We start from the raw sequence: 131902 nt of genomic DNA, 5'->3' as shown, positions 1-131902 counted from the left end.
TGTGCGGGGCTGCAGACCCCAGCCAGGGGCCCTGGGAGCCTGGTGCACTCCGTGCGGCGCTGAGTCTGGGCGGCCAAGCAACCGCTGGAGGAGCCCTGCACTGGCCCTTCCCTTCCCTCGCACAGAGCTCTTCCTGCTGGAGCCCTTGGCAGTGTGCAAGCCACCGGCCCCTAAGCCCTCCCCAAGGACGCCTGGGGCCTAGGTGTAAAGGCAAGGCAGGAGCGGAGCTGAGGCCAGGAAGGCGCCAGTGGCGTCTCCCAGCCTCGCGCAGCCTGCTCCTTCCTGGGCGGGAAGCCTAGCAGCGAGGCAAGTCTGGGCAAGGCTCGCCCAGGGCAGAGCAGCCTCGCGCCAGCAACTCTGCCAGAACGGGCCTCTGAGCAGAGCTGGAGCTCTGCCGTCCTGGAGGCGCACTCGGCTCCAGCCAAGTAGGGCTTGAGCCAAACGAGGCTGGGCTGCCTCTTCTTCCCTCGAGGAGGCTCGCCTCCCCGACAGCTGTTCACTCGGCTTCCAGGTGGGGGCGCTCTGCGCCTCCTGCAGGTCTTGGCTCAGGGGCTGCTTGCCCTGAGCTGGGACTGTGGGCAGGAGCCCAGGCACGCAGGGGCAGGCCCCAACCAGCTGCACACGTCTCTGCTGGGGAGGAGAGCGCTAGGGAAGCTACGTGTGTGAGGCAGCTGCTGGGCGCCCAGGGAGTCAGCCTCCGGGTGTGCGGGCTGCAGACCCCAGCCAGGGGCCCTGGGAGCCTGGTGCACTCCGTGCGGCGCTGAGTCTGGGCGGCCAAGCAACCGCTGCAGGAGCCCTGCACTGGCCCTTCCCTTCCCTCGCACAGAGCTCTTCCTGCTGGAGCCCTTGGCAGTGTGCAAGCCACCGGCCCCTAAGACCTCCCCAAGGACGCCTGGGGCCTAGGTGCAAAGGCAAGGCAGGAGCGGAGCTGAGGCCAGGAAGGCGCCAGTGGCCTCTCCCAGCCTCGCGCAGCCTGCTCCTTCCTGGGCAGGAAGCCTAGCAGCGAGGCAAGTCTGGGCAAGGCTCGCCCAGGGCAGAGCAGCCTCGCGCCAGCAACTCTGCCAGATCGGGCCTCTGAGCAGAGCTGGAGCTCTGCCGTCCTGGAGGCGCACTCGGCTCCAGCCAAGTAGGGCTTGAGCCAAACGAGGCTGGGCTGCCTCTTCTTCCCTCCAGCAGGCTCGCCTCCCCGCCAGCTGTTCACTCGGCTTCCAGGTGGGGGCGCTCTGCGCCTCCTGCAGGTCTTGGCTCAGGGGCTGCTTGCCCTGAGCTGGGGCTGTGGGCGGGAGCCCAGGCACGCAGGGGCAGGCCCCAACCAGCTGCACACGTCCTGCTGGGGAGGAGAGCGCTAGGGAAGCTACGTGTGTGAGGCAGCTGCTGGGCGCCCAGGGAGTCAGCCTCCGGGTGTGCGGGGCTGCAGACCCCAGCCAGGGGCCCTGGGAGCCTGGTGCACTCCGTGCGGCGCTGAGTCTGGGCGGCCAAGCAACCGCTGCAGGAGCCCTGCACTGGCCCTTCCCTTCCCTCGCACAGAGCTCTTCCTGCTGGAGCCCTTGGCAGTGTGCAAGCCACCTGCCCCTAAGCCCTCCCCAAGGACGCCTGGGGCCTAGGTGTAAAGGCAAGGCAGGAGCGGAGCTGAGGCCAGGAAGGCGCCAGTGGCGTCTCCCAGCCTCGCGCAGCCTGCTCCTTCCTGGGCAGGAAGCCTAGCAGCGAGGCAAGTCTGGGCAAGGCTCGCCCAGGGCAGAGCAGCCTCGCGCCAGCAACTCTGCCAGAACGGGCCTCTGAGCAGAGCTGGAGCTCTGCCGTCCTGGAGGCGCACTCGGCTCCAGCCAAGTAGGGCTTGAGCCAAACGAGGCTGGGCTGCCTCTTCTTCCCTCGAGGAGGCTCGCCTCCCCGCCAGCTGTTCACTCGGCTTCCAGGTGGGGGCGCTGTGCGTCTACTGCAGGTCTTGGCTCAGGGGCTGCTTGCCCTAAGATGGGGCTGTGGGCGGGAGCCCAGGCACGCAGGGGCAGGCCCCAACCAGCTGCACACGTCTCTGCTGGGGAGGAGAGCGCTAGGGAAGCTACGTGTGTGAGGCAGCTGCTGGGCGCCCAGGGAGTCAGCCTCCGGGTGTGCGGGGCTGCAGACCCCAGCCAGGGGCCCTGGGAGCCTGGTGCACTCCGTGCGGCGCTGAGTCTGGCCGGCCAAGCAACCGCTGGAGGAGCCCTGCACTGGCCCTTCCCTTCCCTCGCACAGAGCTCTTCCTGCTGGAGCCCTTGGCAGTGTGCAAGCCACCGGCCCCTAAGCCCTCTCCAAGGACGCCTGGGGCCTAGGTGCAAAGGCAAGGCAGGAGCGGAGCTGAGGCCAGGAAGCCGCCAGTGGCGTCTCCCAGCCTCGCGCAGCCTGCTCCTTCCTGGGCAGGAATCCTAGCAGCGAGGCATGTCTGGGCAAGGCTCGCCCAGGGCAGAGCAGCCTCGCGCCAGCAACTCTGCCAGAACGGGCCTCTGAGCAGAGCTGCAGCTCTGCCGTCCTGGAGGCGCACTCGGCTCCAGCCAAGTAGGGCTTGAGCCAAACGAGGCTGGGCTGCCTCTTCTTCCCTCGAGGAGGCTCGCCTCCCCGCCAGCTGTTCACTCGGCTTCCAGGTGGGGGCGCTCTGCCCCTCCTGCAGGTCTTGGCTCAGGGGCTGCTTGCCCTGAGCTGGGGCTGTGGGCGGGAGCCCAGGCACGCAGGGGCAGGCCCCAACCAGCTGCACACGTCTCTGCTGGGGAGGAGAGCGCTAGGGAAGCTACGTGTGTGAGGCAGCTGCTGGGCGCCCAGGGAGTCAGCCTCCGGGTGTGCGGGGCTGCAGACCCCAGCCAGGGGCCCTGGGAGCCTGGTGCACTCCGTGCGGCGCTGAGTCTGGGCGGCCAAGCAACCGCTGGAGGAGCCCTGCACTGGCCCTTCCCTTCCCTCGCACAGAGCTCTTCCTGCTGGAGCCCTTGGCAGTGTGCAAGCCACCGGCCCCTAAGCCCTCCCCAAGGACGCCTGGGGCCTAGGTGTAAAGGCAAGGCAGGAGCGGAGCTGAGGCCAGGAAGGCGCCAGTGGCGTCTCCCAGCCTCGCGCAGCCTGCTCCTTCCTGGGCGGGAAGCCTAGCAGCGAGGCAAGTCTGGGCAAGGCTCGCCCAGGGCAGAGCAGCCTCGCGCCAGCAACTCTGCCAGAACGGGCCTCTGAGCAGAGCTGGAGCTCTGCCGTCCTGGAGGCGCACTCGGCTCCAGCCAAGTAGGGCTTGAGCCAAACGAGGCTGGGCTGCCTCTTCTTCCCTCGAGGAGGCTCGCCTCCCCGCCAGCTGTTCACTCGGCTTCCAGGTGGGGGCGCTGTGCGTCTCCTGCAGGTCTTGCCTCAGGGGCTGCTTGCCCTAAGATGGGGCTGTGGGCGGGAGCCCAGGCACGCAGGGGCAGGCCCCAACCAGCTGCACACGTCTCTGCTGGGGAGGAGAGCGCTAGGGAAGCTACGTGTGTGAGGCAGCTGCTGGGCGCCCAGGGAGTCAGCCTCCGGGTGTGCGGGGCTGCAGACCCGAGCCAGGGGCCCTGGGAGCCTGGTGCACTCCGTGCGGCGCTGAGTCTGGGCGGCCAAGCAACCGCTGGAGGAGCCCTGCACTGGCCCTTCCCTTCCCTCGCACAGAGCTCTTCCTGCTGGAGACCTTGGCAGTGTGCAAGCCACCGGCCCCTAAGCCCTCCCCAAGGACGCCTGGGGCCTAGGTGTAAAGGCAAGGCAGGAGCGAAGCTGAGGCCAGGAAGGCGCCAGTGGCGTCTCCCAGCCTCGCGCAGCCTGCTCCTTCCTGGGCGGGAAGCCTAGCAGCGAGGCAAGTCTGGGCAAGGCTCGCCCAGGGCAGAGCAGCCTCGCGCCAGCAACTCTGCCAGAACGGGCCTCTGAGCAGAGCTGGAGCTCTGCCGTCCTGGAGGCGCACTCGGCTCCAGCCAAGTAGGGCTTGAGCCAAACGAGGCTGGGCTGCCTCTTCTTCCCTCGAGGAGGCTCGCCTCCCCGCCAGCTGTTCACTCGGCTTCCACGTGGGGGCGCTCTGCGCCTCCTGCAGGTCTTGGCTCAGGGGCTGCTTGCCCTGAGCTGGGGCTGTGGGCGGGAGCCCAGGCACGCAGGGGCAGGCCCCAACCAGCTGCACACGTCTCTGCTGGGGAGGAGAGCGCTAGGGAAGCTACGTGTGTGAGGCAGCTGTTGGGCGCCCAGGGAGTCAGCCTCCGGGTGTGCGGGGCTGCAGACCCCAGCCAGGGGCCCTGGGAGCCTGGTGCACTCCGTGCGGCGCTGAGTCTGGGCGGCCAAGCAACCGCTGGAGGAGCCCTGCACTGGCCCTTCCCTTCCCTCGCACAGAGCTCTTCCTGCTGGAGCCCTTGGCAGTGTGCAAGCCACCGGCCCCTAAGCCCTCCCCAAGGACGCCTGGGGCCCAGGTGTAAAGACAAGGCAGGAGCGGAGCTGAGGCCAGGAAGGGGCCAGTGGCGTCTCCCAGCCTCGCGCAGCCTGCTCCTTCCTGGGCGGGAAGCCTAGCAGCGAGGCAAGTCTGGGCAAGGCTCGCCCAGGGCAGAGCAGCCTCGCGCCAGCAACTCTGCCAGAACGGGCCTCTGAGCAGAGCTGGAGCTCTGCCGTCCTGGAGGCGCACTCAGCTCCAGCCAAGTAGGGCTTGAGCCAAACGAGGCTGGGCTGCCTCTTCTTCCCTCGAGGAGGCTCGCCTCCCCGCCAGCTGTTCACTCGGCTTCCAGGTGGGGGCGCTCTGCGCCTCCTGCAGGTCTTGGCTCAGGGGCTGCTTGCCCTGAGCTGGGGCTGTGGGCGGGAGCCCAGGCACGCAGGGGCAGGCCCCAACCAGCTGCACACGTCTCTGCTGGGGAGGAGAGCGCTAGGGAAGCTACGTGTGTGAGGCAGCTGCTGGGTGCCCAGGGAGTCAGCCTCCGGGTGTGCGGGGCTGCAGACCCCAGCCACGGGCCCTGGGAGCCTGCTGCACTCCGTGCGGCGCTGAGTCTGGGCGGCCAAGCAACCGCTGGAGGAGCCCTGCACTGGCCCTTCCCTTCCCTCGCACAGAGCTCTTCCTGCCGGAGACCTTGGCAGTGTGCAAGCCACCGGCCCCTAAGCCCTTCCCAAGGACGCCTGGGGCCTAGGTGCAAAGGCAAGGCAGGAGCGGAGCTGAGGCCAGGAAGGCGCCAGTGGCGTCTCCCAGCCTCGCGCAGCCTGCTCCTTCCTGGGCAGGAAGCCTAGCAGCGAGGCAAGTCTGGGCAAGGCTCGCCCAGGGCAGAGCAGCCTCGCGCCAGCAACTCTGCCAGAACGGGCCTCTGAGCAGAGCTGGAGCTCTGCCGTCCTGGAGGCGCACTCGGCTCCAGCCAAGTAGGGCTTGAGCCAAACGAGGCTGGGCTGCCTCTTCTTCCCTCGAGGAGGCTCGCCTCCCCGCCAGCTGTTCACTCGGCTTCCAGGTGGGGGCGCTCTGCGCCTCCTGCAGGTCTTGGCTCAGGGGCTGCTTGCCCTGAGCTGGGGCTGTGGGCGGGAGCCCAGGCACGCAGGGGCAGGCCCCAACCAGCTGCACACGTCTCTGCTGGGGAGGAGAGCGCTAGGGAAGCTACGTGTGTGAGGCAGCTGCTGGGCGCCCAGGGAGTCAGCCTCCGGGTGTGCGGGGCTGCAGACCCCAGCCAGGGGCCCTGGGAGCCTGGTTCACTCCGTGCGGCGCTGAGTCTGGGCGGCCAAGCAACCGCTGGAGGAGCCCTGCACTGGCCCTTCCCTTCCCTCGCACAGAGCTCTTCCTGCTGGAGCCCTTGGCAGTGTGCAAGCCACCGGCCCCTAAGCCCTCCCCAAGGACGCCTGGGGCCTAGGTGTAAAGGCAAGGCAGGAGCGGAGCTGAGGCCAGGAAGGCGCCAGTGGCGTCTCCCAGCCTCGCGCAGCCTGCTCCTTCCTGGGCGGGAAGCCTAGCAGCGAGGCAAGTCTGGGCAAGGCTCGCCCAGGGCAGAGCAGCCTCGCGCCAGCAACTCTGCCAGAACGGGCCTCTGAGCAGAGCTGGAGCTCTGCCGTCCTGGAGGCGCACTCGGCTCCAGCCAAGTAGGGCTTGAGCCAAACGAGGCTGGGCTGCCTCTTCTTCCCTCGAGCAGGCTCGCCTCCCCGCCAGCTGTTCACTCGGGTTCCAGGTGGGGGCGCTCTGCGCCTCCTGCAGGTCTTGGCTCAGGGGCTGCTTGCCCTGAGCTGGGGCTGTGGGCGGGAGCCCAGGCACGCAGGGGCAGGCCCCAACCAGTTGCACACGTCTCTGCTGGGTAGGAGAGCTCTAGGGAAACTACGTGTGTGAGGCAGCTGCTGGGCGCCCAGGGAGTCAGCCTCCGGGTGTGCGGGGCTGCAGACCCCAGCCAGGGGCCCTGGGAGCCTGGTGCACACCGTGCGGCGCTGAGTCTGGGCGGCCAAGCAACCGCTGGAGGAGCCCTGCACTGGCCCTTCCCTTCCCTCGCACAGAGCTCTTCCTGCTGGAGCCCTTGGCAGTGTGCAAGCCACCGGCCCCTAAGCCCTCCCCAAGGACGCCTGGGGCCCAGGTGTAAAGGCAAGGCAGGAGCGGAGCTGAGGCCAGGAAGGCGCCAGTGGCGTCTCCCAGCCTCGCGCAGCCTGCTCCTTCCTGGGCGGGAAGCCTAGCAGCGAGGCAAGTCTGGGCAAGGCTCGTCCAGGGCAGAGCAGCCTCGCGCCAGCAACTCTGCCAGAACGGGCCTCTGAGCAGAGCTGGAGCTCTGCCGTCCTGGAGGCGCACTCGGCTCCAGCCAAGTAGGGCTTGAGCCAAACGAGGCTGGGCTGCCTCTTCTTCCCTCGAGGAGGCTCGCCTCCCCGCCAGCTGTTCACTCGGCTTCCACGTGGGGGCGCTCTGCGCCTCCTGCAGGTCTTGGCTCAGGGGCTGCTTGCCCTGAGCTGGGGCTGTGGGCGGGAGCCCAGGCACGCAGGGGCAGGCCCCAACCAGCTGCACACGTCTCTGCTGGGGAGGAGAGCGCTAGGGAAGCTACGTGTGTGAGGCAGCTGCTGGGCGCCAAGGGAGTCAGCCTCCGGGTGTGCGGGGCTGCAGACCCCAGCCAGGGGCCCTGGGAGCCTGGTGCACTCCGTGCGGCGCTGAGTCTGGGCGGCCAAGCAACCGCTGGAGGAGCCCTGCACTGGCCCTTCCCTTCCCTCGCACAGAGCTCTTCCTGCTGGAGCCCTTGGCAGTGTGCAAGCCACCGGCCCCTAAGCCCTCCCCAAGGACGCCTGGGGCCTAGGTGCAAAGGCAAGGCAGGAGCGGAGCTGAGGCCAGGAAGGCGCCAGTGGCGTCTCCCAGCCTCGCGCAGCCTGCTCCTTCCTGGGCGGGAAGCCTAGCAGCGAGGCAAGTCTGGGCAAGGCTCGCCCAGGGCAGAGCAGCCTCGCGCCAGGAACTCTGCCACATCGGGCCTCTGAGCAGAGCTGGAGCTCTGCCGTCCTGGAGGCGCACTCGGCTCCAGCCAAGTAGGGCTTGAGCCAAACGAGGCTGGGCTGCCTCTTCTTCCCTCGAGGAGGCTCGCCTCCCCGCCAGCTGTTCACTCGGCTTCCAGGTGGGGGCGCTGTGCGTCTCCTGCAGGTCTTGGCTCAGGGGCTGCTTGCCCTGAGCTGGGGCTGTGGGCGGGAGCCCAGGCACGCAGGGGCAGGCCCCAACCAGCTGCACACGTCTCTGCTGGGGAGGAGAGCGCTAGGGAAGCTACGTGTGTGAGGCAGCTGCTGGGCGCCCAGGGAGTCAGCCTCCGGGTGTGCGGGGCTGCAGACCCGAGCCAGGGGCCTTGGGAGCCTGGTGCACTCCGTGCGGCGCTGAGTCTGGGCGGCCAAGCAACCGCTGGAGGAGCCCTGCACTGGCCCTTCCCTTCCCTCGCACAGAGCTCTTCCTGCTGGAGCCCTTGGCAGTGTGCAAGCCACCGGCCCCTAAGCCCTCCCCAAGGACGCCTGGGGCCTAGGTGTAAAGGCAAGGCAGGAGCGGAGCTGAGGCCAGGAAGGCGCCAGTGGCGTCTCCCAGCCTCGCGCAGCCTGCTCCTTCCTGGGCGGGAAGCCTAGCAGCGAGGCAAGTCTGGGCAAGGCTCGCCCAGGGCAGAGCAGCCTCGCGCCAGCAACTCTGCCAGAACGGGCCTCTGAGCAGAGCTGGAGCTCTGCCGTCCTGAAGGCGCACTCGGCTCCAGCCAAGTAGGGCTTGAGCCAAACGAGGCTGGGCTGCCTCTTCTTCCCTCGAGGAGGCTCGCCTCCCCGCCAGCTGTTCACTCGGCTTCCAGGTGGGGGCGCTCTGCGCCTCCTGCAGGTCTTGGCTCAGGGGCTGCTTGCCCTGAGCTGGGGCTGTGGGCGGGAGCCCAGGCACGCAGGGGCAGGCCCCAACCTGCTGCACACGTCTCTGCTGGGGAGGAGAGCGCTAGGGAAGCTACGTGTGTGAGGCAGCTGCTGGGCGCCCAGGGAGTCAGCCTCCGGGTGTGCGGGGCTGCAGACCCCAACCAGGGGCCCTGGGAGCCTGGTGCACTCCGTGCGGCGCTGAGTCTGGGCGGCCAAGCAACCGCTGGAGGAGCCCTGCACTGGCCCTTCCCTTCCCTCGCACAGAGCTCTTCCTGCTGGAGCCCTTGGCAGTGTGCAAGCCACCGGCCCCTAAGCCCTCCCCAAGGACGCCTGGGGCCTAGGTGTAAAGGCAAGGCAGGAGCGGAGCTGAGGCCAGGAAGGCGCCAGTGGCGTCTCCCAGCCTCTCGCAGCCTGCTCCTTCCTGGGCGGGAAGCCTAGCAGCGAGGCAAGTCTGGGCAAGGCTCGCCCAGGGCAGAGCAGCCTCGCGCCAGGAACTCTGCCAGAACGGGCCTCTGAGCAGAGCTGGAGCTCTCCCGTGTTGGAGGCGCACTCAGCTCCAGCCAAGTAGGGCTTGAGCCAAACGAGGCTGGGCTGCCTCTTCTTCCCTCGAGGAGGCTCGCCTCCCCGCCAGCTGTTCACTCGGTTTCCAGGTGGGGGCGCTCTGCGCCTCCTGCAGGTCTTGGCTCAGGGGCTGCTTGCCCTGAGCTGGGGCTGTGGGCGGGAGCCCAGGCACGCAGGGGCAGGCCCCAACCAGCTGCACACGTCTCTGCTGGGGAGGAGAGCGCTAGGGAAGCTACGTGTGTGAGGCAGCTGCTGGGTGCGCAGGGAGTCAGCCTCCGGGTGTGCGGGGCTGCAGACCCCAGCCAGGGGCCCTGGGAGCCTGGTGCCTCCGTGCGGCGCTGAGTCTGGGCGGCCAAGCAACCTCTGGAGGAGCCCTGCACTGGCCCTTCCCTTCCCTCGCACAGAGCTCTTCCTGCTGGAGCCCTTGGCAGTGTGCAAGCCACCGGCCCCTAAGCCCTCCCCAAGGACGCCTGGGGCCTAGGTGCAAAGGCAAGGCAGGAGCGGAGCTGAGGCCAGGAAGGCGCCAGTGGCGTCTCCCAGCCTCGCGCAGCCTGCTCCTTCCTGGGCAGGAAGCCTAGCAGCGAGGCAAGTCTGGGCAAGGCTCGCCCAGGGCAGAGCAGCCTCGCGCCAGCAACTCTGCCAGAACGGGTCTCTGAGCAGAGCTGGAGCTCTGCCGTCCTGGAGGCGCACTCGGCTCCAGCCAAGTAGGGCTTGAGCCAAACGAGGCTGGGCTGCCTCTTCTTCCCTCGAGGAGGCTCGCCTCCCCGCCAGCTGTTCACTCGGCTTCCAGGTGGGGGCGCTGTGCGCCTCCTGCAGGTCTTGGCTCAGGGGCTGCTTGCCCTGAGCTGGGGCTGTGGGCGGGAGCCCAGGCACGCAGGGGCAGGCCCCAACCAGCTGCACACGTCTCTGCTGGGGAGGAGAGCGCTAGGGAAGCTACGTGTGTGAGGCAGCTGCTGGGCGCCCAGGGAGTCAGCCTCCGGGTGTGCGGGGCTGCAGACCCCAGCCAGGGGCCCTGGGAGCCTGGTGCACTCCGTGCGGCGCTGAGTCTGGGCGGCCAAGCAACCGCTGGAGGAGCCCTGCACTGGCCCTTCCCTTCCCTCGCACAGAGCTCTTCCTGCTGGAGCCCTTGGCAGTGTGCAAGCCACCGGCCCCTAAGCCCTCCCCAAGGACGCCTGGGGCCTAGGTGTAAAGGCAAGGCAGGAGCGGAGCTGAGGCCAGGAAGGCGCCAGTGGCGTCTCCCAGCCTCGCGCAGCCTGCTCCTTCCTGGGCAGGAAGCCTAGCAGCGAGGCAAGTCTGGGTAAGGCTCGCCCAGGGCAGAGCAGCCTCGCGCCAGCAACTCTGCCAGAACGGGCCTCTGAGCAGAGCTGGAGCTCTGCCGTCCTGGAGGCGCACTCGGCTCCAGCCAAGTAGGGCTTGAGCCAAACGAGGCTGTGCTGCCTCTTCTTCCCTCGAGGAGGCTCGCCTCCCCGCCAGCTGTTCACTCGGCTTCCAGGTGGGGGCGCTCTGCGCCTCCTGCAGGTCTTGGCTCAGGGGCTGCTTGCCCTGAGCTGGGGCTGTGGGCGGGAGCCCAGGCACGCAGGGGCAGGCCCCAACCAGCTGCACACGTCTCTGCTAGGGAGGAGAGTCCTAGGGAAGCTACGTGTGTGAGGCAGCTGCTGGGCGCCCAGGGAGTCAGCCTCCGGGTGTGCAGGGCTGCAGACCCCAGCCAGGGGCCCTGGGAGCCTGGTGCACTCCGTGCGGCGCTGAGTCTGGGCGGCCAAGCAACCGCTGGAGGAGCCCTGCACTGGCCCTTCCCTTCCCTCGCACAGAGCTCTTCCTGCTGGAGACCTTGGCAGTGTGCAAGCCACCGGCCCCTAATCCCTCCCCAAGGACGCCTGGGGCCTAGGTGTAAAGGGAAGGCAGGAGCGGAGCTGAGGCCAGGAAGGCGCCAGTGGCGTCTCCCAGCCTCGCGCAGCCTGCTCCTTCCTGGGCGGGAAGCCTAGCAGCGAGGCAAGTCTGGGCAAGGCTCGCCCAGGGCAGAGCAGCCTCGCGCCAGCAACTCTGCCAGAACGGGCCTCTGAGCAGAGCTGGAGCTCTGCCGTCCTGGAGGCGCACTCGGCTCCAGCCAAGTAGGGCTTGAGCCAAACGAGGCTGGGCTGCCTCTTCTTCCCTCGAGGAGGCTCGCCTCCCCGGCAGCTGTTCACTCGGCTTCCAGGTGGGGGCGCTCTGCGCCTCCTGCAGGTCTTGGCTCAGGGGCTGCTTGCCCTGAGCTGGGGCTGTGGGCGGGAGCCCAGGCACGCAGGGGCAGGCCCCAACCAGCTGCACACGTCTCTGCTGGGGAGGAGAGCGCTAGGGAAGCTACGTGTGTGAGGCAGCTGCTGGGCGCCCAGGGAGTCAGCCTCCGGGTGTGCGGGGCTGCAGACCCGAGCCAGGGGCCCTGGGAGCCTGGTGCACTCCGTGCGGCGCTGAGTCTGGGCGTCAAGCAACCGCTGGAGGAGCCCTGCACTGGCCCTTCCCTTCCCTCGCACAGAGCTCTTCCTGCTGGAGACCTTGGCGGTGTGCAAGCCACCGGCCCCTAAGCCCTCCCCAAGGACGCCTGGGGCCTAGGTGTAAAGGCAAGGCAGGAGCGGAGCTGAGGCCAGGAAGGCGCCAGTGGCGTCTCCCAGCCTCGCGCAGCCTGCTCCTTCCTGGGCAGGAAGCCTAGCAGCGAGGCAAGTCTGGGCAAGGCTCGCCCAGGGCAGAGCAGCCTCGCGCCAGCAACTCTGCCAGAACGGGCCTCTGAGCAGAGCTGGAGCTCTGCCGTCCTGGAGGCGCACTCGGCTCCAGCCAAGTAGGGCTTGAGCCAAACGAGGCTGGGCTGCCTCTTCTTCCCTCGAGGAGGCTCGCCTCCCCGCCAGCTGTTCACTCGGCTTCCAGGTGGGGGCGCTCTGCGCCTCCTGCAGGTCTTGGCTCAGGGGCTGCTTGCCCTGAGCTAGGGCTGTGGGCGGGAGCTCAGGCACGCAGGGGCAGGCCCCAACCAGCTGCACACGTCTCTGCTGGGGAGGAGAGCGCTAGGGAAGCTACGTGTGTGAGGCAGCTGCTGGGCGCCCAGGGAGTCAGCCTCCGGGTGTGCGGGGCTGCAGACCCCAGCCAGGGGCCCTGGGAGCCTGGTGCACTCCGTGCGGCGCTGAGTCTGGGCGGCCAAGCAACCGCTGGATGAGCCCTGCACTGGCCCTTCCCTTCCCTCGCACAGAGCTCTTCCTGCTGGAGACCTTGGCAGTGTGCAAGCCACCGGCCCCTAAGCCCTCCCCAAGGACGCCTGGGGCCTAGGTGTAAAGGCAAGGCAGGAGCGGAGCTGAGGCCAGGAAGGCGCCAGTGGCGTCTCCCAGCCTCGCGCAGCCTGCTCCTTCCTGGGCGGGAAGCCTAGCAGCGAGGCAAGTCTGGGCAAGGCTCGCCCAGGGCAGAGCAGCCTCGCGCCAGCAACTCTGCCAGAACGGGCCTCTGAGCAGAGCTGGAGCTCTGCCGTCCTGGAGGCGCACTCGGCTCCAGCCAAGTAGGGCTTGAGCCAAACGAGGCTGGGCTGCCTCTTCTTCCCTCGAGGACGCTCGCCTCCCCGCCAGCTGTTCACTCGGCTTCATGGTGGGGGCGCTCTGCGCCTCCTGCAGGTCTTGGCTCAGGGGCTGCTTGCCCTGAGCTGGGGCTGTGGGCGGGAGCCCAGGCACGCAGGGGCAGGCCCCAACCAGCTGCACACGTCTCTGCTGGGGAGGAGAGCGCTAGGGAAGCTACATGTGTGAGGCAGCTGCTGGGCGCCCAGGGAGTCAGCCTCCGGGTGTGCGGGGCTGCAGACCCCAGCCAGGGGCCCTGGGAGCCTGGTGCACTCTGTGCGGCGCTGAGTCTGGGCGGCCAAGCAACCGCTGGAGGAGCCCTGCACTGGCCCTTCCATTCCCTCGCACAGAGCTCTTCCTGCTGGAGACCTTGGCAGTGTGCAAGCCACCGGCCCCTAAGCCCTCCCCAAGGACGCCTGGGGCCTAGGTGCAACGGCAAGGCAGGAGCGGAGCTGAGGCCAGGAAGGCGCCAGTGGCGTCTCCCAGCCTCGCACAGCCTGCTCCTTCCTGGGCAGGAAGCCTAGCAGCGAGGCAAGTCTGGGCAAGGCTCGCCCAGGGCAGAGCAGCCTCGAGCCAGCAACTCTGCCAGAACGGGCCTCTGAGCAGAGCTGGAGCTCTGCCGTCCTGGAGGCGCACTCGGCTCCAGCCAAGTAGGGCTTGAGCCAAACGAGGCTGGGCTGCCTCTTCTTCCCTCGAGGAGGCTCGCCTCCCCGCCAGCTGTTCACTCGGCTTCCAGGTGGGGGCGCTCTGCGCCTCCTGCAGGTCTTGGCTCAGGGGCTGCTTGCCATGAGCTGGGGCTGTGTGCGGGAGCTCAGGCACGCAGGGGCAGGCCCCAACCAGCTGCACACGTCTCTGCTGGGGAGGAGAGCGCTAGGGAAGCTACGTGTGTGAGGCAGCTGCTGGGCGCCCAGGGAGTCAGCCTCCGGGTGTGCGGGGCTGCAGACCCGAGCCAGGGGCCCTGGGAGCCTGGTGCACTCCGTGCGGCGCTGAGTCTGGGCGGCCAAGCAACCGCTGGAGGAGCCCTGCACTGGCCCTTCCCTTCCCTCGCACAGAGCTCTTCCTGCTGGAGACCTTGGCAGTGTGCAAGCCACCGGCCCCTAAGCCCTCCCCAAGGACGCCTGGGGCCTAGGTGTAAAGGCAAGGCAGGAGCGGAGCTGAGGCCAGGAAGGCGCCAGTGGCGTCTCCCAGCCTCGCGCAGCCTGCTCCTTCCTGGGCAGGAAGCCTAGCAGCGAGGCAAGTCTGGGCAAGGCTCGCCCAGGGCAGAGCAGCCTCGCGCCAGCAACTCTGCCAGAACGGGCCTCTGAGCAGAGCTGGAGCTCTGCCGTCCTAGAGGCGCACTCGGCTCCAGCCAAGTAGGGCTTGAGCCAAACGAGGCTGGGCTGCCTCTTCTTCCCTCGAGGAGGCTCGCCTCCCCGCCAGCTCTTCACTCGGCTTCCAGGTGGGGGCGCTCTGCGCCTCCTGCAGGTCTTGGCTCAGGGGCTGCTTGCCCTGAGCTGGGGCTGTGGGCGGGAGCCCAGGCACGCAGGGGCAGGCCCCAACCAGCTGCACACGTCTCTGCTGGGGAGGAGAGCGCTAGTGAAGCTACGTGTGTGAGGCAGCTGCTGGGCGCCCAGGGAGTCAGCCTCCGGGTGTGCGGGGCTGCAGACCCCAGCCAGGGGCCCTGGGAGCCTGGTGCACTCCGTGCGGCGCTGAGTCTGGGCGGCCAAGCAACCGCTGGAGGAGCCCTGCACTGGCCCTTCCCTTCCCTCGCACAGAGCTCTTCCTGCTGGAGCCCTTGGCAGTGTGCAAGCCACCGGCCCCTAAGCCCTCCCCAAGGACGCCTGGGGCCTAGGTGTAAAGGCAAGGCAGGAGCGGAGCTGAGGCCAGGAAGGCGCCAGTGGCGTCTCCCAGCCTCGCGCAGCCTGCTCCTTCCTGGGCAGGAAGCCTAGCAGCGAGGCAAGTCTGGGCAAGGCTCGCCCAGGGCAGAGCAGCCTCGCGCCAGCAACTCTGCCAGAACGGGCCTCTGAGCAGAGCTGGAGCTCTGCCGTCCTGGAGGCGCACTCGGCTCCAGCCAAGTAGGGCTTGAGCCAAACGAGGCTGTGCTGCCTCTTCTTCCCTCGAGGAGGCTCGCCTACCCGCCAGCTGTTCACTCGGCTTCCAGGTGGGGGCGCTCTGCGCCTCCTGCAGGTCTTGGCTCAGGGGCTGCTTGCCCTGAGCTGGGGCTGTGGGCGGGAGCCCAGGCACGCAGGGGCAGGCCCCAACCAGCTGCACACGTCTCTGCTAGGGAGGAGAGTCCTAGGGAAGCTACGTGTGTGAGGCAGCTGCTGGGCGCCCAGGGAGTCAGCCTCCGGGTGTGCAGGGCTGCAGACCCCAGCCAGGGGCCCTGGGAGCCTGGTGCACTCCGTGCGGCGCTGAGTCTGGGCGGCCAAGCAACCGCTGGAGGAGCCCTGCACTGGCCCTTCCCTTCCCTCGCACAGAGCTCTTCCTGCTGGAGACCTTGGCAGTGTGCAAGCCACCGGCCCCTAAGCCCTCCCCAAGGACGCCTGGGGCCTAGGTGTAAAGGGAAAGCAGGAGCGGAGCTGAGGCCAGGAAGGCGCCAGTGGCGTCTCCCAGCCTCGCGCAGCCTGCTCCTTCCTGGGCGGGAAGCCTAGCAGCGAGGCAAGTCTGGGCAAGGCTCGCCCAGGGCAGAGCAGCCTCGCGCCAGCAACTCTGCCAGAACGGGCCTCTGAGCAGAGCTGGAGCTCTGCCGTCCTGGAGGCGCACTCGGCTCCAGCCAAGTAGGGCTTGAGCCAAACGAGGCTGGGCTGCCTCTTCTTCCCTCGAGGAGGCTCGCCTCCCCGCCAGCTGTTCACTCGGCTTCCAGGTGGGGGCGCTCTGCGCCTCCTGCAGGTCTTGGCTCAGGGGCTGCTTGCCATGAGCTGGGGCTGTGTGCGGGAGCTCAGGCACGCAGGGGCAGGCCCCAACCAGCTGCACACGTCTCTGCTGGGGAGGAGAGCGCTAGGGAAGCTACGTGTGTGAGGCAGCTGCTGGGCGCCCAGGGAGTCAGCCTCCGGGTGTGCGGGGCTGCAGACCCGAGCCAGGGGCCCTGGGAGCCTGGTGCACTCCGTGCGGCGCTGAGTCTGGGCGGCCAAGCAACCGCTGGAGGAGCCCTGCACTGGCCCTTCCCTTCCCTCGCACAGAGCTCTTCCTGCTGGAGCCCGTGGCAGTGTGCAAGCCACCGGCCCCTAAGCCCTCCCCAAGGACGCCTGGGGCCTAGGTGTAAAGGCAAGGCAGGAGCGGAGCTGAGGCCAGGAAGGCGCCAGTGGCGTCTCCCAGCCTCGCGCAGCCTGCTCCTTCCTGGGCAGGAAGCCTAGCAGCGAGGCAAGTCTGGGCAAGGCTCGCCCAGGGCAGAGCAGCCTCGCGCCAGCAACTCTGCCAGAACGGGCCTCTGAGCAGAGCTGGAGCTCTGCCGTCCTAGAGGCGCACTCGGCTCCAGCCAAGTAGGGCTTGAGCCAAACGAGGCTGGGCTGCCTCTTCTTCCCTCGAGGAGGCTCGCCTCCCCGCCAGCTCTTCACTCGGCTTCCAGGTGGGGGCGCTCTGCGCCTCCTGCAGGTCTTGGCTCAGGGGCTGCTTGCCCTGAGCTGGGGCTGTGGGCGGGAGCCCAGGCACGCAGGGGCAGGCCCCAACCAGCTGCACACGTCTCTGCTGGGGAGGAGAGCGCTAGGGAAGCTACGTGTGTGAGGCAGCTGCTGGGCGCCCAGGGAGTCAGCCTCCGGGTGTGCAGGGCTGCAGACCCCAGCCAGGGGCCCTGGGAGCCTGGTGCACTCCGTGCGGCGCTGAGTCTGGGCGGCCAAGCAACCGCTGGAGGATCCCTGCACTGGCCCTTCCCTTCCCTCGCACAGAGTTCTTCCTGCTGGAGCCCTTGGCAGTGTGCAAGCCACCGGCCCCTAAGCCCACCCCAAGGACGCCTGGGGCCTAGGTGTAAAGGCAAGGCAGGAGCGGAGCTGAGGCCAGGAAGGCGCCAGTGGCGTCTCCCAGCCTCGCGCAGCCTGCTCCTTCCTGGGCGGGAAGCCTAGCAGCGAGGCAAGTCTGGGCAAGGCTCGCCCAGGGCAGAGCAGCCTCGCGCCAGCAACTCTGCAGAACGGGCCTCTGAGCAGAGCTGGAGCTCTGCCGTCCTGGAGGCGCCCTCAGCTCCAGCCAAGTAGGGCTTGAGCCAAACGAGGCTGGGCTGCCTCTTCTTCCCTCGAGGAGGCTCGCCTCCCCGCCAGCTGTTCACTCGGCTTCCAGGTGGGGGCGCTCTGCACCTCCTGCAGGTCTTGGCTCAGGGGCTGCTTGCCCTGAGCTGGGGCTGTGGGCGGGAGCCCAGGCACGCAGGGGCAGGCCCCAACCAGCTGCACACGTCTCTGCAGGGGAGGAGAGCGTTAGGGAAGCTACGTGTGTGAGGCAGCTGCTGGGTGCCCAGGGAGTCAGCCTCCGGGTGTGTGGGGCTGCAGACCCCAGCCAGGGGCCCTGGGAGCCTGGTGCACTCCGTGCGGCGCTGAGTCTGGGCGGCCAAGCAACCTCTGGAGGAGCCCTGCACTGGCCCTTCCCTTCCCTCGCACAGAGCTCTTCCTGCTGGAGCCCTTGGCAGTGTGCAAGCCACCGGCCCCTAAGCCCTCCCCAAGGAAGCCTGGGGCCTAGGTGTAAAGGCAAGGCAGGAGCGGAGCTGAGGCCAGGAAGGCGCCAGTGGCGTCTCCCAGCCTCGCGCAGCCTGCTCCTTCCTGGGCAGGAAGCCTAGCAGCGAGGCAAGTCTGGGCAAGGCTCGCCCAGGGCAGAGCAGCCTCGCGCCAGCAACTCTGCCAGAACGGGCCTCTGAGCAGAGCTGGAGCTCTGCCGTCCTGGAGGCGCACTCGGCTCCAGCCAAGTAGGGCTTGAGCCAAACGAGGCTGGGCTGCCTCTTCTTCCCTCGCGGAGGCTCGCCTCCCCGCAAGCTGTTCACTCGGCTTCCAGGTGGGGGCGCTCTGCGCCTCCTGCAGGTCTTGGCTCAGGGGCTGCTTGCCCTGAGCTGGGGCTGTGGGCGGGAGCCCAGTCACGCAGGGGCAGGCCCCAACCTGCTGCACACGTCTCTGCTGGGGAGGAGAGCGCTAGGGAAGCTACGTGTGTGAGGCAGCTGCTGGGTGCCCAGGGAGTCAGCCTCCGGGTGTGCGGGGCTGCAGACCCCAGCCAAGGGCCCTGGGAGCCTGGTGCACTCCGTGCGGCGCTGAGTCTGGGCGGCCAAGCAACCTCTGGAGGAGCCCTGCACTGGCCCTTCCCTTCCCTCGCACAGAGCTCTTCCTGCTGCAGCCCTTGGCAGTGTGCAAGCCACCGGCCCCTAAGCCCTCCCCAAGGACGCCTGGGGCCTAGGTGCAAAGGCAAGGCAGGAGCGGAGCTGAGGCCAGGAAGGCGCCAGTGGCGTCTCCCAGCCTCGCACAGCCTGCTCCTTCCTGGGCAGGAAGCCTAGCAGCGAGGCAAGTCTGGGCAAGGCTCGCCCAGGGCAGAGCAGCCTCGCGCCAGCAACTCTGCCAGAACGGGTCTCTGAGCAGAGCTGGAGCTCTGCCGTCCTGGAGGCGCACTCGGCTCCAGCCAAGTAGGGCTTGAGCAAAACGAGCCTGGGCTGCCTCTTCTTCCCTCGAGGAGGCTCGCCTCCCCGCCAGCTGTTCACTCGGCTTCCAGGTGGGGGCGCTCTGCGCCTCCTGCAGGTCTTGGCTCAGGGGCTGCTTGCCCTGAGCTAGGGCTGTGGGCGGGAGCCCAGGCACGCAGGGGCAGGCCCCAACCAGCTGCACACGTCTCTGCTGGGGAGGAGAGCGCTAGGGAAGCTACGTGTGTGAGGCAGCTGCTGGGCGCCCAGGGAGTCAGCCTCCGGGTGTGCGGGGCTGCAGACCCCAGCCAGGGGCCCTGGGAGCCTGGTGCACTCCGTGCGGCGCTGAGTCTGGGCGGCCAAGCAACCGCTGGAGGAGCCCTGCACTGGCCCTTCCCTTCCCTCGCACAGAGCTCTTCCTGCTGGAGCCCTTGGCAGTGTGCAAGCCACCGGCCCCTTAGCCCTCCCCAAGGACGCCTGGGGCCTAGGTGTAAAGGCAAGGCAGGAGCGGAGCTGAGGCCAGGAAGGCGCCAGTGGCGTCTCCCAGCCTCGCGCAGCCTGCTCCTTCCTGGGCAGGAAGCCTAGCAGCGAGGCAAGTCTGGGCAAGGCTCGCCCAGGGCAGAGCAGCCTCTCGCCAGCAACTCTGCCAGAACGGGCCTCTGAGCAGAGCTGGAGCTCTGCCGTCCTGGAGGCGCACTCGGCTCCAGCCAAGTAGGGCTTGAGCCAAACGAGGCTGGGCTGCCTCTTCTTCCCTCGAGGAGGCTCGCCTCCCCGCCAGCTGTTCACTCGGCTTCCAGGTGGGGGCGCTGTGCGCCTCCTGCAGGTCTTGGCTCAGGGGCTGCTTGCCCTGAGCTGGGGCTGTGGGCGGGAGCCCAGGCACGCAGGGGCAGGCCCCAACCAGCTGCACACGTCTCTGCTAGGGAGGAGAGTCCTAGGGAAGCTACGTGTGTGAGGCAGCTGCTGGGCGCCCAGGGAGTCAGCCTCCGGGTGTGCGGGGCTGCAGACCCCAGCCAGGGGCCCTGGGAGCCTGGTGCACTCCGTGCGGCGCTGAGTCTGGGCGGCCAAGCAACCGCTGGAGGAGCCCTGCACTGGCCCTTCCCTTCCCTCGCACAGAGCTCTTCCTGCTGGAGACCTTGGCAGTGTGCAAGCCACCGGCCCCTAAGCCCTCCCCAAGGACGCCTGGGGCCTAGGTGTAAAGGGAAAGCAGGAGCGGAGCTGAGGCCAGGAAGGCGCCAGTGGCGTCTCCCAGCCTCGCGCAGCCTGCTCCTTCCTGGGCGGGAAGCCTAGCAGCGAGGCAAGTCTGGGCAAGGCTCGCCCAGGGCAGAGCAGCCTCGCGCCAGCAACTCTGCCAGAACGGGCCTCTGAGCAGAGCTGGAGCTCTGCCGTCCTGGAGGCGCACTCGGCTCCAGCCAAGTAGGGCTTGAGCCAAACGAGGCTGGGCTGCCTCTTCTTCCCTCGAGGAGGCTCGCCTCCCCGCCAGCTGTTCACTCGGCTTCCAGGTGGGGGCGCTCTGCGCCTCCTGCAGGTCTTGGCTCAGGGGCTGCTTGCCATGAGCTGGGGCTGTGGGCGGGAGCTCAGGCACGCAGGGGCAGGCCCCAACCAGCTGCACACGTCTCTGCTGGGGAGGAGAGCGCTAGGGAAGCTACGTGTGTGAGGCAGCTGCTGGGCGCCCAGGGAGTCAGCCTCCGGGTGTGCGGGGCTGCAGACCCGAGCCAGGGGCCCTGGGAGCCTGGTGCACTCCGTGCGGCGCTGAGTCTGGGCGGCCAAGCAACCGCTGGAGGAGCCCTGCACTGGCCCTTCCCTTCCCTCGCACAGAGCTCTTCCTGCTGGAGACCTTGGCAGTGTGCAAGCCACCGGCCCCTAAGCCCTCCCCAAGGACGCCTGGGGCCTAGGTGTAAAGGCAAGGCAGGAGCGGAGCTGAGGCCAGGAAGGCGCCAGTGGCGTCTCCCAGCCTCGCGCAGCCTGCTCCTTCCTGGGCAGGAAGCCTAGCAGCGAGGCAAGTCTGGGCAAGGCTCGCCCAGGGCAGAGCAGCCTCGCGCCAGCAACTCTGCCAGAACGGGCCTCTGAGCAGAGCTGGAGCTCTGCCGTCCTGGAGGCGCACTCGGCTCCAGCCAAGTAGGGCTTGAGCCAAACGAGGCTGGGCTGCCTCTTCTTCCCTCGAGGAGGCTCGCCTCCCCGCCAGCTCTTCACTCGGCTTCCAGGTGGGGGCGCTCTGCGCCTCCTGCAGGTCTTGGCTCAGGGGCTGCTTGCCCTGAGCTGGGGCTGTGGGCGGGAGCCCAGGCACGCAGGGGCAGGCCCCAACCAGCTGCACACGTCTCTGCTGGGGAGGAGAGCGCTAGGGAAGCTACGTGTGTGAGGCAGCTGCTGGGCGCCCAGGGAGTCAGCCTCCGGGTGTGCAGGGCTGCAGACCCCAGCCAGGGGCCCTGGGAGCCTGGTGCACTCCGTGCGGCGCTGAGTCTGGGCGGCCAAGCAACCGCTGGAGGATCCCTGCACTGGCCCTTCCCTTCCCTCGCACAGAGTTCTTCCTGCTGGAGCCCTTGGCAGTGTGCAAGCCACCGGCCCCTAAGCCCACCCCAAGGACGCCTGGGGCCTAGGTGTAAAGGCAAGGCAGGAGCGGAGCTGAGGCCAGGAAGGCGCCAGTGGCGTCTCCCAGCCTCGCGCAGCCTGCTCCTTCCTGGGCGGGAAGCCTAGCAGCGAGGCAAGTCTGGGCAAGGCTCGCCCAGGGCAGAGCAGCCTCGCGCCAGCAACTCTGCCAGAACGGGCCTCTGAGCAGAGCTGGAGCTCTGCCGTCCTGGAGGCGCCCTCAGCTCCAGCCAAGTAGGGCTTGAGCCAAACGAGGCTGGGCTGCCTCTTCTTCCCTCGAGGAGGCTCGCCTCCCCGCCAGCTGTTCACTCGGCTTCCAGGTGGGGGCGCTCTGCGCCTCCTGCAGGTCTAGGCTCAGGGGCTGCTTGCCCTGAGCTGGGGCTGTGGGCGGGAGCCCAGGCACGCAGGGGCAGGCCCCAACCAGCTGCACACGTCTCTGCTGGGGAGGAGAGCGCTAGGGAAGCTACGTGTGTGAGGCAGCTTCTGGGCGCCCAGGGAGTCAGCCTCCGGGTGTGCGGGGCTGCAGACCCCAGCCAGGGGCCCTGGGAGCCTGGTGCACTCCGTGCGGCGCTGAGTCTGGGCGGCCAAGCAACCGCTGGAGGAGCCCTGCACTGGCCCTTCCCTTCCCTCGCACAGAGCTCTTCCTGCTGGAGCCCTTGGCAGTGTGCAAGACACCGGCCCCTAAGCCCTCCCCAAGGACGCCTGGGGCCTAGGTGTAAAGGCAAGGCAGGAGCGGAGCTGAGGCCAGGAAGGCGCCAGTGGCGTCTCCCAGCCTCGCGCAGCCTGCTCCTTCCTGGGCAGGAAGCCTAGCAGCGAGGCAAGTCTGGGCAAGGCTCGCCCAGGGCAGAGCAGCCTCGCGCCAGCAACTCTGCCAGAACGGGCCTCTGAGCAGAGCTGGAGCTCTGCCGTCCTGGAGGCGCACTCGGCTCCAGCCAAGTAGGGCTTGAGCCAAACGAGGGTGGGCTGCCTCTTCTTCCCTCGAGGAGGCTCGCCTCCCCGCCAGCTGTTCACTCGGCTTCCAGGTGGGGGCGCTCTGCGCCTCCTGCAGGTCTTGGCTCAGGGGCTGCTTGCCCTGAGCTGGGGCTGTGGGCGGGAGCCCAGGCACGCAGGGGCAGGCCCCAACCAGCTGCACACGTCTCTGCTGGGGAGGAGAGCGCTAGGGAAGCTACATGTGTGAGGCAGCTGCTGGGCGCCCAGGGAGTCAGCCTCCGGGTGTGCGGGGCTGCAGACCCCAGCCAGGGGCCCTGGGAGCCTGGTGCACTCTGTGCGGCGCTGAGTCTGGGCGGCCAAGCAACCGCTGCAGGAGACCTGCACTGGCCCTTCCATTCCCTCGCACAGAGCTCTTCCTGCTGGAGCCCTTGGCAGTGTGCAAGCCACCGGCCCCTAAGCCCTCCCCAAGGACGCCTGGGGCCTAGGTGCAAAGGCAAGGCAGGAGCGGAGCTGAGGCCAGGAAGGCGCCAGTGGCGTCTCCCAGCCTCGCGCAGCCTGTTCCTTCCTGGGCAGGAAGCCTAGCAGCGAGGCAAGTCTGGGCAAGGCTCGCCCAGGGCAGAGCAGCCTCGCGCCAGCAACTCTGCCAGAACGGGTCTCTGAGCAGAGCTGGAGCTCTGCCGTCCTGGAGGCGCACTCGGCTCCAGCCAAGTAGGGCTTGAGCCAAACGAGCCTGGGCTGCCTCTTCTTCCCTCGAGGAGGCTCGCCTCCCCGCCAGCTGTTCACTCGGCTTCCAGGTGGGGGCGCTCTGCGCCTCCTGCAGGTCTTGGCTCAGGGGCTGCTTGCCCTGAGCTGGGGCTGTGGGCGGGAGCCCAGGCACGCAGGGGCAGGCCCCAACCAGCTGCACACGTCTCTGCTGGGGAGGAGAGCGCTAGGGAAGCTACGTGTGTGAGGCAGCTGCTGGGCGCCCAGGGAGTCAGCCTCCGGGTGTGCGGGGCTGCAGACCCCAGCCAGGGGCCCTGGGAGCCTGGTGCACTCCGTGCGGCGCTGAGTCTGGGCGGCCAAGCAACCGCTGGAGGAGCCCTGCACTGGCCCTTCCCTTCCCTCGCACAGAGCTCTTCCTGCTGGAGCCCTTGGCAGTGTGCAAGCCACCGGCCCCTAAGCCCTCCCCAAGGACGCCTGGGGCCTAGGTGTAAAGGCAAGGCAGGAGCGGAGCTGAGGCCAGGAAGGCGCCAGTGGCGTCTCCCAGCCTCGCGCAGCCTGCTCCTTCCTGGGCAGGAAGCCTAGCAGCGAGGCAAGTCTGGGCAAGGCTCGCCCAGGGCAGAGCAGCCTCGCGCCAGCAACTCTGCCAGAACGGGCCTCTGAGCAGAGCTGGAGCTCTGCCGTCCTGGAGGCGCACTCGGCTCCAGCCAAGTAGGGCTTGAGCCAAACGAGGCTGTGCTGCCTCTTCTTCCCTCGAGGAGGCTCGCCTACCCGCCAGCTGTTCACTCGGCTTCCAGGTGGGGGCGCTCTGCGGCTCCTGCAGGTCTTGGCTCAGGGGCTGCTTGCCCTGAGCTGGGGCTGTGGGCGGGAGCCCAGGCACGCAGGGGCAGGCCCCAACCAGCTGCACACGTCTCTGCTAGGGAGGAGAGTCCTAGGGAAGCTACGTGTGTGAGGCAGCTGCTGGGCGCCCAGGGAGTCAGCCTCCGGGTGTGCAGGGCTGCAGACCCCAGCCAGGGGCCCTGGGAGCCTGGTGCACTCCGTGCGGCGCTGAGTCTGGGCGGCCAAGCAACCGCTGGAGGAGCCCTGCACTGGCCCTTCCCTTCCCTCGCACAGAGCTCTTCCTGCTGGAGACCTTGGCAGTGTGCAAGCCACCGGCCCCTAAGCCCTCCCCAAGGACGCCTGGGGCCTAGGTGTAAAGGCAAGGCAGGAGCGGAGCTGAGGCCAGGAAGGCGCCAGTGGCGTCTCCCAGCCTCGCGCAGCCTGCTCCTTCCTGGGCGGGAAGCCTAGCAGCGAGGCAAGTCTGGGCAAGGCTCGCCCAGGGCAGAGCAGCCTCGCGCCAGCAACTCTGCCAGAACGGGCCTCTGAGCAGAGCTGGAGCTCTGCAGTCCTGGAGGCGCCCTCAGCTCCAGCCAAGTAGGGCTTGAGCCAAACGAGGCTGGGCTGCCTCTTCTTCCCTCGAGGAGGCTCGCCTCCCCGCCAGCTGTTCACTCGGCTTCCAGGTGGGGGCGCTCTGCGCCTCCTGCAGGTCTTGGCTCAGGGGCTGCTTGCCCTGAGCTGGGGCTGTGGGCGGGAGCCCAGGCACGCAGGGGCAGGCCCCAACCAGCTGCACACGTCTCTGCTGGGGAGGAGAGCGCTAGGGAAGCTACGTGTGTGAGGCAGCTGCTGGGCGCCCAGGGAGTCAGCCTCCGGGTGTGCGGGGCTGCAGACCCCAGCCAGGGGCCCTGGGAGCCTGGTGCACTCCGTGCGGCGCTGAGTCTGGGCGGCCAAGCAACCGCTGGAGGAGCCCTGCACTGGCCCTTCCCTTCCCTCGCACAGAGCTCTTCCTGCTGGAGCCCTTGGCAGTGTGCAAGCCACCGGCCCCTAAGCCCTCCCCAAGGACGCCTGGGGCCTAGGTGTAAAGGCAAGGCAGGAGCGGAGCTGAGGCCAGGAAGGCGCCAGTGGCGTCTCCCAGCCTCGCGCAGCCTGCTCCTTCCTGGGCAGGAAGCCTAGCAGCGAGGCAAGTCTGGGCAAGGCTCGCCCAGGGCAGAGCAGCCTCGCGCCAGCAACTCTGCCAGAACGGGCCTCTGAGCAGAGCTGGAGCTCTGCCGTCCTGGAGGCGCACTCGGCTCCAGCCAAGTAGGGCTTGAGCCAAACGAGGCTGTGCTGCCTCTTCTTCCCTCGAGGAGGCTCGCCTACCCGCCAGCTGTTCACTCGGCTTCCAGGTGGGGGCGCTCTGCGCCTCCTGCAGGTCTTGGCTCAGGGGCTGCTTGCCCTGAGCTGGGGCTGTGGGCGGGAGCCCAGGCACGCAGGGGCAGGCCCCAACCAGCTGCACACGTCTCTGCTAGGGAGGAGAGTCCTAGGGAAGCTACGTGTGTGAGGCAGCTGCTGGGCGCCCAGGGAGTCAGCCTCCGGGTGTGCAGGGCTGCAGACCCCAGCCAGGGGCCCTGGGAGCCTGGTGCACTCCGTGCGGCGCTGAGTCTGGGCGGCCAAGCAACCGCTGGAGGAGCCCTGCACTGGCCCTTCCCTTCCCTTGCACAGAGCTCTTCCTGCTGGAGACCTTGGCAGTGTGCAAGCCACCGGCCCCTAAGCCCTCCCCAAGGACGCCTGGGGCCTAGGTGTAAAGGCAAGGCAGGAGCGGAGCTGAGGCCAGGAAGGCGCCAGTGGCGTCTCCCAGCCTCGCGCAGCCTGCTCCTTCCTGGGCGGGAAGCCTAGCAGCGAGGCAAGTCTGGGCAAGGCTCGCCCAGGGCAGAGCAGCCTCGCGCCAGCAACTCTGCCAGAACGGGCCTCTGAGCAGAGCTGGAGCTCTGCCGTCCTGGAGGCGCCCTCAGCTCCAGCCAAGTAGGGCTTGAGCCAAACGAGGCTGGGCTGCCTCTTCTTCCCTCGAGGAGGCTCGCCTCCCCGCCAGCTGTTCACTCGGCTTCCAGGTGGGGGCGCTCTGCGCCTCCTGCAGGTCTTGGCTCAGGGGCTGCTTGCCCTGAGCTGGGGCTGTGGGCGGGAGCCCAGGCACGCAGGGGCAGGCCCCAACCAGCTGCACACGTCTCTGCAGGGGAGGAGAGCGTTAGGGAAGCTACGTGTGTGAGGCAGCTGCTGGGTGCCCAGGGAGTCAGCCTCCGGGTGTGTGGGGCTGCAGACCCCAGCCAGGGGCCCTGGGAGCCTGGTGCACTCCGTGCGGCGCTGAGTCTGGGCGGCCAAGCAACCTCTGGAGGAGCCCTGCACTGGCCCTTCCCTTCCCTCGCACAGAGCTCTTCCTGCTGGAGCCCTTGGCAGTGTGCAAGCCACCGGCCCCTAAGCCCTCCCCAAGGAAGCCTGGGGCCTAGGTGTAAAGGCAAGGCAGGAGCGGAGCTGAGGCCAGGAAGGCGCCAGTGGCGTCTCCCAGCCTCGCGCAGCCTGCTCCTTCCTGGGCAGGAAGCCTAGCAGCGAGGCAAGTCTGGGCAAGGCTCGCCCAGGGCAGAGCAGCCTCGCGCCAGCAACTCTGCCAGAACGGGCCTCTGAGCAGAGCTGGAGCTCTGCCGTCCTGGAGGCGCACTCGGCTCCAGCCAAGTAGGGCTTGAGCCAAACGAGGCTGGGCTGCCTCTTCTTCCCTCGAGGAGGCTCGCCTCCCCGCCAGCTGTTCACTCGGCTTCCAGGTGGGGGCGCTCTGCGCCTCCTGCAGGTCTTGGCTCAGGGGCTGCTTGCCCTGAGCTGGGGCTGTGGGCGGGAGCCCAGTCACGCAGGGGCAGGCCCCAACCTGCTGCACACGTCTCTGCTGGGGAGGAGAGCGCTAGGGAAGCTACGTGTGTGAGGCAGCTGCTGGGTGCCCAGGGAGTCAGCCTCCGGGTGTGCGGGGCTGCAGACCCCAGCCAAGGGCCCTGGGAGCCTGGTGCACTCCGTGCGGCGCTGAGTCTGGGCGGCCAAGCAACCTCTGGAGGAGCCCTGCACTGGCCCTTCCCTTCCCTCGCACAGAGCTCTTCCTGCTGCAGCCCTTGGCAGTGTGCAAGCCACCGGCCCCTAAGCCCTCCCCAAGGACGCCTGGGGCCTAGGTGCAAAGGCAAGGCAGGAGCGGAGCTGAGGCCAGGAAGGCGCCAGTGGCGTCTCCCAGCCTCGCACAGCCTGCTCCTTCCTGGGCAGGAAGCCTAGCAGCGAGGCAAGTCTGGGCAAGGCTCGCCCAGGGCAGAGCAGCCTCGCGCCAGCAACTCTGCCAGAACGGGTCTCTGAGCAGAGCTGGAGCTCTGCCGTCCTGGAGGCGCACTCGGCTCCAGCCAAGTAGGGCTTGAGCAAAACGAGCCTGGGCTGCCTCTTCTTCCCTCGCGGAGGCTCGCCTCCCCGCCAGCTGTTCACTCGGCTTCCAGGTGGGGGCGCTCTGCGCCTCCTGCAGGTCTTGGCTCAGGGGCTGCTTGCCCTGAGCTAGGGCTGTGGGCGGGAGCCCAGGCACGCAGGGGCAGGCCCCAACCAGCTGCACACGTCTCTGCTGGGGAGGAGAGCGCTAGGGAAGCTACGTGTGTGAGGCAGCTGCTGGGCGCCCAGGGAGTCAGCCTCCGGGTGTGCGGGGCTGCAGACCCCAGCCAGGGGCCCTGGGAGCCTGGTGCACTCCGTGCGGCGCTGAGTCTGGGCGGCCAAGCAACCGCTGGAGGAGCCCTGCACTGGCCCTTCCCTTCCCTCGCACAGAGCTCTTCCTGCTGGAGCCCTTGGCAGTGTGCAAGCCACCGGCCCCTTAGCCCTCCCCAAGGACGCCTGGGGCCTAGGTGTAAAGGCAAGGCAGGAGCGGAGCTGAGGCCAGGAAGGCGCCAGTGGCGTCTCCCAGCCTCGCGCAGCCTGCTCCTTCCTGGGCAGGAAGCCTAGCAGCGAGGCAAGTCTGGGCAAGGCTCGCCCAGGGCAGAGCAGCCTCGCGCCAGCAACTCTGCCAGAACGGGCCTCTGAGCAGAGCTGGAGCTCTGCCGTCCTGGAGGCGCACTCGGCTCCAGCCAAGTAGGGCTTGAGCCAAACGAGGCTGGGATGCCTCTTCTTCCCTCGAGGAGGCTCGCCTCCCCGCCAGCTGTTCACTCGGCTTCCAGGTGGGGGCGCTCTGCGCCTCCTGCAGGTCTTGGCTCAGGGGCTGCTTGCCCTGAGCTGGGGCTGTGGGCGGGAGCTCAGGCACGCAGGGGTAGGCCCCAACCAGCTGCACACGTCTCTGCTGGGGAGGAGAGCGCTAGGGAAGCTACGTGTGTGAGGCAGCTGCTGGGCGCCCAGGGAGTCAGCCTCCGGGTGTGCGGGGCTGCAGACCCCAGCCAGGGGCCCTGGGAGCCTGGTGCACTCCGTGCGGCGCTGAGTCTGGGCGGCCAAGCAACCGCTGGAGGAGCCCTGCACTGGCCCTTCCCTTCCCTCGCACAGAGCTCTTCCTGCTGGAGACCTTGGCAGTGTGCAAGCCACCGGCCCCTAAGCCCTCCCCAAGGACGCCTGGGGCCTACGTGTAAAGGCAAGGCAGGAGCGGAGCTGAGGCCAGGAAGGCGCCAGTGGCGTCTCCCAGCCTCGCGCAGCCTGCTCCTTCCTGGGCAGGAAGCCTAGCAACGAGGCAAGTCTGGGCAAGGCTCACCCAGGGCAGAGCAGCCTCGCGCCAGCAACTCTGCCAGAACGGGCCTCTGAGCAGAGCTGGAGCTCTGCCGTCCTGGAGGCGCACTCGGCTCCAGCCAAGTAGGGCTTGAGCCAAACGAGGCTGGGCTGCCTCTTCTTCCCTCGAGGAGGCTCGCCTCCCCGCCAGCTGTTCACTCGGCTTCCAGGTGGGCGCGCTCTGCGCCTCCTGCAGGTCTTGGCTCAGGGGCTGCTTGCCCTGAGCTGGGGCTGTGGGCGGGAGCCCAGGCACGCAGGGGCAGGCCCCAACCAGCTGCACACGTCTCTGCTGGGGAGGAGAGCGCTAGGGAAGCTACATGTGTGAGGCAGCTGCTGGGCGCCCAGGGAGTCAGCCTCCGGGTGTGCGGGGCTGCAGACCCCAGCCAGGGGCCCTGGGAGCCTGGTGCACTCTGTGCGGCGCTGAGTCTGGGCGGCCAAGCAACCGCTGGAGGAGCCCTGCACTGGCCCTTCCATTCCCTCGCACAGAGCTCTTCCTGCTGGAGACCTTGGCAGTGTGCAAGCCACCGGCCCCTAAGCCCTCCCCAAGGACGCCTGGGGCCTAGGTGCAACGGCAAGGCAGGAGCGGAGCTGAGGCCAGGAAGGCGCCAGTGGCGTCTCCCAGCCTCCCACAGCCTGCTCCTTCCTGGGCAGGAAGCCTAGCAGCGAGGCAAGTCTGGGCAAGGCTCGCCCAGGGCAGAGCAGCCTCGCGCCAGCAACTCTGCCAGAACGGGCCTCTGAGCAGAGCTGGAGCTCTGCCGTCCTGGAGGCGCACTCGGCTCCAGCCAAGTAGGGCTTGAGCCAAACGAGGCTGGGCTGCCTCTTCTTCCCTCGAGGAGGTTCGCCTCCCCGCCAGCTGTTCACTCGGCTTCCAGGTGGGGGCGCTCTGCGCCTCCTGCAGGTCTAGGCTCAGGGGCTGCTTGCCCTGAGCTGGGGCTGTGGGCGGGAGCCCAGGCACGCAGGGGCAGGCCCCAACCAGCTGCACACGTCTCTGCTGGGGAGGAGAGCGCTAGGGAAGCTACGTGTGTGAGGCAGCTGCTGGGCGCCCAGGGAGTCAGCCTCCGGGTGTGCAGGGCTGCAGACCCCAGCCAGGGGCCCTGGGAGCCTGGTGCACTCCGTGCGGCGCTGAGTCTGGGCGGCCAAGCAACCGCTGCAGGAGCCCTGCACTGGCCCTTCCATTCCCTCGCACAGAGCTCTTCCTGCTGGAGCCCTTGGCAGTGTGCAAGCCACCGGCCCCTAAGCCCTCCCCAAGGACGCCTGGGGCCTAGGTGTAAAGGCAAGGCAGGAGCGGAGCTGAGGCCAGGAAGGCGCCAGTGGCGTCTCCCAGCCTCGCGCAGCCTGCTCCTTCCTGGGCGGGAAGCCTAGCAGCGAGGCAAGTCTGGGCAAGGCTCGCCCAGGGCAGAGCAGCCTCGCGCCAGCAACTCTGCCAGAACGGGCCTCTGAGCAGAGCTGGAGCTCTGCCGTCCTGGAGGCGCACTCGGCTCCAGCCAAGTAGGGCTTGAGCCAAACGAGGCTGGGCTGCCTCTTCTTCCCTCGAGCAGGCTCGCCTCCCCGCCAGCTGTTCACTCGGCTTCCAGGTGGGGGCGCTCTGCGCCTCCTGCAGGTCTTGGCTCAGGGGCTGCTTGCCCTGAGCTGGGGCTGTGGGCGGGAGCCCAGGCACGCAGGGGCAGGCCCCAACCAGCTGCACACGTCTCTGCTGGGGAGGAGAGCGCTAGGGAAGCTACGTGTGTGAGGCAGCTGCTGGGCGCCCAGGGAGTCAGCCTCCGGGTGTGCGGGGCTGCAGACCCCAGCCAGGGGCCCTGGGAGCCTGGTGCACTCCGTGCGGCGCTGAGTCTGGGCGGCCAAGCAACCGCTGGAGGAGCCCTGCACTGGCCCTTCCCTTCCCTCGCACAGAGCTCTTCCTGCTGGAGCCCTTGGCAGTGTGCAAGCCACCGGCCCCTAAGCCCTCCCCAAGGACGCCTGGGGCCTAGGTGTAAAGGCAAGGCAGGAGCGGAGCTGAGGCCAGGAAGGCGCCAGTGGCGTCTCCCAGCCTCGCGCAGCCTGCTCCTTCCTGGGCGGGAAGCCTAGCAGCGAGGCAAGTCTGGGCAAGGCTCGCCCAGGGCAGAGCAGCCTCGCGCCAGCAACTCTGCCAGAACGGGCCTCTGAGCAGAGCTGGAGATCTGACGTCTTGGAGGCGCACTCAGCTCCAGCCAAGTAGGGCTTGAGCCAAACGAGGCTGGGCTGCCTCTTCTTCCCTCGAGGAGGCTCGCCTCCCCGCCAGCTGTTCACTCGGCTTCCAGGTGGGGGCGCTGTGCGCCTCCTGCAGGTCTTGGCTCAGGGGCTGCTTGCCCTGAGCTGGGGCTGTGGGCGGGAGCCCAGGCACGCAGGGGGAGGCCCCAACCAGCTGCACACGTCTCTGCTGGGGAAGAGAGCGCTAGGGAAGCTACGTGTGTGAGGCAGCTGCTGGGTGCCCAGGGAGTCAGCCTCCGGGTGTGCGGGGCTGCAGACCCCAGCCAGGGGCCCTGGGAGCCTGGTGCACTCCGTGCGGCGCTGAGTCTGGGCGGCCAAGCAACCTCTGGAGGAGCCCTGCACTGGCCCTTCCCTTCCCTTGCACAGAGCTCTTTCTGCTGGAGCCCTTGGCAGTGTGCAAGCCACCGGCCCCTAAGCCCTCCCCAAGGACGCCTGGGGCCTAGGTGTAAAGGCAAGGCAGGAGCGGAGCTGAGACCAGGAAGGCGCCAGTGGCGTCTCCCAGCCTCGCGCAGCCTGCTCCTTCCTGGGCGGGAAGCCTAGCAGCGAGGCAAGTCTGGGCAAGGCTCGCCCAGGGCAGAGCAGCCTCGCGCCTGCAACTCTGCCAGAACGGGCCTCTGAGCAGAGCTGGAGCTCTGCCGTCCTGGAGGCGCACTCGGCTCCAGGCAAGTAGGGCTTGAGCCAAACGAGGCTGGGCTGCCTCTTCTTCCCTCGAGCAGGCTCGCCTCCCCGCCAGCTGTTCACTCGGCTTCCAGGTGGGGGCACTCTGCGCCTCCTGCAGGTCTTGGCTCAGGGGCTGCTTGCCCTGAGCTGGGGCTGTGGGCGGGAGCCCAGGCACGCAGGGGCAGGCCCCAACCAGCTGCACACGTCTCTGCTGGGGAGGAGAGCGCTAGGGAAACTACGTGTGTGAGGCAGCTGCTGGGCGCCCAGGGAGTCAGCCTCCGGGTGTGCGGGACTGCAGACCCCAGCCAGGGGCCCTGGGAGCCTGGTGCACTCCGTGCGGCGCTGAGTCTGGGCGGCCAAGCAACCGCTGGAGGAGCCCTGCACTGGCCCTTCCCTTCCCTCGCACAGAGCTCTTCCTGATGGAGCCCTTGGCAGTGGGCAAGCCACCGGCCCCTAAGCCCTCCCCAAGGACGCCTGGGGCCTAGGTGTAAAGGCAAGGCAGGAGCGGAGCTGAGGCCAGGAAGGCGCCAGTGGCGTCTCCCAGCCTCGCGCAGCCTGCTCCTTCCTGGGCGGGAAGCCTAGCAGCGAGGCAAGTCTGGGCAAGGCTCGCCCAGGGCAGAGCAGCCTCGCGCCAGCAACTCTGCCAGAACGGGCCTCTGAGCAGAGCTGGAGCTCTGCCGTCTTGGAGGCGCACTCAGCTCCAGCCAAGTAGGGCTTGAGCCAAACGAGGCTGGGCTGCCTCTTCTTCCCTCGAGGAGGCTCGCCTCCCCGCCAGCTGTTCACTCGGCTTCCAGGTGGGGGCGCTCTGCACCTCCTGCAGGTCTTGGCTCAGGGGCTGCTTGCCTTGAGCTGGGGCTGTGGGCGGGAGCCCAGGCACGCAGGGGCAGGCCCCAACCAGCTGCACACGTCTCTGCTGGGGAGGAGAGCGCTAGGGAAGCTACGTGTGTGAGGCAGCTGCTGGGCGCCCAGGGAGTCAGCCTCCGGGTGTGCGGGGCTGCAGACCCCAGCCAGGGGCCCTGGGAGCCTGGTGCACTCCGTGCGGCGCTGAGTCTGGGCGGCCAAGCAACCGCTGGAGGAGCCCTGCACTGGCCCTTCCCTTCCCTCGCACAGAGATCTTCCTGATGGAGCCCTTGGCAGTGGGCAAGCCACCGGCCCCTAAGCCCTCCCCAAGGACGCCTGGGGCCTAGGTGTAAAGGCAAGGCAGGAGCGGAGCTGAGGCCAGGAAGGCGCCAGTGGCGTCTCCCAGCCTCGCGCAGCCTGCTCCTTCCTGGGCGGGAAGCCTAGCAGCGAGGCAAGTCTGGGCAAGGCTCGCCCAGGGCAGAGCAGCCTCGCGCCAGCAACTCTGCCAGAACGGGCCTCTGAGCAGAGCTGGAGCTCTGCCGTCCTGGAGGCGCACTCGGCTCCAGCCAAGTAGGGCTTGAGCCAAACGAGGCTGGGCTGCCTCTTCTTCCCTCGAGGAGGCTCGCCTCCCCGCCAGCTGTTCACTCGGCTTCCAGGTGGGGGCGCTGTGCGCCTCCTGCAGGTCTTGGCTCAGGGGCTGCTTGCCCTGAGCTGGGGCTGTGGGCGGGAGCCCAGGCACGCAGGGGCAGGCCCCAACCAGCTGCACACGTCTCTGCTGGGGAGGAGAGCGCTAGGGAAGCTACGTGTGTGAGGCAGCTGCTGGGCGCCCAGGGAGTCAGCCTCCGGGTGTGCGGGGCTGCAGACCCCAGCCAGGGTCCCTGGGAGCCTGGTGCACTCCGTGCGGCGCTGAGTCTGGGCGGCCAAGCAACCGCTGGAGGAGCCCTGCACTGGCCCTTCCCTTCCCTCGCACAGAGCTCTTCCTGCTGGAGCCCTTGGCAGTGTGCAAGCCACCGGCCCCTAAGCCCTCCCCAAGGACGCCTGGGGCCTAGGTGCAAAGGCAAGGCAGGAGCGGAGCTGAGGCCAGGAAGGCGCCAGTGGCGTCTCCCAGCCTCGCGCAGCCTGCTCCTTCCAGGGCAGGAAGCCTAGCAGCGAGGCAAGTCTGGGCAAGGCTCGCCCAGGGCAGAGCAGCCTCGCGCCAGCAACTCTGCCAGAACGGGCCTCTGAGCAGAGCTGGAGCTCTGCCGTCCTGGAGGCGCACTCGCTCCAGCCAAGTAGGGCTTGAGCCAAACGAGGCTGGGCTGCCTCTTCTTCCCTCGAGGAGGCTCGCCTCCCCGCCAGCTGTTCACTCGGCTTCCAGGTGGGGGCGCTCTGCGCCTCCTGCAGGTCTTGGCTCAGGGGCTGCTTGCCCTGAGCTGGGGCTGTGGGCGGGAGCCCAGGCACGCAGGGGCAGGCCCCAACCAGCTGCACACGTCTCTCCTGGGGAGGAGAGCGCTAGGGAAGCTACGTGTGTGAGGCAGCTGCTGGGCGCCCAGGGAGTCAGCCTCCGCGTGTGCAGGGCTGCAGACCCCAGCCAGGGGCCCTGGGAGCCTGGTGCACTCCGTGCGGCGCTGAGTCTGGGCGGCCAAGCAACCGCTGGAGGAGCCCTGCACTGGCCCTTCCCTTCCCTCGCACAGAGCTCTTCCTGCTGGAGCCCTTGGCAGTGTGCAAGCCACCGGCCCCTAAGCCCTCCCCAAGGACGCCTGGGGCCCAGGTGTAACGGCAAGGCAGGAGCGGAGCTGAGGCCAGGAAGGCGCCAGTGGCGTCTCCCAGCCTCGCGCAGCCTGCTCCTTCCTGGGCGGGAAGCCTAGCAGCGAGGCAAATCTGGGCAAGGCTCGCCCAGGGCAGAGCAGCCTCGCGCCAGCAACTCGGCCAGAACGGGCCTCTGAGCAGAGCTGGAGCTCTGCCGTCCTGGAGGCGCACTCGGCTCCAGCCAAGTAAGGCTTGAGCCAAACGAGGCTGGGCTGCCTCTTCTTCCCTCGAGGAGGCTCGCCTCCCCGCCAGCTGTTCACTCGGCTTCCAGGTGGGGGCGCTGTGCGCCTCCTGCAGGTCTTGGCTCAGGGGCTGCTTGCCCTGAGCTGGGGCTGTGGGCGGGAGCCCAGGCACGCAGGGGCAGGCCCCAACCAGCTGCACACGTCTCTGCTGGGGAGGAGAGCGCTAGGGAAGCTACGTGTGTGAGGCAGCTGCTGGGCGCCCAGGGAGTCAGCCTCCGGGTGTGCGGGGCTGCAGACCCCAGCCAGGGTCCCTGGGAGCCTGGTGCACTCCGTGCGGCTCTGAGTCTGGGCGGCCAAGCAACCGCTGGAGGAGCCCTGCACTGGCCCTTCCCTTCCCTCGCACAGAGCTCTTCCTGCTGGAGCCCTTGGCAGTGTGCAAGCCACCGGCCCCTAAGCCCTCCCCAAGGACGCCTGGGGCCTAGGTGTAAAGGCAAGGCAGGAGCGGAGCTGAGGCCAGGAAGGCGCCAGTGGCGTCTCCCAGCCTCGCGCAGCCTGCTCCTTCCTGGGCGGGAAGCCTAGCAGCGAGGCAAGTCTGGGCAAGGCTCGCCCAGGGCAGAGCAGCCTCGCGCCAGCAACTCTGCCAGAACGGGCCTCTGAGCAGAGCTGGAGCTCTGCCGTCCTGGAGGCGCACTCGGCTCCAGCCAAGTAGGGCTTGAGCCAAACGAGGCTGGGCTGCCTCTTCTTCCCTCGAGCAGGCTCGCCTCCCCGCCAGCTGTTCACTCGGCTTCCAGGTGGGGGCACTCTGCGCCTCCTGCAGGTCTTGGCTCAGGGGCTGCTTGCCCTGAGCTGGGGCTGTGGGCGGGAGCCCAGGCACGCAGGGGCAGGCCCCAACCAGCTGCACACGTCTCTGCTGGGGAGGAGAGCGCTAGGGAAGCTACGTGTGTGAGGCAGCTGCTGGGTGCCCAGGGAGTCAGCCTCCGGGTGTGCGGGGCTGCAGACCCCAGCCAGGGGCCCTGGGAGCCTGGTGCACTCCGTGCGGCGCTGAGTCTGGGCGGCCAAGCAACCGCTGGAGGCGCCCTGCACTGGCCCTTCCCTTCCCTCGCACAGAGCTCTTCCTGCTGGAGCCCTTGGCAGTGTGCAAGCCACCGGCCCCTAAGCATTCCCCAAGGACGCCTGGGGCCCAGGTGTAAAGGCAAGGCAGGAGCGGAGCTGAGGCCGGTTAGGCGCCAGTGGCGTCTCCCAGCCTCGCGCAGCCTGCTCCTTCCTGGGCGGGAAGCCTAGCAGCGAGGCAAGTCTGGGCAAGGCTCGCCCAGGGCAGAGCAGCCTCGCGCCAGCAACTCTGCCAGAACGGGCCTCTGAGCAGAGCTGCAGCTCTGCCGTCCTGGAGGCGCACTCAGCTCCAGCCAAGTAGGGTTTGAGCCAAATGAGGCTGGGCTGCCTCTTCTTCCCTCGAGGAGGCTCGCCTCCCCGCCAGCTGTTCACTCGGCTTCCAGGTGGGGGCCCTCTGCGCCTCCTGCAGGTCTTGGCTCAGGGGCTGCTTGCCCTGAGCTGGGGCTGTGGGCGGGAGCCCAGGCACGTAGGGGCAGGCCCCAACCAGCTGCACACGTCTCTGCTGGGGAGGAGAGCGCTAGGGAAGCTACGTGTGTGAGGCAGCTGCTGGGTGCCCAGGGAGTCAGCCTCCGGGTGTGCGGGGCTGCAGACCCCAGCCAGGGGCCCTGGGACCCTGGTGCACTCGGTGCGGCGCTGAGTCTGGGCGGCCAAGCAACCGCTGGAGGAGCCCTGCACTGGCCCTTCCCTTCCCTCGCACAGAGCTCTTCCTGATGGAGCCCTTGGCAGTGTGCAAGCCACCGGCCCCTAAGCCCTCCCCAAGGACGCCTGGGGCCTAGGTGCAAAGGCAAGGCAGGAGCGGAGCTGAGGCCAGGAAGGCGCCAGTGGCGTCTCCCAGCCTCGCGCAGCCTGCTCCTTCCTGGGCAGGAAGCCTAGCAGCGAGGCAAGTCTGGGCAAGGCTCGCCCAGGGCAGAGCAGCCTCGTGCCAGCAACTCTGCCAGAACGGGCCTCTGAGCAGAGCTGGAGCTCTGCCGTCCTGGAGGCGCACTCGGCTCCAGCCAAGTAGGGCTTGAGCCAAACGAGCCTGGGCTGCCTCTTCTTCCCTCGAGGAGGCTCGCCTCCCCGCCAGCTGTTCACTCGGCTTCCAGGTGGGGGCGCTGTGCGCCTCCTGCAGGTCTTGGCTCAGGGGCTGCTTGCCCTGAGCTGGGGCTGTGGGCGGGAGCCCAGGCACGCAGGGGCAGGCCCCAACCAGCTGCACACGTCTCTGCTGGGGAGGAGAGCGCTAGGGAAGCTACGTGTGTGAGGCAGCTGCTGGGCGCCCAGGGAGTCAGCCTCCGGGTGTGCGGGGCTGCAGACCCCAGCCAGGGTCCCTGGGAGCCTGGTGCACTCCGTGCGGCTCTGAGTCTGGGCGGCCAAGCAACCTCTGGAGGAGCCCTGCACTGGCCCTTCCCTTCCCTCGCACAGAGCTCTTCCTGCTGGAGCCCTTGGCAGTGTGCAAGCCACCGGCCCCTAAGCCCTCCCCAAGGACGCCTGGGGCCTAGGTGTAAAGGCAAGGCAGGAGCGGAGCTGAGGCCAGGAAGGCGCCAGTGGCGTCTCCCAGCCTCGCGCAGCCTGCTCCTTCCTGGGCGGGAAGCCTAGCAGCGAGGCAAGTCTGGGCAAGGCTCGCCCAGGGCAGAGCAGCCTCGTGCCAGCAACTCTGCCAGAACGGGCCTCTGAGCAGAGCTGGAGCTCTGCCGTCCTGGAGGCGCACTCGGCTCCAGCCAAGTAGGGCTTGAGCCAAACGAGCCTGGGCTGCCTCTTCTTCCCTCGAGGAGGCTCGCCTCCCCGCCAGCTGTTCACTCGGCTTCCAGGTGGGGGCGCTCTGCGCCTCCTGCAGGTCTTGGCTCAGGGGCTGCTTGCCCTGAGCTGGGGCTGTGGGCGGGAGCCCAGGCACGCAGGGGCAGGCCCCAACCAGCTGCACACGTCTCTGCTGGGGAGGAGAGCGCTAGGGAAGCTACGTGTGTTAGGCAGCTGCTGGGCGCCCAGGGAGTCAGCCTCCGGGTGTGCGGGGCTGCAGACCCCAGCCATGGGCCCTGGGAGCCTGGTGCACTCCGTGCGGCGCTGAGTCTGGGCGGCCAAGCAACCGCTGGAGGAGCCCTGCACTGGCCCTTCCCTTCCCTCGCACAGAGCTCTTCCTGCTGGAGCCCTTGGCAGTGTGCAAGCCACCGGCCCCTAAGCCCTCCCCAAGGACGCCTGGGGCCCAGGTGTAACGGCAAGGCAGGAGCGGAGCTGAGGCCAGGAAGGCGCCAGTGGCGTCTCCCAGCCTCGCGCAGCCTGCTCCTTCCTGGGCGGGAAGCCTAGCAGCGAGGCAAATCTGGGCAAGGCTCGCCCAGGGCAGAGCAGCCTCGCGCAAGCAACTCGGCCAGAACGGGCCTCTGAGCAGAGCTGGAGCTCTGCCGTCCTGGAGGCGCACTCGGCTCCAGCCAATTAGGGCTTGAGCCAAACGAGGCTGGGCTGCCTCTTCTTCCCTCGAGGAGGCTCGCCTCCCCGCCAGCTGTTCACTCGGCTTCCAGGTGGGGGCGCTGTGCGCCTCCTGCAGGTCTTGGCTCAGGGGCTGCTTGCCCTGAGCTGGGGCTGTGGGCGGGAGCCCAGGCACGCAGGGGCAGGCCCCAACCAGCTGCACACGTCTCTGCTGGGGAGGAGAGCGCTAGGGAAGCTACGTGTGTGAGGCAGCTGCTGGGCGCCCAGGGAGTCAGCCTCCGGGTGTGCGGGGCTGCAGACCCCAGCCAGGGTCCCTGGGAGCCTGGTGCACTCCGTGCGGCTCTGAGTCTGGGCGGCCAAGCAACCTCTGGAGGAGCCCTGCACTGGCCCTTCCCTTCCCTCGCACAGAGCTCTTCCTGCTGGAGCCCTTGGCAGTGTGCAAGCCACCGGCCCCTAAGCCCTCCCCAAGGACGCCTGGGGCCTAGGTGTAAAGGCAAGGCAGGAGCGGAGCTGAGGCCAGGAAGGCGCCAGTGGCGTCTCCCAGCCTCGCGCAGCCTGCTCCTTCCTGGGCGGGAAGCCTAGCAGCGAGGCAAGTCTGGGCAAGGCTCGCCCAGGGCAGAGCAGCCTCGCGCCAGCAACTCTGCCAGAACGGGCCTCTGAGCAGAGCTGGAGCTCTGCCGTCCTGGAGGCGCACTCGGCTCCAGCCAAGTAGGGCTTGAGCCAAACGAGGCTGGGCTGCCTCTTCTTCCCTCGAGCAGGCTCGCCTCCCCGCCAGCTGTTCACTCGGCTTCCAGGTGGGGGCACTCTGCGCCTCCTGCATGTCTTGGCTCAGGGGCTGCTTGCCCTGAGCTGGGGCTGTGGGCGGGAGCCCAGGCACGCAGGGGCAGGCCCCAACCAGCTGCACACGTCTCTGCTGGGGAGGAGAGCGCTAGGGAAACTACGTGTGTGAGGCAGCTGCTGGGCGCCCAGGGAGTCAGCCTCCGGGTGTGCGGGGCTGCAGACCCCAGCCAGGGGCCCTGGGAGCCTGGTGCACTCCGTGCGGCGCTGAGTCTGGGCGGCCAAGCAACCGCTGGAGGAGCCCTGCACTGGCCCTTCCCTTCCCTCGCACAGAGCTCTTCCTGCTGCAGCCCTTGGCAGTGTGCAAGCCACCGGCCCCTAAGCCCTCCCCAAGGACGCCTGGGGCCTAGGTGTAAAGGCAAGGCAGGAGCGGAGCTGAGGCCAGGAAGGCGCCAGTGGCATCTCCCAGCCTCGCGCAGCCTGCTCCTTCCTGGGCGGGAAGCCTAGCAGCGAGGCAAGTCTGGGCAAGGCTCGCCCAGGGCAGAGCAGCCTCGCGCCAGCAACTCTGCCAGAACGGGCCTCTGAGCAGAGCTGGAGCTCTGCCGTCCTGGAGGCGCACTCGGCTCCAGCCAAGTAGGGCTTGAGCCAAACGAGGCTGGGTTGCCTCTTCTTCCCTCGAGGAGGCTCGCCTCCCCGCCAGCTGTTCACTCGGCTTCCAGGTGGGGGCGCTCTGCGCCTCCTGCAGGTCTTGGCTCAGGGGCTGCTTGCCCTGAGCTGGGGCTGTGGGCGGGAGCCCAGGCACGCAGGGGCAGGCCCCAACCAGCTGCACACGTCTCTGCTGGGGAGGAGAGCGCTAGGGAAGCTACGTGTGTGAGGCAGCTGCTGGGCGCCCAGGGAGTCAGCCTCCGGGTGTGCGGGGCTGCAGACCCCAGCCAGGGGCCCTGGGAGCCTGGTGCACTCCGTGCGGCGCTGAGTCTGGGCGGCCAAGCAACCGCTGGAGGAGCCCTGCACTGGCCCTTCCCTTCCCTCGCACAGAGCTCTTCCTGCTGGAGCCCTTGGCAGTGTGCAAGACACCGGCCCCTAAGCCCTCCCCAAGGACGCCTGGGGCCTAGGTGTAAAGGCAAGGCAGGAGCGGAGCTGAGGCCAGGAAGGCGCCAGTGGCGTCTCCCAGCCTCGCGCAGCCTGCTCCTTCCTGGGCGGGAAGCCTAGCAGCGAGGCAAGTCTGGGCAAGGCTCGCCCAGGGCAGAGCAGCCTCGCGCCAGCAACTCTGCCAGAACGGGCCTCTGAGCAGAGCTGGAGCTCTGCCGTCCTGGAGGCGCACTCAGCTCCAGCCAAGTAGGGCTTGAGCCAAACGAGCCTGGGCTGCCTCTTCTTCCCTCGAGGAGGCTCGCCTCCCCTCCAGCTGTTCACTCGGCTTCCAGGTGGGGGCGCTCTGCGCCTCCTGCAGGTCTTGGCTCAGGGGCTGCTTGCCCTGAGCTGGGGCTGTGCGCGGGAGCTCAGGCACGCAGGGGCAGGCCCCAACCAGCTGCACACGACTCTGCTGGGGAGGAGAGCGCTAGGGAAGCTACGTGTGTGAGGCAGCTGCTGGGTGCCCAGGGAGTCAGCCTCCGGGTGTGCGGGGCTGCAGACCCCAGCCAGGGGCCCTGGGAGCCTGGTGCACTCCGTGCGGCGCTGAGTCTGGGCGGCCAAGCAACCTCTGGAGGAGCCCTGCACTGGCCCTTCCCTTCCCTCGCACAGAGCTCTTCCTGATGCAGCCCTTGGCAGTGTGCAAGCCACCGGCCCCTAAGCCCTCCCCAAGGACGCCTGGGGCCTATGTGCAAAGGCAAGGCAGGAGCGGAGCTGATTCCAGGAAGGCGCCAGTGGCGTCTCCCAGCCTCGCGCAGCCTGCTCCTTCCTGGGCAGGAAGCCTAGCAGCGAGGCACGTGTGGGCAAGGCTCGCCCAGGGCAGAGCAGCCTCGCACTAGCAACTCTGCCAGAACGGGCCTCTGAGCAGAGCTGGAGATCTGCCGTCCTGGAGGCGCACTCGGCTCCAGCCAAGAAGGGCTTGAGCCAAACGAGGCTGGGCTGCCTCTTTTTCCCTCGAGGACGCTCGCCTCCCCGCCAGTTGTTCACTCGGCTTCCAGGTGGGGGCGCTCTGCGCCTCCTGCAGGCCTTGGCTCAGGGGCTGCTTGCCCTGAGCTGGGGCTGTGGGCGGGAGCCCAGGCACGCAGGGGCAGGCCCCAACCAGCTGCACACGTCCTGCTGGGGAAGAGAGCGCTAGGGAAGCTACGTGTGTGAGGCAGCTGCTGGGCGCCCAGGGAGTCAGCCTCCGGGTGTGCGGGGCTGCAGACCCCAGCCAGGGTCCCTGGGAGCCTGGTGCACTCCGTGCGGCTCTGAGTCTGGGCGGCCAAGCAACCTCTGGAGGAGCCCTGCACTGGCCCTTCCCTTCCCTTGCACAGAGCTCTTCCTGCTGGAGCCCTTGGCAGTGTGCAAGCCACCGGCCCCTAAGCCCTCCCCAAGGACGCCTGGGGCCTAGGTGTAAAGGCAAGGCAGGAGCGGAGCTGAGGCCAGGAAGGCGCCAGTGGCGTCTCCCAGCCTCGCGCAGCCTGCTCCTTCCTGGGCGGGAAGCCTAGCAGCGAGGCAAGTCTGGGCAAGGCTCGCCCAGGGCAGAGCAGCCTCGCGCCAGCAACTCTGCCAGAACGGGCCTCTGAGCAGAGCTGGAGCTCTGCCGTCCTGGAGGCGCACTCGGCTCCAGCCAAGTAGGGCTTGAGCCAAACGAGGCTGGGCTGCCTCTTCTTCCCTCGCGGAGGCTCGCCTCCCCGCCAGCTGTTCACTCGGCTTCCAGGTGGGGGCGCTCTGCGCCTCCTGCAGGCCTTGGCTCAGGGGCTGCTTGCCCTGAGCTGGGGCTGTGGGCGGGAGCCCAGGCACGCAGGGGCAGGCCCCAACCAGCTGCACACGTCCTGCTGGGGAGGAGAGCGCTAGGGAAGCTACGTGTGTGAGGCAGCTGCTGGGCGCCCAGGGAGTCAGCCTCCGGGTGTGCGGGGCTGCAGACCACAGCCAGGGGCCCTGGGAGCCTGGTGCACTCCGTGCGGCGCTGAGTCTGTGCGGCCAAGCAACCGCTGGAGGAGCCCTGCACTGGCCCTTCCCTTCCCTCGCACAGAGCTCTTCCTGCTGGAGCCCTTGGCAGTGTGCAAGCCACCGGCCCCTAAGCCCTCCCCAAGGACGCCTGGGGCCTAGGTGCAAAGGCAAGGCAGGAGCGGAGCTGAGGCCAGGAAGGCGCCAGTGGTGTCTCCCAGCCTCGCGCAGCCTGCTCCTTCCTGGGCAGGAAGCCTAGCAGCGAGGCAAGTCTAGGAAAGGCTCGCCCAGGGCAGAGCAGCCTCGCGCCAGCAACTCTGATAGAACGGGCCTCTGAGCAGAGCTGGAGCTCTGCCGTCCTGGAGGCGCACTCGGCTCCAGCCCAGTAGGGCTTGAGCCAAACGAGGCTGGGCTGCCTCTTCTTCTCTCGAGGAGGCTCGCCTCCCCGCCAGCTGTTCACTCGGCTTCCACGTGGGGGCGCTCTGCGCCTCCTGCAGGTCTTGCCTCAGGGGCTGCTTGCCCTGAGCTGGGGCTGTGGGCGGGAGCCCAGGCACGCAGGGGCAGGCCCCAACCAGCTGCACACGTCTCTGCTGGGGAGGAGAGCGCTAGGGAAGCTACGTGTGTGAGGCAGCTGCTGGGCGCCCAGGGAGTCAGCCTCCGGGTGTGCGGGGCTGCAGACCCCAGCCAGGGGCCCTGGGAGCCTGGTGCACTCCGTGCGGCGCTGAGTCTGGGCGGCCAAGCAACCGCTGGAGGAGCCCTGCACTGGCCCTTCCCTTCCCTCGCACAGAGCTCTTCCTGCTGGAGCCCTTGGCAGTGTGCAAGCCACCGGCCCCTAAGCCCTCCCCAAGGACGCCTGGGGCCTAGGTGCAAAGGCAAGGCAGGAGCGGAGCTGAGGCCAGGAAGGCGCCAGTGGCTTCTCCCAGCCTCGCGCAGCCTGCTCCTTCCTGGGCGGGAAGCCTAGCAGCGAGGCAAGTCTGGGCAAGGCTCGCCCAGGGCAGAGCAGCCTCGCGCCAGCAACTCTGCCAGAACGGGCCTCTGAGCAGAGCTGGAGCTCTGCCGTCCTGGAGGCGCACTCGGCTCCGGCCAAGTAGGGCTTGAGCCAAACGAGGCTAGGCTGCCTCTTCTTCCCTCGAGCAGGCTAGCCTCCCCGCCAGCTGTTCACTCGGCTTCCAGGTGGGGGCGCTCTGCGCCTCCTGCAGGTCTTGGCTCAGGGGCTGCTTGCCCTGAGCTGGGGCTGTGGGCGGGAGCCCAGGCACGCAGGGGCAGGCCCCAACCAGCTGCACACGTCTCTGCTGGGGAGGAGAGCGCTAGGGAAGCTACGTGTGTGAGGCAGCTGCTGGGCGCCCAGGGAGTCAGCCTCCGGGTGTGCGGGGCTGCAGACCCCAGCCAGGGGCCCTGGGAGCCTGGTGCACTCCGTGCGGCGCTGAGTCTGGGCGGACAAGCAACCGCTGGAGGAGCCCTGCACTGGCCCTTCCCTTCCCTCGCACAGAGCTCTTCCTGCTGGAGCCCTTGGCAGTGTGCAAGCCACCGGCCCCTAAGCCCTCCCCAAGGACGCCTGGGGCCTAGGTGCAAAGGCAAGGCAGGAGCGGAGCTGAGGCCAGGAAGGCGCCAGTGGTGTCTCCCAGCCTCGCGCAGCCTGCTCCTTCCTGGGCAGGAAGCCTAGCAGCGAGGTAAGACTAGGAAACGCTCGCCCAGGGCAGAGCAGCCTCGCGCCAGCAACTCTGATAGAACGGGCCTCTGAGCAGAGCTGGAGCTCTGCCGTCTTGGAGGCGCACTCGGCTCCAGCCAAGTAGGGCTTGAGCCAAACGAGGCTGGGCTGCCTCTTCTTCTCTCGAGGAGGCTCGCCTCCCCGCCAGCTGTTCACTCGGCTTCCACGTGGGGGCGCTCTGCGCCTCCTGCAGGTCTTGGCTCAGGGGCTGCTTGCCCTGAGCTGGGGCTGTGGGCGGGAGCCCAGGCACGCAGGGGCAGGCCCCAACCAGCTGCACACGTCTCTACTGGGGAGGAGAGCGCTAGGGAAGCTACGTGTGTGAGGCAGCTGCTGGGCGCCCAGGGAGTCAGCCTCCGGGTGTGCGGGGCTGCAGACCCCAGCCAGGGGCCCTGGGAGCCTGGTGCACTCCGTGCGGCCCTGAGTCTCGGCGGCCAAGCAACCGCTGGAGGAGCCCTGCACTGGCCCTTCCCTTCCCTCGCACAGAGCTCTTCCTGCTGGAGCCCTTGGCAGTGTGCAAGCCACCGGCCCCTAAGCCCTCCCCAAGGACGCCGGGGGCCTAGGTGTAAAGGCAAGGCAGGAGCGGACCTGAGGCCAGGAAGGCGCCAGTGGCGTCTCCCAGCCTCGCGCAGCCTGCTCCTTCCTGGGCGGGAAGCCTAGCAGCGAGGCAAGTCTGGGCAAGGCTCGCCCAGGGCAGAGCAGCCTCGCGCCAGCAACTCTGCCAGAACGGGCCTCTGAGCAGAGCTGGAGCTCTGCCGTCCTGGAGGCGCACTCGGCTCCAGCCCAGTAGGGCTTGAGCCAAACGAGGCTGGGCTGCCTCTTCTTCTCTCGAGGAGGCTCGCCTCCCCGCCAGCTGTTCACTCGGCTTCCACGTGGGGGCGCTCTGCGCCTCCTGCAGGTCTTGCCTCAGGGGCTGCTTGCCCTGAGCTGGGGCTGTGGGCGGGAGCCCAGGCACGCAGGGGCAGGCCCCAACCAGCTGCACACGTCTCTGCTGGGGAGGAGAGCGCTAGGGAAGCTACGTGTGTGAGGCAGCTGCTGGGCGCCCAGGGAGTCAGCCTCCGGGTGTGCGGGGCTGCAGACCCCAGCCAGGGGCCCTGGGAGCCTGGTGCACTCCGTGCGGCGCTGAGTCTGGGCGGCCAAGCAACCGCTGGAGGAGCCCTGCACTGGCCCTTCCCTTCCCTCGCACAGAGCTCTTCCTGATGGAGCCCTTGGCAGTGGGCAAGCCACCGGCCCCTAAGCCCTCCCCAAGGACGCCTGGGGCCTAGGTGCAAAGGCAAGGCAGGAGCGGAGCTGAGGCCAGGAAGGCGCCAGTGGCTTCTCCCAGCCTCGCGCAGCCTGCTCCTTCCTGGGCGGGAAGCCTAGCAGCGAGGCAAGTCTGGGCAAGGCTCGCCCAGGGCAGAGCAGCCTCGCGCCAGCAACTCTGCCAGAACGGGCCTCTGAGCAGAGCTGGAGCTCTGCCGTCCTGGAGGCGCACTCGGCTCCAGCCAAGTAGGGCTTGAGCCAAACGAGGCTGGGCTGCCTCTTCTTCCCTCGAGGAGGCTCGCCTCCCCGCCAGCTGTTCACTCGGCTTCCAGGTGGGGGCGCTCTGCGCCTCCTGCAGGTCTTGGCTCAGGGGCTGCTTGCCCTGAGCTGGGGCTGTGGGCGGGAGCCCAGGCACGCAGGGGCAGGCCCCAACCAGCTGCACACGTCTCTGCTGGGGAGGAGAGCGCTAGGGAAGCTACGTGTGTGAGGCAGCTGCTGGGCGCCCAGGGAGTCAGCCTCCGGGTGTGCGGGGCTGCAGACCCCAGCCAGGGGCCCTGGGAGCCTGGTGCACTCCGTGCGGCGCTGAGTCTGGGCGGCCAAGCAACCGCTGGAGGAGCCCTGCACTGGCCCTTCCCTTCCCTCGCACAGAGCTCTTCCTGCTGGAGCCCTTGGCAGTGTGCAAGCCACCGGCCCCTAAGCCCTCCCCAAGGACGCCGGGGGCCTAGGTGTAAAGGCAAGGCAGGAGCGGAGCTGAGGCCAGGAAGGCGCCAGTGGCGTCTCCCAGCCTCGCGCAGCCTGCTCCTTCCTGGGCGGGAAGCCTAGCAGCGAGGCAAGTCTGGGCAAGGCTCGCCCAGGGCAGAGCAGCCTCGCGCCAGCAACTCTGCCAGAACGGGCCTCTGAGCAGAGCTGGAGCTCTGCCGTCCTGGAGGCGCACTCGGCTCCGGCCAAGTAGGGCTTGAGCCAAACGAGGCTAGGCTGCCTCTTCTTCCCTCGAGCAGGCTAGCCTCCCCGCCAGCTGTTCACTCGGCTTCCAGGTGGGGGCGCTCTGCGCCTCCTGCAGGTCTTGGCTCAGGGGCTGCTTGCCCTGAGCTGGGGCTGTGGGCGGGAGCCCAGGCACGCAGGGGCAGGCCCCAACCAGCTGCACACGTCTCTGCTGGGGAGGAGAGCGCTAGGGAAGCTACGTGTGTGAGGCAGCTGCTGGGCGCCCAGGGAGTCAGCCTCCGGGTGTGCGGGGCTGCAGACCCCAGCCAGGGGCCCTGGGAGCCTGGTGCACTCCGTGCGGCGCTGAGTCTGGGCGGACAAGCAACCGCTGGAGGAGCCCTGCACTGGCCCTTCCCTTCCCTCGCACAGAGCTCTTCCTGCTGGAGCCCTTGGCAGTGTGCAAGCCACCGGCCCCTACCCCCTCCCCAAGGACGCCTGGGGCCTAGGTGCAAAGGCAAGGCAGGAGCGGAGCTGAGGCCAGGAAGGCGCCAGTGGTGTCTCCCAGCCTCGCGCAGCCTGCTCCTTCCTGGGCAGGAAGCCTAGCAGCGAGGTAAGTCTAGGAAACGCTCGCCCAGGGCAGAGCAGCCTCGCGCCAGCAACTCTGATAGAACGGGCCTCTGAGCAGAGCTGGAGCTCTGCCGTCTTGGAGGCGCACTCGGCTCCAGCCAAGTAGGGCTTGAGCCAAACGAGGCTGGGCTGCCTCTTCTTCTCTCGAGGAGGCTCGCCTCCCCGCCAGCTGTTCACTCGGCTTCCACGTGGGGGCGCTCTGCGCCTCCTGCAGGTCTTGGCTCAGGGGCTGCTTGCCCTGAGCTGGGGCTGTGGGCGGGAGCCCAGGCACGCAGGGGCAGGCCCCAACCAGCTGCACACGTCTCTACTGGGGAGGAGAGCGCTAGGGAAGCTACGTGTGTGAGGCAGCTGCTGGGCGCCCAGGGAGTCAGCCTCCGGGTGTGCGGGGCTGCAGACCCCAGCCAGGGGCCCTGGGAGCCTGGTGCACTCCGTGCGGCCCTGAGTCTGGGCGGCCAAGCAACCGCTGGAGGAGCCCTGCACTGGCCCTTCCCTTCCCTCGCACAGAGCTCTTCCTGCTGGAGCCCTTGGCAGTGTGCAAGCCACCGGCCGCTAAGCCCTCCCCAAGGACGCCGGGGGCCTAGGTGTAAAGGCAAGGCAGGAGCGGACCTGAGGCCAGGAAGGCGCCAGTGGCGTCTCCCAGCCTCGCGCAGCCTGCTCCTTCCTGGGCGGGAAGCCTAGCAGCGAGGCAAGTCTGGGCAAGGCTCGCCCAGGGCAGAGCAGCCTCGCGCCAGCAACTCTGCCAGAACGGGCCTCTGAGCAGAGCTGGAGCTCTGCCGTCCTGGAGGCGCACTCAGCTCCAGCCAAGTAGGGCTTGAGCCAAACGAGGCTGGGCTGCCTCTTCTTCCCTCGAGGAGGCTCGCCTCCCCGCCAGCTGTTCACTCGGCTTCCAGGTGGGGGCGCTCTGCGCCTCCTGCAGGTCTTGGCTCAGGGGCTGCTTGCCCTGAGCTGGGGCTGTGGGCGGGAGCCCAGGCACGCAGGGGCAGGCCCCAACCAGCTGCACACGTCTCTGCTGGGGAGGAGAGCGCTAGGGAAGCTACGTGTGTGAGGCAGCTGCTGGGCGCCCAGGGAGTCAGCCTCCGGGTGTGCGGGGCTGCAGACCCCAGCCAGGGGCCCTGGGAGCCTGGTGCACTCCGTGCGGCGCTGAGTCTGGGCGGCCAAGCAACCGCTGGAGGAGCCCTGCACTGGCCCTTCCCTTCCCTCGCACAGAGCTCTTCCTGCTGGAGCCCTTGGCAGTGTGCAAGCCACCGGCCCCTAAGCCCTCCCCAAGGACGCCTGGGGCCTAGGTGTAAAGGCAAGGCAGGAGCGGAGCTGAGGCCAGGAAGGCGCCAGTGGCGTCTCCCAGCCTCGCGCAGCCTGCTCCTTCCTGGGCGGGAAGCCTAGCAGCGAGGCAAGTCTGGGCAAGGCTCGCCCAGGGCAGAGCAGCCTCGCGCCAGCAACTCTGCCAGAACGGGCCTCTGAGCAGAGCTGGAGCTCTGCCGTCCTGGAGGCGCACTCGGCTCCAGCCAAGTAGGGCTTGAGCCAAACGAGGCTGGGCTGCCTCTTCTTCCCTCGAGGAGGCTCGCCTCCCCGCCAGCTGTTCACTCGGCTTCCAGGTGGGGGCGCTCTGCGCCTCCTGCAGGTCTTGGCTCAGGGGCTGCTTGCCCTGAGCTGGGGCTGTGGGCGGGAGCCCAGGCACGCAGGGGCAGGCCCCAACCAGCTGCACACGTCTCTGCTGGGGAGGAGAGCGCTAGGGAAGCTACGTGTGTGAGGCAGCTGCTGGGCGCCCAGGGAGTCAGCCTCCGGGTGTGCGGGGCTGCAGACCCCAGCCAGGGGCCCTGGGAGCCTGGTGCACTCCGTGCGGCGCTGAGTCTGGGCGGCCAAGCAACCGCTGGAGGAGCCCTGCACTGGCCCTTCCCTTGCCTCGCACAGAGCTCTTCCTGCTGGAGCCCTTGGCAGTGTGCAAGCCACCGGCCCCTAAGCCCTCCCCAAGGACGCCTGGGGCCTAGGTGTAAAGGCAAGGCAGGAGCGGAGCTGAGGCCAGGAAGGCGCCAGTAGCGTCTCCCAGCCTCGCGCAGCCTGCTCCTTCCTGGGCGGGAAGCCTAGCAGCGAGGCAAGTCTGGGCAAGGCTCGCCCAGGGCAGAGCAGCCTCGCGCCAGCAACTCTGCCAGAACGGGCCTCTGAGCAGAGCTGGAGCTCTGCCTTCCTGGAGGCGCACTCGGCTCCAGCCAAGTAGGGCTTGAGCCAAACGAGGCTGGGCTGCCTCTTCTTCCCTCGCGGAGGCTCGCCTCCCCGCCAGCTGTTCACTCGGCTTCCAGGTGGGGGCGCTCTGCGCCTCCTGCAGGTCTTGGCTCAGGGGCTGCTTGCCCTGAGCTGGGGCTGTGGGCGGGAGCCCAGGCACGCAGGGGCAGGCCCCAACCAGCTGCACACGTCTCTGCTGGGGAGGAGAGCGCTAGGGAAGCTACGTGTGTGAGGCAGCTGCTGGGCGCCTAGGGAGTCAGCCTCCGGGTGTGCGGGGCTGCAGACCCCAGCCAGGGGCCCTGGGAGCCTGGTGCACTCCGTGCGGCGCTGAGTCTGGGCGGCCAAGCAACCGCTGGAGGAGCCCTGCACTGGCCCTTCCCTTCCCTCGCACAGAGATCTTCCTGATGCAGCCCTTGGCAGTGTGCAAGCCACCGGCCCCTAAGCCCTCCCCAAGGACGCCTGGGGCCTAGGTGTAAAGGCAAGGCAGGAGCGGAGCTGAGGCCAGGAAGGGGCCAGTGGCGTCTCCCAGCCTCGCGCAGCCTGCTCCTTCCTGGGCGGGAAGCCTAGCAGCGAGGCAAGTCTGGGCAAGGCTCGCCCAGGGCAGAGCAGCCTCGCGCCAGCAACTCTGCCAGAACGGGCCTCTGAGCAGAGCTGGAGCTCTGCCGTCCTGGAGGCGCACTCGGCTCCAGCCAAGTAGGGCTTGAGCCAAACGGGGCTGGGCTGCCTCTTCTTCCCTCGAGGAGGCTCGCCTCCCCGCCAGCTGTTCACTCGGCTTCCAGGTGGGGGCGCTGTGCGCCTCCTGCAGGTCTTGGCTCAGGGGCTGCTTGCCCTGAGCTGGGGCTGTGGGCGGGAGCCCAGGCACGCAGGGGCAGGCCCCAACCAGCTGCACACGTCTCTGCTGGGGAGGAGAGCGCTAGGGAAGCTACGTGTGTGAGGCAGCTGCTGGGCGCCCAGGGAGTCAGCCTCCGGGTGTGCGGGGCTGCAGACCCCAGCCAGGGGCCCTGGGAGCCTGGTGCACTCCGTGCGGCGCTGAGTCTGGGCGGCCAAGCAACCGCTGGAGGAGCCCTGCACTGGCCCTTCCCTTCCCTTGCACAGAGCTCTTCCTGCTGGAGCCCTTGGCAGTGTGCAAGCCACCGGCCCCTAAGCCCTCCCCATGGACGCCTGGGGCCTAGGTGTAAAGGCAAGGCAGGAGCGGAGCTGAGGCCAGGAAGGCGCCAGTGGCGTCTCCCAGCCTCGCGCAGCCTACTCCTTCCTGGGCGGGAAGCCTAGCAGCGAGGCAAGTCTGGGCAAGGCTCGCCCAGGGCAGAGCAGCCTCGCGCCAGCAACTCTGCCAAAACGGGCCTCTGAGCAGAGCTGGAGCTCTGCCGTCCTGGAGGCGCACTCGGCTCCAGCCAAGTAGGGCTTGAGCCAAACGAGGCTGGGCTGCCTCTTCTTCCCTCGAGCAGGCTCGCCTCCCCGCCAGCTGTTCACTCGGCTTCCAGGTGGGGGCACTCTGCGCCTCCTGCAGGTCTTGGCTCAGGGGCTGCTTGCCCTGAGCTGGGGCTGTGGGCGGGAGCCCAGGCACGCAGGGGCAGGCCCCAACCAGCTGCAACCGTCTCTGCTGGGGAGGAGAGCGCTAGGGAAACTACGTGTGTGAGGCAGCTGCTGGGCGCCCAGGGAGTCAGCCTCCGGGTGTGCGGGGCTGCAGACCCCAGCCAGGGGCCCTGGGAGCCTGGTGCACTCCGTGCGGCGCTGAGTCTGGGCGGCCAAGCAACCGCTGGAGGAGCCCTGCACTGGCCCTTCCCTTCCCTCGCACAGAGCTCTTCCTGCTGCAGCCCTTGGCAGTGTGCAAGCCACCGGCCCCTAAGCCTTCCCCAAGGACGCCTGGGGCCTAGGTGTAAAGGCAAGGCAGGAGCGGAGCTGAGGCCAGGAAGGCGCCAGTGGCGTCTCCCAGCCTCGCGCAGCCTGCTCCTTCCTGGGCGGGAAGCCTAGCAGCGAGGCAAGTCTGGGCAAGGCTCGCCCAGGGCAGAGCAGCCTCGCGACAGCAACTCTGCCAGAACGGGCCTCTGAGCAGAGCTGGAGCTCTGCAGTCTTGGAGGCGCACTCAGCTCCAGCCAAGTAGGGCTTGAGCCAAACGAGGCTGGGCTGCCTCTTCTTCCCTCGAGGAGGCTCGCCTCCCCGCCAGCTGTTCACTCGGCTTCCAGGTGGGGGCGCTCTGCGCCTCCTGCAGGTCTTGGCTCAGGGGCTGCTTGCCCTGAGCTGGGGCTGTGGGCGGGAGCCCAGGCACGCAGGGGGAGGCCCCAACCAGCTGCACACGTCTCTGCTGGGGAAGAGAGCGCTAGGGAAGCTACGTGTGTGAGGCAGCTGCTGGGTGCCCAGGGAGTCAGCCTCCGGGTGTGCGGGGCTGCAGACCCCAGCCAGGGGCCCTGGGAGCCTGGTGCACTCCGTGCGGCGCTGAGTCTGGGCGGCCAAGCAACCGCTGGAGGAGCCCTGCACTGGCCCTTCCCTTCCCTCGCACAGAGCTCTTCCTGCTGGAGCCCTTGGCAGTGTGCAAGCCACCGGCCCCTAAGCCCTCCCCAAGGACGCCTGGGGCCTAGGTGTAAAGGCAAGGCATGAGCGGAGCTGAGGCCAGGAAGGCGCCAGTGGCGTCTCCCAGCCTCGCGCAGCCTGCTCCTTCCTGGGCGGGAAGCCTAGCAGCGAGGCAAGTCTGGGCAAGGCTCGCCCAGGGCAGAGCAGCCTCGCGCCAGCAACTCTGCCAGAACGGGCCTCTGAGCAGAGCTGGAGCTCTGCCGTCCTGGAGGCGCACTCGGCTCCAGCCAAGTAGGGCTTGAGCCAAACGAGGCTGGGCTGCCTCTTCTTCCCTCAAGGAGGCTCGCCTCCCCGCCAGCTGTTCACTCGGCTTCCAGGTGGGGGCGGTCTGCGCCTCCTGCTGGTCTTGGCTCAGGGGCTGCTTGCCCTGAGCTGGGGCTGTGGGCGGGAGCCCAGGCACGCAGGGGCAGGCCCCAACCAGCTGCACACGTCTCTGCTGGGGAGGAGAGCGCTAGGGAAGCTACGTGTGTGAGGCAGCTGCTGGTCGCCCAGGGAGTCAGCCTCCGGGTGTGCGGGGCTGCAGACCCCAGCCAGGGTCCCTGGGAGCCTGGTGCACTCCGTGCGGCTCTGAGTCTGGGCGGCCAAGCAACCTCTGGAGGAGCCCTGCACTGGCCCTTCCCTTCCCTTGCACAGAGCTCTTCCTGCTGGAGCCCTTGGCAGTGTGCAAGCCACCGGCCCCTAAGCCCTCCCCATGGACGCCTGGGGCCTAGGTGTAAAGGCAAGGCAGGAGCGGAGCTGAGGCCAGGAAGGCGCCAGTGGCGTCTCCCAGCCTCGCGCAGCCTACTCCTTCCTGGGCGGGAAGCCTAGCAGCGAGGCAAGTCTGGGCAAGGCTCGCCCAGGGCAGAGCAGCCTCGCGCCAGCAACTCTGCCAAAACGGGCCTCTGAGCAGAGCTGGAGCTCTGCCGTCCTGGAGGCGCACTCGGCTCCAGCCAAGTAGGGCTTGAGCCAAACGAGGCTGGGCTGCCTCTTCTTCCCTCGAGCAGGCTCGCCTCCCCGCCAGCTGTTCACTCGGCTTCCAGGTGGGGGCACTCTGCGCCTCCTGCAGGTCTTGGCTCAGGGGCTGCTTGCCCTGAGCTGGGGCTGTGGGCGGGAGCCCAGGCACGCAGGGGCAGGCCCCAACCAGCTGCAACCGTCTCTGCTGGGGAGGAGAGCGCTAGGGAAACTACGTGTGTGAGGCAGCTGCTGGGCGCCCAGGGAGTCAGCCTCCGGGTGTGCGGGGCTGCAGACCCCAGCCAGGGGCCCTGGGAGCCTGGTGCACTCCGTGCGGCGCTGAGTCTGGGCGGCCAAGCAACCGCTGGAGGAGCCCTGCACTGGCCCTTCCCTTCCCTCGCACAGAGCTCTTCCTGCTGCAGCCCTTGGCAGTGTGCAAGCCACCGGCCCCTAAGCCTTCCCCAAGGACGCCTGGGGCCTAGGTGTAAAGGCAAGGCAGGAGCGGAGCTGAGGCCAGGAAGGCGCCAGTGGCGTCTCCCAGCCTCGCGCAGCCTGCTCCTTCCTGGGCGGGAAGCCTAGCAGCGAGGCAAGTCTGGGCAAGGCTCGCCCAGGGCAGAGCAGCCTCGCGACAGCAACTCTGCCAGAACGGGCCTCTGAGCAGAGCTGGAGCTCTGCAGTCTTGGAGGCGCACTCAGCTCCAGCCAAGTAGGGCTTGAGCCAAACGAGGCTGGGCTGCCTCTTCTTCCCTCGAGGAGGCTCGCCTCCCCGCCAGCTGTTCACTCGGCTTCCAGGTGGGGGCGCTCTGCGCCTCCTGCAGGTCTTGGCTCAGGGGCTGCTTGCCCTGAGCTGGGGCTGTGGGCGGGAGCCCAGGCACGCAGGGGGAGGCCCCAACCAGCTGCACACGTCTCTGCTGGGGAAGAGAGCGCTAGGGAAGCTACGTGTGTGAGGCAGCTGCTGGGTGCCCAGGGAGTCAGCCTCCGGGTGTGCGGGGCTGCAGACCCCAGCCAGGGGCCCTGGGAGCCTGGTGCACTCCGTGCGGCGCTGAGTCTGGGCGGCCAAGCAACCGCTGGAGGAGCCCTGCACTGGCCCTTCCCTTCCCTCGCACAGAGCTCTTCCTGCTGGAGCCCTTGGCAGTGTGCAAGCCACCGGCCCCTAAGCCCTCCCCAAGGACGCCTGGGGCCTAGGTGTAAAGGCAAGGCATGAGCGGAGCTGAGGCCAGGAAGGCGCCAGTGGCGTCTCCCAGCCTCGCGCAGCCTGCTCCTTCCTGGGCGGGAAGCCTAGCAGCGAGGCAAGTCTGGGCAAGGCTCGCCCAGGGCAGAGCAGCCTCGCGCCAGCAACTCTGCCAGAACGGGCCTCTGAGCAGAGCTGGAGCTCTGCCGTCCTGGAGGCGCACTCGGCTCCAGCCAAGTAGGGCTTGAGCCAAACGAGGCTGGGCTGCCTCTTCTTCCCTCGCGGAGGCTCGCCTCCCCGCCAGCTGTTCACTCGGCTTCCAGGTGGGGGCGCTCTGCGCCTCCTGCAGGTCTTGGCTCAGGGGCTGCTTGCCTTGAGCTGGGGCTGTGGGCGGGAGCCCAGGCACGCAGGGGCAGGCCCCAACCAGCTGCACACGTCTCTGCTGGGGAGGAGAGCGCTAGGGAAGCTACGTGTGTGAGGCAGCTGCTGGGCGCCTAGGGAGTCAGCCTCCGGGTGTGCGGGGCTGCAGACCCCAGCCAGGGGCCCTGGGAGCCTGGTGCACTCCGTGCGGCGCTGAGTCTGGGCGGCCAAGCAACCGCTGGAGGAGCCCTGCACTGGCCCTTCCCTTCCCTCGCACAGAGATCTTCCTGATGCAGCCCTTGGCAGTGTGCAAGCCACCGGCCCCTAAGCCCTCCCCAAGGACGCCTGGGGCCTAGGTGTAAAGGCAAGGCAGGAGCGGAGCTGAGGCCAGGAAGGGGCCAGTGGCGTCTCCCAGCCTCGCGCAGCCTGCTCCTTCCTGGGCGGGAAGCCTAGCAGCGAGGCAAGTCTGGGCAAGGCTCGCCCAGGGCAGAGCAGCCTCGCGCCAGCAACTCTGCCAGAACGGGCCTCTGAGCAGAGCTGGAGCTCTGCCGTCCTGGAGGCGCACTCGGCTCCAGCCAAGTAGGGCTTGAGCCAAACGAGGCTGGGCTGCCTCTTCTTCCCTCGAGGAGGCTCGCCTCCCCGCCAGCTGTTCACTCGGCTTCCAGGTGGGGGCGCTGTGCGCCTCCTGCAGGTCTTGGCTCAGGGGCTGCTTGCCCTGAGCTGGGGCTGTGGGCGGGAGCCCAGGCACGCAGGGGCAGGCCCCAACCAGCTGCACACGTCTCTGCTGGGGAGGAGAGCGCTAGGGAAGCTACGTGTGTGAGGCAGCTGCTGGGCGCCCAGGGAGTCAGCCTCCGGGTGTGCGGGGCTGCAGACCCCAGCCAGGGTCCCTGGGAGCCTGGTGCACTCCGTGCGGCTCTGAGTCTGGGCGGCCAAGCAACCTCTGGAGGAGCCCTGCACTGGCCCTTCCCTTCCCTTGCACAGAGCTCTTTCTGCTGGAGCCCTTGGCAGTGTGCAAGCCACCGGCCCCTAAGCCCTCCCCAAGGACGCCTGGGGCCTAGGTGTAAAGGCAAGGCAGGAGCGGAGCTGAGGCCAGGAAGGCGCCAGTGGCGTCTCCCAGCCTCGCGCAGCCTGCTCCTTCCTGGGCGGGAAGCCTAGCAGCGAGGCAAGTCTGGGCAAGGCTCGCCCAGGGCAGAGCAGCCTCGTGCCTGCAACTCTGCCAGAACGGGCCTCTGAGCAGAGCTGGAGCTCTGCCGTCCTGGAGGCGCACTCGGCTCCAGGCAAGTAGGGCTTGAGCCAAACGAGGCTGGGCTGCCTCTTCTTCCCTCGAGCAGGCTCGCCTCCCCGCCAGCTGTTCACTCGGCTTCCAGGTGGGGGCACTCTGCGCCTCCTGCAGGTCTTGGCTCAGGGGCTGCTTGCCCTGAGCTGGGGCTGTGGGCGGGAGCCCAGGCACGCAGGGGCAGGCCCCAACCAGCTGCACACGTCTCTGCTGGGGAGGAGAGCGCTAGGGAAACTACGTGTGTGAGGCAGCTGCTGGGCGCCCAGGGAGTCAGCCTCCGGGTGTGCGGGACTGCAGACCCCAGCCAGGGGCCCTGGGAGCCTGGTGCACTCCGTGCGGCGCTGAGTCTGGGCGGCCAAGCAACCGCTGGAGGAGCCCTGCACTGGCCCTTCCCTTCCCTCGCACAGAGCTCTTCCTGATGGAGCCCTTGGCAGTGGGCAAGCCACCGGCCCCTAAGCCCTCCCCAAGGACGCCTGGGGCCTAGGTGTAAAGGCAAGGCAGGAGCGGAGCTGAGGCCAGGAAGGCGCCAGTGGCGTCTCCCAGCCTCGCGCAGCCTGCTCCTTCCTGGGCGGGAAGCCTAGCAGCGAGGCAAGTCTGGGCAAGGCTCGCCCAGGGCAGAGCAGCCTCGCGCCAGCAACTCTGCCAGAACGGGCCTCTGAGCAGAGCTGGAGCTCTGCCGTCTTGGAGGCGCACTCAGCTCCAGCCAAGTAGGGCTTGAGCCAAACGAGGCTGGGCTGCCTCTTCTTCCCTCGAGGAGGCTCGCCTCCCCGCCAGCTGTTCACTCGGCTTCCAGGTGGGGGCGCTCTGCGCCTCCTGCAGGTCTTGGCTCAGGGGCTGCTTGCCCTGAGCTGGGGCTGTGGGCGGGAGCCCAGGCACGCAGGGGGAGGCCCCAACCAGCTGCACACGTCTCTGCTGGGGAAGAGAGCGCTAGGGAAGCTACGTGTGTGAGGCAGCTGCTGGGTGCCCAGGGAGTCAGCCTCCGGGTGTGCGGGGCTGCAGACCCCAGCCAGGGGCCCTGGGAGCCTGGTGCACTCCGTGCGGCGCTGAGTCTGGGCGGCCAAGCAACCGCTGGAGGAGCCCTGCACTGGCCCTTCCCTTCCCTCGCACAGAGCTCTTCCTGCTGGAGCCCTTGGCAGTGTGCAAGCCACCGGCCCCTAAGCCCTCCCCAAGGACGCCTGGGGCCTAGGTTTAAAGGCAAGGCAGGAGCGGAGCTGAGGCCAGGAAGGCGCCAGTGGCGTCTCCCAGCCTCGCGCAGCCTGCTCCTTCCTGGGCGGGAAGCCTAGCAGCGAGGCAAGTCTGGGCAAGTCTCGCCCAGGGCAGAGCAGCCTCGCGCCAGCAACTCTGCCAGAACGGGCCTCTGAGCAGAGCTGGAGCTCTGCCGTCCTGGAGGCGCACTCGGCTCCAGCCAAGTAGGGCTTGAGCCAAACGAGGCTGGGCTGCCTCTTCTTCCCTCGAGCAGGCTCGCCTCCCCGCCAGCTGTTCACTCGGCTTCCAGGTGGGGGCACTCTGCGCCTCCTGCAGGTCTTGGCTCAGGGGCTGCTTGCCCTGAGCTGGGGCTGTGGGCGGGAGCCCAGGCACGCAGGGGCAGGCCCCAACCAGCTGCAACCGTCTCTGCTGGGGAGGAGAGCGCTAGGGAAACTACGTGTGTGAGGCAGCTGCTGGGCGCCCAGGGAGTCAGCCTCCGGGTGTGCGGGGCTGCAGACCCCAGCCAGGGGCCCTGGGAGCCTGGTGCACTCCGTGCGGCGCTGAGTCTGGGCGGCCAAGCAACCGCTGGAGGAGCCCTGCACTGGCCCTTCCCTTCCCTCGCACAGAGCTCTTCCTGCTGCAGCCCTTGGCAGTGTGCAAGCCACCGGCCCCTAAGCCTTCCCCAAGGACGCCTGGGGCCTAGGTGTAAAGGCAAGGCAGGAGCGGAGCTGAGGCCAGGAAGGCGCCAGTGGCGTCTCCCAGCCTCGCGCAGCCTGCTCCTTCCTGGGCGGGAAGCCTAGCAGCGAGGCAAGTCTGGGCAAGGCTCGCCCAGGGCAGAGCAGCCTCGCGACAGCAACTCTGCCAGAACGGGCCTCTGAGCAGAGCTGGAGCTCTGCAGTCTTGGAGGCGCACTCAGCTCCAGCCAAGTAGGGCTTGAGCCAAACGAGGCTGGGCTGCCTCTTCTTCCCTCGAGGAGGCTCGCCTCCCCGCCAGCTGTTCACTCGGCTTCCAGGTGGGGGCGCTCTGCGCCTCCTGCAGGTCTTGGCTCAGGGGCTGCTTGCCCTGAGCTGGGGCTGTGGGCGGGAGCCCAGGCACGCAGGGGGAGGCCCCAACCAGCTGCACACGTCTCTGCTGGGGAAGAGAGCGCTAGGGAAGCTACGTGTGTGAGGCAGCTGCTGGGTGCCCAGGGAGTCAGCCTCCGGGTGTGCGGGGCTGCAGACCCCAGCCAGGGGCCCTGGGAGCCTGGTGCACTCCGTGCGGCGCTGAGTCTGGGCGGCCAAGCAACCGCTGGAGGAGCCCTGCACTGGCCCTTCCCTTCCCTCGCACAGAGCTCTTCCTGCTGGAGCCCTTGGCAGTGTGCAAGCCACCGGCCCCTAAGCCCTCCCCAAGGACGCCTGGGGCCTAGGTGTAAAGGCAAGGCATGAGCGGAGCTGAGGCCAGGAAGGCGCCAGTGGCGTCTCCCAGCCTCGCGCAGCCTGCTCCTTCCTGGGCGGGAAGCCTAGCAGCGAGGCAAGTCTGGGCAAGGCTCGCCCAGGGCAGAGCAGCCTCGCGCCAGCAACTCTGCCAGAACGGGCCTCTGAGCAGAGCTGGAGCTCTGCCGTCCTGGAGGCGCACTCGGCTCCAGCCAAGTAGGGCTTGAGCCAAACGAGGCTGGGCTGCCTCTTCTTCCCTCGCGGAGGCTCGCCTCCCCGCCAGCTGTTCACTCGGCTTCCAGGTGGGGGCGCTCTGCGCCTCCTGCAGGTCTTGGCTCAGGGGCTGCTTGCCTTGAGCTGGGGCTGTGGGCGGGAGCCCAGGCACGCAGGGGCAGGCCCCAACCAGCTGCACACGTCTCTGCTGGGGAGGAGAGCGCTAGGGAAGCTACGTGTGTGAGGCAGCTGCTGGGCGCCTAGGGAGTCAGCCTCCGGGTGTGCGGGGCTGCAGACCCCAGCCAGGGGCCCTGGGAGCCTGGTGCACTCCGTGCGGCGCTGAGTCTGGGCGGCCAAGCAACCGCTGGAGGAGCCCTGCACTGGCCCTTCCCTTCCCTCGCACAGAGATCTTCCTGATGCAGCCCTTGGCAGTGTGCAAGCCACCGGCCCCTAAGCCCTCCCCAAGGACGCCTGGGGCCTAGGTGTAAAGGCAAGGCAGGAGCGGAGCTGAGGCCAGGAAGGGGCCAGTGGCGTCTCCCAGCCTCGCGCAGCCTGCTCCTTCCTGGGCGGGAAGCCTAGCAGCGAGGCAAGTCTGGGCAAGGCTCGCCCAGGGCAGAGCAGCCTCGCGCCAGCAACTCTGCCAGAACGGGCCTCTGAGCAGAGCTGGAGCTCTGCCGTCCTGGAGGCGCACTCGGCTCCAGCCAAGTAGGGCTTGAGCCAAACGAGGCTGGGCTGCCTCTTCTTCCCTCGAGGAGGCTCGCCTCCCCGCCAGCTGTTCACTCGGCTTCCAGGTGGGGGCGCTGTGCGCCTCCTGCAGGTCTTGGCTCAGGGGCTGCTTGCCCTGAGCTGGGGCTGTGGGCGGGAGCCCAGGCACGCAGGGGCAGGCCCCAACCAGCTGCACACGTCTCTGCTGGGGAGGAGAGCGCTAGGGAAGCTACGTGTGTGAGGCAGCTGCTGGGCGCCCAGGGAGTCAGCCTCCGGGTGTGCGGGGCTGCAGACCCCAGCCAGGGTCCCTGGGAGCCTGGTGCACTCCGTGCGGCTCTGAGTCTGGGCGGCCAAGCAACCTCTGGAGGAGCCCTGCACTGGCCCTTCCCTTCCCTTGCACAGAGCTCTTTCTGCTGGAGCCCTTGGCAGTGTGCAAGCCACCGGCCCCTAAGCCCTCCCCAAGGACGCCTGGGGCCTAGGTGTAAAGGCAAGGCAGGAGCGGAGCTGAGGCCAGGAAGGCGCCAGTGGCGTCTCCCAGCCTCGCGCAGCCTGCTCCTTCCTGGGCGGGAAGCCTAGCAGCGAGGCAAGTCTGGGCAAGGCTCGCCCAGGGCAGAGCAGCCTCGTGCCTGCAACTCTGCCAGAACGGGCCTCTGAGCAGAGCTGGAGCTCTGCCGTCCTGGAGGCGCACTCGGCTCCAGGCAAGTAGGGCTTGAGCCAAACGAGGCTGGGCTGCCTCTTCTTCCCTCGAGCAGGCTCGCCTCCCCGCCAGCTGTTCACTCGGCTTCCAGGTGGGGGCACTCTGCGCCTCCTGCAGGTCTTGGCTCAGGGGCTGCTTGCCCTGAGCTGGGGCTGTGGGCGGGAGCCCAGGCACGCAGGGGCAGGCCCCAACCAGCTGCACACGTCTCTGCTGGGGAGGAGAGCGCTAGGGAAACTACGTGTGTGAGGCAGCTGCTGGGCGCCCAGGGAGTCAGCCTCCGGGTGTGCGGGACTGCAGACCCCAGCCAGGGGCCCTGGGAGCCTGGTGCACTCCGTGCGGCGCTGAGTCTGGGCGGCCAAGCAACCGCTGGAGGAGCCCTGCACTGGCCCTTCCCTTCCCTCGCACAGAGCTCTTCCTGATGGAGCCCTTGGCAGTGGGCAAGCCACCGGCCCCTAAGCCCTCCCCAAGGACGCCTGGGGCCTAGGTGTAAAGGCAAGGCAGGAGCGGAGCTGAGGCCAGGAAGGCGCCAGTGGCGTCTCCCAGCCTCGCGCAGCCTGCTCCTTCCTGGGCGGGAAGCCTAGCAGCGAGGCAAGTCTGGGCAAGGCTCGCCCAGGGCAGAGCAGCCTCGCGCCAGCAACTCTGCCAGAACGGGCCTCTGAGCAGAGCTGGAGCTCTGCCGTCTTGGAGGCGCACTCAGCTCCAGCCAAGTAGGGCTTGAGCCAAACGAGGCTGGGCTGCCTCTTCTTCCCTCGAGGAGGCTCGCCTCCCCGCCAGCTGTTCACTCGGCTTCCAGGTGGGGGCGCTCTGCGCCTCCTGCAGGTCTTGGCTCAGGGGCTGCTTGCCCTGAGCTGGGGCTGTGGGCGGGAGCCCAGGCACGCAGGGGGAGGCCCCAACCAGCTGCACACGTCTCTGCTGGGGAAGAGAGCGCTAGGGAAGCTACGTGTGTGAGGCAGCTGCTGGGTGCCCAGGGAGTCAGCCTCCGGGTGTGCGGGGCTGCAGACCCCAGCCAGGGGCCCTGGGAGCCTGGTGCACTCCGTGCGGCGCTGAGTCTGGGCGGCCAAGCAACCGCTGGAGGAGCCCTGCACTGGCCCTTCCCTTCCCTCGCACAGAGCTCTTCCTGCTGGAGCCCTTGGCAGTGTGCAAGCCACCGGCCCCTAAGCCCTCCCCAAGGACGCCTGGGGCCTAGGTTTAAAGGCAAGGCAGGAGCGGAGCTGAGGCCAGGAAGGCGCCAGTGGCGTCTCCCAGCCTCGCGCAGCCTGCTCCTTCCTGGGCGGGAAGCCTAGCAGCGAGGCAAGTCTGGGCAAGTCTCGCCCAGGGCAGAGCAGCCTCGCGCCAGCAACTCTGCCAGAACGGGCCTCTGAGCAGAGCTGGAGCTCTGCCGTCCTGGAGGCGCACTCGGCTCCAGCCAAGTAGGGCTTGAGCCAAACGAGGCTGGGCTGCCTCTTCTTCCCTCGCGGAGGCTCGCCTCCCCGCCAGCTGTTCACTCGGCTTCCAGGTGGGGGCGCTCTGCGCCTCCTGCAGGTCTTGGCTCAGGGGCTGCTTGCCTTGAGCTGGGGCTGTGGGCGGGAGCCCAGGCACGCAGGGGCAGGCCCCAACCAGCTGCACACGTCTCTGCTGGGGAGGAGAGCGCTAGGGAAGCTACGTGTGTGAGGCAGCTGCTGGGCGCCCAGGGAGTCAGCCTCCGGGTGTGCGGGGCTGCAGACCCCAGCCAGGGGCCCTGGGAGCCTGGTGCACTCCGTGCGGCGCTGAGTCTGGGCGGCCAAGCAACCGCTGGAGGAGCCCTGCACTGGCCCTTCCCTTCCCTCGCACAGAGATCTTCCTGATGCAGCCCTTGGCAGTGTGCAAGCCACCGGCCCCTAAGCCCTCCCCAAGGACGCCTGGGGCCTAGGTGTAAAGGCAAGGCAGGAGCGGAGCTGAGGCCAGGAAGGCGCCAGTGGCGTCTCCCAGCCTCGCGCAGCCTGCTCCTTCCTGGGCGGGAAGCCTAGCAGCGAGGCAAGTCTGGGCAAGGCTCGCCCAGGGCAGAGCAGCCTCGCGCCAGCAACTCTGCCAGAACGGGCCTCTGAGCAGAGCTGGAGCTCTGCCGTCCTGGAGGCGCACTCGGCTCCAGCCAAGTAGGGCTTGAGCCAAACGAGGCTGGGCTGCCTCTTCTTCCCTCGAGGAGGCTCGCCTCCCCGCCAGCTGTTCACTCGGCTTCCAGGTGGGGGCGCTGTGCGCCTCCTGCAGGTCTTGGCTCAGGGGCTGCTTGCCCTGAGCTGGGTCTGTGGGCGGGAGCCCAGGCACGCAGGGGCAGGCCCCAACCAGCTGCACACGTCTCTGCTGGGGAGGAGAGCGCTAGGGAAGCTACGTGTGTGAGGCAGCTGCTGGGCGCCCAGGGAGTCAGCCTCCGGGTGTGCGGGGCTGCAGACCCCAGCCAGGGTCCCTGGGAGCCTGGTGCACTCCGTGCGGCTCTGAGTCTGGGCGGCCAAGCAACCTCTGGAGGAGCCCTGCACTGGCCCTTCCCTTCCCTTGCACAGAGCTCTTTCTGCTGGAGCCCTTGGCAGTGTGCAAGCCACCGGCCCCTAAGCCCTCCCCAAGGACGCCTGGGGCCTAGGTGTAAAGGCAAGGCAGGAGCGGAGCTGAGGCCAGGAAGGCGCCAGTGGCGTCTCCCAGCCTCGCGCAGCCTGCTCCTTCCTGGGCGGGAAGCCTAGCAGCGAGGCAAGTCTGGGCAAGGCTCGCCCAGGGCAGAGCAGCCTCGCGCCAGCAACTCTGCCAGAACGGGCCTCTGAGCAGAGCTGGAGCTCTGCCGTCCTGGAGGCACACTCGGCTCCAGCCAAGTAGGGCTTGAGCCAAACGAGGCTGGGCTGCCTCTTCTTCTCTCGCGGAGGCTCGCCTCCCCGCCAGCTGTTCACTCGGCTTCCAGGTGGGGGCGCTCTGCGCCTCCTGCAGGTCTTGGCTCAGGGGCTGCTTGCCTTGAGCTGGGGCTGTGGGCGGGAGCCCAGGCACGCAGGGGCAGGCCCCAACCAGCTGCACACGTCTCTGCTGGGGAGGAGAGCGCTAGGGAAGCTACGTGTGTGAGGCAGCTGCTGGGCGCCTAGGGAGTCAGCCTCCGGGTGTGCGGGGCTGCAGACCCCAGCCAGGGGCCCTGGGAGCCTGGTGCACTCCGTGCGGTGCTGAGTCTGGGCGGCCAAGCAACCGCTGGAGGAGCCCTGCACTGGCCCTTCCCTTCCCTCGCACAGAGATCTTCCTGATGCAGCCCTTGGCAGTGTGCAAGCCACCGGCCCCTAAGCCCTCCCCAAGGACGCCTGGGGCCTAGGTGTAAAGGCAAGGCAGGAGCGGAGCTGAGGCCAGGAAGGGGCCAGTGGCGTCTCCCAGCCTCGCGCAGCCTGCTCCTTCCTGGGCGGGAAGCCTAGCAGCGAGGCAAGTCTGGGCAAGGCTCGCCCAGGGCAGAGCAGCCTCGCGCCAGCAACTCTGCCAGAACGGGCCTCTGAGCAGAGCTGGAGCTCTGCCGTCCTGGAGGCGCACTCGGCTCCAGCCAAGTAGGGCTTGAGCCAAACGAGGCTGGGCTGCCTCTTCTTCCCTCGAGGAGGCTCGCCTCCCCGCCAGCTGTTCACTCGGCTTCCAGGTGGGGGCGCTGTGCGCCTCCTGCAGGTCTTGGCTCAGGGGCTGCTTGCCCTGAGCTGGGGCTGTGGGCGGGAGCCCAGGCACGCAGGGGCAGGCCCCAACCAGCTGCACACGTCTCTGCTGGGGAGGAGAGCGCTAGGGAAGCTACGTGTGTGAGGCAGCTGCTGGGCGCCCAGGGAGTCAGCCTCCGGGTGTGCGGGGCTGCAGACCCCAGCCAGGGGCCCTGGGAGCCTGGTGCACTCCGTGCGGCGCTGAGTCTGGGCGGCCAAGCAACCGCTGGAGGAGCCCTGCACTGGCCCTTCCCTTCCCTCGCACAGAGCTCTTCCTGCTGGAGCCCTTGGCAGTGTGCAAGCCACCGGCCCCTAAGCCCTCCCCAAGGACGCCTGGGGCCTAGGTGTAAAGGCAAGGCAGGAGCGGAGCTGAGGCCAGGAAGGCGCCAGTGGCGTCTCCCAGCCTCACGCAGCCTGCTCCTTCCTGGGCGGGAAGCCTAGCAGCGAGGCAAGTCTGGGCAAGGCTCGCCCAGGGCAGAGCAGCCTCGCGCCAGCAACTCTGCCAGAACGGGCCTCTGAGCAGAGCTGGAGCTCTGCCGTCCTGGAGGCGCACTCGGCTCCGGCCAAGTAGGGCTTGAGCCAAACGAGGCTAGGCTGCCTCTTCTTCCCTCGAGCAGGCTCGCCTCCCCGCCAGCTGTTCACTCGGCTTCCAGGTGGGGGCGCTCTGCGCCTCCTGCAGGTCTTGGCTCAGGGGCTGCTTGCCCTGAGCTGGGGCTGTGGGCGGGAGCCCAGGCACGCAGGGGCAGGCCCCAACCAGCTGCACACGTCTCTGCTGGGGAGGAGAGCGCTAGGGAAGCTACGTGTGTGAGGCAGCTGCTGGGCGCCCAGGGAGTCAGCCTCCGGGTGTGCGGGGCTGCAGACCCCAGCCAGGGGCCCTGGGAGCCTGGTGCACTCCGTGCGGCGCTGAGTCTGGGCGGCCAAGCAACCGCTGGAGGAGCCCTGCACTGGCCCTTCCCTTCCCTCGCACAGAGCTCTTCCTGCTGGAGCCCTTGGCAGTGTGCAAGCCGCCGGTCCCTAAGCCCTCCCCAAGGACGCCTGGGGCCTAGGTGCAAAGGCAAGGCAGGAGCGGAGCTGAGGCCAGGAAGGCGCCAGTGGTGTCTCCCAGCCTCGCGCAGCCTGCTCCTTCCTGGGCAGGAAGCCTAGCAGCGAGGTAAGTCAAGGAAACGCTCGCCCAGGGCAGAGCAGCCTCGCGCCAGCAACTCTGATAGAACGGGCCTCTGAGCAGAGCTGGAGCTCTGCCGTCTTGGAGGCGCACTCGGCTCCAGCCAAGTAGGGCTTGAGCCAAACGAGGCTGGGCTGCCTCTTCTTCTCTCGAGGAGGCTCGCCTCCCCGCCAGCTGTTCACTCGGCTTCCACGTGGGGGCGCTCTGCGCCTCCTGCAGGTCTTGGCTCAGGGGCTGCTTGCCCTGAGCTGGGGCTGTGGGCGGGAGCCCAGGCACGCAGGGGCAGGCCCCAACCAGCTGCACACGTCTCTACTGGGGAGGAGAGCGGTAGGGAATCTACGTGTGTGAGGCAGCTGCTGGGCGCCCAGGGAGTCAGCCTCCGGGTGTGCGGGGCTGCAGACCCCAGCCAGGGGCCCTGGGAGCCTGGTGCACTCCGTGCGGCGCTGAGTCTGGGCGGCCAAGCAACCGCTGGAGGAGCCCTGCACTGGCCCTTCCCTTCCCTCGCACAGAGCTCTTCCTGCTGGAGCCCTTGGCAGTGTGCAAGCCACCGGCCCCTAAGCCCTCCCCAAGGACGCCTGGGGCCTAGGTGTAAAGGCAAGGCAGGAGCGGAGCTGAGGCCAGGAAGGCGCCAGTGGCGTCTCCCAGCCTCGCGCAGCCTGCTCCTTCCTGGGCGGGAAGCCTAGCAGCGAGGCAAGTCTGGGCAAGGCTCGCCCAGGGCAGAGCAGCCTCGCGCCAGCAACTCTGCCAGAACGGGCCTCTGAGCAGAGCTGGAGCTCTGCCGTCCTGGAGGCGCACTCAGCTCCAGCCAAGTAGGGCTTGAGCCAAACGAGGCTGGGCTGCCTCTTCTTCCCTCGAGGAGGCTCGCCTCCCCGCCAGCTGTTCACTCGGCTTCCAGGTGGGGGCGCTCTGCGCCTCCTGCAGGTCTTGGCTCAGGGGCTGCTTGCCCTGAGCTGGGGCTGTGGGCGGGAGCCCAGGCACGCAGGGGCAGGCCCCAACCAGCTGCACACGTCTCTGCTGGGGAGGAGAGCGCTAGGGAATCTACGTGTGTGAGGCAGCTGCTGGGCGCCCAGGGAGTCAGCCTCCGGGTGTGCGGGGCTGCAGACCCCAGCCAGGGGCCCTGGGAGCCTGGTGCACTCCGTGCGGCGCTGAGTCTGGGCGGCCAAGCAACCGCTGGAGGAGCCCTGCACTGGCCCTTCCCTTCCCTCGCACAGAGCTCTTCCTGCTGCAGCCCTTGGCAGTGTGCAAGCCACCGGCCCCTAAGCCCTCCCCAAGGACGCCTGGGGCCTAGGTGTAAAGGCAAGGCAGGAGCGGAGCTGAGGCCAGGAAGGCGCCAGTGGCGTCTCCCAGCCTCGCGCAGCCTGCTCCTTCCTGGGCGGGAAGCCTAGCAGCGAGGCAAGTCTGGGCAAGGCTCGCCCAGGGCAGAGCAGCCTCGCGCCAGCAACTCTGCCAGAACGGGCCTCTGAGCAGAGCTGGAGCTCTGCCGTCCTGGAGGCGCACTCGGCTCCAGCCAAGTAGGGCTTGAGCCAAACGAGGCTGGGCTGCCTCTTCTTCCCTTGAGGAGGCTCGCCTCCCCGCCAGCTGTTCACTCGGCTTCCAGGTGGGGGCGCTCTGCGCCTCCTGCAGGTCTTGGCTCAGGGGCTGCTTGCCCTGAGCTAGGGCTGTGGGCGGGAGCCCAGGCACGCAGGGGCAGGCCCCAACCAGCTGCACACGTCTCTGCTGGGGAGGAGAGCGCTAGGGAAGCTACGTGTGTGAGGCAGCTGCTGGGCGCCCAGGGAGTCAGCCTCCGGGTGTGCGGGGCTGCAGACCCCAGCCAGGGGCCCTGGGAGCCTGGTGCACTCCGTGCGGCGCTGAGTCTGGGCGGCCAAGCAACCGCTGGAGGAGCCCTGCACTGGCCCTTCCCTTCCCTCGCACAGAGCTCTTCCTGCTGCAGCCCTTGGCAGTGTGCAAGCCACCGGCCCCTAAGCCCTCCCCAAGGACGCCTGGGGCCTAGGTGTAAAGGCAAGGCAGGAGCGGAGCTGAGGCCAGGAAGGCGCCAGTGGCGTCTCCCAGCCTCGCGCAGCCTGCTCCTTCCTGGGCGGGAAGCCTAGCAGCGAGGCAAGTCTGGGCAAGGCTCGCCCAGGGCAGAGCAGCCTCGCGCCAGCAACTCTGCCAGAACGGGCCTCTGAGCAGAGCTGGAGCTCTGCCGTCCTGGAGGCGCACTCGGCTCCAGCCAAGTAGGGCTTGAGCCAAACGAGGCTGGGCTGCCTCTTCTTCCCTCGAGGAGGCTCGCCTCCCCGCCAGCTGTTCACTCGGCTTCCAGGTGGGGGCGCTCTGCGCCTCCTGCAGGTCTTGGCTCAGGGGCTGCTTGCCCTGAGCTGGGGCTGTGGGCGGGAGCCCAGGCACGCAGGGGCAGGCCCCAACCAGCTGCACACGTCTCTGCTGGGGAGGAGAGCGCTAGGGAATCTACGTGTGTGAGGCAGCTGCTGGGCGCCCAGGGAGTCAGCCTCCGGGTGTGCGGGGCTGCAGACCCCAGCCAGGGGCCCTGGGAGCCTGGTGCACTCCGTGCGGCGCTGAGTCTGGGCGGCCAAGCAACCGCTGGAGGAGCCCTGCACTGGCCCTTCCCTTCCCTCGCACAGAGCTCTTCCTGCTGGAGCCCTTGGCAGTGTGCAAGCCACCGGCCCCTAAGCCCTCCCCAAGGACGCCTGGGGCCTAGGTGTAAAGGCAAGGCAGGAGCGGAGCTGAGGCCAGGAAGGCGCCAGTGGCGTCTCCCAGCCTCGCGCAGCCTGCTCCTTCCTGGGCGGGAAGCCTAGCAGCGAGGCAAGTCTGGGCAAGGCTCGCCCAGGGCAGAGCAGCCTCGCGCCAGCAACTCTGCCAGAACGGGCCTCTGAGCAGAGCTGGAGCTCTGCCGTCCTGGAGGCGCACTCAGCTCCAGCCAAGTAGGGCTTGAGCCAAACGAGGCTGGGCTGCCTCTTCTTCCCTCGAGGAGGCTCGCCTCCCCGCCAGCTGTTCACTCGGCTTCCAGGTGGGGGCGCTCTGCGCCTCCTGCAGGTCTTGGCTCAGGGGCTGCTTGCCCTGAGCTGGGGCTGTGCGCGGGAGCTCAGGCACGCAGGGGCAGGCCCCAACCAGCTGCACACGTCTCTGCTGGGGAGGAGAGCGCTAGGGAAGCTACGTGTGTGAGGCAGCTGCTGGGTGCCCAGGGAGTCAGCCTCCGGGTTTGCGGGGCTGCAGACCCCAGCCAGGGGCCCTGGGAGCCTGGTGCACTCCGTGCGGCGCTGAGTCTGGGCGGCCAAGCAACCTCTGGAGGAGCCCTGCACTGGCCCTTCCCTTCCCTCGCACAGAGCTCTTCCTGCTGCAGCCCTTGGCAGTGTGCAAACCACCGGCCCCTAAGCCCTCCCCAAGGACGCCTGGGGCCTAGGTGCAAAGGCAAGGCAGGAGCAGAGCTGATTCCAGGAAGGCGCCAGTGGCGTCTCCCAGCCTCGCGCAGCCTGCTCCTTCCTGGGCAGGAAGCCTAGCAGCGAGGCACGAGTGGGCAAGGCTCGCCCAGGGCAGAGCAGCCTCGCACTAGCAACTCTGCCAGAACGGGCCTCTGAGCAGAGCTGGAGCTCTGCCGTCCTGGAGGCGCACTCGGCTCCAGCCAAGTAGGGCTTGAGCCAAACGAGGCTGGGCTGCCTCTTCTTCCCTCGAGGAGGCTCGCCTCCCCGCCAGCTGTTCACTCGGCTTCCAGGTGGGGGCGCTCTGCGCCTCCTGCAGGTCTTGGCTCAGGGGCTGCTTGCCCTGAGCTGGGGCTGTGGGCGGGAGCCCAGGCACGCAGGTGCAGGCCCCAACCAGCTGCACACGTCCTGCTGGGGAGGAGAGCGCTAGGGAAGCTACGTGTGTGAGGCAGCTGCTGGGCGCCCAGGGAGTCAGCCTCCGGGTGTGCGGGGCTGCAGACCCCAGCCAGGGGCCCTGGGAGCCTGGTGCACTCCGTGCGGCGCTGAGTCTGGGCGGCCAAGCAACCGCTGGAGGAGCCCTGCACTGGCCCTTCCCTTCCCTCGCACAGAGGTCTTCCTGCTGGAGCCCTTGGCAGTGTGCAAGCCACCGGCCCCTAAGCCCTCCCCAAGGACGCCTGGGGCCTAGGTGTAAAGGCAAGGCAGGAGCGGAGCTGAGGCCAGGAAGGCGCCAGTGGCGTCTCCCACCCTCGCGCAGCCTGCTCCTTCCTGGGCGGGAAGCCTAGCAGCGAGGCAAGTCTGGGCAAGGCTCGCCCAGGGCAGAGCAGCCTCGCGCCAGCAACTCTGCCAGAACGGGCCTCTGAGCAGAGCTGGAGCTCTGCCGTCCTGGAGGCGCACTCGGCTCCAGCCAAGTAGGGCTTGAGCCAAACGAGGCTAGGCTGCCTCTTCTTCCCTCGAGGAGGCTCGCCTCCCCGCCAGCTGTTCACTCGGCTTCCAGGTGGGGGCGCTCTGCGCCTCCTGCAGGTCTTGGCTCAGGGGCTGCTTGCCCTGAGCTGGGGCTGTGGGCGGGAGCCCAGGCACGCAGGGGCAGGCCCCAACCAGCTGCACACGTCTCTGCTGGGGAGGAGAGCGCTAGGGAAGCTACGTGTGTGAGGCAGCTGCTGGGCGCCCAGGGAGTTAGCCTCTGGGTGTGCGGGGCTGCAGACCCCAGCCAGGGGCCCTGGGAGCCTGGTGCACTCCGTGCGGCGCTGAGTCTGGGCGGCCAAGCAACCGCTGGAGGAGCCCTGCACTGGCCCTTCCCTCGCACAGAGCTCTTCCTGCTGGAGCCCTTGGCAGTGTGCAAGCCACCGGCCCCTAAGCCCTCCCCAAGGACCCCTGGGGCCTAGGTGTAAAGGCAAGGCAGGAGCGGAGCTGAGGCCAGGAAGGCGCCAGTGGCGTCTCCCAGCCTCGCGCAGCCTGCTCCTTCCTGGGTGGTAAGCCTAGCAGCGAGGCAAGTCTGGGCAAGGCTCGCCCAGGGCAGAGCAGCCTTGCGCCAGCAACTCTGCCAGAACGGGCCTCTGAGCAGAGCTGGAGCTCTGCCGTCCTGGAGGCGCACTCGGCTCCAGCCAAGTAGGGCTTGAGCCAAACGAGGCTGGGCTGCCTCTTCTTCCCTCGCGGAGGCTCGCCTCCCCGCCAGCTGTTCACTCGGCTTCCAGGTGGGGGCGCTCTGCGCCTCCTGCAGGTCTTGGCTCAGGGGCTGCTTGCCCTGAGCTGGGGCTGTGGGCGGGAGCCCAGGCACGCAGGTGCAGGCCCCAACCAGCTGCACACGTCCTGCTGGGGAGGAGAGCGCTAGGGAAGCTACGTGTGTGAGGCAGCTGCTGGGCGCCCAGGGAGTCAGCCTCCGGGTGTGCGGGGCTGCAGACCCCAGCCAGGGGCCCTGGGAGCCTGGTGCACTCCGTGCGGCGCTGAGTCTGGGCGGCCAAGCAACCGCTGGAGGAGCCCTGCACTGGCCCTTCCCTTCCCTCGCACAGAGGTCTTCCTGCTGGAGCCCTTGGCAGTGTGCAAGCCACCGGCCCCTAAGCCCTCCCCAAGGACGCCTGGGGCCTAGGTGTAAAGGCAAGGCAGGAGCGGAGCTGAGGCCAGGAAGGCGCCAGTGGCGTCTCCCAGCCTCGCGCAGCCTGCTCCTTCCTGGGCGGGAAGCCTAGCAGCGAGGCAAGTCTGGGCAAGGCTCGCCCAGGGCAGAGCAGCCTCGCGCCAGCAACTCTGCCAGAACGGGCCTCTGAGCAGAGCTGGAGCTCTGCCGTCCTGGAGGCGCACTCGGCTCCAGCCAAGTAGGGCTTGAGCCAAACGAGGCTAGGCTGCCTCTTCTTCCCTCGAGGAGGCTCGCCTCCCCGCCAGCTGTTCACTCGGCTTCCAGGTGGGGGCGCTCTGCGCCTCCTGCAGGTCTTGGCTCAGGGGCTGCTTGCCCTGAGCTGGGGCTGTGGGCGGGAGCCCAGGCACGCAGGGGCAGGCCCCAACCAGCTGCACACGTCTCTGCTGGGGAGGAGAGCGCTAGGGAAGCTACGTGTGTGAGGCAGCTGCTGGGCGCCCAGGGAGTTAGCCTCTGGGTGTGCGGGGCTGCAGACCCCAGCCAGGGGCCCTGGGAGCCTGGTGCACTCCGTGCGGCGCTGAGTCTGGGCGGCCAAGCAACCGCTGGAGGAGCCCTGCACTGGCCCTTCCCTCGCACAGAGCTCTTCCTGCTGGAGCCCTTGGCAGTGTGCAAGCCACCGGCCCCTAAGCCCTCCCCAAGGACCCCTGGGGCCTAGGTGTAAAGGCAAGGCAGGAGCGGAGCTGAGGCCAGGAAGGCGCCAGTGGCGTCTCCCAGCCTCGCGCAGCCTGCTCCTTCCTGGGTGGTAAGCCTAGCAGCGAGGCAAGTCTGGGCAAGGCTCGCCCAGGGCAGAGCAGCCTTGCGCCAGCAACTCTGCCAGAACGGGCCTCTGAGCAGAGCTGGAGCTCTGCCGTCCTGGAGGCGCACTCGGCTCCAGCCAAGTAGGGCTTGAGCCAAACGAGGCTGGGCTGCCTCTTCTTCCCTCGCGGAGGCTCGCCTCCCCGCCAGCTGTTCACTCGGCTTCCAGGTGGGGGCGCTCTGCGCCTCCTGCAGGTCTTGGCTCAGGGGCTGCTTGCCCTGAGCTGGGGCTGTGGGCGGGAGCCCAGGCACGCAGGGGCAGGCCCCAACCAGCTGAACACGTCTCTGCTGGGGAGGAGAGCGCTAGGGAAGCTACGTGTGTGAGGCAGCTGCTGGGCGCCCAGGGAGTCAGCCTCCGGGTGTGCGGGGCTGCAGACCCCAGCCAGGGGCCCTGGGAGCCTGGTGCACTCCGTGCTGCGCTGAGTCTGGGCGGCCAAGCAACCGCTGGAGGAGCCCTGCACTGGCCCTTCCCTTCCCTCGCACAGAGCTCTTCCTGCTGGAGCCCTTGGCAGTGTGCAAGCCACCGGCCCCTAAGCCCTCCCCAAGGACGCCTGGGGCCTAGGTGTAAAGGCAAGGCAGGAGCGGAGCTGAGGCCAGGAAGGCGCCAGTGGCGTCTCCCAGCCTCGTGCAGCCTGCTACTTCCTGGGCGGGAAGCCTAGCAGCGAGGCAAGTCTGGGCAAGGCTCGCCCAGGGCAGAGCAGCCTCGCGCCAGCAACTCTGCCAGAACGGGCCTCTGAGCAGAGCTGGAGCTCTGCCGTCCTGGAGGCGCACTCGGCTCCAGCCAAGTAGGGCCTGAGCCAAACGAGGCTGGGCTGCCTCTTCTTCCCTCGCGGAGGCTCGCCTCCCCTCCAGCTGTTCACTCGGCTTCCAGGTGGGGGCGCTCTGCGCCTCCTGCAGGTCTTGACTCAGGGGCTGCTTGCCCTGAGCTGGGGCTGTGGGCGGGAGCCCAGGCACGCAGGGGCAGGCCCCAACCAGCTGCACACGTCTCTGCTGGGGAGGAGAGCGCTAGGGAAGCTACGTGTGTGAGGCAGCTGCTGGGCGCCCAGGGAGTCAGCCTCCGGGTGTGCGGGGCTGCAGACCCCAGCCAGGGGCCCTGGGAGCCTGGTGCACTCCGTGCGGCGCTGAGTCTGGGCGGCTAAGCAACCGCTGGAGGAGCCCTGCACTGGCCCTTCCCTTCCCTCGCACAGAGCTCTTCCTGCTGGAGCCCTTGGCAGTGTGCAAGACACCGGCCCCTAAGATCTCCCCAAGGACGCCTGGGGCCTAGGTGTAAAGGCAAGGCAGGAGCGGAGCTGAGGCCAGGAAGGCGCCAGTGGCGTCTCCCAGCCTCGCGCAGCCTCCTCCTTCCTGGGCGGGAAGCCTAGCAGCGAGGCAAGTCTGGACAAGGCTCGCCCAGGGCAGAGCAGCCTTGCGCCAGCAACTCTGCCAGAACGGGCCTCTGAGCAGAGCTGGAGCTCTGCCGTCCTGGAGGCGCACTCGGCTCCAGCCAAGTAGGGCTTGAGCCAAACGAGGCTGGGCTGCCTCTTCTTCCCTCGAGGAGGCTCGCCTCCCCGCCAGCTGTTCACTCGGCTTCCAGGTGGGGGCGCTCTGCGCCTCCTGCAGGTCTTGGCTCAGGGGCTGCTTGCCCTGAGCTGGGGCTGTGGGCGGGAGCCCAGGCACGCAGGGGCAGGCCCCAACCAGCTGCACACGTCTCTGCTGGGGAGGAGAGCGCTAGGGAAGCTACGTGTGTGAGGCAGCTGCTGGGCGCCCAGGGAGTCAGCCTCCGGGTGTGCGGGGCTGCAGACCCCAGCCAGGGGCCCTGGGAGCCTGGTGCACTCCGTGCGGCGCTGAGTCTGGGCGGCCAAGCAACCGCTGCAGGAGCCCTGCACTGGCCCTTCCCTTCCCTCGCACAGAGCTCTTCCTGCTGCAGCCCTTGGCAGTGTGCAAGCCACCGGCCCCTAAGCCCTCCCCAAGGACGCCTGGGGCCTAGGTGTAAAGGCAAGGCAGGAGCGGAGCTGAGGCCAGGAAGGCGCCAGTGGCGTCTCCCAGCCTCGCGCAGCCTGCTCCTTCCTGGGCGGGAAGCCTAGCAGCGAGGCAAGTCTGGGCAAGGCTCGCCCAGGGCAGAGCAGCCTCGCGCCAGCAACTCTGCCAGAACGGGCCTCTGAGCAGAGCTGGAGCTCTGCCGTCCTGGAGGCGCACTCGGCTCCAGCCAAGTAGGGCTTGAGCCAAACGAGGCTGGGCTGCCTCTTCTTCCCTCGAGCAGGCTCGCCTCCCCGCTACCTGTTCACTCGGCTTCCAGGTGGGGGCGCTCTGCGCCTCCTGCAGGTCTTGGCTCAGGGGCTGCTTGCCCTGAGCTGGGGCTGTGGGCGGGAGCCCAGGCACGCAGGGGCAGGCCCCAACCAGCTGCACACGTCTCTGCTGGGGAGGAGAGCGCTAGGGAAGCTACGTGTGTGAGGCAGCTGCTGGGCGCCCAGGGAGTCAGCCTCCGGGTGTGCGGGGCTGCAGACCCCAGCCAGGGGCCCTGGGAGCCTGGTGCACTCCGTGCGGCGCTGAGTCTGGGCGGCCAAGCAACCGCTGGAGGAGCCCTGCACTGGCCCTTCCCTTCCCTCGCACAGAGCTCTTCCTGCTGCAGCCCTTGGCAGTGTGCAAGCCACCGGCCCCTAAGCCCTCCCCAAGGACGCCTGGGGCCTAGGTGTAAAGGCAAGGCAGGAGCGGAGCTGAGGCCAGGAAGGCGCCAGTGGCGTCTCCCAGCCTCGCGCAGCCTGCTCCTTCCTGGGCGGGAAGCCTAGCAGCGAGGCAAGTCTGGGCAAGGCTCGCCCAGGGCAGAGCAGCCTCGCGCCAGCAACTCTGCCAGAACGGGCCTCTGAGCAGAGCTGGAGCTCTGCCGTCCTGGAGGCGCACTCGGCTCCAGCCAAGTAGGGCTTGAGCCAAACGAGGCTGGGCTGCCTCTTCTTCCCTCGCGGAGGCTCGCCTCCCCGCCAGCTGTTCACTCGGCTTCCAGGTGGGGGCGCTCTGCGCCTCCTGCAGGTCTTGGCTCAGGGGCTGCTTGCCCTGAGCTGGGGCTGTGGGCGGGAGCCCAGGCACGCAGGGGCAGGCCCCAACCAGCTGCACACGTCTCTGCTGGGGAGGAGAGCGCTAGGGAAGCTACGTGTGTGAGGCAGCTGCTGGGCGCCCAGGGAGTCAGCCTCCGGGTGTGCGGGGCTGCAGACCCCAGCCAGGGGCCCTGGGAGCCTGGTGCACTCCGTGCGGCGCTGAGTCTGGGCGGCCAAGCAACCTCTGGAGGAGCCCTGCACTGGCCCTTCCCTTCCCTCGCACAGAGCTCTTCCTGATGCAGCCCTTGGCAGTGTGCAAACCACCGGCCCCTAAGCCCTCCCCAAGGACGCCTGGGGCCTAGGTGCAAAGGCAAGGCAGGAGCGGAGCTGATTCCAGGAAGGCGCCAGTGGCGTCTCCCAGCCTCGCGCAGCCTGATCCTTCCTGGGCAGGAAGTCTAGCAGCGAGGCACGAGTGGGCAAGGCTCGCCCAGGGCAGAGCAGCCTCGCACTAGCAACTCTGCCAGAACGGGCCTCTGAGCAGAGCTGGAGCTCTGCCGTCCTGGAGGCGCACTCGGCTCCAGCCAAGTAGGGCTTGAGCCAAACGAGGCTGGGCTGCCTCTTCTTCCCTCGAGGAGGCTCGCCTCCCCGCCAGCTTTTCACTCGGCTTCCAGGTGGGGGCGCTCTGCGCCTCCTGCAGGTCTTGGCTCAGGGGCTGCTTGCCCTGAGCTGGGGCTGTGGACGGGAGCCCAGGCACGCAGGTGCAGGCCCCAACCAGCTGCACACGTCCTGATGGGGAGGAGAGCGCTAGGGAAGCCACGTGTGTGAGGCAGCTGCTGGGCGCCCAGGGAGTCAGCCTCCGGGTGTGCGGGGCTGCAGACCCCAGCCAGGGGCCCTGGGAGCCTGGTGCACTCCGTGCGGCGCTGAGTCTGGGCGGCCAAGCAACCCCTGGAGGAGCCCTGCACTGGCCCTTCCCTCGCACAGAGCTCTTCCTGCTGGAGCCCTTGGCAGTGTGCAAGCCACCGGCCCCTAAGCCCTCCCCAAGGACCCCTGGGGCCTAGGTGTAAAGGCAAGGCAGGAGCGGAGCTGAGGCCAGGAAGGCGCCAGTGGCGTCTCCCAGCCTCGCGCAGCCTGCTCCTTCCTGGGTGGTAAGCCTAGCAGCGAGGCAAGTCTGGGCAAGGCTCGCCCAGGGCAGAGCAGCCTTGCGCCAGCAACTCTGCCAGAACGGGCCTCTGAGCAGAGCTGGAGCTCTGCCGTCCTGGAGGCGCACTCGGCTCCAGCCAAGTAGGGCTTGAGCCAAACGAGGCTGGGCTGCCTCTTCTTCCCTCGCGGAGGCTCGCCTCCCCGCCAGCTGTTCACTCGGCTTCCAGGTGGGGGCGCTCTGCGCCTCCTGCAGGTCTTGGCTCAGGGGCTGCTTGCCCTGAGCTGGGGCTGTGGGCGGGAGCCCAGGCACGCAGGGGCAGGCCCCAACCAGCTGAACACGTCTCTGCTGGGGAGGAGAGCGCTAGGGAAGCTACGTGTGTGAGGCAGCTGCTGGGCGCCCAGGGAGTCAGCCTCCGGGTGTGCGGGGCTGCAGACCCCAGCCAGGGGCCCTGGGAGCCTGGTGCACTCCGTGCGGCGCTGAGTCTGGGCGGCCAAGCAACCGCTGGAGGAGCCCTGCACTGGCCCTTCCCTTCCCTCGCACAGAGCTCTTCCTGCTGGAGCCCTTGGCAGTGTGCAAGCCACCGGCCCCTAAGCCCTCCCCAAGGACGCCTGGGGCCTAGGTGTAAAGGCAAGGCAGGAGCGGAGCTGAGGCCAGGAAGGCGCCAGTGGCGTCTCCCAGCCTCGTGCAGCCTGCTCCTTCCTGGGCGGGAAGCCTAGCAGCGAGGCAAGTCTGGGCAAGGCTCGCCCAGGGCAGAGCAGCCTCGCGCCAGCAACTCTGCCAGAACGGGCCTCTGAGCAGAGCTGGAGCTCTGCCGTCCTGGAGGCGCACTCGGCTCCAGCCAAGTAGGGCTTGAGCCAAACGAGGCTGGGTTGCCTCTTCTTCCCTCGCGGAGACTCGCCTCCCCGCCAGCTGTTCACTCGGCTTCCAGGTGGGGGCGCTCTGCGCCTCCTGCAGGTCTTGACTCAGGGGCTGCTTGCCCTGAGCTGGGGCTGTGGGCGGGAGCCCAGGCACGCAGGGGCAGGCCCCAACCAGCTGCACACGTCTCTGCTGGGGAGGAGAGCGCTAGGGAAGCTACGTGTGTGAGGCAGCTGCTGGGCGCCCAGGGAGTCAGCCTCCGGGTGTGCGGGGCTGCAGACCCCAGCCAGGGGCCCTGGGAGCCTGGTGCACTCCGTGCGGCGCTGAGTCTGGGCGGCCAAGCAACCGCTGGAGGAGCCCTGCACTGGCCCTTCCCTTCCCTCGCACAGAGCTCTTCCTGCTGGAGCCCGTGGCAGTGTGCAAGACACCGGCCCCTAAGACCTCCCCAAGGACGCCTGGGGCCTAGGTGTAAAGGCAAGGCAGGAGCGGAGCTGAGGCCAGGAAGGCGCCAGTGGCGTCTCCCAGCCTCGCGCAGCCTGCTCCTTCCTGGGCGGGAAGCCTAGCAGCGAGGCAAGTCTGGACAAGGCTCGCCCAGGGCAGAGCAGCCTCGCGCCAGCAACTCTGCCAGAACGGGCCTCTGAGCAGAGCTGGAGCTCTGCCGTCCTGGAGGCGCACTCGGCTCCAGCCAAGTAGGGCTTGAGCCAAACGAGGCTGGGCTGCCTCTTCTTCCCTCGAGGAGGCTCGCCTCCCCGCCAGCTGTTCACTCGGCTTCCAGGTGGGGGCGCTCTGCGCCTCCTGCAGGTCTTGGCTCAGGGGCTGCTTGCCCTGAGCTGGGGCTGTGGGCGGGAGCCCAGGCACGCAGGGGCAGGCCCCAACCAGCTGCACACGTCTCTACTGGGGAGGAGAGCGGTAGGGAAGCTACGTGTGTGAGGCAGCTGCTGGGCGCCCAGGGAGTCAGCCTCCGGGTGTGCGGGGCTGCAGACCCCAGCCAGGGGCCCTGGGAGCCTGGTGCACTCCGTGCGGCGCTGAGTCTGGGCGGCCAAGCAACCGCTGGAGGAGCCCTGCACTGGCCCTTCCCTTCCCTCGCACAGAGCTCTTCCTGCGGAAGCCCTTGGCAGTGTGCAAGCCACCGGCCCCTAAGCCCTCCCCAAGGACGCCTGGGGCCTAGGTGTAAAGGCAAGGCAGGAGCGGACCTGAGGCCAGGAAGGCGCCAGTGGCGTCTCCCAGCCTCGCGCAGCCTGCTCCTTCCTGGGTGGGAAGCCTAGCAGCGAGGCAAGTCTGGGCAAGGCTCGCCCAGGGCAGAGCAGCCTCGCGCCAGCAACTCTGCCAGAACGGGCCTCTGAGCAGAGCTGGAGCTCTGCCGTCCTGGAGGCGCACTCAGCTCCAGCCAAGTAGGGCTTGAGCCAAACGAGGCTGGGCTGCCTCTTCTTCCCTCGAGGAGGCTCGCCTCCCCGCCAGCTGTTCACTCGGCTTCCAGGTGGGGGCGCTCTGCGCCTCCTGCAGGTCTTGGCTCAGGGGCTGCTTGCCCTGAGCTGGGGCTGTGGGCGGGAGCCCAGGCACGCAGGGGCAGGCCCCAACCAGCTGCACACGTCTCTGCTGGGGAGGAGAGCGCTAGGGAAGCTACGTGTGTGAGGCAGCTGCTGGGCGCCCAGGGAGTCAGCCTCCGGGTGTGCGGGGCTGCAGACCCCAGCCAGGGGCCCTGGGAGCCTGGTGCACTCCGTGCGGCGCTGAGTCTGGGCGGCCAAGCAACCGCTGGAGGAGCCCTGCACTGGCCCTTCCCTTCCCTCGCACAGAGCTCTTCCTGCTGCAGCCCTTGGCAGTGTGCAAGCCACCGGCCCCTAAGCCCTCCCCAAGGACGCCTGGGGCCTAGGTGTAAAGGCAAGGCAGGAGCGGAGCTGAGGCCAGGAAGGCGCCAGTGGCGTCTCCCAGCCTCGCGCAGCCTGCTCATTCCTGGGCGGGAAGCCTAGCAGCGAGGCAAGTCTGGGCAAGGCTCGCCCAGGGCAGAGCAGCCTCGCGCCAGCAACTCTGCCAGAACGGGCCTCTGAGCAGAGCTGGAGCTCTGCCGTCCTGGAGGCGCACTCGGCTCCAGCCAAGTAGGGCTTGAGCCAAACGAGGCTGGGCTGCCTCTTCTTCCCTCGAGGAGGCTCGCCTCCCCGCCAGCTGTTCACTCGGCTTCCAGGTGGGGGCGCTCTGCGCCTCCTGCAGGTCTTGGCTCAGGGGCTGCTTGCCCTGAGCTGGGGCTGTGGGCGGGAGCCCAGGCACGCAGGGGCAGGCCCCAACCAGCTGCACACGTCTCTGCTGGGGAGGAGAGCGCTAGGGAAGCTACGTGTGTGAGGCAGCTGCTGGGCGCCCAGGGAGTCAGCCTCCGGGTGTGCGGGGCTGCAGACCCCAGCCAGGGGCCCTGGGAGCCTGGTGCACTCCGTGCGGCGCTGAGTCTGGGCGGCCAAGCAACCGCTGGAGGAGCCCTGCACTGGCCCTTCCCTTCCCTCGCACAGAGCTCTTCCTGCTGGAGCCCTTGGCAGTGTGCAAGCCACCGGCCCCTAAGCCCTCCCCAAGGACGCCTGGGGCCTAGGTGTAAAGGCAAGGCAGGAGCGGAGCTGAGGCCAGGAAGGCGCCAGTGGCGTCTCCCAGCCTCGCGCAGCCTGCTCCTTCCTGGGCGGGAAGCCTAGCAGCGAGGCAAGTCTGGGCAAGGCTCGCCCAGGGCAGAGCAGCCTCGCGCCAGCAACTCTGCCAGAACGGGCCTCTGAGCAGAGCTGGAGCTCTGCCGTCCTGGAGGCGCACTCAGCTCCAGCCAAGTAGGGCTTGAGCCAAACGAGGCTGGGCTGCCTCTTCTTCCCTCGAGGAGGCTCGCCTCCCCGCCAGCTGTTCACTCGGCTTCCAGGTGGGGCGCTCTGCGCCTCCTGCAGGTCTTGGCTCAGGGGCTGCTTGCCCTGAGCTGGGGCTGTGCGCGGGAGCTCAGGCACGCAGGGGCAGGCCCCAACCAGCTGCACACGTCTCTGCTGGGGAGGAGAGCGCTAGGGAAGCTACGTGTGTGAGGCAGCTGCTGGGTGCCCAGGGAGTCAGCCTCCGGGTTTGCGGGGCTGCAGACCCCAGCCAGGGGCCCTGGGAGCCTGGTGCACTCCGTGCGGCGCTGAGTCTGGGCGGCCAAGCAACCTCTGGAGGAGCCCTGCACTGGCCCTTCCCTTCCCTCGCACAGAGCTCTTCCTGCTGCAGCCCTTGGCAGTGTGCAAACCACCGGCCCCTAAGCCCTCCCCAAGGACGCCTGGGGCCTAGGTGCAAAGGCAAGGCAGGAGCGGAGCTGATTCCAGGAAGGCGCCAGTGGCGTCTCCCAGCCTCGCGCAGCCTGCTCCTTCCTGGGCAGGAAGCCTAGCAGCGAGGCACGAGTGGGCAAGGCTCGCCCAGTGCAGAGCAGCCTCGCACTAGCAACTCTGCCAGAACGGGCCTCTGAGCAGAGCTGGAGCTCTGCCGTCCTGGAGGCGCACTCGGCTCCAGCCAAGTAGGGCTTGAGCCAAACGAGGCTGGGCTGCCTCTTCTTCCCTCGAGGAGGCTCGCCTCCCCGCCAGCTGTTCACTCGGCTTCCAGGTGGGGGCGCTCTGCGCCTCCTGCAGGTCTTGGCTCAGGGGCTGCTTGCCCTGAGCTGGGGCTGTGGGCGGGAGCCCAGGCACGCAGGGGCAGGCCCCAACCAGCTGCACACGTCTCTGCTGGGGAGGAGAGCGCTAGGGAAGCTACGTGTGTGAGGCAGCTGCTGGGCGCCCAGGGAGTCAGCCTCCGGGTGTGCGGGGCTGCAGACCCCAGCCAGGGGCCCTGGGAGCCTGGTGCACTCCGTGCGGCGCTGAGTCTGGGCGGCCAAGCAACCGCTGGAGGAGCCCTGCACTGGCCCTTCCCTTCCCTCGCACAGAGCTCTTCCTGCTGGAGCCCTTGGCAGTGTGCAAGCCACCGGCCCCTAAGCCCTCCCCAAGGACGCCTGGGGCCTAGGTGTAAAGGCAAGGCAGGAGCGGAGCTGAGGCCAGGAAGGCGCCAGTGGTGTCTCCCAGCCTCGCGCAGCCTGCTCCTTCCTGTACAGGAAGCCTAGCAGCGAGGTAAGTCTAGGAAAGGCTCGCCCAGGGCAGAGCAGCCTCGCGCCAGCAACTCTGATAGAACGGGCCTCTGAGCAGAGCTGGAGCTCTGCCGTCCTGGAGGCGCACTCGGCTCCAGCCAAGTAGGGCTTGAGCCAAACGAGGCTGGGCTGCCTCTTCTTCTCTCGAGGAGGCTCGCCTCCCCGCCAGCTGTTCACTCGGCTTCCAGGTGGGGGCGCTCTGCGCCTCCTGCAGGTCTTGGCTCAGGGGCTGCTTGCCCTGAGCTGGGGCTGTGGGCGGGAGCCCAGGCACGCAGGGGCAGGCCCCAACCAGCTGCACACGTCTCTGCTGGGGAGGAGAGCGCTAGGGAAGCTACGTGTGTGAGGCAGCTGCTGGGCGCCCAGGGAGTCAGCCTCCGGGTGTGCGGGGCTGCAGACCCCAGCCAGGGGCCCTGGGAGCCTGGTGCACTCCGTGCGGCGCTGAGTCTGGGCGGCCAAGCAACCGCTGGAGGAGCCCTGCACTGGCCCTTCCCTTCCCTCGCACAGAGCTCTTCCTGCTGGAGCCCTTGGCAGTGTGCAAGCCACCGGCCCCTAAGCCCTCCCCAAGGACGCCTGGGGCCTAGGTGTAAAGGCAAGGCAGGAGCGGACCTGAGGCCAGGAAGGCGCCAGTGGCGTCTCCCAGCCTCGCGCAGTCTGCTCCTTCCTGGGCGGGAAGCCTAGCAGCGAGGCAAGTCTGGGCAAGGCTCGCCCAGGGCAGAGCAGCCTCGCGCCAGCAACTCTGCCAGAACGGGCCTCTGAGCAGAGCTGGAGCTCTGCCGTCCTCGAGGCGCACTCGGCTCCAGCCAAGTAGGGCTTGAGCCAAACGAGGCTGGGCTGCCTCTTCTTCCCTCGAGGAGGCTCGCCTCCCCGCCAGCTGTTCACTCGGCTTCCAGGTGGGGGCGCTCTGCGCCTCCTGCAGGTCTTGGCTCAGGGGCTGCTTGCCCTGAGCTGGGGCTGTGGGCGGGAGCCCAGGCACGCAGGGGCAGGCCCCAACCAGCTGCACACGTCTCTGCTGGGGAGGAGAGCGCTAGGGAAGCTACGTGTGTGAGGCAGCTGCTAGGCGCCCAGGGAGTCAGCCTCCGGGTGGGTGTCCAGGGCTGCAGACCCCAGCCAGGGGCCCTGGGAGCCTGGTGCACTCCGTGCGGCGCTGAGTCTGGGCGGCCAAGCAACCGCTGCAGTAGCCCTGCACTGGCCCTTCCCTTCCCTCGCACAGAGCTCTTCCTGCTGCAGCCCTTGGCAGTGTGCAAGCCACCGGCCCCTAAGCCCTCCCCAAGGACGCATGGGGCCTAGGTGTAAAGGCAAGGCAGGAGCGGAGCTGAGGCCAGGAAGGCGCCAGTGGCGTCTCCCAGCCTCGCGCAGCCTGCTCCTTCCTGGGCAGGAAGCATAGCAGCGAGGCAAGTCTGGGCAAGGCTCGCCCAGGGCAGAGCAGCCTCGCGCCAGCAACTCTGCCAGAACGGGCCTCTGAGCAGAGCTGGAGCTCTGCCGTCCTGGAGGCGCACTCGGCTCCAGCCAAGTAGGGCTTGAGCCAAACGAGGCTGGGCTGCCTCTTCTTCCCTCGAGGAGGCTCGCCTCCCCGCCAGCTGTTCACTCGGCTTCCAGGTGGGGGCGCTGTGCGCCTCCTGCAGGTCTTGGCTCAGGGGCTGCTTGCCCTGAGCTGGGGCTGTGGGCGGGAGCCCAGGCACGCAGGGGCAGGCCCAACCAGCTGCACACGTCTCTGCTGGGGAGGAGAGCGCTAGGGAAGCTACGTGTGTGAGGCAGCTGCTGGGCGCCCAGGGAGTCAGCCTCCGGGTGTGCGGGGCTGCAGACCCCAGCCAGGGGACCTGAGAGCCTGCTGCACTCCGTGCGGCGCTGAGTCTGGGCGGCCAAGCAACCGCTGGAGGAGCCCTGCACTGGCCCTTCCCTTCCCTCGCACAGAGCTCTTCCTGCTGGAGCCCTTGGCAGTGTGCAAGCCACCGGCCCCTAAGCCCTCCCCAAGGACGCCTGGGGCCTAGGTGTAAAGGCAAGGCAGGAGCGGAGCTGAGGCCAGGAAGGCGCCAGTGGCGTCTCCCAGCCTCGCGCAGCCTGCTCCTTCCTGGGCAGGAAGCCTAGCAGCGAGGCAAGTCTGGGCAAGGCTCGCCCAGGGCAGAGCAGCCTCGCGCCAGCAACTCTGCCAGAACGGGCCTCTGAGCAGAGCTGGAGCTCTGCCGTCCTGGAGGCGCACTCGGCTCCAGCCAAGTAGGGCTTGAGCCAAACGAGGCTGGGCTGCCTCTTCTTCCCTCAAGGAGGCTCGCCTCCCAGCCAGCTGTTCACTCGGCTTCCAGGTGGGGGCGCTCTGCGCCTCCTGCAGGTCTTGGCTCAGGGGGTGCTTGCCATGAGCTGGAGCTGTGGGTGGGAGCCCAGGCACGCAGGGGCAGGCCCCAACCAGCTGCACACGTCTCTGCTGGGGAGGAGAGCGCTAGGGAAGCTACGTGTGTGAGGCAGCTGCTGGGCGCCCAGGGAGTCAGCCTCTGGGTGTGCGGGGCTGCAGACCCCAGCCAGGGGCCCTGGGAGCCTGGTGCACTCCGTGCAGCGCTGAGTCTGGGCGGCCAAGCAACCGCTGGAGGCGCCCTGCACTGGCCCTTCCCTTCCCTCGCACAGAGCTCTTCCTGCTGGAGACCTTGGCAGTGTGCAAGCCACCGGCCCCTAAGCCCTCCCCAAGGACGCCTGGGGCCTAGGTGTAAAGGCAAGGCAGGAGCGGAGCTGAGGCCAGGAAGGCGCCAGTGGCGTCTCCCAGCCTCGCGCAGCCTGCTCCTTCCTGGGCAGGAAGCCTAGCAGCGAGGCAAGTCTGGGCAAGGCTCGCCCAGGGCAGAGCAGCCTCGCGCCAGCAACTCTGCCAGAACGGGCCTCTGAGCAGAGCTGGAGCTCTGCCGTCCTGGAGGCGCACTCGGCTCCAGCCAAGTAGGGCTTGAGCCAAACGAGGCTGGGCTGCCTCTTCTTCCCTCGCGGAGGCTCGCCTCCCCGCCAGCTGTTCACTCGGCTTCCAGGTGGGGGTGCTGTGCGCCTCCTGCAGGTCTTGGCTCAGGGGCTGCTTGCCCTGAGCTGGGGCTGTGGGCGGGAGCCCAGGCACGCAGGGGCAGGCCCCAACCAGCTGCACACGTCTCTGCTGGGGAGGAGAGCGCTAGGGAAGCTACGTGTGTGAGGCAGCTGCTGGGCGCCCAGGGAGTCAGCCTCCGGGTGTGCGGGGCTGCAGACCCCAGCCAGGGGCCCTGGGAGCCTGGTGCACTCCGTGCGGCGCTGAGTCTGGGCGGCCAAGCAACCGCTGGAGGAGCCCTGCACTGGCCCTTCCCTTCCCTCGCACAGAGCTCTTCCTGCTGGAGCCCTTTTCAGTGTGGAAGCCACCGGCCCCTAAGCCCTCCCCAAGGACGCCTGGGGCCTAGGTGTAAAGGCAAGGCAGGAGCGGAGCTGAGGCCAGGAAGGCGCCAGTGGCGTCTCCCAGCCTCGCGCAGCCTGCTCCTTCCTGGGCGGGAAGCCTAGCAGCGAGGCAAGTCTGGGCAAGGCTCGCCCAGGGCAGAGCAGCCTCGCGCCAGCAACTCTGCCAGAACGGGCCTCTGAGCAGAGCTGGAGCTCTGCCGTCCTGGAGGCGCACTCGGCTCCAGCCAAGTAGGGCTTGAGCCAAACGAGGCTGGGCTGCCTCTTCTTCCCTCGAGGAGGCTCGCCTCCCCGCCAGCTGTTCACTCGGCTTCCAGGTGGGGGCGCTGTGCGCCTCCTGCAGGTCTTGGCTCAGGGGCTGCTTGCCCTGAGCTGGGGCTGTGGGCGGGAGCCCAGGCACGCAGGTGCAGGACCCAACCAGCTGCACACGTCTCTGCTGGGGAGGAGAGCGCTAGGGAAGCTACGTGTGTGAGGCAGCTGCTGGGCGCCCAGGGAGTCAGCCTCCGGGTGTGCGGGGCTGCAGACCCCAGCCAGGGGCCCTGGGAGCCTGGTGCACTCCGTGCGGCGCTGAGTCTGGGCGGCCAAGCAACCGCTGGAGGAGCCCTGCACTGGCCCTTCCCTTCCCTCGCACAGAGCTCTTCCTGCTGGAGCCCTTGGCAGTGTGCAAGCCACCGGCCCCTAAGCCCTCCCCAAGGACGCCTGGGGCCTAGGTGTAAAGGCAAGGCAGGAGCGGAGCTGAGGCCAGGAAGGCGCCAGTGGCGTCTCCCAGCCTCGCGCAGCCTGCTCCTTCCTGGGCGGGAAGCCTAGCAGCGAGGCAAGTCTGGGCAAGGCTCGCCCAGGGCAGAGCAGCCTCGCGCCAGCAACTCTGCCAGAACGGGCCTCTGAGCAGAGCTGGAGCTCTGCCGTCCTGGAGGCGCACTCGGCTCCAGCCAAGTAGGGCTTGAGCCAAACGAGGCTAGGCTGCCTCTTCTTCCCTCGAGCAGGCTCGCCTCCCCGCCAGCTGTTCACTCGGCTTCCAGGTGGGGGCGCTCTGCGCCTCCTGCAGGTCTTGGCTCAGGGGCTGCTTGCCCTGAGCTGGGGCTGTGGGCGGGAGCCCAGGCACGCAGGGGCAGGCCCCAACCAGCTGCACACGTCTCTGCTGGGGAGGAGAGCGCTAGGGAAGCTACGTGTGTGAGGCAGCTGCTGGGCGCCCAGGGAGTCAGCCTCCGGGTGTGCGGGGCTGCAGACCCCAGCCAGGGGCCCTGGGAGCCTGGTGCACTCCGTGCGGCGCTGAGTCTGGGCGGCCAAGCAACCGCTGGAGGAGCCCTGCACTGGCCCTTCCCTTCCCTCGCACAGAGCTCTTCCTGCTGGAGCCCTTGGCAGTGTGCAAGCCACCGGCCCCTAAGCCCTCCCCAAGGACGCCTGGGGCCTAGGTGTAAAGGCAAGGCAGGAGAGGAGCTGAGGCCAGGAAGGCGCCAGTGGCGTCTCCCAGCCTCGCGCAGCCTGCTCCTTCCTGGGCGGGAAGCCTAGCAGCGAGGCAAGTCTGGGCAAGGCTCGCCCAGGGCAGAGCAGCCTCGCGCCAGCAACTCTGCCAGAACGGGCCTCTGAGCAGAGCTGGAGCTCTGCCGTCCTGGAGGCGCACTCAGCTCCAGCCAAGTAGGGCTTGAGCCAAACGAGGCTGGGCTGCCTCTTCTTCCCTCGAGGAGGCTCGCCTCCCCGCCAGCTGTTCACTCGGCTTCCAGGTGGGGGCGCTCTGCGCCTCCTGCAGGTCTTGGCTCAGGGGCTGCTTGCCCTGAGCTGGGGCTGTGCGCGGGAGCTCAGGCACGCAGGGGCAGGCCCCAACCAGCTGCACACGTCTCTGCTGGGGAGGAGAGCGCTAGGGAAGCTACGTGTGTGAGGCAGCTGCTGGGTGCCCAGGGAGTCAGCCTCCGGGTGTGCGGGGCTGCAGACTCCAGCCAGGGGCCCTGGGAGCCTGGTGCACTCCGTGCGGCGCTGAGTCTGGGCGGCCAAGCAACCTCTGGAGGAGCCCTGCACTGGCCCTTCCCTTCCCTCGCACAGAGCTCTTCCTGATGCAGCCCTTGGCAGTGTGCAAGCCACCGGCCCCTAAGCCCTCCCCAAGGACGCCTGGGGCCTAGGTGCAAAGGCAAGGCAGGAGCGGAGCTGATTCCAGGAAGGCGCCAGTGGCGTCTCCCAGCCTCGCGCAGCCTGCTCCTTCCTGGGCAGGAAGCCTAGCAGCGAGGCACGTGTGGGCAAGGCTCGCCCAGGGCAGAGCAGCCTCGCACTAGCAACTCTGCCAGAACGGGCCTCTGAGCAGAGCTGGAGCTCTGCCGTCCTGGAGGCTCACTCGGCTCCAGCCAAGTAGGGCTTGAGCCAAACGAGCCTGGGCTGCCTCTTCTTCCCTCGAGGAGGCTCGCCTCCCCGCCAGCTGTTCACTCGGCTTCCAGGTGGGGGCGCTCTGCGTCTCCTGCAGGCCTTGGCTCAGGGGCTGCTTGCCCTGAGCTGGGGCTGTGGGCGGGAGCCCAGGCACGCAGGGGCAGGCCCCAACCAGCTGCACACGTCCTGCTGGGGAGGAGAGCGCTAGGGAAGCTACGTGTGTGAGGCAGCTGCTGGGCGCCCAGGGAGTCAGCCTCCGGGTGTGCGGGGCTGCAGACCCCAGCCAGGGGCCCTGGGAGCCTGGTGCACTCCGTGCGGCGCTGAGTCTGGCCGGCCAAGCAACCGCTGCAGGAGCCCTGCACTGGCCCTTCCCTTCCCTCGCACAGAGCTCTTCCTGCTGGAGCCCTTGGCAGTGTGCAAGCCACCGGCCCCTAAGCCCTCCCCAAGGACGCCTGGGGCCTAGGTGTAAAGGCAAGGCAGGAGCGGAGCTGAGGCCAGGAAGGCGCCAGTGGCGTCTCCCAGCCTCGCGCAGCCTGCTCCTTCCTGGGCGGGAAGACTAGCAGCGAGGCAAGTCTGGGCAAGGCTCGCCCAGGGCAGAGCAGCCTCGCGCCAGCAACTCTGCCAGAACGGGCCTCTGAGCAGAGCTGGAGCTCTGCCGTCCTGGAGGCGCACTCGGCTCCAGCCAAGTAGGGCTTGAGCCAAACGAGGCTGGGCTGCCTCTTCTTCCCTCGAGGAGGCTCGCCTCCCCGCCAGCTGTTCACTCGGCTTCCAGGTGGGGGCACTCTGCGCCTCCTGCAGGTCTTGGCTCAGGGGCTGCTTGCCCTGAGCTGGGGCTGTGGGCGGGAGCCCAGGCACGCAGGGGCAGGCCCCAACCAGCTGCACACGTCTCTGCTGGGGAGGAGAGCGCTAGGGAAGCTACGTGTGTGAGGCAGCTGCTGGGCGCCCAGGGAGTCAGCCTCCGGGTGTGCGGGGCTGCAGACCCCAGCCAGGGGCCCTGGGAGCCTGGTGCACTCCGTGCGGCGCTGAGTCTGGGCGGCCAAGCAACCTCTGGAGGAGCCCTGCACTGGCCCTTCCCTTCCCTCGCACAGAGCTCTTCCTGCTGGAGCCCTTGGCAGTGTGCAAGCCACCGGCCCCTAAGCCCTCCCCAAGGACGCCTGGGGCCTAGGTGTAAAGGCAAGGCAGGAGCGGAGCTGAGGCCAGGAAGGCGCCAGTGGCGTCTCCCAGCCTCGCGCAGCCTGCTCCTTCCTGGTCGGGAAGCCTAGCAGCGAGGCAAGTCTGGGCAAGGCTCGCCCAGGGCAGAGCAGCCTCGCGCCAGCAACTCTGCCAGAACGGGCCTCTGAGCAGAGCTGGAGCTCTGCCGTCCTGGAGGCGCACTCGGCTCCAGCCAAGTAGGGCTTGAGCCAAACGAGGCTAGGCTGCCTCTTCTTCCCTCGAGCAGGCTCGCCTCCCCGCCAGCTGTTCACTCGGCTTCCAGGTGGGGGCGCTCTGCGCCTCCTGCAGGTCTTGGCTCAGGGGCTGCTTGCCCTGAGCTGGGGCTGTGGGCGGGAGCCCAGGCACGCAGGGGCAGGCCCCAACCAGCTGCACACGTCTCTGCTGGGGAGGAGAGCGCTAGGGAAGCTACGTGTGTGAGGCAGCTGCTGGGCGCCCAGGGAGTCAGCCTCCGGGTGTGCGGGGCTGCAGACCCCAGCCAGGGGCCCTGGGAGCCTGGTGCACTCCGTGCGGCGCTGAGTCTGGGCGGCCAAGCAACCGCTGGAGGAGCCCTGCACTGGCCCTTCCCTTCCCTCGCACAGAGCTCTTCCTGCTGGAGCCCTTGGCAGTGTGCAAGCCACCGGCCCCTAAGCCCTCCCCAAGGACGCCTGGGGCCTAGGTGTAAAGGCAAGGCAGGAGCGGAGCTGAGGCCAGGAAGGCGCCAGTGGCGTCTCCCAGCCTCGCGCAGCCTGCTCCTTCCTGGGCGGGAAGCCTAGCAGCGAGGCAAGTCTGGGCAAGGCTCGCCCAGGGCAGAGCAGCCACGCGCCAGCAACTCTGCCAGAACGGGCCTCTGAGCAGAGCTGGAGCTCTGCCGTCCTGGAGGCGCACTCAGCTCCAGCCAAGTAGGGCTTGAGCCAAACGAGGCTGGGCCGCCTCTTCTTCCCTCGAGGAGGCTCGCCTCCCCGCCAGCTGTTCACTCGGCTTCCAGGTGGGGGCGCTCTGCGCCTCCTGCAGTTCTTGGCTCAGGGGCTGCTTGCCCTGAGCTGGGGCTGTGGGCGGGAGCCCAGGCACGCAGGGGCAGGCCCCAACCAGCTGCACACGTCTCTGCTGGGGAGGAGAGCGCTAGGGAAGCTACGTGTGTGAGGCAGCTGCTGGGCGCCCAGGGAGTCAGCCTCCGGGTGTGCGGGGCTGCAGACCCCAGCCAGGGGCCCTGGGAGCCTGGTGCACTCCGTGCGGCGCTGAGTCTGGGCGGCCAAGCAACCGCTGGAGGAGCCCTGCACTGGCCCTTCCCTTCCCTCGCACAGAGCTCTTCCTGCTGGAGCCCTTGGCAGTGTGCAAGCCACCGGCCCCTAAGCCCTCCCCAAGGACGCCTGGGGCCTAGGTGTAAAGGCAAGGCAGGAGCGGAGCTGAGGCCAGGAAGGCGCCAGTGGCGTCTCCCAGCCTCGCGCAGCCTGCTCCTTCCTGGGCGGGAAGCCTAGCAGCGAGGCAAGTCTGGGCAAGGCTCGCCCAGGGCAGAGCAGCCTCGCGCCAGCAACTCTGCCAGAACGGGCCTCTGAGCAGAGCTGGAGCTCTGCCGTCCTGGAGGCGCACTCGGCTCCAGCCAAGTAGGGCTTGAGCCAAACGAGGCTGGGCTGCCTCTTCTTCCCTCGAGGAGGCTCGCCTCCCCGCCAGCTGTTCACTCGGCTTCCAGGTGGGGGCACTCTGCGCCTCCTGCAGGTCTTGGCTCAGGGGCTGCTTGCCCTGAGCTGGGGCTGTGGGCGGGAGCCCAGGCACGCAGGGGCAGGCCCCAACCAGCTGCACACGTCTCTGCTGGGGAGGAGAGCGCTAGGGAAGCTACGTGTGTGAGGCAGCTGCTGGGCGCCCAGGGAGTCAGCCTCCGGGTGTGCGGGGCTGCAGACCCCAGCCAGGGGCCCTGGGAGCCTGGTGCACTCCGTGCGGCGCTGAGTCTGGGCGGCCAAGCAACCGCTGGAGGAGCCCTGCACTGGCCCTTCCCTTCCCTCGCACAGAGCTCTTCCTGCTGGAGCCCTTGGCAGTGTGCAAGCCACCGGCCCCTAAGCCCTCCCCAAGGACGCCTGGGGCCTAGGTGTAAAGGCAAGGCAGGAGCGGAGCTGAGGCCAGGAAGGCGCCAGTGGCGTCTCCCAGCCTCGCGCAGCCTGCTCCTTCCTGGTCGGGAAGCCTAGCAGCGAGGCAAGTCTGGGCAAGGCTCGCCCAGGGCAGAGCAGCCTCGCGCCAGCAACTCTGCCAGAACGGGCCTCTGAGCAGAGCTGGAGCTCTGCCGTCCTGGAGGCGCACTCGGCCCCAGCCAAGTAGGGCTTGAGCCAAACGAGGCTAGGCTGCCTCTTCTTCCCTCGAGCAGGCTCGCCTCCCCGCCAGCTGTTCACTCGGCTTCCAGGTGGGGGCGCTCTGCGCCTCCTGCAGGTCTTGGCTCAGGGGCTGCTTGCCCTGAGCTGGGGCTGTGGGCGGGAGCCCAGGCACGCAGGGGCAGGCCCCAACCAGCTGCACACGTCTCTGCTGGGGAGGAGAGCGCTAGGGAAGCTACGTGTGTGAGGCAGCTGCTGGGCGCCCAGGGAGTCAGCCTCCGGGTGTGCGGGGCTGCAGACCCCAGCCAGGGGCCCTGGGAGCCTGGTGCACTCCGTGCGGCGCTGAGTCTGGGCGGCCAAGCAACCGCTGGAGGAGCCCTGCACTGGCCCTTCCCTTCCCTCGCACAGAGCTCTTCCTGCTGGAGCCCTTGGCAGTGTGCAAGCCACCGGCCCCTAAGCCCTCCCCAAGGACGCCTGGGGCCTAGGTGTAAAGGCAAGGCAGGAGCGGAGCTGAGGCCAGGAAGGCGCCAGTGGCGTCTCCCAGCCTCGCGCAGCCTGCTCCTTCCTGGTCGGGAAGCCTAGCAGCGAGGCAAGTCTGGGCAAGGCTCGCCCAGGGCAGAGCAGCCTCGCGCCAGCAACTCTGCCAGAACGGGCCTCTGAGCAGAGCTGGAGCTCTGCCGTCCTGGAGGCGCACTCGGCTCCAGCCAAGTAGGGCTTGAGCCAAACGAGGCTGGGCTGCCTCTTCTTCCCTCGAGGAGGCTCGCCTCCCCGCCAGCTGTTCACTCGGCTTCCAGGTGGGGGGCGCTCTGCGCCTCCTGCAGGTCTTGGCTCAGGGGCTGCTTGCCCTGAGCTGGGGCTGTGGGCGGGAGCCCAGGCACGCAGGGGCAGGCCCCAACCAGCTGCACACGTCTCTGCTGGGGAGGAGAGCGCTAGGGAAGCTACGTGTGTGAGGCAGCTGCTGGGCGCCCAGGGAGTCAGCCTCCGGGTGTGCGGGGCTGCAGACCCCAGCCAGGGGCCCTGGGAGCCTGGTGCACTCCGTGCGGCGCTGAGTCTGGGCGGCCAAGCAACCGCTGGAGGAGCCCTGCACTGGCCCTTCCCTTCCCTCGCACAGAGCTCTTCCTGCTGGAGCCCTTGGCAGTGTGCAAGCCACCGGCCCCTAAGCCCTCCCCAAGGACGCCTGGGGCCTAGGTGCAAAGGCAAGGCAGGAGCGGAGCTGAGGCCAGGAAGGCGCCAGTGGCGTCTCCCAGCCTCGCGCAGCCTGCTCCTTCCTGGGCAGGAAGCCTAGCAGCGAGGTAAGTCTAGGAAAGGCTCGCCCAGGGCAGAGCAGCCTCGCGCCAGCAACTCTGCCAGAACGGGCCTTTGAGCAGAGCTGGAGCTCTGCCGTCCTGGAGGCGCACTCAGCTCCAGCCAAGTAGGGCTTGAGCCAAACGAGGCTGGGCCGCCTCTTCTTCCCTCGAGGAGGCTCGCCTCCCCGCCAGCTGTTCACTCGGCTTCCAGGTGGGGGCGCTCTGCGCCTCCTGCAGGTCTTGGCTCAGGGGCTGCTTGCCCTGAGCTGGGTCTGTGGGCGGGAGCCCAGGCACGCAGGGGCAGGCCCCAACCAGCTGCACACGTCTCTGCTGGGGAGGAAAGCGCTAGGGAAGCTACGTGTGTGAGGCAGCTGCTGGGCGCCCAGGGAGTCAGCCTCCGGGTGTGCGGGGCTGCAGACCCCAGCCAGGGTCCCTGGGAGCCTGGTGCACTCCGTGCGGCGCTGAGTCTGGGCGGCCAAGCAACCGCTGGAGGAGCCCTGCACTGGCCCTTCCCTTCCCTCGCACAGAGCTCTTCCTGCTGGAGCCCTTGGCAGTGTGCAAGCCACCGGCCCCTAAGCCCTCCCCAAGGACGCCTGGGGCCTAGGTGTAAAGGCAAGGCAGGAGCGGAGCTGAGGCCAGGAAGGCGCCAGTGGCGTCTCCCAGCCTCGCGCAGCCTGCTCCTTCCTGGGCGGGAAGCCTAGCAGCGAGGCAAGTCTGGGCAAGGCTCGCCCAGGGCAGAGCAGCCTCGCGCCAGCAACTCTGCCAGAACGGGCCTCTGAGCAGAGCTGGAGCTCTGCCGTCCTGGAGGCGCACTCGGCTCCAGCCAAGTAGGGCTTGAGCCAAACGAGGCTAGGCTGCCTCTTCTTCCCTCGAGCAGGCTCGCCTCCCCGCCAGCTGTTCACTCGGCTTCCAGGTGGGGGCGCTCTGCGCCTCCTGCAGGTCTTGGCTCAGGGGCTGCTTGCCCTGAGCTGGGGCTGTGGGCGGGAGCCCAGGCACGCAGGGGCAGGCCCCAACCAGCTGCACACGTCTCTGCTGGGGAGGAGAGCGCTAGGGAAGCTACGTGTGTGAGGCAGCTGCTGGGCGCCCAGGGAGTCAGCCTCCGGGTGTGCGGGGCTGCAGACCCCAGCCAGGGGCCCTGGGAGCCTGGTGCACTCCGTGCGGCGCTGAGTCTGGGCGGCCAAGCAACCGCTGGAGGAGCCCTGCACTGGCCCTTCCCTTCCCTCGCACAGAGCTCTTCCTGCTGGAGCCCTTGGCAGTGTGCAAGCCACCGGCCCCTAAGCCCTCCCCAAGGACGCCTGGGGCCTATGTGTAAAGGCAAGGCAGGAGCGGAGCTGAGGCCAGGAAGGCGCCAGTGGCGTCTCCCAGCCTCGCGCAGCCTGCTCCTTCCTGGGCGGGAAGCCTAGCAGCGAGGCAAGTCTGGGCAAGGCTCGCCCAGGGCAGAGCAGCCTCGCGCCAGCAACTCTGCCAGAACGGGCCTCTGAGCAGAGCTGGAGCTCTGCCGTCCTGGAGGCGCACTCAGCTCCAGCCAAGTAGGGCTTGAGCCAAACGAGGCTGGGCCGCCTCTTCTTCCCTCGAGGAGGCTCGCCTCCCCGCCAGCTGTTCACTCGGCTTCCAGGTGGGGGCGCTCTGCGCCTCCTGCAGGTCTTGCCTCAGGGGCTGCTTGCCCTGAGCTGGGGCTGTGGGCGGGAGCCCAGGCACGCAGGGGCAGGCCCCAACCAGCTGCACACGTCTCTGCTGGGGAGGAAAGCGCTAGGGAAGCTACGTGTGTGAGGCAGCTGCTGGGCGCCCAGGGAGTCAGCCTCCGGGTGTGCGAGGCTGCAGACCCCAGCCAGGGGCCCTGGGAGCCTGGTGCACTCCGTGCGGCGCAGAGTCTGGGCGGCCAAGCAACCTCTGTAGGAGCCCTGCACTGGCCCTTCCCTTCCCTCACACAGAGCTCTTCCTGCTGGAGCCCTTGGCAGTGTGCAAGCCACCGGCCCCTAAGCCCTCCCCAAGGACGCCTGGGGCCTAGGTGTAAAGGCAAGGCAGGGGCGGAGCTGAGGCCAGGAAGGCGCCAGTGGCGTCTCCCAGCATCGCGCAGCCTGCTCCTTCCTGGTCGGGAAGCCTAGCAGCGAGGCAAGTCTGGGCAAGGCTCGCCCAGGGCAGAGCAGCCTCGCGCCAGCAACTCTGCCAGAACGGGCCTCTGAGCAGAGCAGGAGCTCTGCCGTCCTGGAGGCGTACTCGGCTCCAGCCAAGTAGGGCTTGAGCCAAACGAGGCTGGGCTGCCTCTTCTTCCCTCGAGGAGGCTCGCCTCCCCGCCAGCTGTTCACTCGGCTTCCAGGTGGGGGCGCTCTGCGCCTCCTGCAGGCCTTGGCTCAGGGGCTGCTTGCCCTGAGCTGGGGCTGTGGGCGGGAGCCCAGGCACGCAGGGGCAGGCCCCAACCAGCTGCACACGTCTCTGCTGGGGAGGAGAGCGCTAGGGAAGCTACGTGTGTGAGGCAGCTGCTGGGCGCCCAGGGAGTCAGCCTCCGGGTGTGCGGGGCTGCAGACCCCAGCCAGGGGCCCTGGGAGCCTGGTGCACTCCGTGCGGCGCTGAGTCTGGGCGGCCAAGCAACCGCTGGAGGAGCCCTGCACTGGCCCTTCCCTTCCCTCGCACAGAGCTCTTCCTGCTGGAGCCCTTGGCAGTGTGCAAGCCACCGGCCCCTAAGCCCTCCCCAAGGACGCCTGGGGCCTAGGTGTAAAGGCAAGGCAGGAGCGGAGCTGAGGCCAGGAAGGCGCCAGTGGCGTCTCCCAGCCTCGCGCAGCCTGCTCCTTCCTGGGCGGGAAGCCTAGCAGCGAGGCAAGTCTGGGCAAGGCTCGCCCAGGGCAGAGCAGCCTCGCGCCAGCAACTCTGCCAGAACGGGCCTCTGAGCAGAGCTGGAGCTCTGCCGTCCTGGAGGCGCACTCGGCTCCAGCCAAGTAGGGCTTGAGCCAAACGAGGCTGGGCTGCCTCTTCTTCCCTCGAGGAGGCTCGCCTCCCCGCCAGCTGTTCACTCGGCTTCCAGGTGGGGGCACTCTGCGCCTCCTGCAGGTCTTGGCTCAGGGGCTGCTTGCCCTGAGCTGGGGCTGTGGGCGGGAGCCCAGGCACGCAGGGGCAGGCCCCAACCAGCTGCACACGTCTCTGCTGGGGAGGAGAGCGCTAGGGAAGCTACGTGTGTGAGGCAGCTGCTGGGCGCCCAGGGAGTCAGCCTCCGGGTGTGCGGGGCTGCAGACCCCAGCCAGGGGCCCTGGGAGCCTGGTGCACTCCGTGCGGCGCTGAGTCTGGGCGGCCAAGCAACCGCTGGAGGAGCCCTGCACTGGCCCTTCCCTTCCCTCGCACAGAGCTCTTCCTGCTGGAGCCCTTGGCAGTGTGCAAGCCACCGGCCCCTAAGCCCTCCCCAAGGACGCCTGGGGCCTAGGTGTAAAGGCAAGGCAGGAGCGGAGCTGAGGCCAGGAAGGCGCCAGTGGCGTCTCCCAGCCTCGCGCAGCCTGCTCCTTCCTGGTCGGGAAGCCTAGCAGCGAGGCAAGTCTGGGCAAGGCTCGCCCAGGGCAGAGCAGCCTCGCGCCAGCAACTCTGCCAGAACGGGCCTCTGAGCAGAGCTGGAGCTCTGCCGTCCTGGAGGCGCACTCGGCCCCAGCCAAGTAGGGCTTGAGCCAAACGAGGCTAGGCTGCCTCTTCTTCCCTCGAGCAGGCTCGCCTCCCCGCCAGCTGTTCACTCGGCTTCCAGGTGGGGGCGCTCTGCGCCTCCTGCAGGTCTTGGCTCAGGGGCTGCTTGCCCTGAGCTGGGGCTGTGGGCGGGAGCCCAGGCACGCAGGGGCAGGCCCCAACCAGCTGCACACGTCTCTGCTGGGGAGGAGAGCGCTAGGGAAGCTACGTGTGTGAGGCAGCTGCTGGGCGCCCAGGGAGTCAGCCTCCGGGTGTGCGGGGCTGCAGACCCCAGCCAGGGGCCCTGGGAGCCTGGTGCACTCCGTGCGGCGCTGAGTCTGGGCGGCCAAGCAACCGCTGGAGGAGCCCTGCACTGGCCCTTCCCTTCCCTCGCACAGAGCTCTTCCTGCTGGAGCCCTTGGCAGTGTGCAAGCCACCGGCCCCTAAGCCCTCCCCAAGGACGCCTGGGGCCTAGGTGTAAAGGCAAGGCAGGAGCGGAGCTGAGGCCAGGAAGGCGCCAGTGGCGTCTCCCAGCCTCGCGCAGCCTGCTCCTTCCTGGTCGGGAAGCCTAGCAGCGAGGCAAGTCTGGGCAAGGCTCGCCCAGGGCAGAGCAGCCTCGCGCCAGCAACTCTGCCAGAACGGGCCTCTGAGCAGAGCTGGAGCTCTGCCGTCCTGGAGGCGCACTCGGCTCCAGCCAAGTAGGGCTTGAGCCAAACGAGGCTGGGCTGCCTCTTCTTCCCTCGAGGAGGCTCGCCTCCCCGCCAGCTGTTCACTCGGCTTCCAGGTGGGGGGCGCTCTGCGCCTCCTGCAGGTCTTGGCTCAGGGGCTGCTTGCCCTGAGCTGGGGCTGTGGGCGGGAGCCCAGGCACGCAGGGGCAGGCCCCAACCAGCTGCACACGTCTCTGCTGGGGAGGAGAGCGCTAGGGAAGCTACGTGTGTGAGGCAGCTGCTGGGCGCCCAGGGAGTCAGCCTCCGGGTGTGCGGGGCTGCAGACCCCAGCCAGGGGCCCTGGGAGCCTGGTGCACTCCGTGCGGCGCTGAGTCTGGGCGGCCAAGCAACCGCTGGAGGAGCCCTGCACTGGCCCTTCCCTTCCCTCGCACAGAGCTCTTCCTGCTGGAGCCCTTGGCAGTGTGCAAGCCACCGGCCCCTAAGCCCTCCCCAAGGACGCCTGGGGCCTAGGTGCAAAGGCAAGGCAGGAGCGGAGCTGAGGCCAGGAAGGCGCCAGTGGCGTCTCCCAGCCTCGCGCAGCCTGCTCCTTCCTGGGCAGGAAGCCTAGCAGCGAGGTAAGTCTAGGAAAGGCTCGCCCAGGGCAGAGCAGCCTCGCGCCAGCAACTCTGCCAGAACGGGCCTTTGAGCAGAGCTGGAGCTCTGCCGTCCTGGAGGCGCACTCAGCTCCAGCCAAGTAGGGCTTGAGCCAAACGAGGCTGGGCCGCCTCTTCTTCCCTCGAGGAGGCTCGCCTCCCCGCCAGCTGTTCACTCGGCTTCCAGGTGGGGGCGCTCTGCGCCTCCTGCAGGTCTTGGCTCAGGGGCTGCTTGCCCTGAGCTGGGTCTGTGGGCGGGAGCCCAGGCACGCAGGGGCAGGCCCCAACCAGCTGCACACGTCTCTGCTGGGGAGGAAAGCGCTAGGGAAGCTACGTGTGTGAGGCAGCTGCTGGGCGCCCAGGGAGTCAGCCTCCGGGTGTGCGGGGCTGCAGACCCCAGCCAGGGTCCCTGGGAGCCTGGTGCACTCCGTGCGGCGCTGAGTCTGGGCGGCCAAGCAACCGCTGGAGGAGCCCTGCACTGGCCCTTCCCTTCCCTCGCACAGAGCTCTTCCTGCTGGAGCCCTTGGCAGTGTGCAAGCCACCGGCCCCTAAGCCCTCCCCAAGGACGCCTGGGGCCTAGGTGTAAAGGCAAGGCAGGAGCGGAGCTGAGGCCAGGAAGGCGCCAGTGGCGTCTCCCAGCCTCGCGCAGCCTGCTCCTTCCTGGGCGGGAAGCCTAGCAGCGAGGCAAGTCTGGGCAAGGCTCGCCCAGGGCAGAGCAGCCTCGCGCCAGCAACTCTGCCAGAACGGGCCTCTGAGCAGAGCTGGAGCTCTGCCGTCCTGGAGGCGCACTCGGCTCCAGCCAAGTAGGGCTTGAGCCAAACGAGGCTAGGCTGCCTCTTCTTCCCTCGAGCAGGCTCGCCTCCCCGCCAGCTGTTCACTCGGCTTCCAGGTGGGGGCGCTCTGCGCCTCCTGCAGGTCTTGGCTCAGGGGCTGCTTGCCCTGAGCTGGGGCTGTGGGCGGGAGCCCAGGCACGCAGGGGCAGGCCCCAACCAGCTGCACACGTCTCTGCTGGGGAGGAGAGCGCTAGGGAAGCTACGTGTGTGAGGCAGCTGCTGGGCGCCCAGGGAGTCAGCCTCCGGGTGTGCGGGGCTGCAGACCCCAGCCAGGGGCCCTGGGAGCCTGGTGCACTCCGTGCGGCGCTGAGTCTGGGCGGCCAAGCAACCGCTGGAGGAGCCCTGCACTGGCCCTTCCCTTCCCTCGCACAGAGCTCTTCCTGCTGGAGCCCTTGGCAGTGTGCAAGCCACCGGCCCCTAAGCCCTCCCCAAGGACGCCTGGGGCCTATGTGTAAAGGCAAGGCAGGAGCGGAGCTGAGGCCAGGAAGGCGCCAGTGGCGTCTCCCAGCCTCGCGCAGCCTGCTCCTTCCTGGGCGGGAAGCCTAGCAGCGAGGCAAGTCTGGGCAAGGCTCGCCCAGGGCAGAGCAGCCTCGCGCCAGCAACTCTGCCAGAACGGGCCTCTGAGCAGAGCTGGAGCTCTGCCGTCCTGGAGGCGCACTCAGCTCCAGCCAAGTAGGGCTTGAGCCAAACGAGGCTGGGCCGCCTCTTCTTCCCTCGAGGAGGCTCGCCTCCCCGCCAGCTGTTCACTCGGCTTCCAGGTGGGGGCGCTCTGCGCCTCCTGCAGGTCTTGCCTCAGGGGCTGCTTGCCCTGAGCTGGGGCTGTGGGCGGGAGCCCAGGCACGCAGGGGCAGGCCCCAACCAGCTGCACACGTCTCTGCTGGGGAGGAAAGCGCTAGGGAAGCTACGTGTGTGAGGCAGCTGCTGGGCGCCCAGGGAGTCAGCCTCCGGGTGTGCGAGGCTGCAGACCCCAGCCAGGGGCCCTGGGAGCCTGGTGCACTCCGTGCGGCGCAGAGTCTGGGCGGCCAAGCAACCGCTGGAGGAGCCCTGCACTGGCCCTTCCCTTCCCTCACACAGAGCTCTTCCTGCTGGAGCCCTTGGCAGTGTGCAAGCCACCGGCCCCTAAGCCCTCCCCAAGGACGCCTGGGGCCTAGGTGTAAAGGCAAGGCAGGGGCGGAGCTGAGGCCAGGAAGGCGCCAGTGGCGTCTCCCAGCATCGCGCAGCCTGCTCCTTCCTGGGCGGGAAGCCTAGCAGCGAGGCAAGTCTGGGCAAGGCTCGCCCAGGGCAGAGCAGCCTCGCGCCAGCAACTCTGCCAGAACGGGCCTCTGAGCAGAGCAGGAGCTCTGCCGTCCTGGAGGCGTACTCGGCTCCAGCCAAGTAGGGCTTGAGCCAAACGAGGCTGGGCTGCCTCTTCTTCCCTCGAGGAGGCTCGCCTCCCCGCCAGCTGTTCACTCGGCTTCCAGGTGGGGGCGCTCTGCGCCTCCTGCAGGCCTTGGCTCAGGGGCTGCTTGCCCTGAGCTGGGGCTGTGGGCGGGAGCCCAGGCACGCAGGGGCAGGCCCCAACCAGCTGCACACGTCTCTGCTGGGGAGGAGAGCGCTAGGGAAGCTACGTGTGTGAGGCAGCTGCTGGGTGCCCAGGGAGTCAGCCTCCATGTGTGCGGGGCTGCAGACCCCAGCCAGGGGCCCTGGGAGCATGGTGCACTCCGTGCGGCGCTGAGTCTGGGCGGCCAAGCAACCTCTGTAGGAGCCCTGCACTGGCCCTTCCCTTCCCTCGCACAGAGCTCTTCCTACTGGAGCCCTTGGCAGTGTGCAAGCCACCGGCCCCTAAGCCCTCCCCAAGGACGCCTGGGGCCTAGGTGCAAAGGCAAGGCAGGAGCGGAGCTGAGGCCAGGAAGGCGCCAGTGGCGTCTCCCAGCCTCGCGCAGCCTGCTCCTTCCTGGGCGGGAAGCCTAGCAGCGAGGCAAGTCTGGGCAAGGCTCGCCCAGGGCAGAGCAGCCTCGCGCCAGCAACTCTGCAAGAACGGGCCTCTGAGCAGAGCTGGAGCTCTGCCGTCCTGGAGGCGCACTCGGCTCCAGCCAAGTAGGGCTTGAACCAAACGAGGCTGGGCTGCCTCTTCTTCCCTCGAGGAGGCTCGCCTCCCCGCCAGCTGTTCACTCGGCTTCCAGGTGGGGGCGCTCTGCGCCTCCTGCAGGTCTTGGCTCAGGGGCTGCTTGCCCTGAGCTGGGGCTGTGGGCGGGAGCCCAGGCACGCAGGGGCAGGCCCCAACCAGCTGCACACGTCTCTGCTGGGGAGGAGAGCGCTAGGGAAGCTACGTGTGTGAGGCAGCTGCTGGGCGCCCAGGGAGTCAGCCTCCGGGTGTGCGGGGCTGCAGACCCCAGCCAGGGGCCCTGGGAGCCTGGTGCACTCCGTGCGGCGCTGAGTCTGGGCGGCCAAGCAACCGCTGGAGGAGCCCTGCACTGGCCCTTCCCTTCCCTCGCACAGAGCTCTTCCTGCTGGAGCCCTTGGCGGTGTGCAAGCCACCGGCCCCTAAGCCCTCCCCAAGGACGCCTGGGGCCTAGGTGCAAAGGCAAGGCAGGAGCGGAGCTGAGGCCAGGAAGGCGCCAGTGGCGTCTCCCAGCCTCGCGCAGCCTGCTCCTTCCTGGGCGGGAAGCCTAGCAGCGAGGCAAGTCTGGGCAAGGCTCGCCCAGGGCAGAGCAGCCTCGCGCCAGCAACTCTGCCAGAACGGGCCTCTGAGCAGAGCTGGAGCTCTGCCGTCCTGGAGGCGCACTCGGCTCCAGCCAAGTAGGGCTTGAGCCAAACGAGGCTGGGCTTCCTCTTCTTCCCTCAAGGAGGCTCGCCTCCCCGCCAGCTGTTCACTCGGCTTCCAGGTGGGGGCGCTCTGCGCCTCCTGCAGGTCTTGGCTCAGGGGCTGCTTGCCCTGAGCTGGGGCTGTGGGCGGGAGCCCAGGCACGCAGGGGCAGGCCCCAACCAGCTGCACACGTCTCTGCTGGGGAGGAGAGCGCTAGGGAAGCTACGTGTGTGAGGCAGCTGCTGGATGCCCAGGGAGTTAGCCTCCGTGTGTGCGGGGCTGCAGACCCCAGCCAGGGGCCCTGGGAGCCTGGTGCACTCCGTGCGGCGCTGAGTCTGGGCGGCCAAGCAACCTCTGGAGGAGCCCTGCACTGGCCCTTCCCTTCCCTCGCACAGAGCTCTTCCTGCTGGAGCCCTTGGCGGTGTGCAAGCCACCGGCCCCTAAGCCCTCCCCAAGGATGCCTGGGGCCTAGGTGCAAAGGCAAGGTAGGAGCGGAGCTGAGGCCAGGAAGGCGCCAGTGGCGTCTCCCAGCCTCGCGCAGCCTGCTCCTTCCTGGGCGGGAAGCCTAGCAGCGAGGCAAGTCTGGGCAAGGCTCGCCCAGGGCAGAGCAGCCTCGCGCCAGCAACTCTGCCAGAACGGGCCTCTGAGCAGAGCTGGAGCTCTGCCGTCCTGGAGGCGCACTCGGCTCCAGCCAAGTAGGGCTTGAGCCAAACGAGGCTGGGCTGCCTCTTCTTCCCTCGAGGAGGCTCGCCTCCCCGCCAGCTGTTCACTCGGCTTCCAGGTGGGGGCGCTCTGCGCCTCCTGCAGGTCTTGGCTCAGGGGCTGCTTGCCCTGAGCTGGGGCTGTGGGCGGGAGCCCAGGCACGCAGGGGCAGGCCCCAACCAGCTGCACACGTCTCTGCTGGGGAGGAGAGCGCTAGGGAAGCTACGTGTGTGAGGCAGCTGCTGGGTGCCCAGGGAGTCAGCCTCCGGGTGTGCGGGGCGGCAGACCCCAGCCAGGGGCCCTGGGAGCCTGGTGCACTCCGTGCGGCGCTGAGTCTGGGCGGCCAAGCAACCTCTGTAGGACCCCGGAACTGGCCCTTCCCTTCCCTCGCACAGAGCTCTTCCTGCTGCAGCCCTTGGCAGTGTGCAAGCCACCGGCCTCTAAGCCCTCCCCAAGGAAGCCTGGGGCCTAGGTGCAAAGGCAAGGCAGGAGCGGAGCTGAGGCCAGGAAGGCGCCAGTGGCGTCTCCCAGCCTCGCGCAGCCTGCTCCTTCCTGGGCAGAAAGCCTAGCAGCGAGGCAAGTCTGGGCAAGGCTCGCCCAGGGCAGAGCAGCATCGCGCCAGGAACTCTGCCAGTTCGGGCCTCTGAGCAGAGCTGGAGCTCTGCCGTCCTGGAGGCGCACTCGGCTCCAGCCAAGTAGGGCTTGAACCAAACGAGGCTGGGCTGCCTCTTCTTCCCTCGAGGAGGCTCGCCTCCCCGCCAGCTGTTCACTCGGCTTCCAGGTGGGGGCGCTCTGCGCCTCCTGCAGGTCTTGGCTCAGGGGCTGCTTGCCCTGACCTGGGGCTGTGGGCGGGAGCCCAGGCACGCAGGGGCAGGCCCCAACCAGCTGCACACGTCTCTGCTGGGGAGGAGAGCGCTAGGGAAGCTACGTGTGTGAGGCAGCTGCTGGGCGCCCAGGGAGTCAGCCTCCGGGTGTGCGGGGCTGCAGACCCCAGCCAGGGGCCCTGGGAGCCTGGTGCACTCCGTGCGGCGCTGAGTCTGGGCGGCCAAGCAACCTCTGTAGGAGCCCTGCACTGGCCCTTCCCTTCCCTCGCACAGAGCTCTTCCTGCTGCAGCCCTTGGCAGTGTGCAAGCCACCGGCCTCTAAGCCCTCCCCAAGGAGGCCTGGGGCCTAGGTGCAAAGGCAAGGCAGGAGCGGAGCTGAGGCCAGGAAGGCGCCAGTGGCGTCTCCCAGCCTCGCGCAGCCTGCTCCTTCCTGGGCAGGAAGCCTAGCAGCGTGGCAAGTCTCGGCAAGGCTCGCCCAGGGCAGAGCAGCATCGCGCCAGCAACTCTGCCAGTTCGGGCCTCTGAGCAGAGCTGGAGCTCTGCCGTCCTGGAGGCGCACTCGGCTCCAGCCAAGTAGGGCTTGAACCAAACGAGGCTGGGCTGCCTCTTCTTCCCTCGAGGAGGCTCGCCTCCCCGCCAGCTGTTCACTCGGCTTCCAGGTGGGGCGCTCTGCGCCTCCTGCAGGTCTTGGCTCAGGGGCTGCTTGCCCTGAGCTGGGGCTGTGGGCGGGAGCCCAGGCACGCAGGGGCAGGCCCCAACCAGCTGCACACGTCTCTGCTGGGGAGGAGAGCGCTAGGGAAGCTACGTGTGTGAGGCAGCTGCTGGGCGCCCAGGGAGTCAGCCTCCGGGTGTGCGGGGCTGCAGACCCCAGCCAGGGGCCCTGGGAGCCTGGTGCACTCCGTGCGGCGCTGAGTCTGGGCGGCCAAGCAACCGCTGGAGGAGCCCTGCACTGGCCCTTCCCTTCCCTCGCACAGAGCTCTTCCAGCTGGAGACCTTGGCAGTGTGCAAGCCACCGGCCCCTAAGCCCTCCCCAAGGACGCCTGGGGCCTAGGTGTAAAGGCAAGGCAGGAGCGGAGCTGAGGCCAGGAAGGCGCCAGTGGCGTCTCCCAGCCTCGCGCAGCCTGCTCCTTCATGGGCAGGAAGCCTAGCAGCGAGGCAAGTCTGGGCAAGGCTCGCCCAGGGCAGAGCAGCCTCGCGCCAGCAACTCTGCCAGAACGGGCCTCTGAGCAGAGCTGGAGCTCTGCCGTCCTGGAGGCACACTCGGCTCCAGCCAAGTAGGGCTTGAGCCAAACGAGGCTGGGCTGCCTCTTCTTCCCTCGAGGAGGCTCGCCTCCCCGCCAGCTGTTCACTCGGCTTCCAGGTGGGGGCGCTCTGCGCCTCCTGCAGGTCTTGGCTCAGGGGCTGCTTGCCCTGAGCTGGGGCTGTGGGCGGGAGCCCAGGCACGCAGGGGCAGGCCCCAACCAGCTGCACACGTCTCTGCTGGGGAGGAGAGCGCTAGGGAAGCTACGTGTGTGAGGCAGCTGCTGGGCGCCCAGGGAGTCAGCCTCCGGGTGTGCGGGGCTGCAGACCCCAGCCAGGGGCCCTGGGAGCCTGGTGCACTCCGTGCGGCGCTGAGTCTGGGCGGCCAAGCAACCGCTGGAGGAGCCCTGCACTGGCCCTTCCCTTCCCTCGCACAGAGCTCTTCCTGCTGGAGCCCTTGGCAGTGTGCAAGCCACCGGCCCCTAAGCCCTCCCCAAGGACGCCTGGGGCCTAGGTGTAAAGGCAAGGCAGGAGCGGAGCTGAGGCCAGGAAGGCGCCAGTGGCGTCTCCCAGCCTCGCGCAGCCTGCTCCTTCCTGGGCGGGAAGCCTAGCAGCGAGGCAAGTCTGGGCAAGGCTCGCCCAGGGCAGAGCAGCCTCGCGCCAGCAACTCTGCCAGAACGGGCCTCTGAGCAGAGCTGGAGCTCTGCCGTCCTGGAGGCGCACTCGGCTCCAGCCAAGTAGGGCTTGAGCCAAACGAGGCTGGGCTGCCTCTTCTTCCCTCGAGGAGGCTCGCCTCCCCGCCAGCTGTTCACTCGGCTTCCAGGTGGGGGCGCTCTGCGCCTCCTGCAGGTCTTGGCTCAGGGGCTGCTTGCCCTGAGCTGGGGCTGTGGGCGGGAGCCCAGGCACGCAGGGGCAGGCCCCAACCAGCTGCACACGTCTCTGCTGGGGAGGAGAGCGCTAGGGAAGCTACGTGTGTGAGGCAGCTGCTGGGCGCCCAGGGAGTCAGCCTCCGGGTGTGCGGGGCTGCAGACCCCAGCCAGGGGCCCTGGGAGCCTGGTGCACTCCGTGCGGCGCTGAGTCTGTGCGGCCAAGCAACCGCTGGAGGAGCCCTGCACTGGCCCTTCCCTTCCCTCGCACAGAGCTCTTCCTGCTGGAGCCCTTGGCGGTGTGCAAGCCACCGGCCCCTAAGCCCTCCCCAAGGACGCCTGGGGCCTAGGTGCAAAGGCAAGGCAGGAGCGGAGCTGAGGCCAGGAAGGCGCCAGTGGCGTCTCCCAGCCTCGCGCAGCCTGCTCCTTCCTGGGCGGGAAGCCTAGCAGCGAGGCAAGTCTGGGCAAGGCTCGCCCAGGGCAGAGCAGCCTCGCGCCAGCAACTCTGCCAGAACGGGCCTCTGAGCAGAGCTGGAGCTCTGCCGTCCTGGAGGCGCACTCGGCTCCAGCCAAGTAGGGCTTGAGCCAAACGAGGCTGGGCTTCCTCTTCTTCCCTCAAGGAGGCTCGCCTCCCCGCCAGCTGTTCACTCGGCTTCCAGGTGGGGGCGCTCTGCGCCTCCTGCAGGTCTTGGCTCAGGGGCTGCTTGCCCTGAGCTGGGGCTGTGGGCGGGAGCCCAGGCACGCAGGGGCAGGCCCCAACCAGCTGCACACGTCTCTGCTGGGGAGGAGAGCGCTAGGGAAGCTACGTGTGTGAGGCAGCTGCTGGATGCCCAGGGAGTTAGCCTCCGTGTGTGCGGGGCTGCAGACCCCAGCCAGGGGCCCTGGGAGCCTGGTGCACTCCGTGCGGCGCTGAGTCTGGGCGGCCAAGCAACCTCTGGAGGAGCCCTGCACTGGCCCTTCCCTTCCCTCGCACAGAGCTCTTCCTGCTGGAGCCCTTGGCGGTGTGCAAGCCACCGGCCCCTAAGCCCTCCCCAAGGATGCCTGGGGCCTAGGTGCAAAGGCAAGGTAGGAGCGGAGCTGAGGCCAGGAAGGCGCCAGGGGCGTCTCCCAGCCTCGCGCAGCCTGCTCCTTCCTGGGCGGGAAGCCTAGCAGCGAGGCAAGTCTGGGCAAGGCTCGCCCAGGGCAGAGCAGCCTCGCGCCAGCAACTCTGCCAGAACGGGCCTCTGAGCAGAGCTGGAGCTCTGCCGTCCTGGAGGCGCACTCGGCTCCAGCCAAGTAGGGCTTGAGCCAAACGAGGCTGGGCTGCCTCTTCTTCCCTCGAGGAGGCTCGCCTCCCCGCCAGCTGTTCACTCGGCTTCCAGGTGGGGGCGCTCTGCGCCTCCTGCAGGTCTTGGCTCAGGGGCTGCTTGCCCTGAGCTGGGGCTGTGGGCGGGAGCCCAGGCACGCAGGGGCAGGCCCCAACCAGCTGCACACGTCTCTGCTGGGGAGGAGAGCGCTAGGGAAGCTACGTGTGTGAGGCAGCTGCTGGGTGCCCAGGGAGTCAGCCTCCGGGTGTGCGGGGCTGCAGACCCCAGCCAGGGGCCCTGGGAGCCTGGTGCACTCCGTGCGGCGCTGAGTCTGGGCGGCCAAGCAACCTCTGTAGGAGCCCTGCACTGGCCCTTCCCTTCCCTCGCACAGAGCTCTTCCTGCTGCAGCCCTTGGCAGTGTGCAAGCCACCGGCCTCTAAGCCCTCCCCAAGGAGGCCTGGGGCCTAGGTGCAAAGGCAAGGCAGGAGCGGAGCTGAGGCCAGGAAGGCGCCAGTGGCGTCTCCCAGCCTCGCGCAGCCTGCTCCTTCCTGGGCAGGAAGCCTAGCAGCGTGGCAAGTCTCGGCAAGGCTCGCCCAGGGCAGAGCAGCATCGCGCCAGCAACTCTGCCAGTTCGGGCCTCTGAGCAGAGCTGGAGCTCTGCCGTCCTGGAGGCGCACTCGGCTCCAGCCAAGTAGGGCTTGAACCAAACGAGGCTGGGCTGCCTCTTCTTCCCTCGAGGAGGCTCGCCTCCCCGCCAGCTGTTCACTCGGCTTCCAGGTGGGGCGCTCTGCGCCTCCTGCAGGTCTTGGCTCAGGGGCTGCTTGCCCTGAGCTGGGGCTGTGGGCGGGAGCCCAGGCACGCAGGGGCAGGCCCCAACCAGCTGCACACGTCTCTGCTGGGGAGGAGAGCGCTAGGGAAGCTACGTGTGTGAGGCAGCTGCTGGGCGCCCAGGGAGTCAGCCTCCGGGTGTGCGGGGCTGCAGACCCCAGCCAGGGGCCCTGGGAGCCTGGTGCACTCCGTGCGGCGCTGAGTCTGGGCGGCCAAGCAACCGCTGGAGGAGCCCTGCACTGGCCCTTCCCTTCCCTCGCACAGAGCTCTTCCTGCTGGAGACCTTGGCAGTGTGCAAGCCACCGGCCCCTAAGCCCTCCCCAAGGACGCCTGGGGCCTAGGTGTAAAGGCAAGGCAGGAGCGGAGCTGAGGCCAGGAAGGCGCCAGTGGCGTCTCCCAGCCTCGCGCAGCCTGCTCCTTCATGGGCAGGAAGCCTAGCAGCGAGGCAAGTCTGGGCAAGGCTCGCCCAGGGCAGAGCAGCCTCGCGCCAGCAACTCTGCCAGAACGGGCCTCTGAGCAGAGCTGGAGCTCTGCCGTCCTGGAGGCACACTCGGCTCCAGCCAAGTAGGGCTTGAGCCAAACGAGGCTGGGCTTCCTCTTCTTCCCTCGAGGAGGCTCGCCTCCCCGCCAGCTGTTCACTCGGCTTCCAGGTGGGGGCGCTCTGCGCCTCCTGCAGGTCTTGGCTCAGGGGCTGCTTGCCCTGAGCTGGGGCTGTGGGCGGGAGCCCAGGCACGCAGGGGCAGGCCCCAACCAGCTGCACACGTCTCTGCTGGGGAGGAGAGCGCTAGGGAAGCTACGTGTGTGAGGCAGCTGCTGGGCGCCCAGGGAGTCAGCCTCCGGGTGTGCGGGGCTGCAGACCCCAGCCAGGGGCCCTGGGAGCCTGGTGCACTCCGTGCGGCGCTGAGTCTGGGCGGCCAAGCAACCGCTGGAGGAGCCCTGCACTGGCCCTTCCCTTCCCTCGCACAGAGCTCTTCCTGCTGGAGCCCTTGGCAGTGTGCAAGCCACCGGCCCCTAAGCCCTCCCCAAGGACGCCTGGGGCCTAGGTGTAAAGGCAAGGCAGGAGCGGAGCTGAGGCCAGGAAGGCGCCAGTGGCGTCTCCCAGCCTCGCGCAGCCTGCTCCTTCCTGGGCGGGAAGCCTAGCAGCGAGGCAAGTCTGGGCAAGGCTCGCCCAGGGCAGAGCAGCCTCGCGCCAGCAACTCTGCCAGAACGGGCCTCTGAGCAGAGCTGGAGCTCTGCCGTCCTGGAGGCGCACTCGGCTCCAGCCAAGTAGGGCTTGAGCCAAACGAGGCTGGGCTGCCTCTTCTTCTCTCGAGGAGGCTCGCCTCCCCGCCAGCTGTTCACTCGGCTTCCAGGTGGGGGCGCTCTGCGCCTCCTGAAGGTCTTGGCTCAGGGGCTGCTTGCCCTGAGCTGGGGCTGTGGGCGGGAGCCCAGGCACGCAGGGGCAGGCCCCAACCAGCTGCACACGTCTCTGCTGGGGAGGAGAGCGCTAGGGAAGCTACGTGTGTGAGGCAGCTGCTGGGCGCCCAGGGAGTCAGCCTCCGGGTGTGCGGGGCTGCAGACCCCAGCCAGGGGCCCTGGGAGCCTGGTGCACTCCGTGCGGCGCTGAGTCTGGGCGGCCAAGCAACCGCTGGAGGAGCCCTGCACTGGCCCTTCCCTTCCCTCGCACAGAGCTCTTCCTGCTGGAGCCCTTGGCAGTGTGCAAGCCACCGGCCCCTAAGCCCTCCCCAAGGACGCCTGGGGCCTAGGTGTAAAGGCAAGGCAGGAGCGGAGCTGAGGCCAGGAAGGCGCCAGTGGCGTCTCCCAGCCTCGCGCAGCCTGCTCCTTCCTGGGCGGGAAGCCTAGCAGCGAGGCAAGTCTGGGCAAGGCTCGCCCAGGGCAGAGCAGCCTCGCGCCAGCAACTCTGCCAGAACGGGCCTCTGAGCAGAGCTGGAGCTCTGCCGTCCTGGAGGCGCACTCGGCTCCAGCCAAGTAGGGCTTGAGCCAAACGAGGCTGGGCTGCCTCTTCTTCCCTCGAGGAGGCTCGCCTCCCCGCCAGCTGTTCACTCGGCTTCCAGGTGGGGGCGCTCTGCGCCTCCTGCAGGTCTTGGCTCAGGGGCTGCTTGCCCTGAGCTGGGGCTGTGGGCGGGAGCCCAGGCACGCAGGGGCAGGCCCCAACCAGCTGCACACGTCTCTGCTGGGGAGGAGAGCGCTAGGGAAGCTACGTGTGTGAGGCAGCTGCTGGGCGCCCAGGGAGTCAGCCTCCGGGTGTGCGGGGCTGCAGACCCCAGCCAGGGGCCCTGGGAGCCTGGTGCACTCCGTGCGGCGCTGAGTCTGGGCGGCCAAGCAACCGCTGGAGGAGCCCTGCACTGGCCCTTCCCTTCCCTCGCACAGAGCTCTTCCTGCTGGAGCCCTTGGCAGTGTGCAAGCCACCGGCCCCTAAGCCCTCCCCAAGGACGCCTGGGGCCTAGGTGTAAAGGCAAGGCAGGAGCGGAGCTGAGGCCAGGAAGGCGCCAGTGGCGTCTCCCAGCCTCGCGCAGCCTGCTCCTTCCTGGGCGGGAAGCCTAGCAGCGAGGCAAGTCTGGGCAAGGCTCGCCCAGGGCAGAGCAGCCTCGCGCCAGCAACTCTGCCAGAACGGGCCTCTGAGCAGAGCTGGAGCTCTGCCGTCCTGGAGGCGCACTCGGCTCCAGCCAAGTAGGGCTTGAGCCAAACGAGGCTGGGCTGCCTCTTCTTCCCTCGAGGAGGCTCGCCTCCCCGCCAGCTGTTCACTCGGCTTCCAGGTGGGGGCGCTCTGCGCCTCCTGCAGGTCTTGGCTCAGGGGCTGCTTGCCCTGAGCTGGGGCTGTGGGCGGGAGCCCAGGCACGCAGGGGCAGGCCCCAACCAGCTGCACACGTCTCTGCTGGGGAGGAGAGCGCTAGGGAAGCTACGTGTGTGAGGCAGCTGCTGGGTGCCCAGGGAGTCAGCCTCCGGGTGTTCGGGGCTGCAGACCCCAGCCAGGGGCCCTGGGAGCCTGGTGCACTCCGTGCGGCGCTGAGTCTGGGCGGCCAAGCAACCGCTGGAGGAGCCCTGCACTGGCCCTTCCCTTCCCTCGCACAGAGCTCTTCCTGCTGGAGACCTTGGCAGTGTGTAAGCCACCGGCCCCTAAGCCCTCCCCAAGGACGCCTGGGGCCTAGGTGTAAAGGCAAGGCAGGAGCGGAGCTGAGGCCAGGAAGGCGCCAGTGGCGTCTCCCAGCCTCGCGCAGCCTGCTCCTTCATGGGCAGGAAGCCTAGCAGCGAGGCAAGTCTGGGCAAGGCTCGCCCAGGGCAGAGCAGCCTCGCGCCAGCAACTCTGCCAGAACGGGCCTCTGAGCAGAGCTGGAGCTCTGCCGTCCTGGAGGCACACTCGGCTCCAGCCAAGTAGGGCTTGAGCCAAACGAGGCTGGGCTGCCTCTTCTTCCCTCGAGGAGGCTCGCCTCCCCGCCAGCTGTTCACTCGGCTTCCAGGTGGGGGCGCTCTGCGCCTCCTGCAGGTCTTGGCTCAGGGGCTGCTTGCCCTGAGCTGGGGCTGTGGGCGGGAGCCCAGGCACGCAGGGGCAGGCCCCAACCAGCTGCACACGTCTCTGCTGGGGAGGAGAGCGCTAGGGAAGCTACGTGTGTGAGGCAGCTGCTGGGCGCCCAGGGAGTCAGCCTCCGGGTGTGCGGGGCTGCAGACCCCAGCCAGGGGCCCTGGGAGCCTGGTGCACTCCGTGCGGCGCTGCGTCTGGGCGGCCAAGCAACCGCTGGAGGAGCCCTGCACTGGCCCTTCCCTTCCCTCGCACAGAGCTCTTCCTGCTGGAGCCCTTGGCAGTGTGCAAGCCACCGGCCCCTAAACCCTCCCCAAGGACGCCTGGGGCCTAGGTGCAAAGGCAAGGCAGGAGCGGAGCTGAGGCCAGGAAGGCGCCAGTGGCGTCTCCCAGCCTCGCGCAGCCTGCTCCTTCCTGGGCGGGAAGCCTAGCAGCGAGGCAAGTCTGGGCAAGGCTCGCCCAGGGCAGAGCAGCCTCGCGCCAGCAACTCTGCCAGAACGGGCCTCTGAGCAGAGCTGGAGCTCTGCCGTCCTGGAGGCGCACTCGGCTCCAGCCAAGTAGGGCTTGAGCCAAACGAGGCTGGGCTTCCTCTTCTTCCCTCAAGGAGGCTCGCCTCCCCGCCAGCTGTTCACTCGGCTTCCAGGTGGGGGCGCTCTGCGCCTCCTGCAGGTCTTGGCTCAGGGGCTGCTTGCCCTGAGCTGGGGCTGTGGGCGGGAGCCCAGGCACGCAGGGGCAGGCCCCAACCAGCTGCACACGTCTCTGCTGGGGAGGAGAGCGCTAGGGAAGCTACGTGTGTGAGGCAGCTGCTGGGTGCCCAGGGAGTGAGCCTCCGTGTGTGCGGGGCTGCAGACCCCAGCCAGGGGCCCTGGGAGCCTGGTGCACTCCGTGCGGCGCTGAGTCTGGGCGGCCAAGCAACCTCTGGAGGAGCCCTGCACTGGCCCTTCCCTTCCCTCGCACAGAGCTCTTCCTGCTGGAGCCCTTGGCAGTGTGCAAGCCACCGGCCCCTAAGCCCTCCCCAAGAACGACTGGGGCCTAGATGCAAAGGCAAGGCAGGAGCGGAGCTGAGGCCAGGAAGGCGCCAGTGGCGTCTCCCAGCCTCGCGCAGCCTGCTCCTTCATGGGCAGGAAGCCTAGCAGCGAGGCAAGTCTGGGCAAGGCTCGCCCAGGACAGAGCAGCCTCGCGCCAGCAACTCTGCCAGAACGGGCCTCTGAGCAGAGCTGGAGCTCTGCCGTCCTGGAGGCGCACTCTGCTCCAGCCAAGTAGGGCTTGAGCCAAACGAGGCTGGGCTGCCTCTTCTTCCCTCGAGGAGGCTCGCCTCCCCGCCAGCTGTTCACTCGGCTTCCAGGTGGGGGCGCTCTGCGCCTCCTGCAGGTCTTGGCTCAGGGGCTGCTTGCCCTGAGCTGGGGCTGTGGGCGGGAGCCCAGGCACGCAGGGGCAGGCCCCAACCAGCTGCACACGTCTCTGCTGGGGAGGAGAGCGCTAGGGAAGCTACGTGTGTGAGGCAGCTGCTGGGCGCCCAGGGAGTCAGCCTCCGGGTGTGCGGGGCTGCAGACCCCAGCCAGGGGCCCTGGGAGCCTGGTGCACTCCGTGCGGCACTGCGTCTGGTCGGCCAAGCAACCGCTGGAGGAGCCCTGCACTGGCCCTTCCCGTCCCTCGCACAGAGCTCTTCCTGCTGGAGCCCTTGGAAGTGTGCAAGCCACCGGCCCCTAAACCCTCCCCAAGGACGCCTGGGGCCTAGGTGCAAAGGCAAGGCAGGAGCGGAGCTGAGGCCAGGAAGGCGCCATTGGCGTCTCCCAGCCTCGCGCAGCCTGCTCCTTCCTGGGCAGGAAGCCTAGCAGCGAGGCAAGTCTGGGCAAGGCTCGCCCAGGGCAGAGCAGCCTCGCGCCAGCAACTCTGCCAGAACGGGCCTCTGAGCAGAGCTGGAGCTCTGCCGTCCTGGAGGCGCACTCGGCTCCAGCCAAGTAGGGCTAGAGCCAAACGAGGCTAGGCTGCCTCTTCTTCCCTCGAGCAGGCTCGCCTCCCCGCCAGCTGTTCACTCGGCTTCCAGGTGGGGGCGCTCTGCGCCTCCTTCAGGTCTTGGCTCAGGGGCTGCTTGCCCTGAGCTGGGGCTGTGGGCGGGAGCCCAGGCACGCAGGGGCAGGCCCCAACCAGCTGCACACGTCTCTGCTGGGGAGGAGAGCGCTAGGGAAGCTACGTGTGTGAGGCAGCTGCTGGGCGCCCAGGGAGTCAGCCTCCGGGTGTGCGGGGCTGCAGGCCCCAGCCAGGGGCCCTGGGAGCCTGGTGCACTCCGTGCGGCGCTGAGTCTGGGCGGCCAAGCAACCGCTGGAGGAGCCCTGCACTGGCCCTTCCCTTCCCTCGCACAGAGCTCTTCCTGCTGGAGCCCTTGGCAGTGTGCAAGCCACCGGCCCCTAAGCCCTCCCCAAGGACGCCTGGGGCCTAGGTGCAAAGGCAAGGCAGGAGCGGAGCTGAGGCCAGGAAGGCGCCAGTGGCGTCTCCCAGCCTCGCGCAGCCTGCTCCTTCCTGGGCAGGAAGCCTAGCAGCGAGGCAAGTCTGGGCAAGGCTCGCCCAGGGCAGAGCAGCATCGCGCCAGCAACTCTGCCAGTTCGGGCCTCTGAGCAGAGCTGGAGCTCTGCCGTCCTGGAGGCGCACTCGGCTCCAGCCAAGTAGGGCTTGAACCAAACGAGGCTGGGCTGCCTCTTCTTCCCTCGAGGAGGCTCGCCTCCCCGCCAGCTGTTCACTCGGCTTCCAGGTGGGGCGCTCTGCGCCTCCTGCAGGTCTTGGCTCAGGGGCTGCTTGCCCTGAGCTGGGGCTGTGGGCGGGAGCCCAGGCACGCAGGGGCAGGCCCCAACCAGCTGCACACGTCTCTGCTGGGGAGGAGAGCGCTAGGGAAGCTACGTGTGTGAGGCAGCTGCTGGGCGCCCAGGGAGTCAGCCTCCGGGTGTGCGGGGCTGCAGACCCCAGCCAGGGGCCCTGGGAGCCTGGTGCACTCCGTGCGGCGCTGAGTCTGGGCGGCCAAGCAACCGCTGGAGGAGCCCTGCACTGGCCCTTCCCTTCCCTCGCACAGAGCTCTTCCTGCTGGAGCCCTTGGCGGTGTGCAAGCCACCGGCCCCTAAGCCCTCCCCAAGGACGCCTGGGGCCTAGGTGCAAAGGCAAGGCAGGAGCGGAGCTGAGGCCAGGAAGGCGCCAGTGGCGTCTCCCAGCCTCGCGCAGCCTGCTCCTTCCTGGGCGGGAAGCCTAGCAGCGAGGGAAGTCTGGGCAAGGCTCGCCCAGGGCAGAGCAGCCTCGCGCCAGCAACTCTGCCAGAACGGGCCTCTGAGCAGAGCTGGAGCTCTGCCGTCCTGGAGGCACACTCGGCTCCAGCCAAGTAGGGCTTGAGCCAAACGAGGCTGGGCTTCCTCTTCTTCCCTCGAGGAGGCTCGCCTCCCCGCCAGCTGTTCACTCGGCTTCCAGGTGGGGGCGCTCTGCGCCTCCTGCAGGTCTTGGCTCAGGGGCTGCTTGCCCTGAGCTGGGGCTGTGGGCGGGAGCCCAGGCACGCAGGGGCAGGCCCCAACCAGCTGCACACGTCTCTGCTGGGGAGGAGAGCGCTAGGGAAGCTACGTGTGTGAGGCAGCTGCTGGGCGCCCAGGGAGTCAGCCTCCGGGTGTGCGGGGCTGCAGACCCCAGCCAGGGGCCCTGGGAGCCTGGTGCACTCCGTGCGGCGCTGCGTCTGGGCGGCCAAGCAACCGCTGGAGGAGCCCTGCACTGGCCCTTCCCTTCCCTCGCACAGAGCTCTTCCTGCTGGAGCCCTTGGCAGTGTGCAAGCCACCGGCCCCTAAACCCTCCCCAAGGACGCCTGGGGCCTAGGTGCAAAGGCAAGGCAGGAGCGGAGCTGAGGCCAGGAAGGCGCCAGTGGTGTCTCCCAGCCTCGCGCAGCCTGCTCCTTCCTGGGCAGGAAGCCTAGCAGCGAGGTAAGTCTAGGAAAGGCTCGCCCAGGGCAGAGCAGCCTCGCGCCAGCAACTCTGATAGAACGGGCCTCTGAGCAGAGCTGGAGCTCTGCCGTCCTGGAGGCGCACTCGGCTCCAGCCAAGTAGGGCTTGAGCCAAACGAGGCTGGGCTGCCTCTTCTTCTCTCGAGGAAGCTCGCCTCCCCGCCAGCTGTTCACTCGGCTTCCACGTGGGGGCGCTCTGCGCCTCCTGCAGGTCTTGGCTCAGGGGCTGCTTGCCCTGAGCTGGGGCTGTGGGCGGGAGCCCAGGCACGCAGGGGCAGGCCCCAACCAGCTGCACACGTCTCTGCTGGGGAGGAGAGCGCTAGGGAAGCTACGTGTGTGAGGCAGCTGCTGGGCGCCCAGGGAGTCAGCCTCCGGGTGTGCGGGGCTGCAGACCCCAGCCAGGGGCCCTGGGAGCCTGGTGCACTCCGTGCGGCGCTGAGTCTGGGCGGCCAAGCAACCTCTGGAGGAGCCCTGCACTGGCCCTTCCCTTCCCTCGCACAGAGCTCTTCCTGCTGGAGCCCTTGGCAGTGTGCAAGACACCGGCCCCTAAGCCCTCCCCAAGGACGCCTGGGGCCTAGGTGTAAAGGCAAGGCAGGAGCGGAGCTGAGGCCAGGAAGGCGCCAGTGGCGTCTCCCAGCCTCGCGCAGCCTGCTCCTTCCTGGGCGGGAAGCCTAGCAGCGAGGCAAGTCTGGGCAAGACTCGCCCAGGGCAGAGCAGCCTCGCGCCAGCAACTCTGCCAGAACGGGCCTCTGAGCAGAGCTGGAGCTCTGCCGTCCTGGAGGCACACTCAGCTCCAGCCAAGTAGGGCTTGAGCCAAACGAGGCTGGGCTGCCTCTTCTTCCCTCGAGGAGGCTCGCCTCCCCGCCAGCTGTTCACTCGGCTTCCAGGTGGGGGCGCTCTGCGCCTCCTGCAGGTCTTGGCTCAGGGGCTGCTTGCCCTGAGCTGGGGCTGTGGGCGGGAGCCCAGGCACGCAGGGGCAGGCCCCAACCAGCTGCACACGTCTCTGCTGGGGAGGAGAGCGCTAGGGAAGCTACGTGTGTGAGGCAGCTGCTGGGCGCCCAGGGAGTCAGCCTCCGGGTGTGCGGGGCTGCAGACCCCAGCCAGGGGCCCTGGGAGCCTGGTCACTCCGTGCGGCGCTGAGTCTGGGCGGCCAAGCAACCGCTGGAGGAGCCCTGCACTGGCCCTTCCCTTCCCTCGCACAGAGCTCTTCCTGCTGGAGCCCTTGGCAGTGTGCAAGCCACCGGCCCCTAAGCCCTCCCCAAGGACGCCTGGGGCCTATGTGTAAAGGCAAGGCAGGAGCGGAGCTGAGGCCAGGAAGGCGCCAGTGGCGTCTCCCAGCCTCGCGCAGCCTGCTCCTTCCTGGGCGGGAAGCCTAGCAGCGAGGCAAGTCTGGGCAAGGCTCGCCCAGGGCAGAGCAGCCTCGCGCCAGCAACTCTGCCAGAACGGGCCTCTGAGCAGAGCTGGAGCTCTGCCGTCCTGGAGGCGCACTCGGCTCCAGCCAAGTAGGGCTTGAGCCAAACGAGGCTGGGCTGCCTCTTCTTCCCTCGAGGAGGCTCGCCTCCCCGCCAGCTGTTCACTCGGCTTCCAGGTGGGGGCGCTCTGCGCCTCCTGCAGGTCTTGGCTCAGGGGCTGCTTGCCCTGAGCTGGGGCTGTGGGCGGGAGCCCAGGCACGCAGGGGCAGGCCCCAACCAGCTGCACACGTCTCTGCTGGGGAGGAGAGCGCTAGGGAAGCTACGTGTGTGAGGCAGCTGCTGGGCGCCCAGGGAGTCAGCCTCCGGGTGTGCGGGGCTGCAGACCCCAGCCAGGGGCCCTGGGAGCCTGGTGCACTCCGTGCGGCGCTGAGTCTGGGCGGCCAAGCAACCTCTGGAGGAGCCCTGCACTGGCCCTTCCCTTCCCTCGCACAGAGCTCTTCCTGCTGGAGCCCTTGGCAGTGTGCAAGCCACCGGCCCCTAAGCCCTCCCCAAGGACGCCTGGGGCCTAGGTGTAAAGGCAAGGCAGGAGCGGAGCTGAGGCCAGGAAGGCGCCAGTGGCGTCTCCCAGCCTCGCGCAGCCTGCTCCTTCCTGGGCGGGAAGCCTAGCAGCGAGGCAAGTCTGGGCAAGGCTCGCCCAGGGCAGAGCAGCCTCGCGCCAGCAACTCTGCCAGAACGGGCCTCTGAGCAGAGCTGGAGCTCTGCCGTCCTGGAGGCGCACTCGGCTCCAGCCAAGTAGGGCTAGAGCCAAACGAGGCTAGGCTGCCTCTTCTTCCCTCGAGCAGGCTCGCCTCCCCGCCAGCTGTTCACTCGGCTTCCAGGTGGGGGCGCTCTGCGCCTCCTTCAGGTCTTGGCTCAGGGGCTGCTTGCCCTGAGCTGGGGCTGTGGGCGGGAGCCCAGGCACGCAGGGGCAGGCCCCAACCAGCTGCACACGTCTCTGCTGGGGAGGAGAGCGCTAGGGAAGCTACGTGTGTGAGGCAGCTGCTGGGCGCCCAGGGAGTCAGCCTCCGGGTGTGCGGGGCTGCAGGCCCCAGCCAGGGGCCCTGGGAGCCTGGTGCACTCCGTGCGGCGCTGAGTCTGGGCGGCCAAGCAACCGCTGGAGGAGCCCTGCACTGGCCCTTCCCTTCCCTCGCACAGAGCTCTTCCTGCTGGAGCCCTTGGCAGTGTGCAAGCCACCGGCCCCTAAGCCCTCCCCAAGGACGCCTGGGGCCTAGGTGTAAAGGCAAGGCAGGAGCGGAGCTGAGGCCAGGAAGGCGCCAGTGGCGTCTCCCAGCCTCGCGCAGCCTGCTCCTTCCTGGGCGGGAAGCCTAGCAGCGAGGCAAGTCTGGGCAATGCTCGCCCAGAGCAGAGCAGCCTCGCGCCAGCAACTCTGCCAGAACGGGCCTCTGAGCAGAGCTGGAGCTCTGCCGTCCTGGAGGCACACTCAGCTCCAGCCAAGTAGGGCTTGAGCCAAACGAGGCTGGGCTGCCTCTTCTTCCCTCGAGGAGGCTCGCCTCCCCGCCAGCTGTTCACTCGGCTTCCAGGTGGGGGCGCTCTGCGCCTCCTGCAGGTCTTGGCTCAGGGGCTGCTTGCCCTGAGCTGGGGCTGTGCGCGGGAGCTCAGGCACGCAGGGGCAGGCCCCAACCAGCTGCACACGACTCTGCTGGGGAGGAGAGCGCTAGGGAAGCTACGTGTGTGAGGCAGCTGCTGGGTGCCCAGGGAGTCAGCCTCCGGGTGTGCGGGGCTGCAGACCCCAGCCAGGGGCCCTGGGAGCCTGGTGCACTCCGTGCGGCGCTGAGTCTGGGCGGCCAAGCAACCTCTGGAGGAGCCCTGCACTGGCCCTTCCCTTCCCTCGCACAGAGCTCTTCCTGATGCAGCCCTTGGCAGTGTGCAAGCCACCGGCCCCTAAGCCCTCCCTAAGGACGCCTGGGGCCTAGGTGCAAAGGCAAGGCAGGAGCGGAGCTGATTCCAGGAAGGCGCCAGTGGCGTCTCCCAGCCTCGCGCAGCCTGCTCCTTCCTGGGCAGGAAGCCTAGCAGCGAGGCAAGTCTGGGCAAGGCTCGCCCAGGGCAGAGCAGCCTCGCGCCAGCAACTCTGCCAGAACGGGCCTCTGAGCAGAGCTGGAGCTCTGCCGTCCTGGAGGCACACTCAGCTCCAGCCAAGTAGGGCTTGAGCCAAACGAGGCTGGGCTGCCTCTTCTTCCCTCGAGGAGGCTCGCCTCCCCGCCAGCTGTTCACTCGGCTTCCAGGTGGGGGCGCTCTGCGCCTCCTGCAGGTCTTGGCTCAGGGGCTGCTTGCCCTGAGCTGGGGCTGTGGGCGGGAGCCCAGGCACGCAGGGGCAGGCCCCAACCAGCTGCACACGTCTCTGCTGGGGAGGAGAGCGCTAGGGAAGCTACGTGTGTGAGGCAGCTGCTGGGCGCCCAGGGAGTCAGCCTCCGGGTGTGCGGGGCTGCAGACCCCAGCCAGGGGCCCTGGGAGCCTGGTCACTCCGTGCGGCGCTGAGTCTGGGCGGCCAAGCAACCGCTGGAGGAGCCCTGCACTGGCCCTTCCCTTCCCTCGCACAGAGCTCTTCCTGCTGGAGCCCTTGGCAGTGTGCAAGCCACCGGCCCCTAAGCCCTCCCCAAGGACGCCTGGGGCCTATGTGTAAAGGCAAGGCAGGAGCGGAGCTGAGGCCAGGAAGGCGCCAGTGGCGTCTCCCAGCCTCGCGCAGCCTGCTCCTTCCTGGGCGGGAAGCCTAGCAGCGAGGCAAGTCTGGGCAAGGCTCGCCCAGGGCAGAGCAGCCTCGCGCCAGCAACTCTGCCAGAACGGGCCTCTGAGCAGAGCTGGAGCTCTGCCGTCCTGGAGGCGCACTCGGCTCCAGCCAAGTAGGGCTTGAGCCAAACGAGGCTGGGCTGCCTCTTCTTCCCTCGAGGAGGCTCGCCTCCCCGCCAGCTGTTCACTCGGCTTCCAGGTGGGGGCGCTCTGCGCCTCCTGCAGGTCTTGGCTCAGGGGCTGCTTGCCCTGAGCTGGGGCTGTGGGCGGGAGCCCAGGCACGCAGGGGCAGGCCCCAACCAGCTGCACACGACTCTGCTGGGGAGGAGAGCGCTAGGGAAGCTACGTGTGTGAGGCAGCTGCTGGGTGCCCAGGGAGTCAGCCTCCGGGTGTGCGGGGCTGCAGACCCCAGCCAGGGGCCCTGGGAGCCTGGTGCACTCCGTGCGGCGCTGAGTCTGGGCGGCCAAGCAACCTCTGTAGGAGCCCTGCACTGGCCCTTCCCTTCCCTCGCACAGAGCTCTTCCTGCTGCAGCCCTTGGCAGTGTGCAAGCCATCGGCCTCTAAGCCCTCCCCAAGGAGGCCTGGGGCCTAGGTGCAAAGGCAAGGCAGGAGCGGAGCTGAGGCCAGGAAGGCGCCAGTGGCGTCTCCCAGCCTCGCGCAGCCTGCTCCTTTCTGGGCAGGAAGCCTAGCAGCGAGGCAAGTCTGGGCAAGGCTCGCCCAGGGCAGAGCAGCATCGCGCCAGCAACTCTGCCAGTTCGGGCCTCTGAGCAGAGCTGGAGCTCTGCCGTCCTGGAGGCGCACTCGGCTCCAGCCAAGTAGGGCTTGAACCAAACGAGGCTGGGCTGCCTCTTCTTCCCTCGAGGAGGCTCGCCTCCCCGCCAGCTGTTCACTCGGCTTCCAGGTGGGGCGCTCTGCGCCTCCTGCAGGTCTTGGCTCAGGGGCTGCTTGCCCTGAGCTGGGGCTGTGGGCGGGAGCCCAGGCACGCAGGGGCAGGCCCCAACCAGCTGCACACGTCTCTACTGGGGAGGAGAGCGCTAGGGAAGCTACGTGTGTGAGGCAGCTGCTGGGCGCCCAGGGAGTCAGCCTCCGGGTGTGCGGGGCTGCAGACCCCAGCCAGGGGCCCTGGGAGCCTGGTGCACTCCGTGCGGCGCTGAGTCTGGGCGGCCAAGCAACCGCTGGAGGAGCCCTGCACTGGCCCTTCCCTTCCCTCGCACAGAGCTCTTCCTGCTGGAGCCCTTGGCGGTGTGCAAGCCACCGGCCCCTAAGCCCTCCCCAAGGACGCCTGGGGCCTAGGTGCAAAGGCAAGGCAGGAGCGGAGCTGAGGCCAGGAAGGCGCCAGTGGCGTCTCCCAGCCTCGCGCAGCCTGCTCCTTCCTGGGCGGGAAGCCTAGCAGCGAGGCAAGTCTGGGCAAGGCTCGCCCAGGGCAGAGCAGCCTCGCGCCAGCAACTCTGATAGAACGGGCCTCTGAGCAGAGCTGGAGCTCTGCCGTCCTGGAGGCGCACTCGGCTCCAGCCAAGTAGGGCTTGAGCCAAACGAGGCTGGGCTGCCTCTTCTTCTCTCGAGGAAGCTCGCCTCCCCGCCAGCTGTTCACTCGGCTTCCACGTGGGGGCGCTCTGCGCCTCCTGCAGGTCTTGGCTCAGGGGCTGCTTGCCCTGAGCTGGGGCTGTGGGCGGGAGCCCAGGCACGCAGGGGCAGGCCCCAACCAGCTGCACACGTCTCTGCTGGGGAGGAGAGCGCTAGGGAAGCTACGTGTGTGAGGCAGCTGCTGGGCGCCCAGGGAGTCAGCCTCCGGGTGTGCGGGGCTGCAGACCCCAGCCAGGGGCCCTGGGAGCCTGGTGCACTCCGTGCGGCGCTCAGTCTGGGCGGCCAAGCAACCTCTGGAGGAGCCCTGCACTGGCCCTTCCCTTCCCTCGCACAGAGCTCTTCCTGCTGGAGCCCTTGGCAGTGTGCAAGCCACCGGCCCCTAAGCCCTCCCCAAGGACGCCTGGGGCCTAGGTGTAAAGGCAAGGCAGGAGCGGAGCTGAGGCCAGGAAGGCGCCAGTGGCGTCTCCCAGCCTCGCGCAGCCTGCTCCTTCCTGGGCGGGAAGCCTAGCAGCGAGGCAAGTCTGGGCAAGGCTCGCCCAGGGCAGAGCAGCCTCGCGCCAGCAACTCTGCCAGAACGGGCCTCTGAGCAGAGCTGGAGCTCTGCCGTCCTGGAGGCACACTCAGCTCCAGCCAAGTAGGGCTTGAGCCAAACGAGGCTGGGCTGCCTCTTCTTCCCTCGAGGAGGCTCGCCTCCCCGCCAGCTGTTCACTCGGCTTCCAGGTGGGGGCGCTCTGCGCCTCCTGCAAGTCTTGGCTCAGGGGCTGCTTGCCCTGAGCTGGGGCTGTGGGCGGGAGCCCAGGCACGCAGGGGCAGGCCCCAACCAGCTGCACACGTCTCTGCTGGGGAGGAGAGCGCTAGGGAAGCTACGTGTGTGAGGCAGCTGCTGGGCGCCCAGGGAGTCAGCCTCCGGGTGTGCGGGGCTGCAGACCCCAGCCAGGGGCCCTGGGAGCCTGGTCACTCCGTGCGGCGCTGAGTCTGGGCGGCCAAGCAACCGCTGGAGGAGCCCTGCACTGGCCCTTCCCTTCCCTCGCACAGAGCTCTTCCTGCTGGAGCCCTTGGCAGTGTGCAAGCCACCGGCCCCTAAGCCCTCCCCAAGGACGCCTGGGGCCTATGTGTAAAGGCAAGGCAGGAGCGGAGCTGAGGCCAGGAAGGCGCCAGTGGCGTCTCCCAGCCTCGCGCAGCCTGCTCCTTCCTGGGCGGGAAGCCTAGCAGCGAGGCAAGTCTGGGCAAGGCTCGCCCAGGGCAGAGCAGCCTCGCGCCAGCAACTCTGCCAGAACGGGCCTCTGAGCAGAGCTGGAGCTCTGCCGTCCTGGAGGCGCACTCGGCTCCAGCCAAGTAGGGCTTGAGCCAAACGAGGCTGGGCTGCCTCTTCTTCCCTCGAGGAGGCTCGCCTCCCCGCCAGCTGTTCACTCGGCTTCCAGGTGGGGGCGCTCTGCGCCTCCTGCAGGTCTTGGCTCAGGGGCTGCTTGCCCTGAGCTGGGGCTGTGGGCGGGAGCCCAGGCACGCAGGGGCAGGCCCCAACCAGCTGCACACGTCTCTGCTGGGGAGGAGAGCGCTAGGGAAGCTACGTGTGTGAGGCAGCTGCTGGGCGCCCAGGGAGTCAGCCTCCGGGTGTGCGGGGCTGCAGACCCCAGCCAGGGGCCCTGGGAGCCTGGTGCACTCCGTGCGGCGCTGCGTCTGGGCGGCCAAGCAACCGCTGGAGGAGCCCTGCACTGGCCCTTCCCTTCCCTCGCACAGAGCTCTTCCTGCTGGAGCCCTTGGCAGTGTGCAAGCCACCGGCCCCTAAACCCTCCCCAAGGACGCCTGGGGCCTAGGTGCAAAGGCAAGGCAGGAGCGGAGCTGAGGCCAGGAAGGCGCCAGTGGTGTCTCCCAGCCTCGCGCAGCCTGCTCCTTCCTGGGCAGGAAGCCTAGCAGCGAGGTAAGTCTAGGAAAGGCTCGCCCAGGGCAGAGCAGCCTCGCGCCAGGAACTCTGATAGAACGGGCCTCTGAGCAGAGCTGGAGCTCTGCCGTCCTGGAGGCGCACTCGGCTCCAGCCAAGTAGGGCTTGAGCCAAACGAGGCTGGGCTGCCTCTTCTTCTCTCGAGGAAGCTCGCCTCCCCGCCAGCTGTTCACTCGGCTTCCACGTGGGGGCGCTCTGCGCCTCCTGCAGGTCTTGGCTCAGGGGCTGCTTGCCCTGAGCTGGGGCTGTGGGCGGGAGCCCAGGCACGCAGGGGCAGGCCCCAACCAGCTGCACACGTCTCTGCTGGGGAGGAGAGCGCTAGGGAAGCTACGTGTGTGAGGCAGCTGCTGGGCGCCCAGGGAGTCAGCCTCCGGGTGTGCGGGGCTGCAGACCCCAGCCAGGGGCCCTGGGAGCCTGGTGCACTCCGTGCGGCGCTGAGTCTGGGCGGCCAAGCAACCTCTGGAGGAGCCCTGCACTGGCCCTTCCCTTCCCTCGCACAGAGCTCTTCCTGCTGGAGCCCTTGGCAGTGTGCAAGCCACCGGCCCCTAAGCCCTCCCCAAGGACGCCTGGGGCCTAGGTGTAAAGGCAAGGCAGGAGCGGAGCTGAGGCCAGGAAGGCGCCAGTGGCGTCTCCCAGCCTCGCGCAGCCTGCTCCTTCCTGGGCGGGAAGCCTAGCAGCGAGGCAAGTCTGGGCAAGGCTCGCCCAGGGCAGAGCAGCCTCGCGCCAGCAACTCTGCCAGAACGGGCCTCTGAGCAGCGCTGGAGCTCTGCCGTCCTGGAGGCGCACTCGGCTCCAGCCAAGTAGGGCTAGAGCCAAACGAGGCTAGGCTGCCTCTTCTTCCCTCGAGCAGGCTCGCCTCCCCGCCAGCTGTTCACTCGGCTTCCAGGTGGGGGCGCTCTGCGCCTCCTTCAGGTCTTGGCTCAGGGGCTGCTTGCCCTGAGCTGGGGCTGTGGGCGGGAGCCCAGGCACGCAGGGGCAGGCCCCAACCAGCTGCACACGTCTCTGCTGGGGAGGAGAGCGCTAGGGAAGCTACGTGTGTGAGGCAGCTGCTGGGCGCCCAGGGAGTCAGCCTCCGGGTGTGCGGGGCTGCAGGCCCCAGCCAGGGGCCCTGGGAGCCTGGTGCACTCCGTGCGGCGCTGAGTCTGGGCGGCCAAGCAACCGCTGGAGGAGCCCTGCACTGGCCCTTCCCTTCCCTCGCACAGAGCTCTTCCTGCTGGAGCCCTTGGCAGTGTGCAAGCCACCGGCCCCTAAGCCCTCCCCAAGGACGCCTGGGGCCTAGGTGTAAAGGCAAGGCAGGAGCGGAGCTGAGGCCAGGAAGGCGCCAGTGGCGTCTCCCAGCCTCGCGCAGCCTGCTCCTTCCTGGGCGGGAAGCCTAGCAGCGAGGCAAGTCTGGGCAATGCTCGCCCAGAGCAGAGCAGCCTCGCGCCAGCAACTCTGCCAGAACGGGCCTCTGAGCAGAGCAGGAGCTCTGCCGTCCTGGAGGCGCACTCAGCTCCAGCCAAGTAGGGCTTGAGCCAAACGAGGCTGGGCTGCCTCTTCTTCCCTCGAGGAGGCTCGCCTCCCCGCCAGCTGTTCACTCGGCTTCCAGGTGGGGGCGCTCTGCGCCTCCTGCAGGTCTTGGCTCAGGGGCTGCTTGCCCTGAGCTGGGGCTGTGGGCGGGAGCCCAGGCACGCAGGGGCAGGCCCCAACCAGCTGCACACGACTCTGCTGGGGAGGAGAGCGCTAGGGAAGCTACGTGTGTGAGGCAGCTGCTGGGTGCCCAGGGAGTCAGCCTCCGGGTGTGCGGGGCTGCAGACCCCAGCCAGGGGCCCTGGGAGCCTGGTGCACTCCGTGCGGCGCTGAGTCTGGGCGGCCAAGCAACCTCTGGAGGAGCCCTGCACTGGCCCTTCCCTTCCCTCGCACAGAGCTCTTCCTGATGCAGCCCTTGGCAGTGTGCAAGCCACCGGCCCCTAAGCCCTCCCTAAGGACGCCTGGGGCCTAGGTGCAAAGGCAAGGCAGGAGCGGAGCTGATTCCAGGAAGGCGCCAGTGGCGTCTCCCAGCCTCGCGCAGCCTGCTCCTTCCTGGGCAGGAAGCCTAGCAGCGAGGTAAGTCTAGGAAAGGCTCGCCCAGGGCAGAGCAGCCTCGCGCCAGCAACTCTGCCAGAACGGGCCTCTGAGCAGAGCTGGAGCTCTGCCGTCCTGGAGGCACACTCGGCTCCAGCCAAGTAGGGCTTGAGCCAAACGAGGCTGGGCTTCCTCTTCTTCCCTCGAGGAGGCTCGCCTCCCCGCCAGCTGTTCACTCGGCTTCCAGGTGGGGGCGCTCTGCGCCTCCTGCAGGTCTTGGCTCAGGGGCTGCTTGCCCTGAGCTGGGGCTGTGGGCGGGAGCCCAGGCACGCAGGGGCAGGCCCCAACCAGCTGCACACGTCTCTGCTGGGGAGGAGAGCGCTAGGGAAGCTACGTGTGTGAGGCAGCTGCTGGGCGCCCAGGGAGTCAGCCTCCGGGTGTGCGGGGCTGCAGACCCCAGCCAGGGGCCCTGGGAGCCTGGTGCACTCCGTGCGGCGCTCAGTCTGGGCGGCCAAGCAACCTCTGGAGGAGCCCTGCACTGGCCCTTCCCTTCCCTCGCACAGAGCTCTTCCTGCTGGAGCCCTTGGCAGTGTGCAAGCCACCGGCCCCTAAGCCCTCCCCAAGGACGCCTGGGGCCTAGGTGTAAAGGCAAGGCAGGAGCGGAGCTGAGGCCAGGAAGGCGCCAGTGGCGTCTCCCAGCCTCGCGCAGCCTGCTCCTTCCTGGGCGGGAAGCCTAGCAGCGAGGCAAGTCTGGGCAAGGCTCGCCCAGGGCAGAGCAGCCTCGCGCCAGCAACTCTGCCAGAACGGGCCTCTGAGCAGAGCTGGAGCTCTGCCGTCCTGGAGGCACACTCAGCTCCAGCCAAGTAGGGCTTGAGCCAAACGAGGCTGGGCTGCCTCTTCTTCCCTCGAGGAGGCTCGCCTCCCCGCCAGCTGTTCACTCGGCTTCCAGGTGGGGGCGCTCTGCGCCTCCTGCAGGTCTTGGCTCAGGGGCTGCTTGCCCTGAGCTGGGGCTGTGGGCGGGAGCCCAGGCACGCAGGGGCAGGCCCCAACCAGCTGCACACGTCTCTGCTGGGGAGGAGAGCGCTAGGGAAGCTACGTGTGTGAGGCAGCTGCTGGGCGCCCAGGGAGTCAGCCTCCGGGTGTGCGGGGCTGCAGGCCCCAGCCAGGGGCCCTGGGAGCCTGGTGCACTCCGTGCGGCGCTGAGTCTGGGCGGCCAAGCAACCGCTGGAGGAGCCCTGCACTGGCCCTTCCCTTCCCTCGCACAGAGCTCTTCCTGCTGGAGCCCTTGGCAGTGTGCAAGCCACCGGCCCCTAAGCCCTCCCCAAGGACGCCTGGGGCCTAGGTGTAAAGGCAAGGCAGGAGCGGAGCTGAGGCCAGGAAGGCGCCAGTGGCGTCTCCCAGCCTCGCGCAGCCTGCTCCTTCCTGGGCGGGAAGCCTAGCAGCGAGGCAAGTCTGGGCAATGCTCGCCCAGAGCAGAGCAGCCTCGCGCCAGCAACTCTGCCAGAACGGGCCTCTGAGCAGAGCAGGAGCTCTGCCGTCCTGGAGGCGCACTCAGCTCCAGCCAAGTAGGGCTTGAGCCAAACGAGGCTGGGCTGCCTCTTCTTCCCTCGAGGAGGCTCGCCTCCCCGCCAGCTGTTCACTCGGCTTCCAGGTGGGGGCGCTCTGCGCCTCCTGCAGGTCTTGGCTCAGGGGCTGCTTGCCCTGAGCTGGGGCTGTGGGCGGGAGCCCAGGCACGCAGGGGCAGGCCCCAACCAGCTGCACACGACTCTGCTGGGGAGGAGAGCGCTAGGGAAGCTACGTGTGTGAGGCAGCTGCTGGGTGCCCAGGGAGTCAGCCTCCGGGTGTGCGGGGCTGCAGACCCCAGCCAGGGGCCCTGGGAGCCTGGTGCACTCCGTGCGGCGCTGAGTCTGGGCGGCCAAGCAACCTCTGGAGGAGCCCTGCACTGGCCCTTCCCTTCCCTCGCACAGAGCTCTTCCTGATGCAGCCCTTGGCAGTGTGCAAGCCACCGGCCCCTAAGCCCTCCCTAAGGACGCCTGGGGCCTAGGTGCAAAGGCAAGGCAGGAGCGGAGCTGATTCCAGGAAGGCGCCAGTGGCGTCTCCCAGCCTCGCGCAGCCTGCTCCTTCCTGGGCAGGAAGCCTAGCAGCGAGGTAAGTCTAGGAAAGGCTCGCCCAGGGCAGAGCAGCCTCGCGCCAGCAACTCTGCCAGAACGGGCCTCTGAGCAGAGCTGGAGCTCTGCCGTCCTGGAGGCACACTCGGCTCCAGCCAAGTAGGGCTTGAGCCAAACGAGGCTGGGCTTCCTCTTCTTCCCTCGAGGAGGCTCGCCTCCCCGCCAGCTGTTCACTCGGCTTCCAGGTGGGGGCGCTCTGCGCCTCCTGCAGGTCTTGGCTCAGGGGCTGCTTGCCCTGAGCTGGGGCTGTGGGCGGGAGCCCAGGCACGCAGGGGCAGGCCCCAACCAGCTGCACACGTCTCTGCTGGGGAGGAGAGCGCTAGGGAAGCTACGTGTGTGAGGCAGCTGCTGGGCGCCCAGGGAGTCAGCCTCCGGGTGTGCGGGGCTGCAGACCCCAGCCAGGGGCCCTGGGAGCCTGGTGCACTCCGTGCGGCGCTGCGTCTGGGCGGCCAAGCAACCGCTGGAGGAGCCCTGCACTGGCCCTTCCCTTCCCTCGCACAGAGCTCTTCCTGCTGGAGCCCTTGGCAGTGTGCAAGCCACCGGCCCCTAAACCCTCCCCAAGGACGCCTGGGGCCTAGGTGCAAAGGCAAGGCAGGAGCGGAGCTGAGGCCAGGAAGGCGCCAGTGGTGTCTCCCAGCCTCGCGCAGCCTGCTCCTTCCTGGGCAGGAAGCCTAGCAGCGAGGTAAGTCTAGGAAAGGCTCGCCCAGGGCAGAGCAGCCTCGCGCCAGCAACTCTGATAGAACGGGCCTCTGAGCAGAGCTGGAGCTCTGCCGTCCTGGAGGCGCACTCGGCTCCAGCCAAGTAGGGCTTGAGCCAAACGAGGCTGGGCTGCCTCTTCTTCTCTCGAGGGCGCTCGCCTCCCCGCCAGCTGTTCACTCGGCTTCCACGTGGGGGCGCTCTGCGCCTCCTGCAGGTCTTGGCTCAGGGGCTGCTTGCCCTGAGCTGGGGCTGGGGGCGGGAGCCCAGGCACGCAGGGGCAGGCCCCAACCAGCTGCACACGTCTCTGCTGGGGAGGAGAGCGCTAGGGAAGCTACGTGTGTGAGGCAGCTGCTGGGCGCCCAGGGAGTCAGCCTCCGGGTGTGCGGGGCTGCAGACCCCAGCCAGGGGCCCTGGGAGCCTGGTGCACTCCGTGCGGCGCTCAGTCTGGGCGGCCAAGCAACCTCTGGAGGAGCCCTGCACTGGCCCTTCCCTTCCCTCGCACAGAGCTCTTCCTGCTGGAGCCCTTGGCAGTGTGCAAGCCACCGGCCCCTAAGCCCTCCCCAAGGACGCCTGGGGCCTAGGTGTAAAGGCAAGGCAGGAGCGGAGCTGAGGCCAGGAAGGCGCCAGTGGCGTCTCCCAGCCTCGCGCAGCCTGCTCCTTCCTGGGCGGGAAGCCTAGCAGCGAGGCAAGTCTGGGCAAGGCTCGCCCAGGGCAGAGCAGCCTCGCGCCAGCAACTCTGCCAGAACGGGCCTCTGAGCAGAGCTGGAGCTCTGCCGTCCTGGAGGCACACTCAGCTCCAGCCAAGTAGGGCTTGAGCCAAACGAGGCTGGGCTGCCTCTTCTTCCCTCGAGGAGGCTCGCCTCCCCGCCAGCTGTTCACTCGGCTTCCAGGTGGGGGCGCTCTGCGCCTCCTGCAGGTCTTGGCTCAGGGGCTGCTTGCCCTGAGCTGGGGCTGTGGGCGGGAGCCCAGGCACGCAGGGGCAGGCCCCAACCAGCTGCACACGTCTCTGCTGGGGAGGAGAGCGCTAGGGAAGCTACGTGTGTGAGGCAGCTGCTGGGCGCCCAGGGAGTCAGCCTCCGGGTGTGCGGGGCTGCAGACCCCAGCCAGGGGCCCTGGGAGCCTGGTCACTCCGTGCGGCGCTGAGTCTGGGCGGCCAAGCAACCGCTGGAGGAGCCCTGCACTGGCCCTTCCCTTCCCTCGCACAGAGCTCTTCCTGCTGGAGCCCTTGGCAGTGTGCAAGCCACCGGCCCCTAAGCCCTCCCCAAGGACGCCTGGGGCCTATGTGTAAAGGCAAGGCAGGAGCGGAGCTGAGGCCAGGAAGGCGCCAGTGGCGTCTCCCAGCCTCGCGCAGCCTGCTCCTTCCTGGGCGGGAAGCCTAGCAGCGAGGCAAGTCTGGGCAAGGCTCGCCCAGGGCAGAGCAGCCTCGCGCCAGCAACTCTGCCAGAACGGGCCTCTGAGCAGAGCTGGAGCTCTGCCGTCCTGGAGGCGCACTCGGCTCCAGCCAAGTAGGGCTTGAGCCAAACGAGGCTGGGCTGCCTCTTCTTCCCTCGAGGAGGCTCGCCTCCCCGCCAGCTGTTCACTCGGCTTCCAGGTGGGGGCGCTCTGCGCCTCCTGCAGGTCTTGGCTCAGGGGCTGCTTGCCCTGAGCTGGGGCTGTGGGCGGGAGCCCAGGCACGCAGGGGCAGGCCCCAACCAGCTGCACACGTCTCTGCTGGGGAGGAGAGCGCTAGGGAAGCTACGTGTGTGAGGCAGCTGCTGGGCGCCCAGGGAGTCAGCCTCCGGGTGTGCGGGGCTGCAGACCCCAGCCAGGGGCCCTGGGAGCCTGGTGCACTCCGTGCGGCGCTGAGTCTGGGCGGCCAAGCAACCTCTGGAGGAGCCCTGCACTGGCCCTTCCCTTCCCTCGCACAGAGCTCTTCCTGCTGGAGCCCTTGGCAGTGTGCAAGCCACCGGCCCCTAAGCCCTCCCCAAGGACGCCTGGGGCCTAGGTGTAAAGGCAAGGCAGGAGCGGAGCTGAGGCCAGGAAGGCGCCAGTGGCGTCTCCCAGCCTCGCGCAGCCTGCTCCTTCCTGGGCGGGAAGCCTAGCAGCGAGGCAAGTCTGGGCAAGGCTCGCCCAGGGCAGAGCAGCCTCGCGCCAGCAACTCTGCCAGAACGGGCCTCTGAGCAGAGCTGGAGCTCTGCCGTCCTGGAGGCGCACTCGGCTCCAGCCAAGTAGGGCTAGAGCCAAACGAGGCTAGGCTGCCTCTTCTTCCCTCGAGCAGGCTCGCCTCCCCGCCAGCTGTTCACTCGGCTTCCAGGTGGGGGCGCTCTGCGCCTCCTTCAGGTCTTGGCTCAGGGGCTGCTTGCCCTGAGCTGGGGCTGTGGGCGGGAGCCCAGGCACGCAGGGGCAGGCCCCAACCAGCTGCACACGTCTCTGCTGGGGAGGAGAGCGCTAGGGAAGCTACGTGTGTGAGGCAGCTGCTGGGCGCCCAGGGAGTCAGCCTCCGGGTGTGCGGGGCTGCAGGCCCCAGCCAGGGGCCCTGGGAGCCTGGTGCACTCCGTGCGGCGCTGAGTCTGGGCGGCCAAGCAACCGCTGGAGGAGCCCTGCACTGGCCCTTCCCTTCCCTCGCACAGAGCTCTTCCTGCTGGAGCCCTTGGCAGTGTGCAAGCCACCGGCCCCTAAGCCCTCCCCAAGGACGCCTGGGGCCTAGGTGTAAAGGCAAGGCAGGAGCGGAGCTGAGGCCAGGAAGGCGCCAGTGGCGTCTCCCAGCCTCGCGCAGCCTGCTCCTTCCTGGGCGGGAAGCCTAGCAGCGAGGCAAGTCTGGGCAATGCTCGCCCAGAGCAGAGCAGCCTCGCGCCAGCAACTCTGCCAGAACGGGCCTCTGAGCAGAGCAGGAGCTCTGCCGTCCTGGAGGCGCACTCAGCTCCAGCCAAGTAGGGCTTGAGCCAAACGAGGCTGGGCTGCCTCTTCTTCCCTCGAGGAGGCTCGCCTCCCCGCCAGCTGTTCACTCGGCTTCCAGGTGGGGGCGCTCTGCGCCTCCTGCAGGTCTTGGCTCAGGGGCTGCTTGCCCTGAGCTGGGGCTGTGCCCGGGAGCTCAGGCACGCAGGGGCAGGCCCCAACCAGCTGCACACGACTCTGCTGGGGAGGAGAGCGCTAGGGAAGCTACGTGTGTGAGGCAGCTGCTGGGTGCCCAGGGAGTCAGCCTCCGGGTGTGCGGGGCTGCAGACCCCAGCCAGGGGCCCTGGGAGCCTGGTGCACTCCGTGCGGCGCTGAGTCTGGGCGGCCAAGCAACCTCTGGAGGAGCCCTGCACTGGCCCTTCCCTTCCCTCGCACAGAGCTCTTCCTGATGCAGCCCTTGGCAGTGTGCAAGCCACCGGCCCCTAAGCCCTCCCTAAGGACGCCTGGGGCCTAGGTGCAAAGGCAAGGCAGGAGCGGAGCTGATTCCAGGAAGGCGCCAGTGGCGTCTCCCAGCCTCGCGCAGCCTGCTCCTTCCTGGGCAGGAAGCCTAGCAGCGAGGCAAGTCTGGGCAAGGCTCGCCCAGGGCAGAGCAGCCTCGCGCCAGCAACTCTGCCAGAACGGGCCTCTGAGCAGAGCTGGAGCTCTGCCGTCCTGGAGGCACACTCAGCTCCAGCCAAGTAGGGCTTGAGCCAAACGAGGCTGGGCTGCCTCTTCATCCCTCGAGGAGGCTCGCCTCCCCGCCAGCTGTTCACTCGGCTTCCAGGTGGGGGCGCTCTGCGCCTCCTGCAGGTCTTGGCTCAGGGGCTGCTTGCCCTGAGCTGGGGCTGTGGGCGGGAGCCCAGGCACGCAGGGGCAGGCCCCAACCAGCTGCACACGTCTCTGCTGGGGAGGAGAGCGCTAGGGAAGCTACGTGTGTGAGGCAGCTGCTGGGCGCCCAGGGAGTCAGCCTCCGGGTGTGCGGGGCTGCAGACCCCAGCCAGGGGCCCTGGGAGCCTGGTCACTCCGTGCGGCGCTGAGTCTGGGCGGCCAAGCAACCGCTGGAGGAGCCCTGCACTGGCCCTTCCCTTCCCTCGCACAGAGCTCTTCCTGCTGGAGCCCTTGGCAGTGTGCAAGCCACCGGCCCCTAAGCCCTCCCCAAGGACGCCTGGGGCCTATGTGTAAAGGCAAGGCAGGAGCGGAGCTGAGGCCAGGAAGTCGCCAGTGGCGTCTCCCAGCCTCGCGCAGCCTGCTCCTTCCTGGGCGGGAAGCCTAGCAGCGAGGCAAGTCTGGGCAAGGCTCGCCCAGGGCAGAGCAGCCTCGCGCCAGCAACTCTGCCAGAACGGGCCTCTGAGCAGAGCTGGAGCTCTGCCGTCCTGGAGGCGCACTCGGCTCCAGCCAAGTAGGGCTTGAGCCAAACGAGGCTGTGCTGCCTCTTCTTCCCTCGAGGAGGCTCGCCTCCCCGCCAGCTGTTCACTCGGCTTCCAGGTGGGGGCGCTCTGCGCCTCCTGCAGGTCTTGGCTCAGGGGCTGCTTGCCCTGAGCTGGGGCTGTGGGCGGGAGCCCAGGCACGCAGGGGCAGGCCCCAACCAGCTGCACACGACTCTGCTGGGGAGGAGAGCGCTAGGGAAGCTACGTGTGTGAGGCAGCTGCTGGGTGCCCAGGGAGTCAGCCTCCGGGTGTGCGGGGCTGCAGACCCCAGCCAGGGGCCCTGGGAGCCTGGTGCACTCCGTGCGGCGCTGAGTCTGGGCGGCCAAGCAACCTCTGGAGGAGCCCTGCACTGGCCCTTCCCTTCCCTCGCACAGAGCTCTTCCTGCTGCAGCCCTTGGCAGTGTGCAAGCCATCGGCCTCTAAGCCCTCCCCAAGGAGGCCTGGGGCCTAGGTGCAAAGGCAAGGCAGGAGCGGAGCTGAGGCCAGGAAGGCGCCAGTGGCGTCTCCCAGCCTCGCGCAGCCTGCTCCTTCCTGGGCAGGAAGCCTAGCAGCGAGGCAAGTCTGGGCAAGGCTCGCCCAGGGCAGAGCAGCATCGCGCCAGCAACTCTGCCAGTTCGGGCCTCTGAGCAGAGCTGGAGCTCTGCCGTCCTGGAGGCGCACTCGGCTCCAGCCAAGTAGGGCTTGAACCAAACGAGGCTGGGCTGCCTCTTCTTCCCTCGAGGAGGCTCGCCTCCCCGCCAGCTGTTCACTCGGCTTCCAGGTGGGGCGCTCTGCGCCTCCTGCAGGTCTTGGCTCAGGGGCTGCTTGCCCTGAGCTGGGGCTGTGGGCGGGAGCCCAGGCACGCAGGGGCAGGCCCCAACCAGCTGCACACGTCTCTGCTGGGGAGGAGAGCGCTAGGGAAGCTACGTGTGTGAGGCAGCTGCTGGGCGCCCAGGGAGTCAGCCTCCGGGTGTGCGGGGCTGCAGACCCCAGCCAGGGGCCCTGGGAGCCTGGTGAACTCCGTGCGGCGCTGAGTCTGGGCGGCCAAGCAACCGCTGGAGGAGCCCTGCACTGGCCCTTCCCTTCCCTCGCACAGAGCTCTTCCTGCTGGAGCCCTTGGCGGTGTGCAAGCCACCGGCCACTAAGCCCTCCCCAAGGACGCCTGGGGCCTAGGTGCAAAGGCAAGGCAGGAGCGGAGCTGAGGCCAGGAAGGCGCCAGTGGCGTCTCCCAGCCTCGCGCAGCCTGCTCCTTCCTGGGCGGGAAGCCTAGCAGCGAGGGAAGTCTGGGCAAGGCTCGCCCAGGGCAGAGCAGCCTCGCGCCAGCAACTCTGCCAGAACGGGCCTCTGAGCAGAGCTGGAGCTCTGCCGTCCTGGAGGCACACTCGGCTCCAGCCAAGTAGGGCTTGAGCCAAACGAGGCTGGGCTTCCTCTTCTTCCCTCGAGGAGGCTCGCCTCCCCGCCAGCTGTTCACTCGGCTTCCAGGTGGGGGCGCTCTGCGCCTCCTGCAGGTCTTGGCTCAGGGGCTGCTTGCCCTGAGCTGGGGCTGTGGGCGGGAGCCCAGGCACGCAGGGGCAGGCCCCAACCAGCTGCACACGTCTCTGCTGGGGAGGAGAGCGCTAGGGAAGCTACGTGTGTGAGGCAGCTGCTGGGCGCCCAGGGAGTCAGCCTCCGGGTGTGCGGGGCTGCAGACCCCAGCCAGGGGCCCTGGGAGCCTGGTGCACTCCGTGCGGCGCTGCGTCTGGGCGGCCAAGCAACCGCTGGAGGAGCCCTGCACTGGCCCTTCCCTTCCCTCGCACAGAGCTCTTCCTGCTGGAGCCCTTGGCAGTGTGCAAGCCACCGGCCCCTAAACCCTCCCCAAGGACGCCTGGGGCCTAGGTGCAAAGGCAAGGCAGGAGCGGAGCTGAGGCCAGGAAGGCGCCAGTGGTGTCTCCCAGCCTCGCGCAGCCTGCTCCTTCCTGGGCAGGAAGCCTAGCAGCGAGGTAAGTCTAGGAAAGGCTCGCCCAGGGCAGAGCAGCCTCGCGCCAGCAACTCTGATAGAACGGGCCTCTGAGCAGAGCTGGAGCTCTGCCGTCCTGGAGGCGCACTCGGCTCCAGCCAAGTAGGGCTTGAGCCAAACGAGGCTGGGCTGCCTCTTCTTCTCTCGAGGAAGCTCGCCTCCCCGCCAGCTGTTCACTCGGCTTCCACGTGGGGGCGCTCTGCGCCTCCTGCAGGTCTTGGCTCAGGGGCTGCTTGCCCTGAGCTGGGGCTGTGGGCGGGAGCCCAGGCACGCAGGGGCAGGCCCCAACCAGCTGCACACGTCTCTGCTGGGGAGGAGAGCGCTAGGGAAGCTACGTGTGTGAGGCAGCTGCTGGGCGCCCAGGGAGTCAGCCTCCGGGTGTGCGGGGCTGCAGACCCCAGCCAGGGGCCCTGGGAGCCTGGTGCACTCCGTGCGGCGCTGAGTCTGGGCGGCCAAGCAACCTCTGGAGGAGCCCTGCACTGGCCCTTCCCTTCCCTCGCACAGAGCTCTTCCTGCTGGAGCCCTTGGCAGTGTGCAAGCCACCGGCCCCTAAGCCCTCCCCAAGGACGCCTGGGGCCTAGGTGTAAAGGCAAGGCAGGAGCGGAGCTGAGGCCAGGAAGGCGCCAGTGGCGTCTCCCAGCCTCGCGCAGCCTGCTCCTTCCTGGGCGGGAAGCCTAGCAGCGAGGCAAGTCTGGGCAAGGCTCGCCCAGGGCAGAGCAGCCTCGCGCCAGCAACTCTGCCAGAACGGGCCTCTGAGCAGAGCTGGAGCTCTGCCGTCCTGGAGGCACACTCAGCTCCAGCCAAGTAGGGCTTGAGCCAAACGAGGCTGGGCTGCCTCTTCTTCCCTCGAGGAGGCTCGCCTCCCCGCCAGCTGTTCACTCGGCTTCCAGGTGGGGGCGCTCTGCGCCTCCTGCAGGTCTTGGCTCAGGGGCTGCTTGCCCTGAGCTGGGGCTGTGGGCGGGAGCCCAGGCACGCAGGGGCAGGCCCCAACCAGCTGCACACGTCTCTGCTGGGGAGGAGAGCGCTAGGGAAGCTACGTGTGTGAGGCAGCTGCTGGGCGCCCAGGGAGTCAGCCTCCGGGTGTGCGGGGCTGCAGACCCCAGCCAGGGGCCCTGGGAGCCTGGTCACTCCGTGCAGCGCTGAGTCTGGGCGGCCAAGCAACCGCTGGAGGAGCCCTGCACTGGCCCTTCCCTTCCCTCGCACAGAGCTCTTCCTGCTGGAGCCCTTGGCAGTGTGCAAGCCACCGGCCCCTAAGCCCTCCCCAAGGACGCCTGGGGCCTATGTGTAAAGGCAAGGCAGGAGCGGAGCTGAGGCCAGGAAGGCGCCAGTGGCGTCTCCCAGCCTCGCGCAGCCTGCTCCTTCCTGGGCGGGAAGCCTAGCAGCGAGGCAAGTCTGGGCAAGGCTCGCCCAGGGTAGAGCAGCCTTGCGCCAGCAACTCTGCCAGAACGGGCCTCTGAGCAGAGCTGGAGCTCTGCCGTCCTGGAGGCGCACTCGGCTCCAGCCAAGTAGGGCTTGAGCCAAACGAGGCTGGGCTGCCTCTTCTTCCCTCGAGGAGGCTCGCCTCCCCGCCAGCTGTTCACTCGGCTTCCAGGTGGGGGCGCTCTGCGCCTCCTGCAGGTCTTGGCTCAGGGGCTGCTTGCCCTGAGCTGGGGCTGTGGGCGGGAGCCCAGGCACGCAGGGGCAGGCCCCAACCAGCTGCACACGTCTCTGCTGGGGAGGAGAGCGCTATGGAAGCTACGTGTGTGAGGCAGCTGCTGGGCGCCCAGGGAGTCAGCCTCCGGGTGTGCGGGGCTGCAGACCACAGCCAGGGGCCCTGGGAGCCTGGTGCACTCCGTGCGGCGCTGAGTCTGGGCGGCCAAGCAACCTCTGGAGGAGCCCTGCACTGTCCCTTCCCTTCCCTCGCACAGAGCTCTTCCTGCTGGAGCCCTTGGCAGTGTGCAAGCCACCGGCCCCTAAGCCCTCCCCAAGGACGCCTGGGGCCTAGGTGTAAAGGCAAGGCAGGAGCGGAGCTGAGGCCAGGAAGGCGCCAGTGGCGTCTCCCAGCCTCGCGCAGCCTGCTCCTTCCTGGGCGGGAAGCCTAGCAGCGAGGCAAGTCTGGGCAAGGCTCGCCCAGGGCAGAGCAGCCTCGCGCCAGCAACTCTGCCAGAACGGGCCTCTGAGCAGAGCTGGAGCTCTGCCGTCCTGGAGGCGCACTCGGCTCCAGCCAAGTAGGGCTAGAGCCAAACGAGGCTAGGCTGCCTCTTCTTCCCTCGAGCAGGCTCGCCTCCCCGCCAGCTGTTCACTCGGCTTCCAGGTGGGGGCGCTCTGCGCCTCCTTCAGGTCTTGGCTCAGGGGCTGCTTGCCCTGAGCTGGGGCTGTGGGCGGGAGCCCAGGCACGCAGGGGCAGGCCCCAACCAGCTGCACACGTCTCTGCTGGGGAGGAGAGCGCTAGGGAAGCTACGTGT

Source organism: Ovis canadensis, chromosome 2, assembly GCF_042477335.2.
Source record: "Ovis canadensis isolate MfBH-ARS-UI-01 breed Bighorn chromosome 2, ARS-UI_OviCan_v2, whole genome shotgun sequence".
Lineage (NCBI taxonomy): Eukaryota > Metazoa > Chordata > Mammalia > Artiodactyla > Bovidae > Ovis > Ovis canadensis.
The sequence above is the reverse complement of the archived record's forward strand: the minus strand, read 5'-3'. Positions refer to the sequence as shown.